Consider the following 126193-nt stretch of genomic DNA (forward strand, 5'->3'; position numbering starts at 1 on the left):
ACCTCCTTCCGGATTTGGGACTCGGAGGCGGGAGTCGGGCCGGGTGGGGACCCGGGAGACGCAGCACCCACCTGAGCCGGCCTCATCAGGGCCGCCTCGGTCACCGGCCGGTGGGAAGAACCGAGCCGGGAGAGGCGGCAAGCGGGTCGGGAACTAGGGCACCGCCGTCAACTGCGGGCGCAGGGGGCCTCACAGCCGCCTCTGGGCAGCGGGGCCAACTTCTCTCCTCCCGCTTTTCGCTCCGTCACCTCGGTGCCCAACAAGCGACGCCGACACCCTGAACCGGTGAACAGCCCGACAACCACCCAAACACTACCAGAGACAGTGCCGGAAGTCCCGCCCCCACGCGATGAGCACGCACGTATGCGTCCCTCCCCTAAGCTTTCATTGGCTCAATCACCGCCGCTTCGCACCGTAGCAACTTCTGGGTAATGTAGTTTCCGCTGCCACCACTTCTGTCTATGATCTGAGCAGAACTCACTCTCTAAGTGGCTGGTAGTGGCTTTGAGACTCCTTCAGGGGCACTTAGAAGCGGAGTTCCCTGGCTCCAACGATGCGCGAGGCGTCCCCTGCTCTTAAAGGGGACGCACCCAGATTTCTGGAGAGCAGTCCAGGAAAACTTACAGAAAGTTTAGTGACCTTTTATTTCAGACTGTGAAACAGAGCAAGTTCCAAAATCTACACATCCAAAGGGACACACCATATTATAATGACACTCTATGTGCACTCATAGCTGTCAGCTATGCTGTCGCTTTTCAACAACTTGAAACCTAACAGGACCCTATGGGACTTTCCTGGAACAGATTCCTCCCCCCATCCCATGTCCTCTGACTGCCTGTTGTCTGTAGAAAAAGTGTAGCTTCCTAGGCCTCCCGGAGGCAGGAAAGACCTGGACAGGCCCAAGGACAGCCTCCTCATGCATAAGGATTAGGCAGAAGCAAAGCCACCTACTTGTTTTGCACTTAATGCGGCCATGGTGCATGGAGGAATGGCTGGGGTTTTTTTTGGCGGTGCTGCGCTCTTGTGGGATCTTAGTTCCCCGACCAGAGGCTGAACCCCAGCGCACGGCAGTGGAAGCGCCGTGTCCTGACCACTGGACCGCCAGGGAATTCCCTGGAATGGCATCTAAAACAGAAACTTTGCAACATCTCAGCAAGAAACTCTTGACGGTGAAAACCATGGAGCGAGCGTGTGCTTTGAGGTAGGAGATAGATAGGCTTCGGGGTAACCTGCTGCAACTGGTTTCATGCTGACCCTTTTGATAAACTACTATTGGGACTAGGAGCCCTAATTGGATGAAAGATGAGAGGGTCCACCCCAGCCTCCACATTCTTGTGGTCAAGGAGATTTCCCAGCCCCACACATGTGCAGAGGGTGTTCTCAAGTCGTCCTCTAGTAACTTTGGCTACATTGTAATATCATTATAATATCATTAGCATTGCAATTTTGACACCCACCCCCCATAGGTTTTGCTTAGGTGTTCTTAGGAAAGATTCAAAATGGAGCCTGGTGGAAGCCCAAATAAGGAATTGCAGATGACACTCTCGTAGGGGAGGGAAAAGGGGAGTCACCCTGGCCCAAACCCTGGAAGATTAACTCCATACTAACAACCTAAGCTGCCCCTATTGCACACAGCTCACTCCGTGAGCTAGCCTTGTGCTGTCCCACATGTACTGTGCTTCTAATGAACTCTGTGCCTGCCTTGCAATCTTAGTCTCTTTGTTGAATTCTTTCTCCAAAGAAAACAAAGACCGAGATCCTCTCGTTAGCTAAAATCATTCCCTGAGTTCCAAAGAGTAAATTTAATCAGAGAAGTGAGAAAATCCAGAAGGAAAGTAAAACAGTCAAGCAAGACAAAATAATAATTGTTTACTTGTTAAACAAAGTCAAGGACTTTTAGTTCCTCTTCAAGGGTCATAGATAATATTCTGAGTCATGACCTCTGAGCTCTTTTACAGATACTGAAACCTGCACCAGGTGGGAGAAATTAACTACATGCTGCCTGCAAGCACATAAACCCCAGAATGGTTGGAACCAGAAGGTTGATGATGTTGACTCCAGATTACCTCACCACCAACCAATCAGAAGAATGTCCACGACCTGATCACACACCCTACAACTCCCCTCCCTCATCCCATCTTTGAAAACCTTTCCCTGGAAGCCTTTGGGGAGTTCCGGTCTTTTAAGCACTAGCTGGCCTGAATTCCTTGCTTGGCACCCTGTAATGAACACTGCACTTTCCTTTACCACAACCCGATGTCAGTAAGATTGACTTTACTGCCTATGGGCAAGCGGACCCAATTTTGCTTCGGTAACAGACTGAAGCTCTGTAATCGGTTTAATGACCTTCAGCATATTTGGTCCAGGACAAGAAAGAAAAGACTTCAGATAGAGCCATGGTAGGGATAATGGAGTAAGAATGACAGGAAATGCAGAATTGCTTGAAAGGGTGAAACTGTGACTCTGGTTCCCAGAAAAACAGCTTTTCTGGCTGTACAGTCAGTGATTCTGTTTGAACCTAGAGAACAACACGTTTCTTCAAACAATATTTATTACTCCATATCTGAGATATTTTCCAATTCTTTAAAGAATCTGAAACCTACCTGAAAAAGAATAGTGATTTATCACATTCCATCTTCTGCTGGGACACTGTGTGATCTTTTAATAGTCAGAGCACGTGTACAAGGGGAGCATCTTGCCCCCAGGACAAATGTGTGGGATTCTAGTCTCTCCTCTTCTTGCTAGGAAGTTATTTATCACTTCACCTCAAATTGCAGCAGCAGTGTCTTCAAAGGGAGTTTAAATTATCTGAGAAAAACACTTGTGAAATGAAAATTACTGAAAGGTATTATTGATTATGTAGTTATTAAAATAAAGCAGCAGAAATAGTTCTAGAAAAGCATTATGTGTGACATGTAAAAAAAAAAAAAAGTTAAGATCTTAGCCAAGTTTAAGTAAGAGATAGTGAAGTGTGAAAAGCCAGAAAATGAAGCTGAGCCTGTGGCTTTTCTCTCCAAAATGTGCTTCTTTTTCATACTTGAAAACATGGCTCATTAACTGCTTGGAGGGATAGATTGAGACAATCTTTGAAAGTCTTTCCAGAAATGTGAGAATGAATACGGAAGCTATGTTGTAGTGTGTATTTACTGTTCTAAGAAATGTTCAGTGAGCACCTACTGGGTTTTAGGCACAATTGTAGGTGAATGTGACACATGTGGAATAGGTTTGCCAGCTGCCCTGTGTATGCAGGAATGTTGCATGTTTCCTAAAATTCTGTATTTGTCTATTTAGCATTCATTTATGGCAAGGCCAAACTAATCATTTCTCTCTCTCGCAATTCAGCTTTCACAGGCTCTCAAACATCTTGTATATTTAATATTAATATTACATATTATAAACACCCCTAGAACAAACCCTAACATGTGTTTTTTCTTCTTGCTAAATAAGGGATGTGTCCACCTAGGTATTCTGTGCTGCTTTAGCCATAAAGTCATTGTAGAAATTAAGTAACCTCCACTAAAGAAAAGTAAAAATAAGATAAATTCCCAAAGAAAAGGACATAGAAAATGGACCCAGTGCGTCTAACAGGGACCCCAAATAAAATGGAGTCGGGAGGGAGGGGCCTTCCTCCCCACCCCCGCTGGGCAGCTCCACTGTCCGCTTCTTGATTATAAAATATTTCAAGCGCAATGATGACCCCCTTCTCTCCTTGGCCTAGGGCAGCCCGCCCCCTCCAGAGCAGGGCTGTTGAGCCAAGCAGACAGGGCCAAGGGGCCAATCTGGAAAGGCCAGCAGGGGCCTCTCCCAATACTCCTGGGGACAAAATATATTTAATGGTTAAGGGACTCGTCCCAAGTCTGACAGCTAGAGCAGTAAAAAGGGCCAGAGGCCCTCCCACACAATCTTGAACCTACTCCAGGACTGGGGCCCGAGGGTAGTTGATCTGCACGGTTGACTCAGTATAGTTCAGAACTCTGCCATCGCATAGATATTTTTATTTATTTATTTATTGGCCGCACCGTGCGGCACTCGAGATCTTAATTCCCCGACCAGGGATCGAACCCGTGACCCCTGCAGTGGAAGCACGGAGTCCTAACCACTGGACTGCCAAGGAATTCCCCGGATATATATATATTTTAAATAAATTTATTTTATTTATTTATTTTTGGCTGCATTAGGTCTTTACTGCTGCGCACAGGCTTTCTCTAGTTGTGGCGAGCGGGGGAGACTGTTGCAGTGCATGGGTAAATAAATTTATTTTATTTATTTATTTTTGGCTGCATTAGGTCTTTACTGCTGCGCACAGGCTTTCTCTAGTTGTGGCGAGCGGGGGAGACTGTTGCAGTGCGTGGGCTTCTCATTGCAGTGGCTTCTCTTCTTGTGGAGCACGGGCTCTAGGCACGTGGGCTTCAGTAGTTGTAGTACACGGGCTCAGTAGTTGTGGCTCGCGGGCTCTAGAGTTCAGGCTCAGCAGTTGTGGTGCATGGGCTTAGCTGCTCCGCGGCATGTGGGATCTTCCCAGACCAGGGCTCGAACCTGTGTCCCCTGCATTGGCAGGCGGATTCTTAACCACTGTGCCACCAGGGAAGCCCTCCCTGGATTTTTTAAAAATAAATTTTATAGATTTCTGTGTTTAAATTTATTTATTTATGTATTTATTTTTGGCTGTGTTGGGTCTTCATTTCTGTGTGAGGGCTTTCTCTAGTTGTGGCAAGCAGGGGCCACTCTTCATCACGGTGCACGGGCCTCTCACTATCGCGGCCTCTTTTGTTGCAGAGCACAGGCTCCAGACGCGCAGGCTCAGTAGTTGTGGCTCACGGCCTAGTTGCTCCGCGGCATGTGGGATCCTCCCAGACCAGGGCTCGAACCCGTGTCCCCTGCATTCGCTGGCAGATTCTCAACCACTGCGCCACCAGGGAAGCCCCCCCTGGATATTTTTAAAAGAAAAAAAAAGTTTTCTTTTCTCCCTCTTCCTGAATATATGGTAAAATTCCAAGTCTTCATCACTGCCTTTCCTTTGGAAACACATCTAAAAGAGAGTAGCTTGTCCTACACTGGTCTACACTTATGGCTAAATTTCCCTGTATTCCTAACTGTTCTGTATATGCTGCATTTAGACTTACTTATGGCAAAGAAGGCATTCTTTTAAATGAAAAATTCTCAAGAAATCATGAAGATATATAAAAGCTACATATGCCTAAAAATCTCTGAATTCAGGTCCCATTTGCTGTTACATAGGAGTGAACAGAACTCCCACACCCACCCTTTTTTAATATAATACAAGGGCCTTAGCATGGTTGCAGCTGTCACCACTACAGTAAGCTGGTTTACAGATGTTTTCCATTGCATATCACAATAAAGAGTACCTTGTGCTATGAAAAAATAAAATAAAATGGAGTCAGGCAGTCATGACAGATCTGGTGTTCAGTCATGTACTCTGTGTTCTTAGAAAAACCATGACCAAAAACTGTAAGGACTTCAGATTCTGCTAAGAGTCCTACCTAGAAAAGTCCCTAAGGAGAGGCTCTGATGACAGCCAATCATCGAAAACTTGAAGTCAAGCTGCACATGTTACTGAACCAAACTTGGGTCCACTTGCCCCATGCACAGTAATGCCAATCTACTGACAATGGGTTTTGGTGAAGGAAAGTACCAGGTTTATTGCAGGGCGCCAAGCAAGGAGAATGGGCACCTTATGCTCAAAAGATCTGAACTCCCTGATGGGCTTTCAGGGAAGGGTTTTTAATGACAGGAGAGGGTCACAGGGTGTGTGATCAGCTCATGAACAGTTCCTGATTGATTGATGGTTAGGTAACAGGGTGGTATTTCAGAAATCTCAATTATCAATTACCTGGCTCCAACCTGTCTGGTGGTAGCATGCAGTGAACTTCCTCCACCCGGTGGGGGTTTTAGTATCTGCAAAACAACTCAAGGATATGGCTCAAGATATTATCTACAGCCTTTGAGAAGGAACTAAAGGTCCTTGACTTTGTTTCATGGCTAAACTATCATTATTTTGTCTCACTTGAATGCTTTCCTTTGTTTCTGCATTTTTTTACTTCTCTGATTAAATTTGTTCTTTGGAACTGAAAGAAGGCCTAAAAGGCTAAAGCTTTCCGACAAGTAAGAGGCAGGGGACACAGGGGCGGGGAGTTCTCTTCATGGGAAGGCCATGCAGGGTCCTGCTCCATTTCACAAGGGCTTGTGGTCAAGCTGCAAGGACCATCCATTCCCTTTACAAGTCTCCCAACTGTGGCTTTTGTAGGTTTTGCTTTTAAAAATTCCTCACCCCCTTCACCACCCCTCCCAAACATAGTTTCATTTACAGCTGAAGGCTGTGCATCTCTGGTTTGCAAACCTTGTGAACGATAAGCTGTCCTTTTGCTTTAAGATAACCCTTGGGGCTTCCCTGGTGGTGCAGTGGTTGAGAATCCTCCTGCCAATGCAGAGGACATGGGTTCAAGCCCTGGTCTAGGAAGATCCCACATGCCGTGGAGCAACTAAGCCCGTGCACCACAGCTGCTGAGCCTGTGCTCTAGAATCCACGAGCTACAACTACTGAGTCCGTGTGCCACAACTACTGAGCTCGTGTGCCACAACTACTGAAGCCAGTGCGCCTAGGGCCCGTGCTCCGCCACAGGAGAAGCCACCACAATGAGAAGCCCGTGCACTGCAACGAAGAGTAGCCCCCACTTGCCGCAACTGGAGAAAGCCCACGTGCAGCAACGAAGACCCAGCGCAGCCATAAATAAACAAACAAATAAATAAAATAATGATCTCTGAGAGCTGAGAGAGCCTGTGTACCCCCAAGAGTTACAGTGTTACAAAAAAAAAAAAAAAGATAACCCTTGATTCTTTTCTGGGATTTTTTCTAATTTAGGAGGGTAGTATGATCCCCACCCTTTACCTCCTGCATGTGACTAGGTTTCATGTGGACATCCGTGGATTGCTGAGACTCTCATTTTTAGGCTGTTGAGAATTTAGCTAAGCTACTCCATCGTGTTGCTACCTCAGCATCCATTTTGTTTGGCCAAGCAGCTTGCAGGGGCCTTAACCTGACACTTCCCCCTCAAGGAATCACATGCCCTGTTAGCTATCCCCCAACAATGCTGAGGAATATGGGACATCTTCTTTGGACAAGGGACCCAACTCAGGCTACTGCCAAATGCCCCTCCTCAAGCTGATTCTGGGAGACAAATAATCTTCATATCCAGGGCAAGGAAATTGGCAAAGTCCTTCAGACTTTCCCAGGAGGCCTTGTGCAGCAATGCAAACTGAACCAAATATGGACTGACAGCTATTCTTTATCCTCTTGCTATTCCATCCTGAATAGCAAATACAAACTAGAGGTCCCCACAAAATCCGTTCAATGTTTCATTCTGACAGAGCAGGAATTATCTGTTGTCAATCCACAGCATACAGTAAATAGAACCCCACGGGTAAATGTCCCTTAATCAATAAGAACTTTACCATCACAAACACCAGCAGTGTGAGCTGGAGAGTCCTGGGTCAGGTGACTTTGAGGGTGGAAAAATCAACCCAACCATTACAAGTCAATCAACTATACTCACTAAGAAGGGAAATCTCCACAAGCTGCCTGCAGAAGCCAGCTGGAGTCCTCTTTTCCAGAACTGGGTAATATCCCACCCAAAACAATCAGTGGGAAGGGAATGAGATACCCCAAAAGTCAAGAGACTGGTGAGTCCTCCAGATGAAGGGAGGAAGCATAGCTTCCTGCCTGCTGAGCACTATAAAGATGATTCATACACACTGCGGCACCCTGCCGTGTGACACAGGAGGGAAGGCTAACGTAACAGATACTGGCAACAACTTATTTCTGGCAAGGACTCCAGGAAGGTCTGGAAGTGCAAGGTGTATCATCAAAGCTTCCAATATACGTGGTACTTAAGAGAATCTCCCTAGGGGACTTCCCTGGTGGTGCATTGCTTAAGAGTCCACCTGCCAATGCAGGGGATGCGGGTTCGAGCACTGGTCCAGGAAGATCCCACATGCCGCAGAGCAACTGGGCCCGTGCACCACAGCTGCTGAGCCCGCGTGCCACAGTTGCTGAGGCCCACGTGCCTAGAGCCCGGGCTCCACAATGAGAGGCCACCACAATGAGAAGCCTGCGAACCACAGTGAGGAGTGGCCCCTGCTTGCCGCAACTAGAGAAAGCCTGTGCACAGCAACGAAGACCCAACGCGGCCAAAAAAAAAAAGAAAAAAAGGTGCTGGACTTCTTAACCTTGAAAAAGAAAATGTTCTTGGTGACACTTAGGTAGATAAAAGGCAGAATTCTGTGTTACCTAGGGCTTAGAATGAGACAAGGGCATCAGGCAGGGCACACAACGAGCTGTACAGGGACACAGTAAGCAATCTGGAGCTGTACGGAGCATCCTATGTATAGCAAGAGGTCTGGGGCTAGCTAGGTTTCTGAGGCTCCCCATGGAGGACCTGGCTGGAATAATTTTATGGTGTCAGGGGCATAGAGGCTGTCTCCAGTTGCCTGGTATCCTGGCTCTAGGACGTAAGGGATGGTGTATAGCAGTCCAGAGTGTGAGTGCCTGATATAGACAGTGATTGGGTGTGGACTTAATCAGCTGCTCCAAAAGGGAAAATGACTAGCATCAAGCCAGGGACTCAAAACTGGACCAAGACAGTATTTCCATAAAACTATACATCAAAACACTGTGGTACTGTCATAAAGACAAACATTTAGACCAATGAAACAACAGAGTGCCCAGAACTGGAAGCCAATATATTTGATCAAATAATCGACAAGTGTGCTAAGATAATTCAATGGGAGGAGGAAAGTCTTTTTTAAATATTTATTATTTATTTATTTATTTGGCTGCTCCAGGTCTCAGTTGCATCACGTGGGATCTTCGTTGAGACATGTGGGATCTTTTAGTAGCGGCGTTTGAACGCTTGGTTGCAGCATGTGGGATCTATTTCCCTGACTAGGGATTGAACCTGGGCCCCCTGCATTGGGAGCGTGGAACCTTAGCCACTGGACCACCAGGGAAGTCCTGGGAGGAGAAAAGTCTTATCAACAAATTGTAGGAAAGTGGATATCTGCATTCAAATGAATGAAATTGGACCCTTACCTTACACCACACCCAAAAATGAGCTCAAAATGGATCAAAAACCTAACAGTAAGATATAAACCCATAAACTCTTAGATGAAGACAAAGGGAAAAAGCTTCGTGATCCTGGATTTGGAAATAACTTCTTGGCATTGACACGAAAAGCATAGGAAAGAAAAGCAAAACTCGATAAAATTACAAACTTCTGTGCAAAGGACACAATCAACAGAGTGAAAAGACATCCTATTGAATGGAAGAAAAACATTTGCAAATCATATATTTGATAAGTATCTAGATATACATAAAGAACTGCTACAACTCAACAATCAGAAAATAATCTGATTTTAAAAGGGGCAAATATAGACATTTTTTAAAAGAATATACAGGACTTCCCTGGTGGCTCAGTGGTTAAGAACACGCCTGCCAATGCAGGGACACGGGTTTGAGCCCCGGTCTGGGCAGATCCCACATGCTGTGGAGCAACTAAGCCCGTGCGCCACAACTACTGAGGCTGCACTCTAGAGCCTGTGAGCCACAACTACTAAGCTTGCGTGCCACAACTACTGAAGCCTGTGCCTACAGCCTGTGCTCTGCAACAAGAGAAGCCACCGCAATAAGAAGCCCACGCACCGCAACGAAGAGTAGCCCCCACTCGCTGCAACTAGAGAAAGCCCACAAAACAACGAAGACCCAACACAGCCAAAAATAAATAAATAAATAAATAAGTAATTTAAACAAAAAAAAGAATATACACAAATGGCCGAGAAGTATGTGATCATTAATCATTAGGGAAATGCTAAATAAAATCACAATGAGACACTACACATTCATTAGGATAGCTACTACTAAACCTGAAATGGAAAATAAAATTATATTGAGGACGATATGGAGATACTGTAACTCTGTGGACCTTTGATGGGAACATAAAATGGTACAGACAATAAAGGAAACAGTTCAAAATATTAAAAATAGAGTGACCGGGACTTCCCTGGTGGCGCAGTGGTTAACAATCTGCCTGCCAATGCGGGGGACATGGGTTCAAGCCCTGGTCCGGGAAGATCCCACATGCCGCGGAGCAACTAAGCCCGTGTGCCACAACTACTGAGCCTGTGCTCTACAGCCCGCGAGCCACAACTACTGAGCCCATGTGCTGCAACTACTGAAGCCCACGCGCCTAGAGCCCGTGCTCTGAAACAAGAGAAGCCACCGCAATGAGAAACCCGCGCACCACAACAAAGAGTAGCCCTGCTTGCCGCAACTAGAAAAAGCCCGTGTGCAGCAACGAAGACCCAATTCAACCAAAAATAAATAAATAAAATAATTAATTAAAAAAAATAGAATGATCATATGATCCAGCAATTCCACTTCTGGCTATACACACAAAAGAATTGAAAGCAGAATCTCAAGGAGATATTTGTGCAGTCATTCTCACAGCTGCACTCTTTACAACAGCTAAAATATGGAAACTAGGGAAGTGTCCATCAATGGATGAATGCATAGGATGTGGTATATGCATACAATGGAGTATTATTCAGCCTTAAAAAGGAAGGGAATTCTGAAACATGACACGATAGATGAATCTTGAGATTATTATAACTGAAGTAAGGTATTGACAAAAAGACACAAACTGGGGACTTCCCTGGTGGCGCAGTGGTTAAGAATCCAGGGGACACGGGTTCGAGCCCCGGTCTGGGAAGATCCCACATGCCACAGAGCAATTAAGCCCGTGTGCCACAACTACTGAAGCCCATGCTCCTAGAGCCCATGCTCCGCAACAGGAGAAGCCACCGCAGTGAGAAGCCCGTGCAGTGCAACGAAGAGTAGCCCCTGCTCACCGTAACTAGAGAAAGCCCACGTGCAGCAATGAAGACCCAGTGCAGCCAAAAATAAATAAATGAATTTTTAAAAATAAATAAAATTAAATAAAATACATAAGATAGCAAGTTTTATGTATGTGTGTTTTAACACAGTAAGAAGGAGAAAAAAATCCCAGAAGTACATAATATGTACTTCACAGTGCCAATCAGAGCAGACTTTTGGCTGAAGTCCTTTCCCCATTTGCTTCCTTCATAAGTTCTCTCTCTGGTGTGAATTTTTTGGAGCCAAATGAATGAGAGTTTTGGCTATAGACTTTCCAACATTCACTGCACTCAGAAGGCATTTCTCCAGTGTAAATTCAACAATGTTTAATGAGGCCAGAATTATATGTAAAGATGTTCCCATATTTGCTGTTCTTTTTTTTTTTCTTTTTTTTGGCTGTGTTCAGTCTTTGTTGCTGTACACAGGCTTTCTCTAGTTGCTTCGAGCAGGGGCTACTCTTCTTTGTAGTGCGAAGGCTTCTCATTGAGGTGGCTTCTCTTGTTGCAGAGCACCAGCTCTAGGAGCATGGGCTTCAGTACTTGTGGCACACGGGCTCAGTTGCTCCGATGCATGTGGGATCTTCCTGGACCAGGGATCGAACCCGTGTCCCCTGCATTGGCAGGCGAATTCTTAACCACTGCACCACCAGGGAAGTCCCTCATATTCGCTGTTCTTATAGGGCCTTGTATCAACATGAACTTGCTGGTGTGTAACAAATCTGGCGTTTTACTACAAAAATTTCTCACATTAGCTGCACTAATAAGGCCTTTCTCTAGTGGGATTTGTCCAATGTCTAATGAGTGTGGAGCTGCAACAAAAGAATTTCCTACATCAAAACACTCATAAGGCCTTTCTCCAGTATGAATTCTCTGATGTCTAATGAGTGACATGGTACATTCACACACACATAACCTGACACATATACTTGAGTTGTTTTGCAGAAACTTAGACCCCCACCCAGGTGGAGGATGCTGACCACAACCATTATATTCCAGAAACATCACCCTCTTACCTCAACACCAACCAATCAGAAGAAAGTCCACGAGCTGCACTCCTCAACCCTCTAAATGCCCGTGCCTAAAATCTATCAGGAAGTTTGGGTCTTTTGAGCTAGAGCTGCTTGTTCTCCTTGCTTGATACCCTGCAATTAACACCGTACTTTCCTTCACCACAACCCAGTGTTAGTAGATTAGCTTTGCTGCACAGCGGGCGAGTAGACCCAAGTTCAGTTTGACAGCAAACATTAGACATTTTAAAAATATCTGCTACCTACAGCCTTGCGGTCTCAAGAGTTCCCCTTGAGGGCTTCCCTGGCGGCGCAGTGGTTGAGAGTCCGCCTGCCGATGCAGGGGACACGGGTTCATGCCCCGGTCCGGGAAGATCCCACATACCGCGGAGCGGCTGGGCCCGTGAGCCATGGCCGCTGAGCCTGTGCGTCCGGAGCCTGTGCTCCGCAATGAGAGAGGCCACAACAGTGAGAGGCCCGCGTACCACAAACAAAACAAAACAAAAGAAAAAAAAAGAGTCCCCCTTGTAACTACACAGACATTTCCAACTCCAATCAATCCTTGCTTTACAAGCACCCTTACTTCATGGCAGCTCCAATTATAATTCTTCACAAACAATTTATGGAACTAACTGTGGCCTTCCGTTTTTTGCCTTTATAACCTTCCTCCATTTTGTAGTCCAGGGGACCACAATTTTAGTGCTTCTCAAAACTGTGTCTCCCAGGCTGCAGTCCTAACAAGCCCCAAATAAATGCGTCTTAACTTCAGTCAGGTATTCGTTTCTGAAATTTTGGTTAACACTCATAACACATAAAAGTATTATGTAATAGATTATGTTGTCATTAATTTTTACTGTCCACCTCCTTTGACCAGAAAGTCAGACTCATGAGGGCAGAGATCTTTGTCTCTTTGGATCTTGATGGGTCCCATGCAGCCAAAATAGTGCTTGGAATGGAGTAGGCACTTAATGAGTGCTTGTTAAGGAGGGTATAAATATGATGGCACAGATGCCCTATTTGTTTTTAGCATTCTGGCAAAGATTTCTGCTCTCTCTATGTCACCCTTCAAGCTGGCATTGTTTGGTATACTAAAAAATGATTTAAATAAATAATAAATCACAACTTGGAGAGCTATATCCACAGATTAGCCAAGTTTCCTGTGTAACTACGCGCTCAGCTTCATTCCCTCATTCTCAGACTTCAGTGTTCCTTCAGTCTTCACTGAGATCCTAACCTCGTTCACATGGCCAAGAGCTATTGTGGCCACCACTTTTGAATAACTAAATATTGATTGATTTCAGCAATTTCAACATTTCACAAATATTTTCCTGAGATAAGCTCAACTCTCCATGCATTTTCACTGCACTTGCAGGTGAAATTATATTGACTCCCCAGCAAGGAAAGGAGATCATGTAATCCAATCCTTTATCTCTGGGTTCAGATGCCCCCTTTCCAAATAAGCTATGAGTCACTCTCCAGACAGAAAGTTGCATATGGTAAGTCCCTCTTCTTTTCAGATAGGTAGATAAGATCTTAGCTTCTAGAGAAGAACTGAATTCATATTAAAATGTGGAGTAAGAAATATGTGTCGGTCCCTGAATGGGACAGTGTCACAGGCTTTACGTTTTTTTGTGAGGGAATCAGAGACACAGCGCCTGGTCTACCTGCTTCTGGCCGCCCCACATCCCTCCTCTGTCTTGCCCAGCATGGCCCTGTCTGAAGTCTTCACTTTCTTGACCCTGGCCTAACACAGTGAGGCTCATAAATTGAGTCTAAAGCTTCAGCCTACATGTACTGGAAGATCAACAAGACAATGTTTATTGGACTCCAGCTCAGCATGGATGCACTTTGTGTCTGAGCGACAACCCGGTATCATGTGCCCATTTGGTTTCGCCGGTTTGGGGAACATCTGAAATATTAATGTCACTGCTCCTCTCTGTGATCAGCACATACTACATTTCAAGGAAATCTGGATGCGTCCCCTTTAAGAAACGTGAAACCCCGCCCCGTGCTCACAGCCTCTGTACTTCCCAGCAACCCTCCGGGTGAGGCGGAACATTTCCCTGGAGGTTGTGGGGGCACCGCCTCTTGCCGGGGACGGGAGCGTTGTGAACTACATTACCCTGAAAGCACTGCGTCTCGCGTCAGGGGCACTGGACCAATGAAGACTCGGGCAGAGGCACTTCCGTTCTGGAGGACGGCGTTTGGGCGGGCCTTCCGGCGTGGATCGCCGGCGACATTTTGTAAACTCGGATCTGTTCACTGGTGGTGAGGTGGAGGACGCTGGTCCAGCCCGAGATCAGGGAACCAGGAAGCTGCTGTGCCCGCTGCTCTGAGGCAGCTCTGAGGCGGGTCTGAGGCTCGGCGTGGGCACCATCCAGCCTGACTCTGTCGCGGGGCCGGGACGGGGGCCGCCGTGCCCAGGCCCCACCTTCGCACACAGACTCCCTTGGCGGCGGCCGCGCTGATGGGTCCGATTCAGGTAAATGCTGCGCCCTTAGGGCCCTCCCCCAACTCTTCTCATTCTGCACTGTTTCTGATCTTACCAATTTTTTCTTACGCGTGTCCTATATTTATATTTATTCGTGGCCCCAAACCTTGGTTTTCCGAATTTTAAAATATGACCTGCGTGGAGAAAAATTGCACAGAACTTACACATGCAGTTGAATAAGCAGCTCTAAAATTAGTATCTGTTAAGCGCTGAGGTCAAAAAATGCGACCCCAGAAGCCGCCAGTGGGGTTCTTCAAAACAATTATACCCATCCCCCAAAAGTTAAGGTATTGTCTGTTGTTTAAAGTAAGCCTTTCCTTGCTTTTTTTTGATAGTTTTGCCAACTATATGGAAATTATTCGACGGCTGTAGTTTAGTTTCGGTCGCTTGTTTTAAAACTTAATGAATGGAATCATATAAGTATTATGATGTTTTTCTTCATTTGCACAATATGGTGTGACTTTACTCATGTTTTTCATGCAGGGTATCCATTTTCCTTTTTGTGCAGTATTCTGTAGATATGAATACATGAGTAAAATGTACGTTTTCCTGTTGAAGGCCTTTTTTTGCCTGTGGTTTTTTGTTTGGGTTTTGTTTGGGTTTTTTTTTTTCGGATTGCTTTCTGTATCTATAAGCACTAGTACTGTAGCCATACTTGCAATGTGTTCTGGAGTATATAAAGTACACATCTGTCTAGTTTATATTTTTAATTTTTTCCTGTATTTAAATTAACGTTTCCACTTACTCATCTTGTTTTGCTCCGTGTTACTAATTTTAATTTAGTTTTTTGAATGAAAATTATACTTAAACTATTTCATAGTTATATTTTGACACACACTTATGCCTTACATAAACTTACTTTTTAAGTCTGCACACACACAGAGGGTTTTCGTGTTTTAAGAGATTGTGCTCTTCCACTAATATTTATTTTACTGTTAAATCATTTTCCTCTGGTGATCTTGTAAGAGAAAATGATTAAAATATTTTGTTAAAATACTTGTTTTAAGGGGGCTGAAAAGAATCATTGTAAGGATAAAAAGTCATAATGCTTCGAAACCCTAGAAGGATATTAAGAGCTCAAGAAGATATTTCCATGTCTCTATAATGAAGATGGAACAGAGGTCAGGTCCTCTAGCTTGTTTCCTTTCTCTTAAGTTTAAAGAGTCCAAAATGAGGTCCAGTTATCCCCAACTGCTGGAGGACAAGCACTTTTACTGATTCTAGGAACAACCCCTTTATCAGAGATTCATTTTGAATGCATAGTCAGAAAATGGTGGTTCTGTTCTCTTCCACAGGAGAGAAAAGCATGTAGGAAATTACAGATAATCTCTCTGAATATTTATGGAAAATTTAACACCAAAGAATATGGATAAGTATTAAAAGTACATATTTTTAAATTATACTACACAATGTTATAGTAATTTCAAATTAGAATTTAATCTATGGATTATGTAAGCTGGAATTTTATATAAAACAATAATTTTTAATATAACCAGAGTAAAATTTGAAAAGGAAGTATAAGAACTCCTGGCCACCTGTTAGGGCCAGCTACAAGCTATGGGAAGAGAAAAATCTGTTATTGGCAAGGGACAAACAGAAAAAGGGAAACAAATGGAAGTATCAGAAACAGACCTGTATATAAAATGAGACTAAAATTTGTGGCTCAGGGCTTTAACAGTACTATATGACCTGCCAACACCACTTCCTCACCAACATGATCCCTTATTCTTCTGGCTCACTGGGCTCCAGTCACACCATCCTCGTGGATGCTGCTCAAACACACCAGGCATGACTCTGATAGAGAGGATTTTCACCTTTTTGTCCCACTTCTGGAAAGCCTTTTCTCAAGTTATCCATGTGACTTTATGGCACACCTCTATAATATTTTCTGCCCTCTTTTACGTGCTTTATTTTTCCCTTGAACATTTATCTTTGACTTCAGTATTAAACGGTTCACTCATTAATCTTCTTTTTCATCTATGTTGCTGATGGGAATTAAAGTTACATGGCCCTGCTCTTCCCACAGGTTCCACACTCAGCAGAACCACTTATGGACACTGCACTGGTGAGTGTCAGGTGTCCTGGAACTCTTTTGTTGCCACCCTTCCTGGCCTTGGTATCTCAAGACCCTAGAGAAACCCTAAGCCCAGGTTTCTAAGTCCAGGCCAGAGGTTATATGGACAGATAACCATTTTTGGCAGCCAGTGGACTGAGATGCGAAAGGTCGTCTTAGGTCCAGGGGTTAGTATGTACAAATGCTTGGGGATGAGAGTGAGAGTGATGATGAGTGTTCTAGGACTTCTAGGTCTCTGTTAATGTCTGGTGAGGATGGAGAGCAAGGGGGCCGGAGTCAGGCCTAGAGGGTACTTTGAGAAGTTGCACTTAGAATGGTACTCTCAGAAGTCTGTTCTGAGAGTGATAGCAGCCATGGTATATTTGAAACAGAGGAGAAAAGTGATCTTACTTAGGATTTAAAAGGCTACCTCTGGGTGCAGAGTGCAGAACAGACTGTGGGAGAGGAAGACAAGGAGATAATCAAGGAGGCCGTTGGAGTCATCCAGATAAGCATTGGTTGTGGCTGGACACAGGGTGGGTGGATGTGGAGGTAGGAGAAACACTTGGCTTCTGGATTTGCTTTTAAAGTAGGGGCTGACCAGATTTTCCAAGGTGGAGGGATCACAGATGACTCCAGAGTTTTTTCCCTTTGCATCTGGAAGTGTGGAAGTACCATCAAACTGAGATGCAGAAGTTCGTGGTAGGGTCCTTTTTAAAAAGTGAGAGTATTAGGATTTGGGTTTTGGCCATGTTGAGTCTCAGCTGTTTCAGTGACTCCCAAGTATAGGAGACAAGTGGACAGCTGAACATGCGGATCTAGAGTGCTGGGGGAGGCTTCAGGATGCATTAGGGGACAAGGGAGGAGAGGTGGGCTGTGGGTGTCACAAAGACATTCAAGGAACAGGACTGATCATCAGTGGCACAGAAGGGGGTGGTGAAAGTCCAGCAGGTGGCCCAGGTTTTCATGGGAGAGTGGCTGTGAAATTGATGAAAAGGGAACGCAGAAATGGAGGTGAAGTGATAGCGAAGTCAGGCTGCTGTTATTTCTCCTCCTATGCACTCACCAGGCTTTTGTGGTAGAACTTGGGGAGTTTCTGTCACAGTGTCAGATGAGTTTACCTTAGGTGTGTCAAGTGGATGTGGCTTTTCAATGGGTGTTATATGGACAAGGTTCTAATTGGTGAAGAGACATAGTGAGAAATATAGAAGTGGAACCAGACCAGGGGTATTTAGATCTGCATGTTTTGACTGAGGTTAAAGTCAGGAACAAGGCCTGGTGGGGAAGCCTTCAGAACAGGGCTTGGGAACTGCCAGTGGAGAGTTGGGGTACTGTGGGATCCTGTTGCATTGGCAGGCACTTTCTGATGCTGTGTGCAGAGGGTATGTGAGGAGGCAGGAGACATGTCAATTTTGTGGGCTGGGTGGTGGTGATGGGGATCAGATGTATGAGGAGTTAGGCAGTGAGTAATACGCATGTGGGGAAGGTGTGTGACCACGTTGCCCCAGGGCCCTCATACCAGGAGTTTGAGAGGACGATGAGCCCAAGTTTGTTTGTGTCTAGGTAATGTGATCCTGGGGACTCTCAGGCTGTTGTCTCGCAGGACAGGGAGGGGGCCCCGCATACCAGGCCCACAGCTTAGATGGCATCTATCTGTCCACCTGCCTGTTGCTGCTGAGAGCTGTACCTAGTGCTCAAGGAAGCATGAAGTTATTCGGTACCAGTGCCCTCTGAGTTAGAGAGCTGGGGAGGATGATGAACCCAGAGTGAGTATGGGTTAGGGGTACTTATGGGGTCCTGGGGAGAGAGGCTGCTTATGGAGACATCTGTCCCTGTCATCACAGGGCTCTGTGACCTTTGAGGACGTGGCTGTGTACTTTTCCCAGGAGGAATGGAGGCTTCTTGATGAGGCCCAGAGATTCCTGTACCGCGATGTCATGCTGGAGACCTTTGCACTTGTTGCATCATTGGGTAAGGCCCTCACACCTATCCCAGCATCCTGGGCAGGTCTCTGCCTTTCCCCTTTTTCCAAAGGCAAGTCTGTTTTTTCACAGCTAGACAGTGGGCACATCTCTATTACTGCTTCCCTGTCATCTGTGCTGTCGGTGCTAAGGCTGAGTGTGTATATGACCTCCTTTCACAAGTAGCCCTAATGCCAAGTGCTCTGAAGTTTTTTCAGTGAAGGTTTTCTGTGTCAAATGACTTGGAATTAGTCCAGCGGGTTTCATTAGTCTCAGCCACTCCCTGCTAAGTTGACCGTAGACCCATGCCACCTCTGTACTCCAGGTTCTGCCCTTTTCTGGCTGTCATTTCCTGGGGCCTGACTGTACCAGGAATTGCTCGGACCCGACATGGTCACTGTTTGTGGGGTCCACCTGGCTGTTGCTATGATATTCTCTAAATATGTGATACTGTTTTTCTTTCCTGAGATTGTTTTGGAATTGACTGCACTGTGGGCCAGTACTGACCGCCTACCTGTCCTGTCTTTCCCTTAGGACTTGCATTTTCTAGGTCCCATGTTGTCCAAGAGGAGCTGGGAGGAGAACCCTGGGTATATGACTCCAGGCACAACATGAGGGGCTCAAAGTGAGCCTGGGTCTGGTGATTGGCATCAGGGGAAGGATGTGATATTATGGTTGGAGTCCAGTCATATCAGGAACATGTCCTGTGCCCAGCACTGTTTTGGTGCCAAGGACAGTGACTGTGTACCTCATTTCTATCTTTCCTACCCATTCTTGACACTTTACTCTTTCTGTCATATCTACTCTGACTTCGAACCCAGGATTATCCCTCGCTTCTCTGTCTTCCACTCCGCATTGGTCCTCTCCATCCTCACTCCTCTGTGCTTTTCAATATTGGCTTACACTTAACGTGTCATGAGTTCTGCACCTATCCTCAAAATAGTCCTTGAACACCAGCTACTCAGTGACAATTGGATTTTCCTGGGCCTGGACACAGCTTTCCATACAGCACACATGTGTCACCAGCAACCAAGGCCCTGGTGAAAACCATTCCTGGAGGAGTGAGTTGTGGACCCCAGCTCCTCCGTGTGCTCCACCCCATCCTTGTGTCTTTTGCCTGGTGAGTCCTCCCTGTTCTGTGACGTGGAGAGGCCCAGTCCTGCACAGCTGCTCTTTCCTTACTTGCCCCCAGCTCCCCTGTCCTGAAAACAGTCCCATGGATTATTTCCTTGGTATGTCAGACACATATTTGATATTTGTGATGGGGCTGCCTCCTTCTACCAAAATCTACATGAAGTTCATCCATATGTCTGGGAGGAGTGAGTTGTGGACCCCTGGCTTCTCCGTGAGCTCCCGCCACCCTTGTGTCTTTTGCCCGGTTAGTCCTCCCTGTTCTGTGACATGGAGAGGCACAGTGCTGCACAGAGGCCCTTTCCTTAACATGCTGCCAGCTCCCTTGTCCAGAAAATAGTCCCATGGATTTATTTCTTGGTACGTCACACACATATTTGTGATGGGGCCGCCTCCTTCTTCCAAAATCTACATGAAGTTCATCCATATGTCTGTGCTTTCAGGTTGTTGGCATGGAGCAGAGGTCAAGGAGACACCTTCTGAGCAGAATGTTTTTGTAGAAGTGCCACGAATAAATACTTCAAAGACAAAACTGTCCACCCAGGAGGCCTATCCCTGGGAGAGGTGTAGCCCGGACTTAGAAGGTGGTTTGCATCTAGCTAAGGACCTCGGAACAAACCCTGGCCAGAAACTGTGTGGGTCAGGTGTGAAATTTCACCAGCACAGTGGAAAGAAACTCTTTAGAAGAGACGTGGGTAAGGCCTTTATGAACAGCCACACAGTCCATGCATCCAAGAAGTCTTCCACATGCCAGGAGGCTGGGAAGAATTTCCCTGGTAGCTCTAGCCTTCTCCAGCACCAGGTCACTCCACAAAAGGACGTCGAATGTGTGGAAGCCTTTCACAATGAACAAAGGCATTATAAGTGCAGTGAATGTGGTAAAGCCTTCTGCCGCAAGTACAGGCTTGCTCAGCACCAGAGAGTCCACACTGGAGAGAGGCCTTATGAATGCAGTGAATGTGGGAAAACCTTCAGCTATAAACACATACTTATTCAGCACCAGAGAGTCCACACTGGAGAAAGGCCTTATGAGTGCAGGGAATGTGGGAAAGCTTTTAGCAACAAACCCACACTTGTTCGGCACCAGCGAATTCACACTGGAGAAAGGCCTTATGAGTGTAGTGAATGTGGAAAGTTCTTTAGCCAAAGCTCCAGCCTCAGTGAACATCAGAGAATTCACACTGGATCACGGCCTTATAAATGCAACGAATGTGGAAAATTCTTTACGTCCAACTCCAACCTAATTAAACACCGGCGAGTTCACACAGGCACAAGGCCTTATGAGTGCAGTGAATGTGGGAAATTCTTTAACCAAAGTCCCAGCCTCATTAAACATCAGAGAATCCACACTGGTGAAAGGCCATATGAATGCAGTGAATGTGGGAAACTTTTTAGCCAAAGCTCTACCCTCATTAAGCACCAGAGAGTTCACACTGGAGCAAGGCCTTATAAATGCATTGAATGTGGGAAACTTTTTAGCCAAAGCTTTGGCCTCACTCAACACCAGAGAATTCACACTGGAGAAAGACCATATGAGTGCAGTGAATGTGGAGAATTCTTTAGCCAAAGCACCCAACTTACTCAACACCGAAAAGTTCACAGTACAGAGAGGCCTCTTGAGTGTAGCAAATGTGGAAAAGTCTTTAGTCAAAGGTCTGCTCTGACTGAGCACCAGAAACTTCACAGCCCAGACAGACACTTTGAGTGCAGCGAATGTAGGAAAGCTTTCAGCCGAAGGTCTAACCTCATTCGTCACCAGAAAGTTCATACTGGAGAAAGGCCTTCAAAGGAGATGAGAGCAGCAAATGAGCTGTCTCCTTAGTTAATACATCATACTGAATAGGCTCTGTGAGGAAGTCATCAACTGGAAGTTAAATGCCATACATCTGAACAGCCCTAGTGTGTAGATTGCCTGTGAGTACCAGGTTCATAGGAAGCTTTTAAGGAGCTACACTCTACTTTCTAACCTGTGCAGGGCCCTTGCCAGATTAACGTCAGTGTGAGTTTCTGTGGTAAAAATCATCTTACCAATACCAAGTGGCGGTCGCCTCAGTGTGATCAGAGTAGGTAGACCTCTGTGCTCTCGCATCCTGTGGAGGGAAGCATGAGTAGCCTGAGCACTTGGGTGTTATCATTCTTTTGTGTCTAACTGACTAGGCCATGGACTTAACCAGCTTTGACCAAGGTGACCCAGTCTGGGTTCTGCTGGTGGCTTACAGAGGGTTACCTTTTTCAGTGGCATTATTTCATGTCATACTCCAGATGGATTTTTCTAGCTCTATGTCCCCTATTTGGGAACTTTGTATACCTCAGTGGGGATAGTATCATGGCAGAGAATAGTTTTCATTGCAGTTTGTGTCTAATTTGCATTGTTGTCCAAGGCTTCCTGCAGGGCTTTGTGGGAATAATGTTGTGACCTGGATATCAGAATTTTTGGTGGGTCCTGACGTCACCCTGAGATGAGGACAGTTGTGAGAACCACCAGTGTTTTTTGGAGCAGCATAAGTTGTTCTCTTTTTCACATAGGATGTCACGTCATACCCCCAGTACTGTTCAAGAGAAGTTGTTCTCTAAGTCCAGCTGGAAAAGAGCCATGAGCCATAATGTCCACAACGTGGTAGGCTGGTGTTGCTGAGCGTTAGATTACAGACATTAGGTGGGAACCATATTTGGTACTGAAACACTCAGGGAATTAATAGGGAGTGAGAGATAAGCAAACAAGTAGGGATGAGCCTTTTCTAAAGCTGCATCCAGTAAAGCAACTGTACTCCGATAAAAAGAAAAATTGCTGTAATTTGGGATCTTTAGGAAAATAAAAAAGTTGCATTCACAAACGTACAGGGATTATGGCCATTTAGGATAAAGTTTTTGCAGAAATCCTTAGGAGGTACAGAGCTGTTTCTCTTCTCCTGAGGTCCAAGTCAGTGTCAGACTGAATACTGTAAAGGTTTTAGGATCCCATAGCATCTCCAAATTGTTTATCTCAAGGCCATTGCTGCACAGTGAAAAAAAAAAAAAAAAATGAGGAAAGGGGGGAAATCGTGTAGTCCTGGCATGTTATTTTTATGACTCAGGAAGAGGTCCTGGATAACTCAAGTAGAAACACCTTCCTTGCTATAAAGACGGGTGTCTTTATTGCTACCGTGACAGAGTCCCTCCCATGAGACAAGAAGAGGTGATGGAGTTAACATGTTGGTTTCCAGAGTTCTACTTTTCCAAAAAGGAGATTCAGATTTTTATGTGAAGCCAATTTTTATTAAAATTTAATCGAGCTATATAGTTGGTATGCACTGAACTGAATATACTTAAAATGTACAGCTTGGTAAGTTTTAGTATGTGTAAAATCACAACCATCACTATAGTAACAAACATCCATCAGTTCCATATCTACCTTCTGACATCTCTCCATGGGCTCCCAGGCAACTACTGTTGACTTTCTTTCACATTCGATCAATGTTTTCTAGAGTTTTAATATCATTGGAATCTTAATGTGTTTACTTTTGTATTTGCCTTTTTCCTTCATGGTGCATAATTATCTTGAGAATCATCCAAGTTGCTGATGTGAATAGTTGTTTTTTTTTTCTTTTTGCCATGCTGCAAGGCTTGTGGGATCTTAGTTCCCCGACTGGGGACTGAACCCAGGCCCTGAGCGATGAAAGCACGGAGTCCTAACCACTGGACCCCTAGGGAATTCCCTAATAGTTTATTGTTTTAATTCCTGAAAAATACACTGTTTGGATATACCACCCTTTGATTGTTTATCCATTCATCTGTTAAAGGATGGGGTTTTGTGGTTTGTTTCTGGTTTGGCTATCACAGATAAGCTTATTATGAACATGTACATAAAATCCTTTATATGAATATATGGTTTCATATTCTAAAGTGAATGACTGTACCCTTTTGCATTCCCATCAATGGTATGGGAGCATTCAAGTTCCCCTATATCCTTCACCTGTACTTGGTTGTTATATTAAATGTATTAAATATTAACCTGTTTTAAAAGTGTGTAGAGTTATTTTACTGTGGTCTGATGGCATTTCCCTAATGGTTCATCATGTTGAACATTTTAAATGTGTTCATTTGTCAGCTGTGTATCTCAAATGTTCACAGTAGTTATTTTCCAACTGGTAGTGAATGTTGGCTGATATTTCCCTTTTTATAATAACTAAGAAGACAAAAAATGTGTTAGAACGTAACTTTTCTGAAGTTACTTTGCTGGGTGGAATGTTTGTGCTATTCCCAACGTACAGTCCTCATTAACTTATTCTCCATTACTTTTTTTTTTTTTTAATTGATTTTTGGCTGGGTTGAGTCTTCTTTGTTGGGCGCGGGCTTTCTCTAGTTGCGGTGAGCGGGGGCTGCTCTTCGTTGCGGTGCGCAGGCTTCTCATTGCGGTGGCTTCTCTCGCTGCGGAGCACAGGTTCTAGGCACGCAGGCTTCAGTAGTTGTGGCTCATGGGCTCTAGAGCACAGGCTCAGTAGTTGTGGCACATGGGCTTAGTTGCTCCGTGGCATGTGGCATCTTCCCGGACCAGAGCTTGAACCCGTGTCCCCTGCATTGGCATGCGGATTCTCAACCACTGCACCACCAGGGAAGCCCCGTTACTTTCTTAAGTCTAGACAAGTAATAAAACAATGAATCGACCCTTGGTTGTAGTGTTTGCCAATTTCCCTGGTACAAATATTCCAACTGGCAATTTCAAGCTGTGAACATGAGGTTGTTACCAAACCAGGTAGCATTTCCAGAGGTGCACAAGCCAAACACTGACACCAAGGTTTGCGGGAGAGAAAAAATTCATTCACAGGGCAGCCAAGGGAGGAGACAGGAGAGCAAGCCTGAGATCCACCTCCCTGGAGTTGGGGTCCTTGAGTTACTTATGGGATAAAGACACAGGGTGGTCTTAGGTGTGGGGAAAGGTGATAGGGTGTGAGAAAAGGTGAGGTGATCGGTGTGTGTGGATGTATCTGCATTACATGCTTCTTCATGGGATGCATGTTCAGAAATAGTCACTTTGCATGATCTGAGGGTGGAGTTTTTGGCCATGTGATGTACAAAGGGCATTCACTGAACACTTGTGCAGGCCAAATTTTACGGGTTGGTAATTACAATCAGTCTTAGCTAGCTCAAAGTGTGTAAGAGCTGACTCTTAAGTTCCTAAAAAACAACTGGGGGGACTTCCCTGGTGGCGCAGTGGTTAAGAATCCGCCTGCCAATGCAGGGAACACGGGTTCAAGCCCTGGTCCGGGAGGATCCCACACGACGTGGAGCAGCTAAGCCCGCGCGCCTAGAGCCCGTGCTCTGCAATGAGAAGCCACTGCAATGAGAAGCTGGCGCACCACAACGATGAGTAGCCCGCGCTCGCCACAAGTAGAGAAAGCCCGCATGCAGCAACAAAGACCCAACGCAGCCAAAAAAAATTAAAAACAACTGGGGCTCCCTTTACTATAGTGACCCATACATCAGAGGTGTTATTTACAGGGGTCGTTAGGGAGTCGTGTGATATTACTTAGGCCATGTGAAGCTTGGAGTGTATGCAACTAAAGAGAAAAAAACTAAAACGAGCTTAATCAGTGAAGGCAGTTTACAAGCAGAGGGGTTTTGACAAGCTGTTTCCCTTATCTATGGTTCTGTAAGACAAACTCAAGGATTTCTGTTACCAGCTTCTGTTAACCCTATGGGGCATAGTTTCAAGGTCACCCAGTGTGGACTTGGGAAGATGTGAAGTAGCACACCATTATAGTCTGTTTCTATTATACAGATACCCATAAATAACATTGACAACATAGATTAGGGTAAAATGTAAAAGAATTCCGAAGGGACAAGTTTTGAGTATTTTCACTTGACCTGTGTAAAGGATGACATCACAGGCCTGAGTTGTCCAGTCTATACATTCCAAAGAAATGTGTGGCACTTACTTGCCCAACTCCTGTGAGACAATCTCCAAGCTCTTGATACATTCACTAATAAAAGTGTCCTTATTTACCTGGTCCTTGGGTTGTGCTAGGCAGTTTATGCTAATACTGTGATTTATGGCGGGGGGGGGGGGCCTTAGGTCTCTGTATCAGTTTGACATTTGGAGAAGCTAGAGAGTAAGGGCAGCCACACAGGTGTCCCTGTGTGTGACAGATACTCCCAAAAAACCTGGATAACACCAAGGCTTGTGTGAGGTTCCCTGGTTAGCAATACTTCATGTGTGCTGTCACACATTGATGCTGTGAGACTTAAGTGAGGGGGCAACTGGAACCTGGCAATGTGGTCCCACTTGGACTCTGTCCTATTGTGCCATTTCATTTGCTGCTTTTCATCTGTATCCTTTCACTGTAATAAACTGTAGCTACTGAGCTTAACTTTCTTTAACTTCCTTTCACCTGTAACATGTTTTAGAACTATTTTTTTTTTTGGCTGCGTTGGGCCTTTGTTGCTACTCGCAGGCTTTCTCTAGTTGCAGCAAGCTACTCTTCGTTGCGGTGCATGGGCTTCTCATTGCGGTGGCTTCTCTTGGAGCACGGGCTGTAGGCGCGGGCTTCAGTCGTAGAGCCAGTGATGGTGTCCCATCCAGTGACCGACACATATTTCTTACTCCACATTTTGATATGTATTCAGTTCTTTTTATTTATTATATAAATTTATTTATTTATGGCTGTGTTGGGTCTTTGTTGCTGTGCGCGGGCTTTCTCTAGTTGCGGTGAGTGGGGGCTACTCTTTGTTGCGGTGCGCGGGCTTCTCATTGTCGTGGCTTCTCTTGTTGCAGAGCACCGGCTCTGGGCGCGCAGGCTTCAGTAGTTGTGGCACGCGGGCTCAGCAGTTGTGGCTTGCAGGCTCTAGAGCACAGGCTCAGTAGTTATGGCGCACGGGCTAAGTTGCTCTGCAGCATGTGGGATCTTCCCGGACCAGGGCTCAAACCCACGTCCCCTGCATTGGCAGGCGGATTCTTAACCACTACGCCACCAGGGAAGCCCTCTAGAACTGTTTTTCCCAATTTCATTGAGTAACTACATAATCACTGTTAATAACTTTTTGTAATATTCATTTCAAGTATTTTTCAGAGATAATTTCAACTCCCTGTGCATTCACTGTTGCTGCAATTTCAGGTGACTTGATAAATCAGTTCCCATCAAGGAGATGGGATCATGGACTCCCAAACCTTTGCCTCCCGAGTAGGATGCCCCCTTTGTACCCAGGCTTCGAAAGTTAGAAAGTCACAAGCTATCTTGGCAGGAAATGACATGTGATAATTTGCTCTCCTTTACGGATAGGTTTCAATACTTAAACGTGCCTGTTTCTGAAAGTCTGCCGATTCCTGAATGCCAGACTTCCCAAAAGCTCATATGAGACCTGCTCTGGCTTTTTTTGAGGTGACTCCCTGACAATCTGAACTCTCCCTGACAGGCAGGCAAACAGGAAGTTCCCTTTTTTTGTTGTTGAATCAGATACCAAGTTCAATTCACTGTTAGTTCACAAGTTTGCAAACCTTTCAACGGTTCAACCTGTTAAAACTTAGTTGAGTTTGGACTTGTGACAAACTGATACACACGTGAGATTGAAAAGGCAATATTTTCTATTCTTGCTGAATTTGCTGTTATCTATGTTTTGTATATACTGAATACAAAAATGAAAAAATGCAAATGTAAATTTTGTGATGAATTTCCTGAAGAGTGGATATTCACTAAATGTGGTAAAAGTCCTCTCCGACGTCTTTGTATGATACGCAGTTGTTCATTCAAAATTGAAAATGATGGACAGATTACTAACAGTTAAGCACGAGAGATGTATGATTTCCTCAACTAGTGTCAAAGCAAGTGAAAAAATAATTTTTAAGACAAATTCAGATTAAGAAGGTAAAATAGTAATAGGAGAAGTTGTAAGGAGCTTCCACACTGAGTATCATCAGTGCTCCAACTCACACTACTGTTGAGCCTGTGTCTCACTAATCAACGTTCAGTGGACAAAAGGAACAAGATAAACTGGATGTATCCACTGTAGAAGCTATGTTACAACCTATTATGTTTATTGTGGAAGTCCCACTGAGATACTGTCTGCACTGCCTGTCACCGCAGACCCCAGCCTTCCACCAGGTGCAGTACCCACAGATGTCCCTTGTGCCTTGCTGCTCAAGGGCAACTTGAGTCCGTGAAGACGTGTTAAGTCAGCAGTAGGTCTAAACTCTGCTCTGTGTTGAGTTTCGTGGCTTTTCATTCTCAGTTTGACACCTGGATTTTGTTGTTAGTTCCCTGTTGTTTGAGGTACTTGGTGGATCACGCCATTCCTTTTCATACCTTTTTTGATGTCCTTTGAGTTATGTTTTTTGGGTGTTTTTTTTTTTTTTTTCCTGGGCTGTCTGGACCACACAGGGAAGTCCCGTGTGCCTGTGTTTCTGAATAGCATAACTATCCTAAGGATGATTTGGGCCTTCAGTGGCCACTCTGGGGGACACTTGATTTGAACAAAAGGGTTAATTTGAAAGACACCTTTGAAAATAAAGGAAATAAGTGTTCTCAGGCCCAATGGATAGTATTTTTTCTTAGTATGCAGAGGACTCCAAATTAAATTCTGAAATAAAAGTTACATCACTAAAAGATTCTTTGGCCAAAACTAATGAGCAAGTCGACAAACTCAGCAGGAACAAAGGAGACTCATTCCCCTGTAAATCCACCCTCTCCTTGTCCTGCAGTAGCCTGCCACATCCAGCACTCCCACCCCCTTATCCTTCTGATCTCTCTCCTTAGCACCTCTTCCCCTACTCTTTCCCTTGCTCAGACCCCCTACTATAACCGAGCAAAAGCCAAACTGACATTGAGTGTTTGCAGCAAAGTAAGAGTTTGTTGCAGGGCACCAATCAAGGGAGTGGGAGACAAGTCTGACACTGCAATTGGGTCTTTGAGTTGTGGGGTTTTAGAGGGGAGGAACAAAGAAGCTGGGGTTAATCGTCTTGTGACGTTTCTTAACCATAGTTTCAGGAATAAGGATGCCTATGGTTTACGAGTCTCTGGTCTGGTGGTCCATGACCAGGAAAAATCGATTGTATAGTAATTTAATCATTAAAACGAAAATATTTTTAAACTATACGAGATTTTCAGACAGACTAGAAAAAATTCCTAATTTCAACAGTTGGGAGTCACAGAGGTGCTGATGTTAAGAGCAGCTGTTTCATGTCATTTTACCAATGGTGTTAAACGTGAAGGTGGAGACCTAATTCAAAAATAGAACTTGGAATAATTAGCCCCGGGACATCCCTGGTAGTCCAGTGGTAAAGAATCCTTCCTTACAATGCAGGGGATGTGGGTTCAATCCCTGGTCAGGGAACTAAGATCCCACATGCCACGGGGCAACTGAGCCCACGCGGCAAAACTACTGAGCCCACGTGCCTCAACGAAGATCCCACGCGTGCCACAACTGAAGACCTGATGCAGCCAAAAATAAATAAAATAAATAAATAATAAAATTTTAAAAAAAAGAATAATTAGCCCCTTCTGAACTACAAAACCTGGCAGCTCATATTTACAAGACAGGATCTGAAGAAAACATGTGTCCCTGCAGATCAGCAGGGGCTACGGGGCCCACATCCCAACCAACCACCTATTGAAAAGGACACTTGTAAATACTGTAAATAGAAGAGAAACTGGAAAAAAGGGTCTCCAATCTTATGAAGAAAAACCAAGTTATTTCAAGTAACTCACAGATTTTCCCCATTTCAACAGTAACACTTGGACCATTGACTGAAAAATGACAAGCATTCCTCCTGCTCTGTGATACCATCCCTGTAAATTTAATAGAAAGAGACTTACTAAACTACACACTGCTAATTATCCTATGGGAAAAGGAGAAATTACAAGGGAAATTTTAAAAACAAATATTTTGAACTAGATGAAGATAAAAATGCTACATATAAAAATTGATGTGGGAACTTCCCTGGTGGTGCAGTGGTTAAGACTCCACGCCCCAAATGCAGGGAGCCCAGGTTCGATCCCTGGTCAGGGAACTAGATCCCACATGCATGCCACAACTAAGAGTTCACATGCCACAACTAAGGAGCCTGCCTATCGCAACTAAGACCCGGTGCAACCAAATAAATAAATAAATATTTTTTTTAAAAAACCAATATCTACAAACCCATTATCATTCATCTATATAGATGTAAAATACATTAACAAAATATCAGAAAACTGTCTTGGCAACATACACAAAAGATTATACAACATGATCTGGGGGATTTGTCCCAGGAAATGCAAGGTTGGCTTAACATCTGAATATCAATTAATGGAATAAACCATATAATAAAATAAAAGACAATAAGACCCACCCCCCCACAGCCACATGATTATTATCTCAATAAATGGAAAAAAACTGGAATGGAGAGTATAGAAATAGATCCACACAAATACATTCAAGTGGTCTTTGAAAAGGGAACAAAGGAAAAGGAATGGAGAAAGAAGTCTTTTCAACAAATGGGCTTTAAAAAGTGATCCAGGGACTTCCCTGGTGGTCCAGTGGTTAAGACTCCACGTTCCCAGGGACTTCCCTGGTGGCGCAGTGGTTAAGAATCCGCCTGCCAATGCAGGGGACACGGGGTCGAGCCCTGGTCCGAGAACCCACATGCCACAGTGCAACTAAGCCCGTGCGCCATAACTACTGAGCCTGCACTCTAGAGCCCGTGAGCCATAACTACTGAGCCCGTGTGCCACAGCTACTGAAGCCGGTGCGCCTAGAGCCTGTGCTCCACAACAAGAGAAACCACCACAATGAGAAGCCCCCGCACCGCAATGAAGAGTAGCCCCCGCTCGCTACAACTAGAGAAAGCCTGCATGCAGCAATGAAGACCCAACAGACAAAAATATAAGTAAATAAATAAATAAATTTATTAAAAAAAAAAAAAAAGACTCCATGCTCCCAATGCAGGGGCCCCGGTAGGGGAACTAAGATCCCACATACCGCAATTGAGCCTGTGCACTGCAACTAGAGAAGCCTGCATGCCACAGTGAAGACCCAGAGAGCCAAAATAAAATTAATTAATTAAAACAAAACATGCTAAGAGATAGTAAAATAGGTAATAAATTATGTATTCTGTTTATAAAATAAATAAAGAATAAAAAGTGATCCAGGGAATTCCCTGGTGGTCCAGTGGCTAGGGCTCCATTTCCACTGCAGGGGGCATGGGTTTGATACCTGGTAGGGGAACTAAGATCCTGCAAACTGTGCAGCACAGCCAAAAAAAAAAGTGATCCAGACACACATCTTATACCTTTTACAAATATTTTCTCAAAACTATAAAACATCTCAAAGATAACACAGGAGACAATGTAAGTTACGTTGGGTTTAGCAATCACTTTTTAGATACAACACCAAAACCACAATCCATGAAAGAAAAACTTAGTAATCTGGACTTAACTAAAATTTAAAATTTCTGCTCTGCAAAAGACACTGTTAAAAGAATATGAGGGGCTTCCCTGGTGGCGCAGTGGTTGAGAGTCCGCCTGCCGATGCAGGGGACACGGGTTCATGCCCCGGTCTGGGAAGATCCCACATGCCGCGGAGCGGCTGGGCCCGTGAGCCATGGCCACTGAGCCGAGAGGCCCGCGTACCGCAAAAAAAAAAAAAAAAAAAAAAAAAGAATATGAAGAGGGACTTCCCTGGTGGTCCAGTGATAAAGAATCTGCCTTCCGATGCAGGGGACATGGGTTCGATCCTGGTCAGGGAACTAAGATCCCACGTGCGCGGGGCAACTAAGCCCGCACGCCACAACTCAGCTCACACACCTCAACGAGAGAGCCCGCGTGCTGCAAACTACAGAGCCCACGCACCCTGGAGCCCGCATGCCACAACTAGACAGAGAAAACCCACACGCCACAACTAGAGAGAAGCCCACGCACCACAATGAAGAACCTGCACACCGCCACAAAAGATCCCACGTGCCACAACTAAGACCTGATGCAGCCAAAAAAAAAAAAAAAAGCTAGCCATCAAAGGCTTATTTAAAAAACAAAAATATGAAGATATTCATCATATATCATTAGAGAACTGCAAATGAAAGCAACAACAATATAGTATTACTACACACCTATGTGAATGGCAAAAATCCAAAACAATGACAACATCAAATGCTGACGAGGATATGGAGCAACAGAACACTCACCCACTGCTGGTGAGAGTGCAGAATGACAGCCACTTTGGAAGAGTTTCTTACAAAACTAAACATACTCTTACAATATGACCCAGTAAATCATGCTTCTTGGCTTGAACCCAAACGAATTGAAAACTTAAACCCACACAAAACCTACACACAATGCATAACGCAGGTTTATTGATAAGTGCCAAAACTTGGAAGCAATCAAGATGTCCCTCAGTCAGTGAATGGATAAACAAACTGTGGTATAGCCATACAACAGAATGTTATTCAGTAATACCTTATACACAAATCTTCATAGGAGCTTTATTTGTAACAGCCAAAAATTGTAAACAACCCAAAATTCCACTAACAGTTGAATAGAGAAAAAACAAATGTGATATATCTATACAATGGAATAATTCGCAACAATACAAACGAACTGATACATGCAACAAGATGAATTAATCTCAAAATAGTTATAGTTAGTGAAAAATGCCAGAGTCACACTCCCCAGAAAGTATATACCATATGATTCTGTTTATATGAAATTCTAGAAAGTGCTTGCTATTAGTTGTGAATTGTGAGAAAGAGGGTTAGAAAGGACTGGAAGGAAAGGATTATAAAGGGACACAAGGAATATTTAGGTTGTGTGGGATATCTCCATTATCTTGATTGTGTGGTCTCATCAGTATATACACACATGATGAAACATAACTCGTTTTACACTTTACATATATTCATTTTATTTCATGTCACAATACGTCAATAAAGATGTTAAGAACTAAATGTTCCCCATAAAAATCCATATTTATCATTCCTCTTGGAAAGTCACATCTGGCAACTGTTCTGGTTCTACCATATCCCTCTCCCCACAATTTAGGGGGATAAGCCCTGCCTCAATATCAGCAAAAACTGGAGAGCAATGAAGTCCACATCCACTACTGTCACTAGGAATGTTGGCTGGGTCAGAGAAGCCCAATCCCTGGATCTCCATTTTGTCAGTGCTGGGGTTCCTACCTGTGCCTGTGATGGACATAACATCAACAGCCAAGGGAGGTACAGAAATCTGCAAACCTTTAGATTATTTACTGTGACAGTGCACTGGCCACAGGAGACTCAGATGTCTGAAGGTCCTTAGAATTTCTGTATTGTTCATGCCATACAGCCAAAATCACATGGACATTTACAGATGCCTCCGTTAGAATAGGCGCACATCCTCTCACTAGCCACATTCATCCCCACTCCATTATCTCAGTGTTTCTATACCAACTATGATTCCCATGTTGCCCTGAAACTCTAAAGCCTTCCAGTCAATGATACTTGCCTATGGGATTCTGGACATCAGGGACTGGCTCCTGTACAGGTCCAGGAGACAGAAATCCCTCAAAAGTGCTGGGGAATATGGGACATTCCCTAGGAACAAAGGACCCAATTCATGTTGCTTCCACAAGCACTGGAGATTTCCACACCAACTGTGCCCTCCTCAGAATGAACTCTGGGCTCACAGGAAATCCTGACTTCTAGGCCACAGGATTAGGTGCACAAAGCTCTTCAGTCTTTTCTAGCAAGCCTTGGGCAACAATGCAAACTAGGCCAAACTAGACTGAGAGCTGTTCTCTGCCATCCTACTGTTCCTTCTGAGGCATATAAAGTTGGTGCCAACAAATGGTGTTCCTCCCTTCAGGCTGGCGAAACCCAATTTATTCTCAATCCATTAGACACAGTGAACTGACCTCCCAAGAGTAAAAACTGCCACAGCAGGCCTTTATCACTGCACAAACCAGAGTAGCATGGGGCAGGGAGTTCCAAAGTTGGGTGACTTGAAAGCAGGATAAATAATTCACAGCTATCATGTTACAGTCAACATTGTCAAGGAAGAAGGGAAATCTTGTCTGGTAATCACCAGCAGATTCCAGTTCAGATCCTTTTGGCCAGAGATAGATCATGGTCACTCAGAACCCCATCATGGGGAGGGAAATGAGGATCGTCAATACACTCAGAACATTCACGATCCCCTCGAGGGATCAGGAGAGACAGCACAGGGATCCACCTTTCCTGAGCATATTGGAGTAAATGACAGACACTGTGGGAACTTAACAGCAATGAGATGGCTTCCACCACAGGCACTGGCAGTGATATAACTGTCAAGAGCCCTGGACTGTTGAGGAAGTACAATGCACCTCATGAGAGCTTCTCACCTATGTGGTACTTGTCGGGAATCTCCCCGGGGTGGATGTACGATTGTACAAGGTTGACCTGCTGGCTCCCGCACAAAGGGCACTCACAGAGCTCTTCTCTGGTGCGAGTCCTAATGCCTTGAAGAAGGATACAGCACATTTTCTGCATTCATAAGGCCTTTCTCTAGTGTGAACTTTCTGGCTGCTAAACAAGTGTAACAGATGCAGCCAAAGGGCCACCAAAGATGTTGCATTCATAAGGCCCTTCACCAGTGTGAACTTTCTGGTGCCGAACAAGATGGGAGCTTCTGCTATAGGCTTTCCCACATTCACTGCACATGTAAGGCTTCTCTCCAGTGTGAACCCTCTGGTGAAGGATGAGGCTAGAGTTGCGGCTAAAGAATTTCCCACATTCACTGCACTCATAAGGCCTCGCTCCAGTGTGGACTTTCTTGTGCTGAACAAGGTGGGAGCTACTAATGTAGGCTTTCCCACATTCACTACACACATAAGGCCTTGCTCCACTGTGAACCCTCTGGTGTAGAATGAGGCTGGAGTTGTGGCTAAAGCATTTCCCACATTCACTGCACTCATAAGGCTTCGCTCCAGTGTGCATTCTCTGATGCACAATGAGGTTGTAGCTATGGCTAAAGAATTTTCCACATTCGCTACACTCATAAGGCCTTTCTCCGGTGTGGATTTTCCGGTGCTGTATAAGCGTGTCTTTACGGCTAAAGGCCTTTCCACACTCGCTGCACTCATAAGGCCTTGCTCCAGTGTGAATTATCTGGTGCTGAACAAGTGTGTCTTTGCAGCCAAAAGCCTTCCCACATTTGCCACACACATAAGACCTTGCTCCTGTGTGGACTCTCCTATGTTTAATGAGGCTGGATTTATGGCTAAAGAATTTTCCACATTCTATGCACTCGTAAGGCCTTGCCCCAGTATGAATTCTCCAGTGCTCAATAAGGTGAGAGCTTTGGCTAAAGAATTTCCCACATTCACTGCACTCATAAGGTCTTTCTCCAGTGTGAATTCTCTGGTGCTGCACAAGGTGGGAGCTTCTGCTGTAGGCTTTTCCACATTCACTGCAGTCATAAGACCTTTCTCCAGTGTGAACTCTCTGGTGCTGAACAAGCGTGTTTTTGCGGCTAAAAGCTTTTCCACATTCGCCGCACTCATAAGGCCTTTCTCCAGTGTGAATTCTCTGGTGCTGAACAAGGTGGGAGCTTCTGCTGTAAGCTTTTCCACATTCACTGCATGTATACTGTCGTTTTCCAGTGTGAAATTTCTGGTGGGTTTTTAGGTGAGACAGGTGAATGAAGGCCTTTCCACACTCCTTACACACGTGTGAAATTTCTCCACTATGAATTTTATTGTGATGAATAAGAGCCAATTTCTCCTTGGACAGATTTCCATATGGTAGGCACCTAAAAGCTCGCACTTCAGCCTGAGTTATCTGGTTGTCAAGGAGAGTGAAGGTGTTCAGGAAGGCTTTCCCATTGTCACTGCAATTGAGAAGCATCAGTTCATCATGGTCTCCCTGGTGTCGCCCGAGTCTGGAGCTTTGTGGAAAAGGCTCCATAAACTCAGCCCTTCTGCATGGACTCATTCCACTGTGAGTACTTTGGTGCTGGAAGAGGCCAGAGCTATCCGGCAAGTCCATCCCTTCCTCCCTGCAAGTAAAAGGTCTCCCTAACATGTGGACAGCACAGCTCTTCACAAGTGAGGCCCCATCATCATCCCTTCTGATAGGATTCTTCCCACTATATTGCTTCTGATGCTGATAAAAGTTTTCACTGAACAGGAATCCTCGCCCACAGGGGTCACATGTGTACAGTTTCTGTGCAGGGCATGATCCCTGGTGTTCAGCCAGGTGCAAAATGTCTTTCAAGAGTGGGTCACATATCTCACACGGGTGGACTTTCTGGATAAATGGACATGACTCAGGAGTCCTGACCTCTGACACTCCTACAAAAACGCTCTGCTCAGAAGGGGCCTCCTCATTGTCTGATTCACACCAACAACCTGAAAGCAAAGAAATGCTAGTGAAGGACATGTTGACTTTGGTGGGAAGCAGCAACTCCATCACATATGTATGTGTGACACACCAATGAATGAGTCCACTGGCTTTTGGCAGGATGAGGGAGCCAGGATTAGGGTGAAGAAGGGCCCATTGTCAGTCCTGGGCCTCTAAACGTCACAGTAGGGAGGAACTCTAATGCCGGGTTAAGACACAATGATGGTGGACAGTACCAGAAATAGAGGTGAGGTCTCCAACTCACTCCTCTACAAAAGGGTTTCAGCAGGGCCTCAGCTGCTGGTGTCAGGTGAGCTCTGTGCAGAAGGCTGTGTCCAAGCCCAGGAAAATCTGATTGCAAGTAAGTAGCTGGTTCTTAAGGACTACATACGGATATGTGCACAACTCATGACACATTACAGTAGCCAATGTTGCAGAGCAATGCGGACGGAGAAGAGGGGAATGAGTGAGAGACACGGAGGCCAGAGAGGTGGGGAAACAGCTAAGGAATGGAAGACAGAAGAGAAACGTCAAGTGCCAAGAATGGGGAAGGAAAGGGAGAAGTGAGGTACTGCTATGTGCCTTGGCAAGAAAACACTGGTGAACACAAAGCAGGCTGACAGTACGATATGAACTCAGCCCTAAGATGGCTCCCTTTCAGCTCCCATGCGACAGGGCCAGGCCCTCTCTGGCCTCTCTCACTGTGGCTGGAGTCAGGGCTCCCTGTCAGGCATCCGGGGCTTCCCGCCCCTCTCCACCTGGGCAACTACATGGGATCCGGAAGATGGAAATTGTAAAAAAAAAAAAAAAAAAAAGATGGAAGTTGTAAAAAAAAAAAAAAAAAAAAAAAAAAAAATAGGGGAAACTAACACAGCATTATGAATCAACTATACTCCAAGAAAAAACAAAACAAAACATAGAGCAGATGAGTGGCCTAGACAGACCCATCCCACACAAAAAAGAAAATGTTAAAAAAAAAAAAAAAAAGACAAAAAAAGCAGAAGGAGGATTTGGTGGAACATCCCTGTGCCTTCCACAAGCAGTGACCATGTCAGTACCTACAATTCCTGGCATAGTCATGCCCCAGGAAATCTCAGCCCGAAGATGGGGGCAGAACATGGACACAGAGGCATTATGGATCTGGAAGTGCCCAAGCCAGGCAGAATCTGTGAAGTAGACTGAAAGAGCCCTGAACTCCTAACCCGATCCCAAAAGGCTTTGGGCATAGATGTCGGGACTGCTCAGCGAGGGAGGGGACACCACACACGGCCCAGCCTTGGCACCCACAGCACCTACTCTGGGAACCAAAGAAGGGAAGGAGAAGAGTCACTGATCTGGCTGGACTGAAAGAGCTGCCCCAAGGGAAGTGGGGAAAAAGCAAACCCCAAGGACACTGGAGCGGGCATGAGGGCCTGTGGAAGGCAGCTTCTCCGATTGCCCCCAAGAATGCCTACCTCCCAGTATTCCCGCCCCTGTGTAAGCCGCTTCCCTTGACCGTAGGCTGGACTGATTGACCCATTTCTAAGGAACAGAATAGGGCAAAAATGATGGGATCATTTTCTCCAGGTCAGGTTAGAAAAAGACCAGCCATCATCCTGGACATTCTCTCTTGCGCACTTGTTCAGAGAAGGCACCTTCCACGTTATGAGGTGCACTACAGAAAGGCCACCGTGACAAGGAACCGAGGGAGGCCTCTGACCAACAGCCAGTGAGGAACTAACGCTCACAGTTCAACAAGCCGCAAGAAACTACATCTTGGAAACACAAAACATGAGTGAGTTTGTAAGTGGATTCTTCCCGAGAATGGCCTTCAGATGAGAACACAGGTTTGGCTGACAGCTTGACTGAAACCTCATGAGAGACCCTGAGCCAAAAGCACCCAGGTAAGCTTTGACGAGCGAGGTTCCTGATACACTGAAAGTTACATAACACATTTTAATTGTCTTAAGTCACTAACTTTTGGAGTAATTTGCCATGTACCAATAGATAACTGAAACAGGGACTTACCCAGCGAGGCCACAAGTGCAAAGTTCTCCAGCATCACATCACGGTACAGGAGTCTCTGAGATTCCTCAAGAAGCTCCCACTCCTCCTGGGAGAAGTACACAAATACATCCTCGAAGGTCACACAGCCCTGCCACGAAGGGGACAGTTGAGCTCACAGACAACAGGACTCCCCAGTCTACCCATTAACCTACCCATCCCCTGGTCCCTATCCTCCCCAGCTGCCCAATTCAGAGGCGATACTAGGCCTTAACACCACTATTGCCTGCTCTCTCCTGTCCCTCTGATCGCTGTGTGCAGCCCAGAACAGAACCAGGCATCTGAGCAGATATATTAACATATCATGTGAGCTATGGGTCTTGCATGAAGGGCACCAAACACTCTCCTACTGGCATCCTCCAGAACATGCCTCCCAGACACAACTTTGAGGCCATCAGTCCACACTCCTCCCAAAATGTACATCCTTGTGAACCAAACCTTCGTCATATTGGAACCACACTCCATTAACACTGACAACCTTCTGATCCACACCATATGCACCTCCAAGGCAACCCCCACTCCTGAAGCCACTCTGCATACAGTATCCAGGAAGTACTCATATGTCTTTATGATAAGCACCACTGCCACCCAGGTGCCTAAGGACTCCCAACTCAACCTTACCTCCAAGCATTTACACATGCTGTTCCTGGGTCTAATACACCCTTCCAGTCCTCATCCTATTGGCTGCCAGAAACAGGAACCTCTTCATATAACTCTCGATCTAGATTTAGGATGCTGGGCTAGAAAGGACCCCTCCTTTAAAGCCCCCAGACTCAAGTGCAGGGGGAGAGACAGGTGAAGAGTCCCAGAATCTCACTATGTCTCATCAGAAAATCTCCACCGACCCTAGTTTAAAAACATATACAAAATCCATACACCTCTCTAACCTCCACTGCCACCACTCTGGTCCACCCACCAACAACACTCACCTGGACTATTGCTGTAGACTCCATCCTGGTCTCCCTGCCCACCCTCAGGCTTCCCCAATCTTTCCACTCTGCTACAAAAGGAAGCCTGTTAACACATATGTCAGATCACCTCTCTACTCTGTTACAAACCTTCTATGGCTCCCGCCACCATCAGAAAAGAGGCCCAGCTCCTCAGCCTGCCATTCCAGGCCTGATCCCTGACTGCCTGCTCTCTTCTCACCAAATGTAACAGAGACCTGCGGTTTCCTGAACACTCCTAATTCATTCTCACCTCCAAGTGTTTGTACCAGTTGGCTCCTGGGCCTTGGAAACCATTTCACGCCTCACCCCATCAACACTGGGAATGGGAACCTCGCCACATATCCACCGTCAAGGACCGCCCTTCACCGCCTTTATATTCAAGAGAAGGGAGCGATGAAGGCGAAGTGCTGAAAGCCCTAGAACACACCATCCCCTACACCTGAGGTGGTGAGGGCTCGAGGGACCCTCCACTTACCTGAGCCCGGTCCATAAGCGCCGCGGCCGCCATGGGATCCTCTGAGCAGAACCGGGTCGAGAAGCTGGCAACTGGAGCGGGCTCTGCGGGAGCAGCCGAACCCCCACCCCACACTATGCGGAGTGGCCTCGGGACGACTGTCGCACTCCGAGCCCCAGGCTCCCCCTTGTAAAAAGGCGCTCAGGCTCAGGGTGCCGCCTCCGGAAGCGGACGAGGACGGAGAGCGGGTGCGAAAGCCTCGGAAAGAGCGCAACCCCGGCCGACACTTCCGCGCAAGGCGGCCCGTAACACGTGGGGACCATGGATCCCAACAACGACGCGGAGGGAGATCCTAGCCTTTCTACTGTCCTTCCCTGTTCGCTTCCGAAGAGCCGCATAGAAGGTTGCCCCCAGCCAGGCCTCCCAGCCAACTTCCACAGCCACTCTAGACAGCCCTGGCGCAAACAGAAGACGTCACGGCGACGCCGGAAGTCCCGCCTCTGCCGGCAAGGGCGGCAAGAAACGCCCATCTTCCGGGCTATCATTGGCGCAGCGCGGATGCGCCGGGCACAGACTTCTGGGTAAAGGAGTTTGTGTCCTCATACCAACCAGGTAAGGGCCCCCTTTCCGGCTCTCTCCGACAGCGGTGCGGAGGCGGGTGGAGGGAGAAAGGTCGGGGAGGAATTTGGTCGCGGAGGGCCAGAGCTCCTCCTCCTCTTAAAGGCGACGCGTCCAGATTTCCGTGGTCACCTGGGACAACGCCGCGTCCTCCGCCGTCTCCAGCAGGTGGAGCATTCTTTCACCGTGGGAAAACTGCATCACCTCTCGAGTTTTGGGGACTGAGATTTATTTATTTATTTATTTATTTATTTATTTTATTTTTATTTTTTTTGTGGTATGCGGGCCCCCTGCTGCGGCCTCTCCCGTTGCGGAGCACAGGCTCCGGACGGGCCCAGCCGCTCCGCGGCACGCGGGATCCTGCCAGACCGGGGCGCGAACCCGGTTCCCCTGCATCGGCAGGCGGACGCGCAACCACTGCGCCACCAGGGAAGCCCGGGACTGAGATTTAAATTGAACAATGAATATCCCTCTCTCGTGCAGTCTTCGTTTAAAAACATGAAATGTTCCTCTAATTCGTTCATACCCAAATTGGGTCAGAATCACTGTGAACTTACTAAAAATGGAAGTTCTCGGATCCAACCTATACCTTCTGACACAGAAACCCCCGCGGGTGGGAGCTCTCATTAAAAGTCATGACCACCTCCCTCCCCCAAAGTTCAACTAAAATGGGAAAATACTACAGCCTACCTCATGGGAAGTGAAATCAAAAGTGCTTACCACAAGGTCTGGTGCTAAATACACACAAGCTATTATTGTTATTCATCATCTCCACAAGGTTCTCACACATACAGCTAGCTATAGGAGGATATCAGAGGCTCCTCTTTGCAGAATCACTGATCATGTTTTTTAAAATATAAAATACAATCACTCCCTGAGTCAGCAAGTAGCATTATAGGCAATGGTTAAAATTTTTGCATAAAGCACACCTGTATACCTTTAGTTTCATTTTTTTTTTTAACTTTAGCTGCAGGAAGTTTTCATAAACTACAGGTAACTCTATTGTCAAAGTGATACATTTTTATAGGACATATTATTCAAAACTTAGAACTATCAAGACTAATTGTCCTTAGGCTTAAGTGGACAGTGGAATTAATATAGTTTCATATCATGGTTTATTTCATAAGATGACGTCATAATTCATGTCTAATTCACAAGAACAAAGACTCAAACTCCTCCTGCCTTTCCGTTGAACTCGGAGAGCAGGGAAATCCAGGTATAAATGCATGATCATGAGATGGCCCAACCTGATATCTAGTGCCTCAGAGTCACCAGGTATGGTCCTCCTCCTCATGAAGACATTATCTTCCCATCACCTGGACCTGCAGCTTCCAGAGGAGCAATCAGTAACTCCTGGGGAGGTGTGAAAACTGGAACCAGTGAGGCCCAAAGAGGCAACCCCAAGAAGGAGCATAAATGAGAAGATAAATCAAAGAAATATTTTACACGATCACTCCTGCCCATTTCAATTGGCCAAAATTCATTTGCATGGTCCCAAATTAAGTAAGGGAAGCTGGATATGCCTGTCCTCTTCGGTGTCCAGAAGGAGAAAACAGTATTGGTGAACACCTAGTGACTTTCTAGCACAATCCATTGATTTGATCACCAGATGCCCACTTTATTATTCATTCTCTACATTCTACACTCTTTATTTTTTTTTAATTTTTTTTGTGTGTGTTTGCTGTTTTTACATTCTACACTTTTATACCCTCACTGAGATGATATCCAAAACTCTATCCATTCACTGACTGCATTGCAAAGTTAGTATCTCTACATGATGTCTTCTGCAACATACATATACCTCCACTCACACTCAATATAAAGTTATGTGTCAGGGACACAGTGGAAGGACATAATGAAACCGTTGGAAGAAATAACCGCCATCAGGTTTCTATATGCAACAAATGCATCTTTGAAGAAAGCAAGTAAAATATGACTATTTGAGACCAAAGGTGAGAAATTTAATGAAAAAAAATAACCAACACGAATACTTTAAAAACTATGTTTAAGGTTGGAAGAAAGTGATCCCAGGTGAGTGGTCTGCGATGATAAAAGGAATGAGAATCTGGGAGAGAGGTGCATTTGTGTATTAATACAACCACTCATTATCTGTATAAAACATTAATATTTCCTTTTTGGAGACAGAATGATGGAATTACCTTGCATATCCTCAATAGCACATAAGCTGAGATGAGCAAATTAATGTTTAAATCTCTTATATTTTCCAGAAAAAGATCAAAGATGTGAATAATGCTACACTCCGTGTTAAATAAGTACATTGTCATTTTTCAGCTTAAACACTAATAAACAGAATCAGAATATATACCCTGCAAATCTGAAGAAGGAAAAATTGAAATGTAAAAAAATATTCAATAGAAACTTTTAAAAAAGAAGTGTATAGATCAACTGAGGCAAGGAAAGCACACCCACAGAAGATGTATTTAAACACAACTATATCAGCTATCACATGAAATGAGTATGAAGTAAATGCTTACATTAGCAGTCAGTAATTTTTGATATTAAAAATATCCAACAATAGAATGGATACAAGAGACTCTATTACGTTACAGAATATATATAAAACATGTTTTGGAAAATATACTTGTTATAATTACTTAAAAATTAACATATGAAAACACGTGAAACGTGTGTTTATATCAGAAAAAAATTAATTTTAAGGGAAAAAGCATTACCAAGGAGATAAGATACTTTAAACTGTATATTTAATTTAAAAGACTGACTCAAAAAAAAAAGACTGACTCGAATTACATGAAGCAACAATTTCAGAATAATAAGGATAAAGATATAAATCCATGAATATATGAGGCATTTTTATAGCAGCCATTCAGTAATTAGTAGAAACAGCCAATATAAAATTGTTAAAGTTCTAGTGGATTCACACACCAAGGTTGATAAATCTGGCCTAACAGAGACATCTGCATACAGATACAGCATGTTTATATTTAGTACAAGCTGAACATTTACAGAACTGTCAATAAACTGACCATAAAAAAGAACTTCACTTTGTATAGAATAAGACAAGAATGTAATCAAGATGTCCACCAACAACAGAGGTACATGGGAAATGCAAAAATGTGTTCGGAAATTAAGTTATAAAATACTGAAAAAAAAATACTGAATAACCCATGAATCACAAATGTGAAGAAATAAAAAATGTAAACTTTTTTTTTGAATAGTGACATCCCCATATATTCTTTAGAGATGTGTTTAATAAAATTCTATAGGGACATTAATAACTTTAAAGATATGTATCACAAATAAATAAAGGATGATAATTAACAAGAGAGAGGGAATTCCCTGGCGTCCAGTGGTTAGGACTCCCCGCTTCCGCTGCAGGGGACACTGGTTCAAGCCATGGTCAGGGAACTAAGATCCCCGCAAGCTGCACGGTGCGGCCAAAAAAACAAAAAACAAACAAAAAAACTGCAGTAGAGAAAACCACAGTAATGGCTCCATTCATATAAATTTCAAAATCAGGCCAAAAAAAAACTATTATTAGCGATACACAAATACATACATAAGGTTTCAAACTTTGAATTAAAAAAGAGAGTGAGTAATCCAAAATTTTAGATAAAGGATTCTTCTGAAGTAGAAGTGATTAGCAATCTGTGAGGTTCATAAAGGAATTCTAATCTTGCTATGTTCTTTTTATCCTGCAGGTGTGCATTGGTATTTATTTATTTTATTTATCTGTATTTTTCCTACATGTGTAATTTCAATAAGATAAAGAGGACAAATCTTAAGTTCAGGGCTTAAATATTTGCATGTCAACACACATAAAAACCCCACCCATACAAAGACACAGAACATTCCAAGAGCCCTGCACAAAGTGACCATTACTCTGCCTTTGTTACCATGTATTAGGTTCACCTGTTTTTTAACTTTTCTACAGAACACTACAGTCTGTGTACTGCTTTGTCTCTGACTTACATCATTGTCACTCTATGCCTTTTTCTGAGATTCACATGCATTTTTGCACGAAGCAGTTTTAATTACTGTGTTTCCTTCCATTTTGTGACCATATCACAGTTTATTTAAGCATGTTCACGTTGGTGGTGGGGCGGATTGTTTCAAGCTCTTGGGTGTTATCAATAAAGTTGTTATAAACCTTCACGTGTATATATTTTGGAGAAAAAAAATGCCCTCATTTCTAATGAATATATGCTTGGAATTGGATTTGCATGGTTCTAATATATACATATGTTGAAATTTAATACAAATCTTGACACGAATGAGTTAAAGCTGAAATTAATGAAAGCACTGTATGAGAATCAATTGGCTGTGTAGAATTTACAGTCGAGCCCATTGGATATATTATTATCATTTGAAAAGTGTGCGCTACACATCCATTATATCAGTAAAATTTGTAATCAACTTACATAATCTACATGCAAATTTTTCTCAAGACCAGATGTTAAACATTTATCATAACATTCCTATGTGTACAGATCTGATTATCTGCATTTAGGAACGCCCGTGTAAATGTGTGTGTATGTGACCGAGTGAGCTCTTGTGTGTCTCTCTCTGGATGGCTACACCTATACGTGTATGAGCATTTGTACATCTGCATCTGTCAAAGTGGCTGTACAAAGGTGTCTACCTTTGCATCTGTACATGTGCCCCTCTCTCCATGTACCCATCTCTACTGTCCTTGTGTTCTCCTGTGTAGCCTCTTTGACACAGGAGTTTCATTGTGTGAAAGTCTCCATACTCTTTCTGCATCTGTGCCCCTGTATCTGCATGTACATGTTTGTGCCAATGCATGCATCTGTCTGTTGCCCATGCATGTCCCTGTGAGCACTGTTCTTGGAATGTGCAGGACTTCTGTGAATATGTGTCTAGGTGTCTTTCTGTGTCTGTGTCTATTTGTTTTCCTAGGTGCAAGTGTGTGTCTTTAGTCAATATAAATATATCCTCTCTATTCTCTCTGTGTCCCGGTGAGTATCTGTGTGTGCATCTGCATAGGATTTTGTGTCCTATGGATGTGTCCGAGTTGCACACTGCCGATTCATTTTTGTGGAGTCCTATGTGTGATAGTGTTGTAGAGTCTATTGCTAGTCTACATATGCCCCGTGGCATGTCTGGGTGTGCCCTGCGTGTACGTGCCTTTGGGTGCCCATGACAAATGTGCCCATGCTGCACCCACATCCCTTGCTCTGCACTAGCCCAGTCACCCTAAGGGAATCTCTGAGTGCCACCCAGGATCCACAAGCAGTTGGGCACTCCTGGAACAGGGTCCCTCCTGGGATATCTGTGCCCTCAGGGTGTCCCAACTCAGAACTTACCTCCTCTGGGAGGCCTCTATGACCAGCCCCTCAGGTGGGCCACAGTCTCCAGGCCCTGGCCTCAGAGGTCCCTACACTGAACTTTCAATTTCTCAAGTGCTCCAGGATAGATAACTAATAAGAACCTGCTGTACAGCACAGGGAACTCTACTCAGTACTCTGCAATAGCCTATATGGGAAAAGAATATAGAAAAGAGTGGATATATGTATATGTATAACTGATTCACTTTGCTGTACACCTGAAACTAACACAACATTGCCAATCAACTATACTCCAATTAAAAAAAAAGGTAGCTCAAGTACCCCAGGATCACTCCCACCACACCCATCTTTGCACAGGATGTTCCCTTTGCCTAGAGGGAGCTATCTGTATTATAGGTTTAAATTGTATACAGTTTTAAATTATGTGGGAGGGGTTGTGATTGGAAGGGGGAAAGCAGAGCTCTGAGGGATCCCGGGGGCCAGGCAGCTGGTCTGGCACTCACCTCTGAACTCCAGGATTATCCTGCTGAATACAGTTGAACTAAAACAAATAGACTGCCAGCTATTTCTCCAGGGCTTTTCATTGGCTGAGTCCTTACCAGGAAAGAAGAGGAATCTTTCTTCTTCCTTTTGGGCTCTGCTGTCAGTTGCAGGCATGAGAGCTCCCTCTGCTAGTCTCCCGACTCTATTTCACGGAGGTTTCTGTGTATTCATTTTTCACAGAACACCATCCTCAGTCAAGGCCATTCAGTGACCATTATGAAATGAGACAATGACAAAACCACCCTATCATCATAGCTGAGCACAGACAACCAGAGTCTGTGCAAACAAGCAGATAGCCCCCTCTCCCGGGTAACATGAGTGGCAGCTCCATCTTCCACTAGCTGCTGCTTTAATGCCGCTGCCTTCCCCTGCCTTGTAAATAACAAATTTCAGGATATCTGATCATAAAACTAACCCCGTTTCCTGACAGCATCCAGTTCAGACCAAAGCTCCATTTCCTTAAACTCTTCTCCAAATCACTGAACACAACCCCAGTGCCTAGAAAAGGTCCTAACATCTTCGTACTGAGGGCCCCACATTTCCCATGGTGTGGTAACCCACACTGCAGCACACCAATAAACCTCACTGCTCCACCACAGGTGTCAGACACGTTCCTGGTGCTGGACTCACTAGCACCACATATCTGCAGACCCGAATGACCCCCGAACTCCAGACTGCACGTCCAACTAGATCAACCTTTCCTCTTAGATGTCTGATACACATCTCAAACTGCACGAGTACAAAACCCAACTCCTCATCTCACCCTGACCTGCTTTCACTGCCCACCCCTCTCCCCTCTACAGCCGCGGTGACTGCCAACTGGTTCCTGCACCAGACAATGCTCTTGTCAGTCTATCTTGACACCTGCTATTACCTTTGCTGGAGAGGTTCTTCTCCGACTCCGACCCTGCCTGGGGGTCCTGCATCATTCAGGGGTCTCCACATCAACCTCTTGCTTCTTTCTAATTTGCTTCCTAAGCTTTAGTTCAATGTCCATCTTCCCATTTTACACACAAGAACACTGAATCCCAAGGATAAGTGTCATGACCAAGGTCATGTGGTTGGGGATAGGCATGGTGGAGACAGGCTGCAACCCCAATCAATCCCAACTCCAAACTCTTAGACCCTGAGTCACTCTGCTGCCCCCACATCTATCCTCACAACCCCCAAATTTTGATTCTTCTTTATCTTGTATTTCTGGGGTCCCCAGGCACATTTCTGTCAAAGCAACAGTTCCTTTATTGCGCCTACTTCAGTTAATGTGTTCTCCATGTGAGAAGAGCTTCCAGGGAAGGGCTCACATCTCAGTCACCTGTATGTCTCAGCTCTTCACGATGTGCCATGTAAATGAAGGACAGGGTCTCATCACTCTTGCCCAAACAGCAGCAAGGTCGTAGCTAACCCTTCTAGTGAACACGGAAGTGAAGACCAGATGGTGAGAAATGGGAGATGAGACCTGACCTCAGAGTCCTTCATCCTCTGGATAGTATGTGTTGTCTTAAAAAATATATCCGCAACCTGAGAGTTGTGAGTTAAGATTTATTGGGGGTAAAAAAGAGGACTGTAGCCCAGGAGACAGCATTTCAGGTAACTCTGAGAAACTGCTCCAAGGAGGCGAGGGGAGAACCAGGACATATAGGAGTTTTGCAACAAAGGACAGGTAGTAGGGAACATCAAAAGATTATTGTTAATTAAAGAAAACCAGATATCTCAAGTTAAGAAATTTAGCGCTTTTCTATGTATGGGAAGATGCAAGAGTCTGGGCTCACTGAAATCATTCCTTTGATATGCACCTCAGCTATCTGGAGCCAGTATCCTGACACATCCTGAGTTTCCTCAGGTCTTAAACAGGGAGTGGCTGCAGTCTGATGCCTGCTAGGTGGCAGGCATTATTTTCAGCCCTGACTTTCTTCAGCTGACCGGCTCATGTTGGAGGGCTGCAATCGTTGATGACTGTGACATCCTTTGTTTATTGATATGGCAGGAATTATTCCATTTCTCATATGTCACAACTCCTTTGGGAGAGATACAGGCCTGGGTCTCTGGATGTGCTGCGTCATACTGAAAAGCTCCCAGGTGTGGAAAGAAACAGCCTCTAGTAGAGGGTTTCTTTGACACTCAAGGACCTGGAAGTTCATCTTCAGGTATACCTGTAGCCAATGCCCAGACAACTAATTCCTCCTAAGAGAGGACAGAGGAGGGAGGAACCCTTTAGAGGCAACTGTCTTTCCCAAATAATAGAACACTCCACATGCTGTCAATAAAAATTGTATCAACTACTGACTCATGAAGAAGTGCCTGCACGATAATGAAATGTGGTCAATACTACAGAATGGCTTCAGCTCACAGTGGTGAGGCAAAACTATCAAAACTATACCTGTGCTATTTTTTTTTTTTTTGGCCACGCCACGTGGCTTGCAGGACCTTAGTTCCCCGACCAAGGATCGAACCCGGGCCCTCGGCAGCGAAAGCGCCAAATCCTAACCACTGGACCACCAGGGAATTCCCGAAAGCAATAGTTTGTTTTTGTTTTGTTTTGTTTTTTGCGGTACGCGGGCCTCTCACTGTTTTTTTTGTTTTTGTTTTTTTGTTGTTGTTGTTTTTGTTTTGCGGTAAGCGGGCCTCTCACTGTTGTGGCCTCTCCACTGCGGAGCACAGGCTCCGGACGCGCAGGCTCAGCGGCCATGGCTCAGGGGCCCAGCCGCTCCGCGGCATGTGGGATCTTCCCGGACCCGGGCACGAACCCGTATCCCCTGCATCAGCAAGAGGATTCTCAACTACTGCGCCACCAGGGAAGCCCTGTAGACTTTTTAATGACGGCCTTTCCGACTGGTGTGAGGTGGTACCTCATTGAGTTTTGATTTGCGTTTCTCTACTAATTAGCGATGTTGAGCATCTTTTAATGTGCCTATTGGCCATCTGTATTTCTTCTTTGGAGAAATGCCTATATAGGTCTTCTGCCCATTTTTGGATTGGGGTTTTTTTTTTTATTGTTGAGTTGTATGGCTGTTTGTGTATTTTGGAAATTAAACCCTTGTCGGTCACATAGTTTGGAAATATTTAGTCCCATTCTGTAGGTTGTCTTTTCGTTTTCTTTATGGTTTTCTTCGCTGTACAAAAGCTTGTAAGTTTGATTAGGTCCCATTTGTTTATTTTTGTTTTTATTTCTGTTGCCTTGGGAGACTGACCTAAGAAAACATTGATATGATTTATCTCAGAGAATGTTTCGCCTATGTTCTCTTCTAGGAGGTTTATGGAGTCATGTCTTATGTTTAAGTCTTTAAGCCAATTGAGTTTATTTTTGTGTATGGTGAGAGGGTGTGTTCTAAATTCTTTATGTGTTTATCAGCATCTCTCTTATTCCAGGTTGTCAGCACAGCACCCAGGATGAGGAGGCCCTTTCAGAGCAAGGTGATGTTGTTAGAGAGTCACAGGTCAAGACTCCAAAGGTAGGTCCATCTATCCAGAAGTCTCATTCTTGTGAGATGTGTAGCCCACTCTTGAAAGACATTTTACGTCTGGCTGAGCACGATGGGAAACACCCCGAACAAGAGGTGTACGCGTGTGTCAAGTCTTTCCCAACACCAAAAGGAGCTGAGTCGAAAGATACTCCCCCGATGGGATGAGGGGAGGACTTCATTTGTGAAGAACTGCAGCATTCACGTGGCAGAGAGGACCTTGACATGCAGGGCGGGAGTGAAGGACTTTCTGGACAGTTCAGGCCTTCTCCAGCACCAAGCCCTTCACACAGGAGTGAAGCCACACAGCGACACGGAGGGCAGGGCGACCTCTGACAGTGGACAGAATGCTTACAAGTGCAGTGAATGTGGGAAAACCTTTAGCCACAAACACATACTTGTTAAGCACCAGAAAAACCATTGCAGTGAAAGTGGAAAGACCTTCATCAGAAGGTTCCACCTGGTTCAGAACCAGACAATACATACTGAAATGAAGCTATATGAGCACCTTGGAAGTGGAAGATTCTTTACACAAAGGTCTGGCCTCATTGAACAGCAGAGAGTTCACACTAGGCCAATACCTTATGAGTGCAGCCAGTGTGGGAAGTTCGTCAAAGACAACTTCACACTCATTGTTCATCAGAGAGTTCACACGGGAGAAAAGCCATATAAATGCAGTGAATGAGGGAAATTCTTTAGGTACAGCTTCACACTCAAAAGACATCAGAGGGTTCACATTGGAGAAAGGCCATATGAGTTCAGTGTGTGTGGGAAATTTTTGGTAGACAGCTCCATGCTCATTATTCATCAGAGAGTTCACACTAGGGGAAGGCGTTTTGAATGCACCAAATATAGAAAATTCTTTAGGTACCACTTCACGCTTGAGAAGCATCAGAAAGCTCACACTGGAGAAAGGCCTTATGAGTGTAGTGTATGTGGGAAACTCTTTAGGCACAACTCAAATCACATTAGGCATTAGAGAAGTCACACAGGAGAAAGGCCTTATGAGTGCAGTGTATGTGGTAGACTCTTCAGCCAAAACTCCCACCTCATTCGGCACCAAGAAGTTCACGCTAAAAAGTGTTGCAAACAGGGAAAGACTTCAAAGAAAAATCTGGTCTGATTTAGCACTGGGAAGTACTGCTATGCAGGTGTTTAAAATTTTTTTATAGTGTGGTAAAATACATGTAACATAGAATTTACAATCTTAACCATATTTAAGTGTAAGTTCGTCAGTAATAATACATTCACCTTTTGTGCAAGCAAATATTCAGAAGTCTTTTCATCTTGTAAAACTGGAACTAAACACATTAGACAGCAACTCCTCATCCCCCTTCTCTTATCCCCTGACAACAATTATTCTAATTTAAGTCTATAAATTTGTCCACTCTGGGTACCTTATATAAGAGTCATAAAGTTGTTATCCTTTTGTGGCTGGCCTACTTCACTGAAGACAATGTCCTCAAGGTTCAACCACTTCCTAGCATGTGTCAGAATTTCCTTCCTTTTTGAGTGAATAATACACCATTTTATGTATATGTTACTTTTTCTGTATCCCATCATCAGTTGGCTCTTGGACTGCTTTCCCTATTTGCCTATTGCACATAATGCTGTTATAAGCATGATTGCACAAGTATTTCTTTGAGGCCCTGCTTTCAGTCCTTTTTACATATATTCCCAGATGAGAATTGTTGCATCATGTGGTAATTCAATATTTAAATTTTTTGAGGAACTGAGGGATTGTTTTACATAGTAGCTGTACCATTTTACACCAGTGCAGCTTGAAGGTTCCAATTTCTCTGCGCCCTCAGCAACACTTTTTATTTTCTTCTCGTTGTTTTATTTTTTGTAACACTATCCTAGGGACACGAGGTGATTATTTCACTGTGGTTTTGAATTACATTTAATGATGCTGAACATTTTTTCATCTGCTTGTTGGCTGTTTGTATTTGGCCTTTGGGAAAATGTCTCTTCCAATCCTTTCCCCATTTTTTAATGGGATTATTATTACTGTTGTTGTTATTTAGATGTTGGAGTTCTTTATATATTCTGTGTAGTAACTCCTTAACAGATAAATAGTTTGCAAATATTTTCTTCCACTCTAAGGGTTGTCTTTTCACTCTCTCCATTTAGTCCTTCTTTGCACAGAAATTTTAAATTTCAGTGTAGTCCAATTTATTTCTGTTATTGTTGCCTGTGTCTTTGGTATCATGTGTAAGAAATTATTGTCAGTGTTGTGAAGCTTTTTTCCTGTTTTCTCCTAAGAGTATTACACTTTTAAGTCCTAATATTTGGGTCTTTCATTCATTTTGAGTTCATTTTTATATATCATGTTAGGTAAAGGTGCAACTTCATTCTTTTGCGTGTGGCTATCTAGTTTTTTCAACACCATCTGCTGAAAAAACTCATTTCTCTTTGAATGGTCTCTGCACCCTTTTAAAACATCTGAGCATGTGTGTGAAGGTTTGTTTCTGTGCTCTTTATTTTATTCCTTTCTCCTCTATGTGTGTCTACGTCAATACCACAGTATTTTGATATGTTTAAAGTTTTTAAATAGTAGTTTGACTCAGTTTTGAAGCCCTAGCAAGTGGACTGTCCGTTCCCCTTCTAGAACAGCTGATGAAACCCACAACCCCAACCACTTTCCTTATCAGGCTCTCATACTCTGGACTACCAGACCCCAAGGTGTGAGACAATTATTCAAAATAGCCAGTCCACAGAGAGCTCATGAAACCTAGCTAATCCCATCACTCTTGCCACACATAAACTGCCCACCACAGCTCCAGCTTGCTGTCATCCTGTCCCTGGACACAGCCCTCTGTGTTGCCCTGTCTAACGTCTTTCTCTCATTCTGAGCTGTAAGTAACAAACAGTTCTGTCTTTCATGTATCCCAGTGTCATTCTGCTGTGTGCTTCACCATCAAGAACCTTTTGATCTTACAGAACAACTCCACGCCCAGCAGGGTATTATGAGTACGGCAGATGTTGGACAGTCTTCAGCCACTAGTCTGTCTCCATTCAGCACCAGGAAGCTCACACTGGAGAAAGATGTTACACGTGCAGCCACTGTGCTCTTGGCTTTTTAACGTAATAACAGATGAAAGCTCTGGAGATTAGCCCCTGTGAGGGAGATATCCCCCAGAAACTGCATCTCGTACATCCAGACGTCCTCACTAGGGAGATTCACAGTAACGGCCAGGTTTGCGGGAAACTTTGGTGAACTCTGTTGCACTTTCAGACCTGCCTGGGGCCGTCACTGGAGTTCTGTCACTGCCCATGTGTATTACAGAAGCTACCCTCCCGCTATTAGCTGGCAGGGAGTATGGTCACTATAGTTAATAATACTGTATTGCCAGTTTGAAACTTGCTAAGAGAGTAAATCATAAAAGTTCTCAACATAAAAAACTTTTGTAACTGTGAGGACAATGTGAAGTAGACTTGTTGTGGTGATCATTTTGCAATATAAACAAATACCGAATCATTATGTTGTACAGCTGAAACTAATAAATATTATATGTTAATTATATCAATTTTGGGAACTCCCTGGATGTCCAATGGCTGTCCAATGGTTAGGGCTCCCCACTTCCACTGCAGGGGGCATGGGTTCGAGGTGGCCAAAAAAAAGAAAAATAATCTCAATTTTGTTAAAAAGCAGGGAGAACAGATTGCTGTGCTCTCTTGCTTCATCTAGAGTATTTGCCAGCCATTTGAGCACTTTGGTGAGAACTCATACCCCACTTGATTTGTTTGGGTGTGGACATCACCCAGCTTGGACAGAGGACTGGATCTGGCTTCGGTTGGCAGTTTTCAGAGGTTTCTCTTGTTCAGGGTCATTATTGATTGTCTCCTGATATTCTTGACAGATTTTTTCCAGCCTCCATCTTACTTACCCTAGGAACTCCGGGCTCACCTTGCTGGGTTTTTTGGTTTTTTGGTTTTTTTGAATTTTATTTTATTTTTTTATACAGCAGGTTCTTTTTTTTTTTTTGCCGTCCGCGGGCCTCTCACTGTTGTGGCCTCTCCCTGGTGTGGCCTCTCCCGTCGCGGAGCGCAGGCTCCGGACGCGCAGGCTCAGCGGCCATGGATCACGGGCCCAACCGCTCCGCGGCATGTGGGATCTTCCCGGACAGGGGCACAAACCGGCGTCCCCTGCATCGGCAGGCGTCCCCTGCATCGGCAGGCGGACTCTCAACCACTGGGCCACCAGGAAAGCCCCAGCAGGTTCTTATTAGTTATCCATTTTATACCTTGCTGGTTTTTGCAACAAAGGTCTTATTGAGTTTTTTTTTTTAATTGAAGTATAGTAGATTTACAATGTTGTGTTAGTTACTGCTGTACAGCAAAGTGATTCAGTTATACGTATATATACATTCTTTTTTTAAATATTCTTTTCCATTATGGTTTATCATAAGATATTGGCTATAGTTCTCTGTGCTATACAGAGGGTCTTGTTGTTTATCCATTCTGTATATAAAAGCTTTTACATCTGCTAATCCCAACCTCCCACTCCATCCCTCCCCTAAGGCTTAGTGTTTAAGCTACTTTTATTCTTGGGATTCTATTTACTGTATGCTGTGAGGGAGAATAGAATTGGGCTCTGCCAGAATAAAAAGTACAGAGTTCTGGGGCTCTCAACTTTGTGTGCTCCAAAGGAAATAGAAGGAGGACAAACAACAGCTCTCAGGGTAGATTTGGCCTAATTGCATTGCTGCCTGAGGCCTCCTAGGAAAGTCTGAAGGACCCCTGCACCACGATCTCATGCCCTGGATGTGAGGATTATTTGTGGTTCCACAGTCACTTGGGGCAGGTGGTTTGGAAACAATAGTACTTGGCAGTACCATGAATTGAGGCCCTTGAATTTAGTGGATGTCCCATGGCATAATTGACAGATATTTGTCTCCTGAAACCCACCTAGGAGCTGTGTGTCCTGAGGAAAAAAATCATGCAGGTATATGCAGGTAAGACTTAACAAGGCCCAGGGTGGGTAAAATATTCTGTACAAAAACAGTGGTTGGATTAACTGGAACTGGGGGGAGACTGCAGCAAAGTAGAGTGGATAAGCCCCTTTCAAAGGGGTATCTGTAAATGTTCCAGTAACTGGCTAAGTGGTAAGAAATTGTACATAACTTGGGACCTACAGTACAGTCCACGGAAATCTGGGTACATCCCCTTTAAGAACCTGAAAACCTGCCCCCGCCTCAGAGCCGCGGGATAATCCGCAACTCTCGCGTTGGGCGGGACCTTTCCAGGAGGGGGGAGCACCGCCCCTTGCCTGGGCCTGGGGCGCTATGAACTACGTTACCCGGAAGGCACTGAGACGCAGGAGACAGGCACTTCCGTTCTAGAAGACGGCGTCTGTGCGGGCCTTCCGGCGTGGACCGCGGGAGACGTTTTGTAAACTAGGGGAGTTGACTTGCAGGGAGCTCCGGAACCCTGGGCCGGCCTGAGGTTAGGGAGCCGGGAAGCTGCTGTGTCCGCTGATCTGAGGAGGGTCTGAGGCTCGGCGTGGGCGCCATCTGGCCTGACTCTGTCTCGGGGCCGGGACAGGGTCCACCGTGCCCGGGACCCTCATTCGCCCACACACTCCGCTGGCGGCGGCGGAGCTGATGTGTCCAATCCAGGTAAATCCTGCGCCCTCCGGGCTCTCCCCCAACTCTTCTTATTCTGCAGTATTCTGGTTCTAAATCGAGGTTCTCTAACGAGTGTCCAATGCTTATTTGTCCCCCCAAACCTTGGTTTTCCCAATTTTGAAATATGAACTGCGTGGGGAAAAAAAATTGCAGAGAACTTACACGTGCAGATGAATAAAATTTAAAATTTAAATTTTAAATTTAAAATTGATTTAAAATTGATATGTGTTCACCGCTCAGGTCAAAAAATATGGTATCAATAGGACCCCATAAGGCTCCTGTGCGGTCCTTCCAAAACAATTATCTCCATTTCTCCAAAGTTAAGGTGTTATCTGATGTTTCAAATAAACATCTTTCTTGATAGTTTTGCCAACTATGTGGAAAATATTCGACGACTGTAGTTTAATTTCTCTCGCTTGCTGTAAGACTTTATGAATGGAATCATATAAATATTATGATGTGTTTTCCTTCATGTGCACAGTATGGTGTGACTTGACCCATGTTTTTCATGACCATTTATTTTCCTTTTTGTGCAGTATTCTATAGATATGAGTATGAGTAAAGTGGTGTATTTATAAATTCTCTATGCGTTCTGGGGTATATAAAGCATGCATTTGTCTAGCGTGTATGTTAAAATTATTATTGTATTTAATTGAACATTTCCACTTTTTTTCTTAATGATTGCTTTTATTATTTATTTTTGGCTGCATTGGGTCTTCGTTGATGAGCGTGGGCTTTCTCTAGTTGCGGAGTGCGGGGGCTACTCTTAGTTGTGGTGTGCGGGCTTCTCATTGCGGTGGCTTCTCTTGTTGCGGAGCACGGGCTCTAGGCGCGCAGGCTTCAGTAGTTGCAGAACGCGGGCTCAGTAGTTGTGGCGCACGGGCTTAGCTGCTCCGCGGCATATGGGATCTTCCCGGACCAGGGTTCAAACCTGTGTCCTCTGCATTGTCAGGCAGGTTCTTAACCACTGCGTTACCAGGGAAGTCCCGAACATTTCCACTTTTTGGTCTTGTTTTACTCCGTCTTACTAATTTTAACGTAGTTCTTTGAGTGAAATTGTTATACTTATTCTTCATCTATACCATCTTTATATTTTGATACACACTTATGCGTTACATAAATGTACAGTTTTACAGTATTCACACACTTAGATGGTTTTTTTAAGTGATTTTATTCTTCGAGTAATATTTATTTTACCGGAAAATCATCTTTCTCTGGTGGTGTTGCAAGAGAAAATGCAACTTATCTTTAACAAGTTAAGATAACTTGTTAAAATTTTTGTTTTAAGGAGGACAAAATGAATCATTGTAAGGATAAAAAGTTACAATGCTTCGAATCCCTAGCAAGATGTTAAGAACTCAAGAAGATATTTCCATTTTTCTATAATGAGGGTGGAACAGAGGTCAAGTCCTAGCTTATCTCCTTTCTCCTAAGTTTGAAGAGTCAGAAGTGAGGTCCAGTTGTCCTGAACTGCTGGAGGCCAAGCACTATTACTCCAACACCCGCTTTGTCAGAGATTCATTTTCAGTGTGAAGCAAGTAAATGGTAGTTCCGTTCTCTATCACAGGAGGAAAAAAAACTAGTAGGAAATTACAGAAATCTCTCTGACCGTTTATGGACAAAAACATGGATATATCAAAGAATATGGATAAACATAAAAAGTACATATCCTGGAATTCCATTGTATAGTGTTATGATAATTTCAAATCAGAATTTAATCTATGGATTATGTAAGCTGGAATTTTGTATAAAACAATAATCTTTAATATAACCAAATTAAAATTTGTAAAGGAAGTATAAGACCTCCTGTTGGCCACTTGTTAGGGCCACCTACAAGCTATGGGAAGAGAAGATTCTATTATTGCCAGGGGAGAAACAGATAGAAGAAGGGAATCAAATGGAAGTTTCAGAAACAGACCTGTACATAAAATGAGACTTAATTTTTGATATTTGTGACTTAGGACTATAACAGTGCTTTATGACCTGCCACAACCATTTCCTCGCCAACACAATCCCTTATTCTTCTGGCTCAGTGGGCTCCAGTCACACTAACCTCGTGGATGCTGCTCAAACACACTAGACATGACTCTCATAGAGAGTCTTTGTACTCGTTTTTCCCATTTCAGGAAAGCTTTTTCTTAAGATGTCCACATGATTTTATGGCACAACTCTATAACATTTTCTGCCCTGTTTTACATGCTTTACTTTTTCCTTGAGCATTTGTCTTGCCTGAAATAGTAAATGGTTCACTCATTAATATTCTTTTTTGTCTGTATCACAGATGGGAATTAATGTTACATGGCCCTGCTCATCCCACAGACTCCACATTCAGCAGAACCACATATGGACACTGCACTGGTGAGTGTCAGGTGTCCTGCAACTCTTTTGCTGCCACTCTTCCTGGCCTTGGTGTCTCAAGACCCTAGAGAACCCTATGCTCAGGTTTCTAAGTCCAGGCCAGAGCTTATATGGAGAGATTCCCATTTTTGGCAGCCAGTAGACTGAGATGTGAAAGTTTGTCTTAGGTACAGGGATTAGTATGTACAAATGCTTGGGGATGAAATTGAGTTGGGAATGCTCTATGACTTGTATGTGTTAGTTAATGTCTGGCGAGAACAGAGAGCAAGGGGGCAAGAGTCAGGCCTAGAATGGTACTCTGAGAAGGTAGGTTTCTGTTCTGAGAGTGATGGCAGACATAGAATTTTTGGAACAGGAGGCGAAGTGATCTTACTTAGGTCTTAAGAGGCTATCCTGGGCTGCAGTGTGCAGAAGTTTCTAAAGTAAGGTCTGACCAGATTTTCTAATGTGGAGCGGTCACAGATGCCTCCAAAGTTTTTTCCCTGTGCATCTGGAAGTGTGGAGGTGCCATCAACTGAGATGGGGAAGTCAGTGGTAGGAGTCCTTTTCAGTGAGACTATTAGGAATTGGATTGCAGCCAAGTTGAGTCCCAGATGTTCCAGAGGCTCCCAAGTATAGAAGACAAGTGGACAGCTGAACATGCAGATCTAGAGTGCTGGGGGAGGCTTCAGGATCCTATTAGGGGACAACGGAGGAGAGGGAGGCTGTCACAAAGACAGACAAGGAAAAGTAGTGGTCATCAGCAGGAAGGTAGGGGGAAGGGAAAGTCCATCATGTGGCCAAGGTTTTCTTGGGAGAGTGGCCGTGAAATTGATGCAGAGGGAAAGCAGAAATGGAGGTAAAGTGATAGCAAAGTCAGGCTGGTGCTTATTTCTCTTCCTTTGCACTCACCAGGCTTTTGTGGTGGAACTTAGGGCTTTTCTATCAAGGGCTGGGGAGCTGCCAGTGGAGAGTTGGGGTATGCTGAGATCCTGTTGCATTGGCAAGCACTTTCTGAGTGCCATGTGAAGAAGGGTATATGAGGAGACAGGAGACATGCCAATTTTATGGACCAGATTGTGGCGATGGGGATCTGATGTATGAGGAGTTATCCACTGAGTTATATGCATGCAGGGAAGGTGTGTGAAGTAATTGCCCGAGGTACTATGAGCTTGAGAGAAGGATAGGTCTAAGTGTGTTTGTGTCTGGGAGACATGATCCTGGGGACTCTCAGGCCGTTATCTTGCAGGAGAGGGAGGGGGCCCTACACACCAGGAGCACAGATTTAGATGGCATCTATCTGTCCACCTGCCTCTTGTTGCTGAGGCTGGATCTAGTGATCAAAGAAGCATGAAGAGTTATTGGGTACCACTGCCCTCTAATTCAGGGAACTGGGGAGGAAGATGAGCCTAGAGTGAATATGAGCTGTGATTAGGTGTACTTATGGGGTCCTGGGGAAAGAGGCTGCTTATGGACACATCTGTCCCCATCATCACAGGGCCCTGTGACCTTTGAGGACGTGGCTGTGTACTTTTCCCATGAGGAATGTAGGCTTCTTGGTGAGGCCCAGAGACTCCTGTACCATGATGTGACACTGGAAACCTCTGCACTTGTTGCATCATTGGGTAAGGCCTTCCCACCTATCCCAGCATCCTGGGCAGGTCTCTGCCTTTCCCTTTTTTTTCCAAAGGCAAGTCTTTTTTCACAGCTAGACAGTGAGCACATCTCTATTACTGCTTCCCTGTCATACATACTGTAGGTGCCAAGGCTGGGTGAGTGTATACTACCTCCTTTCAGAAGTATCCCCAGTACCAGAGGCTCTGAAGTTTTCTGGGTCATAAGACTTGAAAATAGTTCGGTGGGTTCCATTAGCCTCAGCCACTCCCTGCTAAGTTGACTCTGTAGACCCACACACCTCTGTGCTCCAGGTTCTGCCCCCTTCCAGCTGACATTTCCTGGGCCCTGACTGTACCAGGAATTGTTGGGATTCAACGTGGTCACTATTTGTGGGATCCACTTGGCTGTTGCTGTGAGACCCTCCTCAAAGATTCTTTTTGTGATATTATTTTTCTTTCCTGAGGTTGTTTCGGGATTGGTTGTACCCCTGGGCCAGTACTGACGACCCACCTATCCTGTCTTTCCCTTAGGACTTGCATTTTCTAGGTCCCATGTTATGTCCAGCTGGAGCTGGGAGGTGAACCCTGGGTACATGACAGAGTGGACATGACTCCAGCCACAGCATGAGGGGCTCAAAGTGGGCTTGGCTCCAGTGATTGGCATCAGGGGGAGGAAGTGATGATATGGCTGGGTTCAAATTATATCAGGAACATGTCTGGTGCCCCACAATGTTTTGGTGCCAAAGCCATTGACTGTGTACCTCATTTCTGTGTGCACTGCCCCCATCATTGGGTCTTTTGCTTGGTGAGTCTTCCCTGTTCTGTGACGTGGAGAGGCCCAGTCTTGCACAGAGGCCCTTTCGTAATCAGACCCGAGCTCCCTTGTCCTGAAAACCATCCCAAGCATTTTTTCCTTGGCATGTCAGACACATATTTGTGATGGGGCTGCCCCCTTCTACCAAAATCTGTATGAAGTTCACCCGTATTTCTCTGCTTTCAGGTTGTTGGTATGGAGTAGAGGTCAAGGAGACACCTTCTGAGCAAAATGATTCTGTAGAAGTGCCACAAATAAATACTTCAAAGACAAACCTGTCCACCCAGAAGGGCTGTCCCTGGGAGATAGGTAGTCTGGAATTAGAAGATGGTGTGCATTTAGCTGAGGACCTGGGAACAAACCCTAGCCAGACCTTTTGTGGGGCAAGTGTGAAATTTCACCAGCACAGTAGAGAGAAACTCTTTAGAAGAGACACAGATAAGGAGTTTATGAAGAGCTGCACAGTCCATGCAACCAAGAAGTCTTTCTCATTCCAGGAGCCTGGGAAGGATTTCCCTGGTAGCTCGGGCCTTCTCCAGCACCAGGTCACTGCACGAAAGGACACCAAGTGTGTGGAGGCCTTTCACAATGGACAAAGGCACTATAAGTTCAGTGAATGTGGGAAAGCCTTCAGCCACAAACACTGACTTGCTCAGCATTAGAGTTTCCACACTGGAAAGAGGCCTTATGAGTGCAGTGAATGTGAGAAAACCTTCAGCCACAAAAACTCACTTGTTAAGCACCAGAGAGTCCACACTGGAGAGAGGCCTTATGAATGCAGTGAATGTGGGAAAATCTTCAGTTATAAACACAAACTTGTTCAGCACCGGAGACTCCACACTGGAGAAAGGCCATGAGTGCAATGAATGTGGGAAAGCTTTTAGCTACAAACTCACAGTTGTTCAGCACCAGCGAATTCACACTGGAGAAAGGCCTTATGAGTGCAGTGTATGTGGGAAATTCTTTACTCAAAACTCCAGCCTTATTGCGCACCAAAGAATTCACACTGCCTCACAGCCTTATAAATGCAGTATACGTGGAAAATTCTTTACCTCGAACTACAACCTTATTGCACACCGGCGAGTTCACAGGGGCACAAGGCCTTATGAGTGCCATGAATGTGGGAAACCTTTCAGCAACAAACCCACACTTGTTCAGCATCAGCGAATTCACACTGGAGAAAGGCCTTATAAGTGCAGTGAGTGTGGCAAGTTGTTTAGCCAGAGCTCCAACCTTATTGTGCACCAGCAAATTCATACTATAGTGAAGCCTTTTGAGTGCAGTGAATGTGGGAAACGTTTTAGCCAAAGCGCTACTCTCATTAAGCACCAGAGTTCACACTAGAGAAAAACCACATGAGTGCACTAAATGTGGAGAATTCTTTAGCCAAAGCACCCAGCTTACTCAACACCAAAATGTTCACACCACAGAAAGGCCTCACAAGTGCAGCAAATGTGGAAAAGTTTTCTGTCAAAGGTCTGTTCTGACTGAGAACCAGAAACTTCATAGCCAAGATAGGCCATATGAGTACAGCAAATGTAGGAAAGTTTTCAGTCAAAAGTCTAACCTCACTTTTCACCAGAAAGTTCATGCTGGAGAAAAGGCCTTCAAATGAGTTGAGGAGAGTAGCGAATGAGCTGTCTCCTTAGTTATACATCATACTGAATAGGCTCTGTGAGGGAGCCATCAACTGGAAGTTGAATGCCATACATCTGAACAGCCCTTGTGTGCAGATTGCCTATGAGTACCAGGTTCATAGGAAGCTTTTCAGGAGCTATGCTGTACTTCCTAACCTGCCCACGGCCCTTTCCAGACTTAATGTCACTGTGAGTTTCTTCCCTCTTCCAAGTGGCAGATCCCCATACTGGGCATCAGTCACCTTACTGTGGTCAGGGTAGGTAGACTTTTGTGCTGTCCTGTCCCCTGGAGCGAAGCATGAATAGCCTGAGCACTTGGGTTTTGTCATTCTCTTCCATCAGCTGGCTAAGACAGGACCTAACCAGCTTTGACCATGGGGATCCAGGCTGGGTTCTGCTGGTGGCTCACAGAGGTTTACCTTCTTTGGTGGCATTGTCTCATGTCATGCTCACAATGGATTTTTCTAGCTCCAGGTCACCCTTTTTGGGAACTCAGTTTGCTCTGCTCTGTGCCATAATAAAGACTATTATTTAAGCCCCCTTTCATCTTGGGGTTTGTTCACTGTTAGACTGATGTTGAGAACCATATTGGACTGTCAGGATGAAAAGGAACAGGTTTTGTGAGTGTTGCAAACTTTGTATACCTCAGTGGGGATAGTGTCATGGCAGAGAATAGTGTTCACTCCAGTTGTGGTCTAATTTGCATTGTTTTCCAAGGCCTCCTAGGGTAGACTGCAGGGCTCTGTGGGATTAATGTTGAGTCCTGGATGTCAGAATTTTTGGTGGGTTCAGAGGTCACCCTGAGATGAGGACAGTCGTGAGAACCACCAGTGATTTTGGAGCTGCATGAGAGTGGAAGTCGTGTAGTACAGGCATGTGATTTTTAGGACCCAGGCAGAGGTCCTGGGTAACTCAAGTGGAAACACCTTTCATTGCTCACCAGTCTTCATTGCTACTGCAATAGAATCCCTCCCAAGGACAAGGAGGGGGGGTGGAGTTAATGTGTGGTTGGCAGAGTTCCACAGAAAAGAGATTCAGATTTTATGTGAAGCCAATTTCTATTAAAACTTAATTGAGCTATATAGTTGGTATGCATTAAAATGAACATACCTAAAATGTACAGTTTGGTAAGTTTTCATACTTGTAAAGCCATGGATACATCATCATAATAACAAACATCCAACACCAATATCTACCTTCTGATATGTCTCCCAGGACTCCCTGGCAACTACAATTGATTTACTTTTTTCCCCACTCAATTAGTGTTTTCTAGACTGTTAATATCATTGGCATCTTAATGTTTAGTATTTGTTTTTTTCTTTCATGATGCATAATTATTTTGAGAATCATCTAAGTTGCAGGTGTGACTAGTTCATTTTCTTCAAAAGGGGTCTTGTGGTTTGTTTCCAGTTTTGGCCACCACAAATAAGCTTACTATGAACATGTGCATAAAATTCTTCATATGAATGTATGGTTTCATATTCTAAAACGAATGACTGTACCCTTATGCATTCCCATCAACAGTATGGAACCATTCCAGTTGCCCTATAGTCCTCACCAGTACTTGATTGGTATGGTCAGTAGCTAAAATACTGCCTGTTTTAAAGTGTGTAGTATAGTCTGATTGCATTTCCCTAATTCATAATGTTGAACATTTTTATTGTGTTTATTTGCCAGGTGTATGTCTTCTTTGATAAATGCCTGCCTGTTCTTTTATTTATTAACTGAGAAGACAAATGTGTTGTAACTTCACTTTTCTTCAGTGACTGCTGGGTGGAATAAGTGTTTCTGCTATTCACAACATTTAGTCCTCATTATTAACTTTCTCAATTACTTTTAAGTTCTAGACAGTTAATAAAACAACCAATTGAGCCTTATTATGTTTGCCAATTTCCTGGTATAAATACTCCAATTTTGAGCAGAGGCAAGGTGCTTCAGATATTTAGGGAATAAAGAGGCATGGTGGTCTTAGGTGTGGGGACAGGCAATCAGAGGAAGAGAAATGGTGAGTTAATGTGTGCAGGTGTATCTGCATTACAGGCTTCATCATAGGATGCATTTTCAGAAGTGGAGGCACTTTACATGATCTGAGGGTGGAGTTTTTGGCCATCTGGTGTCAAAAGGTCATTCACTGGACACCTGTGCAGGCCAAGTATTAGGTGTTGGTGGTTCCAATCAGTTTTAACCAGCTCAAACTGTACAAGAGCTGACTCCAAGGTTCCTAAGAAACAACTTGTGCCCCCTTTACTACAGTGACCACTAGGTCAGAGGTGTTACCTACACGGGTGATTAAGGAGTCTTGTGATTATTACCTAGGCCATGTGAAGCTTGGAGCATACACAACTAAAGGGTGTGGGGGGAAACCACCAAAGAGAGCTTAATCACTGAAGGCAGTTTACAAGCAGAGTTTTAATAATGATGTTCCCTTATATATGGTTCTGTAAGACGAGCTCAAGAATTTTAGTTATTGGCTTCTGTTAACCCTGTGGGGCACATTTCAAGGTCATCCAGTGTGGACCTGGGAAGACGTGCAGTAAGCACACCTTTCTACTCTATTTCCATTATACAGATGCCCATAAATAACCTTGAGAACACAGAAAAGAGTAAAATGCAATAAAATAGGAAGAATGTAAGTTTTGACTATTTTCACTTGACCAGTGTAAACAACTACATCACAGGCCTGAGTTATCCAATCTCTACTCATTCCGAAGAAATGTTTGGCACTTACTCGCCCAACTCCTGGGTGATAACCTCTAAACCCTTGAAACATTTGGCCTAATAGGAGTGTCTGTTTACCTGGGGCTTTGGGCCATGTCAGGCAGTTTATGCTAATACTGTGATTTATGGCTGGGGGGGCAGGGGGTACTTAGGTCTCTCTGTATCAGTTTGACATCTGGAGAAGCTAGACAGTAACTAAGGTCAGCCACACAGGTGCTCCTTGGTCTATGAGACATACTCAAAAAAACTGGACAATATCAAGGCTTATGTGGGGTTCCTGTTTAGTGTGTTGTCACATATGTATGCTGTGAGACTTTTAAGCGAGGGGGCAACTAACTGGAAATGGCAATGTGGTCTCTCCTGGACTGTCCTATTGCACCATCTTCCTTTGCTGATTTTCACTTGTATCCTTTCACTGTAATAATCTGTAGCCCTTTAATTAATTCAACAGTTTCTGTGAGTTCTTCTATAGAATCTGAGGGTGGTCTTGGGCATGCCAGAACGCTAATTGTGTTTTTAAAAGGCTTTGTTAAGTATAATTGGCTTGGGCTTCCCTGGTGGCACAGTGGTTAAGAATCTGCCTGCCAATGCAGGGGATTTGGGTTCGACCCCTGGCCTGGGAAGATCCCACATGCTGCAGAGCAACTAAGTCCGTGCACCACAACTACTGAGCCTGTGTGCCACAACTACTGAATCCCGTGCGCCTAGAGCCTGTGCTCTGCAACAAGCCACGATAAGAAGCCCACGCATCGTAACGAAGAGTAGCCCCCGCTTGCCACAACTAGAGAACACCCGCACACAGCAACGAAAACCCAACACAGCCAAAATAAATTTATTTTTTAAAAAAGTATAATTGGCTTAAAACATTTTAAAAGCACATGGTTTGATAAAAGTTTTTGCACATACTTACACTTCTGAAGCCAAAAGTTTTCTCCTGCCATTTATAACTCATCCCCCCTTTAACCTATAGAATTGATACTAAAAAACACTTCCTTCTTGCAATAGGTGTTTTAGGATTTGCCCCATTTCTCAATTTCACCTATACTGGATCTCATACTATTTGACATGGTGACCAATGTTGGGGAGATAATAAAATCTGCCCAGCCAGAAAATCTCCACAAAGTAGAGAAAGAATATACTTTTACTGTTCCACGAGCACGAAACTAAACTGTGGTGCATGTCACACACAACCCACTAAAGAGATTGTAAAGACAGAAACCTCACCCATTTTTGATACACCAAGCAGACAGAGCCCATTCCATGCAAGCGCTCAAGATGAACGCTCACTTGCGTTCAAGTGAGAGGACTTGACAGCCCCATTTGTTACTGTTTATCCCAATGTGCCTGGGAATTCGGGTGATGCTCTGCAGGAGCTATTCGTCTGTATCCAAAGGAATCTTAGAACTTCTCATCCATGTCTGTATGACTGGAAAGGTGGGGAGCCCGACGCCTCCGCTGCACGCGCGGAGACTGAGAGACGGAGGCACCATATGCCATGATGTTTTCTTTCCAAAGAGGTGGCGCCAGACATTAAAAGAAACACTCCTTGGTTGTGGTGGAAAAAATGTCCACCTGTTGAGAAGTGGGAAGCCCTAAAGGGCTGGAGGTGGAGGCTGAACCAATAAATCGACCGCGCCTGCGTTGGGGCCGACCCGCGGCTCACTGGGTCCTCCTGCCCCCGCAGCCCCGAGCTCCCCAGGCGTCCTTCTCCCCGACCCCGGGGCCGTGGGGGAAGAGGCGGCCGGACTCTCCCTCCTGGTTCGCTCGCGGGCAGAGCCGGTCCGTCTGGCCTCCGGATCGGAACCCCGCAAAATCCCACGGAGACGCCTCCGCAGACCTGGCCCCGGGCGAGCCCGCGGCTGAACCTCTCGCGCCCTCCTCGGGCCTCCCCACCCAGCCCGGTTCCCACCTCCGGACGCGAAGACCCCCTCCAGCTGCCCTCGGCGGCCGTAGGGGCCCCGGCGGAGGCTGGTCCAACTGACCGAGCGGCCCCACACCCGGGCCAAGAGCGCGGCTCCAGACTCTTCCCCATGGGTCTGCAGCTACAACCTCCGGAGAAAGCACGAGGCGCGCCCGCCCGGCACGACCGGGACGATCCCGCCAGTCCCGCGGGCCCCGCGGACCTCTGCCTTGGGCACCGCGGCCGAATCCCTTCCCCCGCAGAGGTCTCCCGAGCTCGGCAAGGAAGGAACCACACAAGGGAGCGGCTATCTGCAAACCAAGGCCTCCGGGGAACCAGACCTGACAGCATCTTGGTCTTGGACTTCTGGTCTCCAGCACTGTGCGAGGATATGTATCTGCTGTTCAGGCCACCAAGTCTGTGGTATTTTTTTTTTTTTTTTATTCCTTTCTCCACAACTTACTTCTATGGTTGTAATCATAAATGTAAACAGATTTTAAGCTATTTTATGCCATAAATGTTAAAAATAGTATCCCTGGGTAAAGGTTGGTCTACCTTTTTATTTCTAACAACTACTGCCAAATTGATTTCCAAAAAAGTTTGTGCCGGCTTTACAATATCCCGAGCACCTCTCACACCCAAAATTACCAATTAGAAGCCTAAATATTAAGAGTATAGAATTCAAAGCCAAACTGGATTTCAGATCTGAGCTCTCGCCACTTTGACTGTCAGCATATTAAACCTTTTGGAATCATCCACCATAAAATGGGGTGAACACTTCCTCGGGATTTAGGAGACTTGCGCATAGTAGGTGCTTACAAACTCAGCTGCCCAATCATGTCCACACATCCAGAGGTTAAGGGAAGAGCCAACCGCTACTGTAGTAGAAAGGTAAAACATTCCCAAAAGGTGCGTTTCATATACGTTAAGATTTACACATCAGTTTATCACATCACATTTGCGTTTCCACAGTGCCTACACACGTAAGCTCTCAAATACACCGCGTACAGTTGGATGACTGAGTCCCATGTCCCGCGTCTCTCCGTCCACAGCTCTTATCGCCCGGAACATTGGGGAAAGGGCATGACCCCATCAAGTTACCGTTGAAAAAGAGGTGTCGAGAGGATTAATAGATAATGACACCTGCTTATATTGATGGGCTCAAGAGGGAAACAGATAACCCTTACCCTCTTTCCTTCTTTCCCTTTCCCTGAAGGAACTTAGCCTCTCAAGGATTCAGTATTTTCTTACCAGTGTCCATGTCGTGGGTCTCAGCAGATGACATTTGCAAGGACACATAATTTTCTTCAGGCCCATAAATCTCAGGCATTGGTGAAGATTCCCTAGAATTGGATGCTTCGGGGCCACGCGGGCTTTGGGGACAAGCTGGGTCCACGCTCATGTTGTTGAATTGAAGGAGAGGGAGAAAACCAAGGAGCTAGATAGATGGTAGGAAAAGTCCAGGCTTAAGAATCTAGGTAGAAGAGCTTAGAGAAAGGTGAAGATCTCCAGGTGTAAAAGTATTAAAAAGATGGGATGAAGGGAAGTCACCTGTGTGATAACAGAAGCCTACCAGCCCAATGTAGGAAAATGACCTCTGTGGTATTTTATGATGACAATCCTAGCAAACTAATACAATTAACAATTCACTTATGCATGAGCATTTGCAGAATTATTTTTTCCCTAGCTATTGGCTTTTATCAGTAAAGCTGGTGTTGCTGTGAACGTTAGAGTACAAGCATTTCTGTGGACACAATTTTATTCCTCTTGGAGATAAACCTACAAGTTAGATGGCTGTGTCACATGATAAGTGCATCTGTAGTTTTACAGATGTCACCAGTTTTCTAAAGTGGGTTTTAACATTTTGCATTCCAACAGTAATGTATGGGAGTTCTGTTTCACAACTTCATTGACTTGGCATTGTTGGTTTGACCATTCAGGTGAGTATGTACTTGTGTCTCATTGTGGTCTTGATTTGTATTTCCCTAGTGATTATGTTGACCATATTTTCACATGCTTATTATTCAGGTGTCTCCTCTGGTGAAATAGGTATTCAAAACTTTTACTTTTAAAAAAATTTTTTCTTATTGTTGTAAAGGTTATTTTAAAATTCTGGACACCAGTTATTAATCAGATGTACTTTGGCTTGTACTTTTTTAAAAAATTAATTTATTTTTGGCTGCGTTGGGTCTTTGTTGCAGCAAGCGGGGGGGCTACTCTTCGTTGAGGTGCACGGGCTCCTCATTGCGGTGGCTTCTCTTGTTGCAGAGCATGGGCTCCCGGCACGCGGGGTTCAGCAGTTGTGGCTCACGGGCTCTAGAGCGCAGGCTCAGTAGTTGTGGTGCATGGGCTTAGCTGCTCCGTGGCATGTGGGATCTTCCCGGACCAGGGTTCGAACCCGTGTCCCCTGCATTGGCAGGCAGATTCTTAACCACTGCATCACCAGGGAAGTCCCCTACAGTAATTCTTAAAATTACATTAAAACCTTTCAAATGTGTTGTCCTTTGCAAAATTTGTTTTGGGTATTTTAGGACTTTTGAATTTCCATATGAATTTTAGAATCATTTGGTCAATTTCTACCAAAATCACTGGGAATTTGATAATTGTGTGAACCTACAGAATTATGGGAAAATAAATTAAAATATTAAGTCCTTAGATTCAGAAACGTGTGTCTCAATAATGTTTTGTAAATTTGCTTAATAGTTTTTGAATATATTTTGTTAAATATATTCCTAAATATTTCATATTTTGATGCTAGAGTAAGGGGTATAGTTTTCCAATTTCCAAACATTTACTGTATACTGACCTTGTAGCCTGGCACCTTGACTAATCTATTAGATCTCTTAACTTTTTAAATATATAATTAAGGATGTTCTAAATAGATAAGCATATCATCTGTGAATAATGACCATTTTGGTTCTTCCTTTACAATTTGTACATTAATTATTTCCTTTAATTTTCTTATGTCACTGGCACAGACTTTCAGTGCAACATTACATAGAAGTTGTGAGAGTGGACATTCCTGCTTATTCCTAATATTAGGGGGAAAGCATTCAGTCTTTCCCCATTAAGTGTAATGTTAGCTTTAGGTTTCTAATGCTGCCGTATATCAGTTTAAGGAAATTGATTCTGACGCCTGTTCTCTGACACCAACTACCCAGAGTTTGTGTCACTCTAGACATCTGTAAGGGTTCAGTCCTCCACCAGAAAGCCCTCACTTCAGACATGCGCTTCAAGTCGTTGGGTCCAACTGCACTTCTGAACAGCTGGCTATAATTTCAGGGGTTCCCATGATCCCCTCAGGTTCGGTAATTTGCTAGAATGACTCATAGAACTCACTAAAAGTGCTATACCTACGATTCCAGTTTTGTTATAAAGAATACAGCTCAGGAATAGCCAATGGAAAGAATGCAGAGGGCAAAGTATGGGAGGGTCCCAGGTGTGAAGCTTCCATAACCTCTCTCTCTGGGGAGTCAAGGCCTATCACTCTCCTGCCCATCAATGTGTTCACCAACCAGGAAGCCCCACCAAGCCTTGGTGTCCAGTGTTTCGATTGGAATCTCATTACATAGACACAACTGATTAGATCATGGCCACATGCCTGAACATTTAGCCCCTCTGCTCTCCGCACAGGTCTGTCTGGCTCAGTTTCAAACGTCTAATCATATGATTGGTTTTTCTGGTAACCAGTCCCCATCCGGAAACGTTCTAAGGGCTTACCAAGAGTCACTTCATTAGCACAAGAAAGACTCCTATCACTCCAGGAATTTCAAGATATTTCAAGCTCTGTGCCAGGAACCTGGGACACCTTCTAGTTAATATAGATTAAATTAATATATTTTCAACTGTTAAACCTTATATACATGATAAATCTCACTAGATAATTATTATCAGGAATGTAAAGTTGGCTTTAACAATTGAAAATATACTACACACACACACAAATTCCCTAAAATTTTGTGAAGGATTTTTTGCATCTATGCTCACACATTGGTCTATAATTTTAATTTCATTACCTAGTTTTGCTCTTAGGGTTAATATTGGCTTCTAAAAATTAGTTGGGAAGTGCCCCATATGTTATTACTTATTTTTTGGAAGAGTCTGATGGAATCTTAATTATTCATTAAATATTTGGTAGGATTTGTTAGTGAAACCATCTTGGCCTTAAATTTTAAGTGAGAGGGCTTCTTACATTTAAACGTAGATTACCATTACTAGTAATTTGGAAATACTAATTAAATGTCTTTAATGAACAAAGGATTTTTAAGATTATCTATTTCTTCTTGAGGGAACCTGGTCAGTTGGTATCTTTCAATGAATTTTTGTCCTCCACATTTCCATTTATTGGGAAAGAGTCATTTAAAATAATCACACAGGGACTTTCCTGGTGGTCCAGGGGTTAAGACTCCATACTTCCAATGCAGGGGGCAGGGGTTCGATGCCCGGTCAGGGAACTAAGATTCTTTATGCTGCGTGGCGCAGCCAAAAAATAAAATAAAATAAAATAATCACACATTACGCATTATGTTTCAAAGATATTTAGTGCTATACTTTCTTTCCTTGCTCATATTTGTAAATGTGTGATTTCTCTTTTTTTTTCCGATGTGGTTTGGGGGTGTTATCAATTCTACTAATTTATTCAAAGTGTCTGCTTTAGGGGGAATTCATAGATTTTCTTGAAAAAAATTTACAACATATATGAAACTGATTCTTAATACACTGGACATCAAGCAAATAACAATGACCTATGACAGACGGCAAACGATGTGAGCCACGTGGCCATCCGAGCTTACTATGAAAAGAAATTCCCAGGCCCTAATACAAAAATGCTGAGTCCAGTCAGACCCAAAAGTCACCCTGAGTTGAGACAAAACTTAGAATCTGGGCCTGCTAAGGTGTCTGGAGTCCAACAGAGCACAGTACAGGAGAGAGAAAACTTCAGAAACATACAGAGGGTCATCCTCAAGTATGACCTCATGTACATTAGTACATCCTCATGTACTAATCTGTACATGCAGGCAGGAAATAACCAGAGCTGGGTAAAGAAACACCCAAAAGGATTCAATGAAACAATTTCCAAGGCTAATGTAGAGAATGGAATAGCACCTGTTCTAACCAGTTTAAATGGGAATCCTTATGAAGCATGAGGTAGAGAATAGAGAATGATTGTGTCGCAGTAGGGGGAGAGAAATTAGCCTTAAAATGAATGCTGCAGTAATTCAACCTAAAAATGTTTGGAATCAAGATCCCAAAAGATCATATTGCTTCCAAGGAACTTAAACAATACCAAGAATATCTACTGAAATGCAAGTATTTGCAGTACCCAAAAAGGCAAAATTGAGTGTTCAATCAAAACTACACAATGTTAACAGTATCTGACAAGATAGATTTTAGAGCAAAGAATATTACTATAGATAAAGAGCACCCTTTCTTAATGATAAAAGAGGTCTACTCATTAAGTGGACATAACAGTAGGAAATGTTTATTCACCTAATAAAAAGACTTCAAAATACACAAAGCAAAAACCTGATAGAACTAAACCTGATAGAGAAATAGGCAAATCCATTTTTATATTCAGAGATGTCAACAACCTTATTCAAATAATTGACAGAACACTACTCCCCACCCACCACCAGTAAGGATACAGAAAACTAGACACTGTCAACCGTCTTAACCAAGTTGACATTTGTAGAACTCTCCATCAAACAAGAACACAATATACATTCATTTTAAGCTAACATGAAATACAAGATAACCCATATTCTGGGCCATAAAGAAAATATCAATAAATGTAAATAATTCAAGTCATAAAGTATATACTGACTGCAATGAATTAAATTAGAAATCAATTACCAAAAAGATGAGGAAAATCACAAATAACACACTTCTAAAAAGAACCATGTGTCATGGGCTTCCCTGGTGGCGCAGTGGTTGGGAGTCCGCCTGCCGATGCAGGGGACACGGGTTCGTGCCCCGGTCCGGGAAGATCCCACATGCCGCGGAGCGGCTGGATCCGTGAGCCATGGCCGCGGAGCCTGTGCGTCCGGAGCCTGTGCTCCGCAGCGGGAGAGGCCACAACAGTGAGAGGCCCGCGTACCGCAAAAAAAATAAAATAAAATAAAATACCTTTAAAAGAACCATGTGTCAAAGAAGAAATTTAAAAGGAAACCAGAAAAGATTTTAAATGTAATTAAAATGAAAATACAACATATCAAGTTTTGTGGGAGGCAACTAAAGCAGTTGTTACAGAGTGACTTTTAGAATTTAGCACCTATGTTAGGAAAAAAACCCATAAGTTTCAAATGAAGGATCTCAGGTTCTATGTTAAAAAGTAGCAGAAGAACAGAAAGGAAATACAATAAAAGCAAAAGCCAATGGTAAAAGTCAAAATGGGGGAAAAAAAAAAGGAACAGGGAAAAATCAGTGAAATCAAGTGCTTTCAGAAGACCAATAAAGCTGATAAACTACTGATGAAGAAAAAAAGAGAAATATAGACATTACCAGTGTTGGGAATAAGAGAGGTGGCATCACTACAGATTCTACAGGTACTAAAATAATAAAAGGATAGCTTGAAAAATTTGACTACTTAAATTAACAAACTCTTTGAGAAAGATACAAACCACCAAAGCTCACTGTAGGGGGGAAAAAAAGAGATAAATTCTATAAACCTATGTTCACCATGGAAATTAAATTTATAGTTAGAAACCTTCCCACAAAATAGACTCCAGGCCCAAACACTTCACCGGTGAATTCCACCAAACAATTAAGAAAGAAATAATGTCAATTCTTCACAAACTCTTCCAGAAAATTGAAGAGCGGGGGACACTTAACCAACTTATTCTGTAAAGCCAGGACTACAGATAGCAACCAAACCCACGCATTAAAAAAATTAGAGACTAACATCCCTCATGAGCATAGATGCAAAAATCTTAAAAAAAAAAAAAGAAAAAAAGAAAACCAGCACATAAAATTCAACAGTGCATAAAAGGGTAGTACATCATGACCAAATGGGGTTTACCTCAGAAATGCAAGGTTGGTTTAACTTTTGAAATCAGTCAATATGATTCCTCATTAAAAGACTAAAAAGGTAAAAAAAAGAAAAACAACTATGATTGTGGTCACCAGTATTCAAGAAACGCTCCCACAAATCCCTACCGCTTTGTATTCTCACTGTTGTGAAGTAAGTCCCCTTCCACCCTGAACCAGGATTAGTCTGTGTTACCCACAGAGTAAGTCAGAAACAATGGCACATCATTTCCAGGTGAAGGTTATGAGCCACACATACTGTGGCTTCGTTCCTGTGAGTTCTCTTCTGGGTCACTTGCTTTGGAACTGTTTCTCTAAAGTGGAATACTTTAAGCAAAAGTATGGATGAAAAAGAATGAATTACTGATACACAGAACACTGATAAATCACAACATAATTACGCAGAGTTTGAAAAGCCATATACATACTAGTACCTTTTAAATTATTCTATACACACACACACACATTTAAAATTCTAGGAAATCCAAACAGATCTATAATGACAGAAAGCAAGATGAGTGGTTGCCTGGGAATGGGTGAGGGCGAGAGGTATTATAAAAGGAATCAGGAAACTTGGTTTCAAAGGTGCAAACATGTATCGAAACTACCAAATTATACACACTATAAATACGTGCAACTGCAGAAAATGTTTAGATTGCTCAGACTGTAACTGTAGCCATAAGATTATGAGACACAAATATGAGTCCTGAGAATTTCCATAAACTCTCATACCAAAGTCACAGTGATGGAAACATTTGTGGATACGCCTTTAGAAGAGTTATATTCCCTAAAGTTGGCTAGTTTCCCAACTTCCTATTTATCAGATGCCCTTTTAGGGGACAGTGACATCTGCCTACCAAATAATAGATTTCAGGGATGCTGGTAGGTCCCAGGGAGTCAAACTCTACTAAAGAGGGCTGGGGAATATGAAGCATTCCCTGGGAACAAGGGACCCAATTCATGCTGCTCCCAGGCACATCAGAAGTTGTCATGACAAACGCCCAATGCTCAAGAAGACCTTGGTCACACAAATCATCTTGGCATACAGGACACATGATTAGGCCTGCAAAGATTGGTATTCTTTCCTAGGAGGCCTTGAGTAGCAATGCAAATTAGGCTGAAACTAGAATAAGAGCTGTTCTTTCTTCACCATTCTGCAAATACCACTGAGACACAACAGTTGGACCTCTCACACAAGCTGTACATTCTTTCAGGCTGGCAGAGGCCAATTCTGTTCTCAACTCAACCCACAAAGTGAACAGAATCCCCAGGATTAAAGGTAGTTTAAAACTAAGGCATTTGTTGCAAACCCAGAAGAATATGAGGCAGACAATTCCCAAGTTAGGTGACTTGGGGGCTGGACAAATCCATCACGAGTGCCACATCAGACCAATAAAGTCTGAAAAATGGAAATCTTTGCAAGCAGCCAGCAGAACAAAGCTTATGTTCTTCTGGCCAAAATTGGGTCACATCCATGCTTAACCAGTAGGGGGGCAGGAAAGAGTGAGGATCTTCAATGGGCTCAGGCTACCGATGATTCCCACCAGGGAAGGGAGGAAGAGCAGAGATCTTGCCCATCAAAGCACGCTGGGGTGACTTACGCACAACGTGGCACCCTGCTGTTGCACAGACATATAGATTCTTTCAGAGACAATGGCAGTGATATGCTTCTGGCAAGTGTGCAGAGGCCTCTCACAGTGAACAAAGGCATGTTACAAAGTGCAATATTGCTCCAGAAACCTTCCCATATAGCTGGCACACAGAAGAATCTCCTCAGGGTGGGAGTTCAAATGTATGAGACTCATCTTCCAGCTGATGGCTACTCACATAGGCTACTCTTAGAGCTTCTCTCTGGTGTCACCCACTATGGCATATTCCCTGCTATCCTAAGGCCTTTCTCCAGCATGAACTTTCCAGTGTCTGATGAGGGAAGCCCTTTGCCTGAAGGCCTTCCCACACTCACTGCACTTATACGGTCTTTCTCCAGTGTGGATTCTATGGTGCTGAACAAGCACATGTTTGTGGCTAAAGGCTTTGCCACACTCACTGCACACATATGGCTTTTCGCCATTGTGAACTCTCTGGTGTGCAATAAGGTCGGAACTTTGGCTGAAGAACTTCCCACATGCAATGCACTCATAAGGCCTTGCCCCAGTATGAACACTCCAGTGCTTAATGAGTCTGTATTTGTGACCAAAGTATTTCCCACATTCGCTGCACTCATAAGGCCTTTCTCCAGTATGGATACTCTCATGCTGAACAAGTGTGGATTTGTGACTGTAGGCTTTCCCACATTCACTGCATTTGTAAGGCCTTGCTCCAGTATGGACTCTCTGGTGTACAATAAGGTTAGAGCTATGATTAAAAACTTTTCCACATATGCCACACTCGTAAGGCATTTCTCCAGTGTGGATCCTCTGGTGCTGTGCAAGTATGGGTTTGCGGCTGAAAGTTTTCCCACACTCACTGCACTCATAAGGCCTTTCTCCAGTGTGGACTCTCTGGTGCTGAACAAGTGAGTCTTTGCGGCTGAAGGCTTTCCCACATTCATTGCACTTGTAATGCCTTTGTCCACTGTGAAAGGCCTCTGCACACTTGGTATTACTTTGTGGCTTCCACTTACTAAGAAGGGCATGGTGCTGGAACATGCTTGAGCTAGTTGGGAAGTCCTTACAACCCTCCCCTGTGGTAAAGGGCATGTCCAATGATTGGACAGAGCAGCCGTTCACAAGAAAGGCCCTACCCTCATCCCTTCTGCAGAGTTTCTCTCCACTGTGCTGCTTCTGGTGGTGAAGGTTTGCACTGAACCAGAGTTGTTTCCCACATGCCACACACATGTATGGTTTTTGCCCAGGGTGTGTTTCCTGGTGCTCAGCCAAGTACAAAACATCTTTCAAGATCGGGCCACATGTCTCACAGGGGTGGGCCTTCTGGGAAGACGGAATCGTCTTAGGAATCGTGACCTGTGACACTCCTTTTACAGAAACGCTCTGCTCAAAATGTATCTCCTCCTCCTCCATTCCATGCGAACAACCTGAAAGCAGACAAATGCTGGTGAAGGACACATTGACACTGGTGGGAAGGGGCAGGCTCATTACAAATGTGTGTCTATCAGGACTAAGATGAAGGTCTGCTATCAGACAAGAGGCCAGAGCTCAAGTTGAATAAAGGGCTGCTATGCAGTAGTTGGCATCTAAAGGTCACAGGATGGAAGTGGCCTTGATGGGGAGAGGACACAAATGTGGGGAACAGCCTAGGAAGAACAGGGTGTCTAATGTAGTCATCCACAAATGGATTTTAGCAAGGCCTTGGCTGCTAGGCAGATGTGCAGAAGGGTGTGTTCCCTGAATAGCTACAATCAAATAGACTAGGTGGTATTTAAGAATTATTTGAGGTATGTGCACATTTCATGACACATTAAGCATATAAGCCAGTTTTGGAAAGCAGTGGAGAGGAACAGCTGAGATGTGGACAGAAGTGGGGAACAGTCAAAGGCTAAAAGTCAGAACATAAAAGATAAGTGTGTAAATGGGAAAGTAAAGATAGGAATGAAGTGTGGCCATTGGCCTTGGCACTCAAACAACTGTGGGCACAGAGAGGTTGGGGAATGATTAGAACCCAGCCCGACATCACATCTTTCCCCAGCTCCCACTCACCAGGGCCACCCCCACCCTGAGCCTCTCTGGTCATGGCTGGAGTCATGTCGGCCCACTCAGATAGCCAGGGCTCACTGTCCAGCTCCAGTGGAGCAACCCCATGGAACATGGAAGATGCATATCCTAAGGAAAAGACAGGTAAATGGCCAGTACTGGTCTGGGTGACTCACCCCTCAGAGAAGACAACTAAATACTATAAAAATAACTCTGAAGTAGTGTCTTGCAGGAATAGCCTAGCGGTCTCAACAAGCAGTGACCATACTGGTCCTTGCAATTCCTGACACAGGCAGGCTACTAGAAATGTCAGCCAGAGGAAGGGGGTAGAACTTGGGGCACAGGGATGGCATGGATCTGGACAGAGGCACCCAGTCAGGGAGAGAACAAACTGGAGATGATCCACTGGGTGACAGCAGGACGCTTCATGCCTGCATCCATCCATGTAAGCCTTCAGGGCAGCAGGTACTGGGACTGCTCAGAAGTCAGAGGTGCTAGGGCACAAAGCTCACACCTGGCAACCACAGCACCCTAGGGAACAGGGGAGGGAGGTAATGCCTATGGTTCTGATAGAAGAAACAGGGAAGGGGGAGAGCCCAGTCCAGGACACTGCAGGGGATGTGAGGGCCTTACCCAGTGAGGCCATAAGGGCAAAGTTCTCCAGCATCACTTCGCGGTACAGGAGCCTCTGAGCCTCATCAAGGAGCCCCCACTCCTCCTGGGAGAAGTACACGAACACGTCCTCAAAGTTCACTTTCCCCTGCCACAATGGGGAGAGCCGAGTCTGTGAGTAGTCTCTCTCCTAAGGACCCCCATCTTGCCCCCACAGAGCTCCCGTCAGCATTCCTTCCGACCTAGGTCCTCAACTCATTGGAAATACCAGGGCCAGGTGCCATGTATGTCTGCTCTCTCCTTAAGGTCCCTTTGATCACGGTGTCCACCCACACCAACAACAGGCAGGTGGGCAGAAAGGCACCATCTAAGCTCTGGGGCTGGCATGTGGGGCCGCACCGCATCCCCACCCACGTCCTTCCAGCCAGTTCTCCTGGAGTTGCTAAGACCATGCTTACCAGACAAACAAAGTTGGGCTCATCTTTCTCCTGTAAGTCCCCAACACCAGGGACCAAGGGCCATCAGTTCATACTCCTTTTCCACATGCACACCCGTCTTTTGGATCACTCTCAATCTCACAACTCTGGCCCCCCACCCAGTTGTTGGTCTCCACCATCACCTTCCTGGCTCATTAACTGCAATGCCGTTGTGATGTGTAGATTCTCCCTTGTAAACCTATGTACACACCATCTTCTGCTTTTTGGATGTCTCCATCCTGAGCCCCTCCACAGGACTTCAGACCTGTGTCCAGCAGCTCACTTGACACCTCCACTCAGTGTTCTCTGGAACATCTCAGACTCTTCACATGGCCACAAATAAACTCCTGATACCCAGGCAGAGTTACTTCTACCACTAACTTGCCCATCTCAGCCCATGGAGCTTCTACCCTTCTGACTGATAAGGCCTAACACCTTGGGGCTCCTTCACACATGAGAAAATATGACCCAGTCACTTTTCCCATCTACACAGCCAGCCCTCTGGGCCATCCATTACCGCTCACCTGGAATACTGAAGCAGCCTCCTCCCCAGTCTCCTTGTCTCTATCCTAATTCCCTCTTCCGTCATCAAACACAGTCTGTTCTCCACTTGGCATCCAGAGGGAGGCTGTTAAAACCTGGATCAGATTACCTCCCTCCTCTGCTCCACACCCACCATGGCTACACCACCCTCAGAACAGAGGCCTCGCTTGTCAGCTGGCCATTTCAGGCCTGACTCCTGCCCATCTGCTCTTGATTGCTACCAGATGTGGTGGAGACCTGTAGTTTCTTGGAAACTCCCATCTCAATCTCTCCTTCAAGTATCTGCACATGCTGGCTCCTGTTCCTGAAACAAACTTCCACACCTTATTCCAGTGGTCACCAGAAAACGGGAACCCTCGCATGTAACCCCTGGTCTAGACTCAGAACCCTGGGCTTGGGGTTTCTCCAGGGTCCTCAGACTCAAGAGCTGGGAGAGTACAAGTAAAGTGTTCAGGACTTCCCTAGTGGTGCAGTGGTTAAGCATCCGCCTGCCAATGCAGGGGACATGGGTCTGAGCCCTGGTCTGGGAAGATCCCACATGCCGCAGAGCAACTAAGCCCACGCGCCACAACTACTAAGCCTGCACTCTAGAGCCCGCGAGCCACAACTACTGAGCCCGCACGCCACAACTACTGAAGCCCGCATGCCTAGAGCCTGTGTTCTGCAACGAGAAGCCACTGCAATGAGAAGCCTGCGCACCGCAACCAAGAGTAACCTCCGCTCGCCGCAACTAGAGAAAGCCCGCGCACGGTAACGAAGACCCAATGCAGCCAAAAATAAATAAATAAATTCATTTTTTAAAAAAGTAAAGTGTTCTATGACACCACAATCCTGAAGCCCTCATGGGTGGGGGTGGAATCAATGAGAGCCTGGACATCCTCCCCTCACCTGTATAAAGCCCTGAGATCAGGGGAACCTGTGGTAAGAGGGAGACTATGAGAGACAAGCAACCACGAAAGAGGCCCAAGGGCTCAGGCCTATCTTCTACTCCTGCCCTGCCACAGACCTGGGGCTGTCTGTCCTCTGAGCCTCAGTCCTCACGGCCACGTACTAGCTGTGTTGCCTTGGACTATGTCTCAACCTTTCTGGGGCCCACTGTCCGCACCCTCACCTCAAATCTGTACACACCTAGGCAGTCTACGGAATACTTTTTAATCCATCAGATATTGTCTCTCTGTTCAGAACCTTCCGTAGCTCCCATCACCCTGAGAACTGAGGCACAGCTCAGACCCTTGATCTTTTCAGACACCAAAGGCCCCAGATTTCCCAAATGCTCCGGCTGTGTCGCACCTCCAAGCCTCTGCACATGCTGGCCCCTCGCCTGTAACATCTTTCCACATCCCATCATGCTGGCTGTCAGAAATGGGACCCGACCAAGAGAGCCCCCACTGTCTGGACACATGGTCCTGAGCCGCAGGGACCTGAGGCGTCTCTCATTCGAGGCTTCAGGATTCAGAGATGGAGGTCGGGGGAAGGACCCAGGGGTGCAGCACCCACCTGCGCCGGGTCCGTCAGCACGGCGGCCGCCATCGACACCTGCGGACTGGGGAGGGCGAGGGGGAGGGGAGTAGCTGGAGAGCGACAGGTGCGAGGTCCCGGACTCCGGCGGCCGGGTCACCTGAGCTGTGCCACTGCCGATCCTCAGGTCCGTCTCTGTTTAGGGCAGACAACACCTCTCGCGTTTTCCCCGTCCTGTCACATCCGGTGTGACGCCGCGTTCCGGAGGCTGACTCGGGGGACTAATCCGAAAGCAAACAAAATGTCCGCCCAACAAGGGAAAAGGAAGTCCCGCCCCGGCGCCCTCCGTACGAACGGAAACGCCCCTTTACTGGGCCTTCATTGGCCCAGAGCCGCCAAGGCTCCTAGGTAATGTAGTTCCCACAGCACCAACGATGGAGTGGGACTTCCGCGCCACCTCCAGGTCAAAGGCGGAGCCACCTAGCTAGGGGCGCCTAGAAATTGCATCTTTTAGTTTGAGGATTAGGCGGAGCGTTGCTTCCTCTTAAAGGGGACGCACCCATATTTCCGGTGAGTGTAGTCTGTAACACATCACAAAAATGTTCAGAAACATATTATTTGGGGCTTCTTTACATAGACAATGCTCACCAGAAAAATCAAATGCACACACCATATACTAATGTCGCTCAGACCTCCATAGCTGGAAGCTAATAAATAGTATTAGTTATCAAAAATACACAACGTAGTGCGAAGCGCTTGGGTTAGTTGTGTGGGCCTCAGCATTTAGAATCAGGAACAAGAGCAGAGACTCCAGACACGGGCACCACGTTAAGTGCAATAGGGATGTGGGACACTGATGAACAGGTGGACAATGCTGGTGTCTCTGGTCACCTCAGAAAATATTTCTCCTGCCTTTATTATCAGTGATTGTGTCTAACCCAGTGAGTAATACTTTTTACAAGAAATGTCACCGAGCCCACGCTCGTTCTGCTCGCCTCACGACAGGCCAATAAATTGGGAGACGAGCTGTTGGAGCAAGGAATAAGTTTAATCGGAAAGCGAGCAGACCCAGAATAAGGCAGACCGGTGTCTCAAAAAATCCATCTTTCCTCAGTCCGGATTCCGGCTCCTTTTATAAAAGAGGGGGAGGGGCCCACTGCGGTGCTGACCAATGGCTGAGGGGGGCTGCTTTAGCTAGCGCCTGCCCCGCCCCTATTACAGAAATATTTCACTCTGTATACACAGATGTATTCAATTCCTTTTAGGTGTCTTACAAAGATCTGAAAAGAAAAGTGACGGAAGAAATGTTCACTTCATAAGGTATGGGGAAGTCATTCTGGCTTATATATAATTTAACTTGAACTTCAGGCTAACCAAAACAGCCTGTTTGTGGCCAAATATGCACTGTACATCTGCTTTAATTATTAAAGAAAAAGGCACATTGACCAGAAGTAAGGAATGTCCATTTTAAAGATAAAGATTAAAGGCCTCCCTTCCAGGGATGCCAATGCTAGTACTCCTTTGATCATAAGACTTTCTTCCCAGGTGGCAAGGCCATACTGAGTTGTGTATGTGCTGATCTGTTTTTGTTTTTTTGAAACGTTGAAGGAGTGTATCCCTGACTTGTTTGATGTTCCTTGTTATAACAAGATATAAAACTGTGCTCAAAACCATGCTTCTCTAGAGCAGTTCCTCAGAGTAATCTGAGAAGCTGTCTCCTGGGCTATAGTCCTCAGTGTGGATCAAAATAACCTCTTTTCTATTCCCATTGTAGATTGTTTATTGATTATTTTCCATCGACAAAGGTAATTTACCAAATGTCATTTGTCAATTAGAAGGACAATAAGAATTGTTTCTGTGCAGAAGAAATAACTACCATACTAAATTTCTATACACAGTAAAAATGCCTTTTAAGAAAGTGTGATGTAAGACTATTTGAGGATAAAAATGATGACTGTAATGGAAAACAAACCCACAGAAAATAAAATTCTAAACAGAATTTTCTAAACTGAAAATAATATTCAAGTACAAAGAAGGCTGATCCAGACGAAAAGTCTGCAATGAGAGTTGGAATGAGGATTGAGAGAAGTGTGCATCTTTTGATTAAAATAACTGCTCGTTATCTGTGTAAAACATGAATATGTCTCCTTATAGAGTTAAAGTGATGGAATTCCATGTATAACCTCAGAACATATACATTGAGAGGAGGCTAGTTGCTTAATGTTCTGAATCCCTTATATTTCCAATCAGGAATAAATGTATTTCTAACCCTATACTCTAATGTATTAAATAAGCTTTTGCAATTTTTAGCTTAAATATAATAAATGCAACCAGAATATACTTTTCAAACTAGAAGAGGAAAAATTTAGAATATAAATGATCAATAGAATGGTAAAAACAATAGTAAAAGAAATGGAACTAGTCCTGGGAGGTGGATTTGTCACCTAGGTTAATATGAGGAAACTGAGGCAGCAAAGGGTCTATGACTTACTCTCAGTTATGGCTGTTAAGTAGCACATCTGGGAATGGAGTCCACAGAGCCACAGCTTTAACCACTGCCCAACACAGCCTCCAATCCAATGTCATCTATCTGGCCCCTTCTATGTTGGAGAAATGAGGTCATGGAAAATTCAACTGCCCAGGTAACTGACATGAGGACAGGGATAAGTCTTGCCTTTTCTTTGTCCCAGAAATATTAGCCTTCAGCTTTATTTATTCCCTAAACATGTTTTTTCTGGGCACTGACCAAGAAACCAGAACAGGAAAAGCCCTGCTGGCCCACAGATACAGAGTGTTTGAGGGGGGTAACTCTCATTGCCTGAGCCTTGCTCTATCATCACAACCATCCACAGGTCCTGTCACATCTGCTTCCCAACACCTCCAACTCCACCCCCTTGGGCCGGTCTACAAACAGTACATTTCTGGACTACAAAACAGCCTCCACCCCGTATCAGCATTAGTTCTTGCTTTACCTCAGCTCATGCTCCACACATCAGACAGAAGGTGATTTCAAAACAAATCAGGTTATACTTGGCAAATTTGAGTGGACCAAAAGTACACCGGTGTGGGACTTCCCTGGTAGTCTAGTTGTTAAGACTCTGCACTTGCAGTGCAGGGGGCGTGGGTTCCACCCCAGGTTGGGGACCTAAGATCCCACGTGCTGTGCAGTGCGTCCAAAAAAAATTTTTTTTTTTTTTTTTGCGGTACGCGGGCCTCTCACTGTTGTGGCCTCTCCCGTTGCGGAGCACAGGCTCCGGACGCGCAGGCTCAGCGGCCATGGCTCACGGGCCTAGCCACTCCGCGGCATGTGGGATCTTCCCGGACCGGGGCACGAACCCGTGTCGCCTGCATTGGCAGGCGGACTCTCAACCACTGCGCCACCAGGGAAGCCCCCCAAAAATATTTTTAAAAAGCACATCGGTGGCCAAAGGGGCAAAGGTCTCAGTCTTCCCTGTTACCTACCCTCCAAAATTTAGCTTTGGGGTTAGTAACACACTTTCCCATCATCAGTTAGCATTGATCATGCACAACCTTGCCCTGTCTGTGGTCAGCCTCATTGTAAATATATGTGGTGACAAAATCCAGGAGAGGCATAGCAGCTTCCTGAAGTCCCACACAGCCAACCTGAGGTAGACTCAGACACACAGCCCATGATCTCTGCTCTAGTGCTCTCCTGCAGGTGAGTGGAGGCCTCTTTCTTCTTTATGGAGTAAACAAAATATCGACAGCTTTCAGGAATGGAGTTGTGGATTTCATCCAGAAGAAGTAACAGCTGTGGAGTCCTACTGATTACTCCTATAGCCCAGAGTCTGGTGAAAGTATTCAAAGTATCCAATCCTAGCCTTACTCCATGTACCTACTCAGCCTCACTCACTCCTTTCCATGACAACTCCAATAAAGGCTCTGGGACATGCTTTCTCCCTCCCCCTTCTGCCACATGATCCACCTTGGTGCTTCCCCATGTGGCCCTGCATGGCATGCCCTGCCTCCTGTTTCTAGGGATCTGTGTGTAATATTCTTCCTTCATGAAAATTATTTGTGTCTGTCTCTGTTACCATACCTGATTAAAACAAATCCGAGGTACATTTTCAGACAGTAGATAATCATTTTACCTAAACTAAATGATTAAATAGTCTGTTCTTTCTTCATTAATCAAGTTATTTCAAATTCCACACCCATTTGAAGCTGTTTTAGTCTGTTGAGATCATCCATTTATCAATTCCTGTGACAAAATCTAACTGTTGCAGCCTCACACGACACTTTGTGGAGAGAGTCCTCCTCACCTCTGACTAACCATGAGCGCCCAGATCTAGCAGAACTCTTCTGCCGAGGTGGAGGCCGCCGTCAGCCGCCTGATCAACCCGCACCTGCAGGCTTTGTCCACCTACCTCTCCCTGAGCTTCTACTCTGAAGCTGACGAGGTGGCTCTGGAGGGTGTGGGCTGCTTCTTCCGGGAGTTGGCTGAGGAGAAGCGCGAAGGCGCCCAGCCTCTCTTGAAGATGTGGAAGCAGTGGGGCAGCCGCACCCTGGTCCAGGACGGGCAGAAGCTGTCCCGGAACGAGCGGAGCGCCAGCGTGGACCCGTGGAGGCCGCCATAGCCCTGGAGAAGAGGCTGAACCAGGCCCTCTTGGATCTGCATGCCCTGGGTTCTGCAAGCCGCAGACGCCCAGCTCTGTGAGTTCCTGGAGAGCCGCTTACTGGAGGAGGAGACGAAGCTCCTCAAGAAGATGGGCAACCATCTGACCAACCTGCGCAGGCTGGCTGGCCCCCAGGCCGGGCTGGGCGAGTGTCTCTTCCAAAGGCTCTCCTGCGAGCGCGACTAGGAGCCTCCGGAGCCCAGCGGCCTCTGCGGGACCTCTCTGTCTCCGCCCTCCTCGAGATCTCTGCCCGAGCCTCTTCCTTCAGCCAGGAGGCAACTTTTTAACCACGCTGAAACCTTCACCTGAGCCGTGGTGCCAAACAGAAACAAAGAATGTTCTTTTGCAGAGGGGAAAAAAAGCTAGGCTGTGATTTTTAAAAAAGTATCTGAATAGTATGAATGATGTGTAATCTGTTTAATTCTCAAGATTGTCTAAAGAAATGGGTCCTAACTTTTGGGTACCAACTGGGTACATTGAGTATCTGGTAAACTATGTTTTCTGTCAAGAAGAATAAATACACCTATTCTGAAGATGTTGTATAGGGGATTCCCTGGTGGTCCAGTGGTTAGGAGTCTGCGCTTTCACTGCCCTGGGCCCAGGTTCAATCCCTGGTCGGAGAGCTAAGATCCCACAAGCCGCGGTGCAGCCAAAAAGAAAAAAAAAATGTTGCACAGAATTTTAGGGTTTTCATGACTTCTCTGGAGTCATTCTGGGTACTGGATTCAACTCTGGTTTTCTAAAATGTAACTGTGGTTTTGCTGAGCAGAGAGCTGAGTACCTTGACTGGATCATATTGTGTTCGTCCCTCAGCCCTCAAACTCACGATAAAATTGCTTTTCCTGATTTTCAAGTTGGTGTGATGCCATCTGCATATATTGAAGAAAGAGCCCTGAGAAGTTCATCTCTGAGTCTCCCATTAGGTTGCTACTGAGAACACTGATTATTACATCATACACTGACCTCTTTATGAAGCCCCTTGAGAAATTTCTTTCTGGTCTTAATATTAGGAATAACAGTGCATCGCTTGGGTAATTGGGTGTTTTTGTTTTATGGACACTGTAAATGATGTAACTAATTAAAGTTTCCTCTTCTGACTGCCTGCTAAAAAGCTTAGAGCCAAATTTGTGGTCCACCCAGAGTAAAAGAGTAGAATCGTATAAGCATTTTGTACATGTTTTATTCCTGGTTCTTCTGTTACTAATTCCTTGGTGTATTTTGTGGATTCTTTTAAGCCACCTTAAACAATTTATGGAACAAGGTTGTGTATAAACAGATAAAGTAAACTTTTAAAATGCAAAAAAATAGGGACTTTCCTGGTGGTGCAGTGGTTAAGAATACACCTGCCAATGCAGGGGACACAGTTCGAGCCCTGGTCCAGGAAGATCCCACATGCTGCGGAGCAACTAAGACCATGTGCCACAACTACTGAGCCTGCGCTCTGGAGCCTGCGAACCACAACTACTGAGCCCACGCGCCACAACTACTGAAGCCCTCGTGCCTAGAGCCCGTGCTCCACAACAAGAGAAGCCACCGCAATGAGAAGCCCGCGCACCACAAAGAAGAGTAGCCCCCACTCGCCACAACTAGAGAAAGCCCACGCACAGCAACGAAGACCCAAACGCAGCCAAAAATAAATTTTAAAAAATAAATTTTTTAAAATGCAAAAAAAAAAAAACTGTCTACCTAGCTTTTTTTATTTTAAAAACTGTCATACATTCAGTGGGATGTTCATATGAGATGTACAAATTGTTTTTTTCTTTTACAAAGACCACACCTATAAAACTCACCTCGTGTATATAATTTTTTTAGGCATTCCCTGTCCTTTGTTACCTTTACATGTTCCTCTGGGCCCCTAGAGCTCACCTGTCATTTTCTTTTTTTAAATTTTTTGGCCACATCGCATGGCATGTGGGATCTTAGTTCCCCAACCAGGGATCTAACCTGCGACCCCTGCAGTGGAAGCATGGAGTCTTCACCACTGGACCGCCAAGGAAGTCCCCACACCTGACACTTTGATAATCATTCTTTTGATGTCTTTATAGTTTTACTGCTTCTCTACATTTCCCTAAATGATAGACTGTCTTTTATTGCCAAATTCTGAATTTTCCATAGATTGTATCATAGTGTATGCATTTTTCTGACTAGATTCTGTAATATGTTTGTTAGATTTATCCACAGAGGTTCATGGTATGGTGGTCAGCTCATTTCCACAGCTCATCAGTAATTGATAGGGTGAATAATCCAGAATCTACTCTTCCAAGATGTGATTTCAAGAAAATGATACATATCTTCTGTGCTTGGCTTAACAGGGGAGTTTCTCTGCACCTCATCTCACACTTGTCGGTGGGACTATCTCTCCTGACTCTCCTCCCTCCCATTTACATGCCACATTGTGGCCTGATCTAAATAATGAATGTAACTTGGGTTTCTATCATCCTATGTTCTTAACTCCAATATTGACTCCTTTTGTGATGTGTGTGATTTCTGATGTGATGTGTGTATAAAGTATACAATTGGAAGGAGCCTTTTGAGGTATGGGTGTCAGTTCCATCAAGCATGAAATAAAGCCTTGTCTGGAGGCTGACTCCATGTCTTAGGAGCCTTCACTTTTTTTTTTTTTTTTTTTGAGGCTTCACTTTCAGTCATTGCTGTAACTGAGCCACGATTGATCCATGCATGCTGATAAGAAGAGGCAGACATTTTGGGGATCTCCTGCCAAGCTGACCTGAGGTGACACAGTTGGCATTAGAAACTCTCCCCCCGCAAAATGAATATCTGGTCTTGGAGATAATGTGCTATAAATATGAGTGAGCTGGGACTGTCAGTTTGACACACCATCTCTTTGTGAGGATCCACTCGCCAAGGCATTGGCCACAGGAGGCTTTGCCTGAGTGGACAATTTTCACCTCATCATTGGCGACCCAGGGGTAATCTGAATGCCTCCTTGAGGAGACTGGTCTTGAAACTGAACAGACCTATATAGAGCCCTTCCCAGTGACAGAACCCCTGAGTCCCTGCTTACTGGTGATTAAGAAAAAGATGGTGGCCCATGCACTTATGGGCAATTAATCTATGACGAAGGAGGCAAGAATATATACAATGGAATCAGCTAGTACTGAACACCCCCTTCCAGAAAGTTCCAGGAAGGAGTGAAGTCTTCATCATCTTTTGCCCTCATGAGTCATTCCAAAGCTGTGATGAAGTTGGTCACTGCTCAGTCCACAGACGAAACTTACAGGAGAAAAATCAGGGAAATGAAGATTGACACGAAAGAAGGAGTCAGTGGTAAAGTAGGTGGTAGGAGAACACAAAATAAAGTGTTGTCATCTCTTTTATCAACAGCAGCCTGGTGTCAACAATGGTCCAGCATCCTTCCCACCTGCAGGGAGTTAGCTTTGTATCTTGAAATGGAAGGGTAGTGGAACAAAAAGAGTAATAAGGGATGAAGGGGAGAAATCTGGTGGGAGAGGAGTGTTGGCTTATGGGTTTGAGGCTTATTGTCCTGCTTGGACACCAATGCTGAGCCCTTAAGAAGGGAAAGGGCACAGATGAGTTTGGGGTGAAGAAGGAAGGTGAACACTTGGGATCCTCGACTATCTCATTACCTACATCCAAAACTCAGAGTCTTCGCTTTACCGCCATTGTTTTTTATATTGGGTGTCCCATTGTCAAAGGACATTGGTAATGTATAACTGGTTCATTCCAAGAAACTGCTTTATTGTGGCCCTCAAGATCCTCTTTAAATCCTTAAGGGAAGGAAAGACTGGAGCACCAGCTGCGCAGAAACATTAAAATACAGGCCAATCTACAATAAGGATAGTCTCTAGATGAGAGTCTGGCAGAGTTCTTGACCCTGATTTCCCCTCCACCTCCATCTCTGCAGCTCTGTCTGTTACTGAACTCAAGTCCTTGTGCCTGACACAGAGTGAGGCCAAACAATACCAAAACATCGGAGATTGGAGCAGAAAAAGGCTTATTGCAGGGCGATGCAAGGAGATGGGTGGCTCATGCCTTAAAAACCCCGAACTCTCTGAAAGCTGTCGGCAAAGACCTTTCATAGGAAAGGTGAGGGAGGGGCGTGGTTAGTTGTTGCAAACTTCTTGGTATCAGATCCTTTGTTCTTGAGGTCAGATAACGGTGTTCCTGTAAAGGTCCACCAAACAAGACTGGCCTGTATTTCTTATCCTCTGTTCTGACAAGAAAGGGCAAGGTCCCAAGGCACAACTTCACCCTCCGAGGTCCTGGTCCTGGCTAAGAGAAGGGGTTTCCCTGCTCCAGCCAGTTACCCTGTCAGGTGAAGAGGCAGATCTTAGCTGGCGGTGCCCTCAGGGCCAGGTCCACAGACCCTGCCCAGTCGTCATCACTGAGGGAGCAAGGCACCAAGGACCCAACTGGCCCTCGGGCTCCTCTGGCTGCCCAAATGGGGTGGTGGACGTGTGTGTGCATGTTTGCAGGGTTCTGCAAACCGCGATCCATGCAGACTGCCGCCACCACTAGGTCACGGAGGTGGGGATGAGGGGAGACGTTTGCCGTTGCCTCAAGGCCTGGGCCCCGCCAGTGCGCGGCGGTGGCAAGGGCTCTGGAGCTCTGCAGGACAGAGCCCCCAGCCTTCCCCGCCAGGGTCCCCCAGCTCACCCGCCCGCCTAAGGCCAGAGGGCCTGGGGGCGGGGGAGTCCGGGATCCGCCTCTTACCACACTCTCCGCTGGAGGACCACCACCAGTCATACCGTTAGCCCAGCGGGACCTCTAACCGCCTCGCTCAGTTCTGGCGCTAACAGTCACCCCTAGCGTTCTGGCGGTAACGGTTGCCCGGTAACGGTCGCGCTGTAACGGCGCGTGCAAACAGCTGCGTGCCTGCCCCGCCCCTATTACGTGTCCACTTCCTCAAGGTTTGGCGGTGTGTGAACTACATTACCCAGCAGGCGCTGCTCTCCCCGGTGGCTGTGCTCGGCCAAGAAAACAGACATTTCCGCGCGCGTGCGGAACCCGCTGGGCGGGACGTTTGGCGTCCGCTTAGGGGAGGTCGTTTTGGTGTCTGTTGGGTCTCTCAGCCTGGTCTGAGGCTCCGGAAAGCTGGTTTGAACTGGGGTGACGAGAGCGGGAAGGCGCGAGAGGAGGCAGGCGCTGCACTGCACTGAGGCGGGTCTGACGTTCGGGCAGCAGCGCCCGGGGGTGACCCGATTCTGGGTAGGGGACAGGGATGCCTGGGGCCCGACCTGCTCCGCCGCTCCCGGCCCGGCTCCGCCCACAGACTCCGATGGCTGCGGCAGCGCCTAGAGTCCCGGCTCAGGTAAACACTCGTCCTCCGGTCTCTCACCGCCCTCACCCCACCGGACACCAAAGGCCCCACTGATCGTCCCCTGCTCGAGCCCCTGGGTCCAGGTCTGTAGGGAGCTCGTGGGGGGGGGAGTCCCCATTTCTGTCAGCCAGTATGATGGGGTGTGGGAGAGGGTTACAGGCAGAGGGACCGGCACAATCAAAGACTTGGAACAGTAACCGAACTGAGAGTCTTAAACTTGAAGTTTCCCTCGAGTCTGCACGGAACAGCTTAAGGGGATGAGTCCCACGTGAAAAGGCAGCCGGAGCATCTGGGCCTTCATTCTGCGGCCGCTGGTGGCCACGGAGGGTTGTGAAGTGAAGAGACTCAATCTATGTGTCAAAGTTTTCCAAAGACTTCTAGGGAAAAACAGACGGGGTTGGGGGTGATAAGAGTGGAGACTAGGAGACCTATGAGTAAGTAAGTACAATAGACTAATAGAGAGTGCTGGTGCGGACTGGACCATTGCTGGTGGCAACAGCGGGGAGGATTGATCAGATTTCTTATGGGCTTTAAACATTGAACAGACAGGATTTCCTGCTGCACCAGATGTGGCTGTGTAGGGAAGGAAGGACGATCCTGTTTTTTGGTTTGCAGGGAGCAGGCTTCAGGGATAAGATTGGGAGTTGGATTTTGGACATGGTAACCCTGAGATGTCCCAGAGTGGAGGTGTCATGTGGGTAGCTTGCTCACTCACTCATGGGGTTCTGCGGAGAGATCTGGGCTGGAGATATCCAAGGGATGATGGGTGGTGGCCTGGACCACGGCAAACACTGTGGGTCCTATTTAGGAGGGAGAATCAAAGTTTTTATTTCAGATGAGCCTGGAGGGTGGGGCTGCCTCCAGAGGGGTGGAGTCCTGTGCTCCAAAGTGGTTCTGGCTGGTGTGTGCAGGAATGGAGGGTTATAGGGTATAAGGACCCAGGTCGGGGGTGGAGACTGAGATGTTCAGTGGTGTAGATTTGCCACTCCAGCCTCAGCAGGCCCTCATTTCCACTCCTTGTGGAGAAAAAGAATACTCAGCGAGGCTAGTAGAGCATCTCCTTTGTTGCCTAAGTTCCCCCAGCTTTTACGGCCGGAGGGATGAGCAGCTGCTCCAGTGCAAAGGCGCCTAGCAGGATTCCCTTCAGGAGAGTATATAGCAAGCAGTTAGGTTGCCAGTAGGCCTAGTATCTACTCAATTTTCTCAGGCCCAAGTCCCCAGTTTATTAAATCGTGAGTTTATGAAATAAATACTCATTTAACACTAACTGGTAAAAACACATATATACATATATATATACATATATATGTATATGGGGTGTGTATATATATATGTATATACATATATACATAAAAATACATATATACGTATGTACGTATGTATATACATACACACTTACATAGGCAATTAAAATAACATTGCTTTAACAAGTTAATGGATATAAACACTTAATAATTGGTTGAAATTTCAATATACTGCTAAGCATTCAATTAAATTAAACATCTTCAATATTGTATTTTCTTAGTTAAAAGGCATGTTAAAAGACTGCATTTTTAATACCCACCAGGAAATCTTGACAGAAGCATCACTTATGAGGACAGTAAGAGTTGATATTTAGAACTTGTTGCATAGGAATGAGTTTGATGCAGACAACAGCCCCACTGAGTGGACACCATTGTTATCACCATTTGACAGATCACAACACTGAGGCACAGGGAGGTCAAGTATTTGTCCAAGGTCACACAGCTGGTAAGAGGCATCACTGAGGACTGAGACCCAGATGGTGTAAGGCACCTTGATTGAGGCTTTGGGGCCCAACATTATTGCCTGCTTCTCACAGCCTTGCTTTTCCATAGGTTGCTGTGGCTGCAGAATCACTTGCAGACCATGAAGAGGTCAGTGAAAGGTGTCCTCGGTCTTCACCCTTTTCACCTCCCACCTGCATGGGGTCCAGGATTGTAGTGTCTTGGGACTCTACCTGCTACTCTCCCTACCCTGCCATCTTGAGATCCCTGGAAGGTGGTCATCCAAGGTCAGGTCCCTGAGTCCAGACCAGGAATTATACGGTTTGGTTTCCATTTCTGGCAACCAGTGGCATGACGCTTAGAAGAAATTCCATTCACAGTGGTCAACATTAGAAGATGCTAGAGGTGAGGTTGAGCTGGGAATGCCCAGGCAACCTTAGGTCTCCATTATGTCTGGTGGAAACAGCAGGAAGCAGGCGTTAGACTTGGAATGGTGGGCTGAAGAGGTGGGCCTCTATTCGGAGGGTGGTGGGAGCCATAGAAGGTTTGGAGCAGAGGAGGGAACTGACCTGACCCAGGCTTAACAAGCATATTCTGCTGAAGAGTAGAGAGCAGACTGTTGGGTTACAGGGAGACCAGGGAGGAGGCTACTGCAATAGTCCAGGTGAGTGTTGGTAGCTGGACCAGAGTAGTGGCAGTGGAGGTGGGAGACATGTTGGAGTCTGTGTCTGTTTTTTTAAGTAGGTCTGAGCAGACTTTCTGATGTGGAGGGTGGGAGAGAGAAGAGGAAGAGTCGGGTGACTCGGAGATGTTTGGCCTTAGTAGCTAGAAGCAGGGTTAGTACTACCATGTCGAAGTCGGCGGCAAGAGTAATTTTCAGTGAGAATATTAGGAGCTAGGTTCTGATTGTTGAACTGAGATGCTCCAGAAACCCTTGAGTGGATTCATCCAGTGGATACCTGGGCACACACATTTTGAGTTCAGGTGAAGCATTCAGATTGGATTCACCCACAATATGGATGGTGTGTGGACCAGGATGGAACTGCGATCAGATTTGGCAGGGGGCACCTTCAGGTCCTGTGGCAGTGTATTAGGTGACAAGGGAGGAGAGTGTGGGGCCGAGGACTGGGTCTCTTGCTAGATGGGGTGGTGGGCTTCACAGAAACACATGAGGGAATGTAGTGGCCATTGGGAGGCGTTGTAGGAGTGAGGAGGATCTGGCTGGTGGCCAGGGTTTCCATGGGGAGTGGATATGAGACAAGGCAGTGAGATGACAGCAACCCTGGTGCTATTGCTTATTCATCCAGCTATGGGCTCCCCAGGCTCTTGTTCTTATCCCCACTGTGACCTGGAGGTTAGCACAAGATCACACAGGGTCCTCTGGGACAGCTGTTAGGCCTGATGTGAGAGACAGGTGGACCTGGGCTTTTGTTCTTTTTTTTTTTTTTTTAATTTTTTTGCCCACGCTGCATGCATGTGGGATCTTAGTTCCCCGACCAGGGATGGAACCCAAGCCCCCTGCATTGGAAGCACAGAGTCTTAACCACTGGACCACCAGGGAAGTCCCTGGACCTGGGCTTTGAATAAGTGTCAGAGGAAGCTGAGACTGGTGAGGGGACAGCTTTGCAACACAGAAGTGGAAGAGGGCTGAGTGTACCTGAGATCTGCGCGTCGTTTCAGGTGGCTGACGATGAAGCAAGGATAAGGGCCAAGTAAAGAGGCCTTCAAAGCAGGCCTGGGGGTTGCCCCTGGCAGTTAGTGCCTTTGGAACACTGGAACGGTAGGATTCTGATTGCACTTGCCAAGCACCCTCAGGATGCCATGTGCACACTGGCACGTGGTGAGGCCAGGGAGATGCAGGATGTGGTGTAGGGGATGGTGGTGGCAGTGAGGGGTTGGGGCTGTGAAGGGAGGTGTGGTGTAAAGAACAATGTACAGGGCTTCCCGGGTGGCGCAGTGGTTAAGAATCCGCCTGCCAATGCAGGGGACATGGGTTTGAGCCCTGGTCCGGGAAGATCCCACATGCCGTGGAGCAAGTAAGCCCGTGCGCCACAACTACTGAGCCTGCGCTCTAGAGCCCGCGAGCCACAAATACTGAACCTGTGTTCCACAACTACTGAAGCCCTCTTGCCTAGAGCCTGTGCTCCACAACAGGAGAAGCCAGTGCAATAAGAAGCCCGTGCACCGCAACGAAGAGTAGCCCCCACTCACCACAACTAGAGAAAGCCTGCGTGCAGCAACGAAGACCCAACGCAGCCAAAAATAAAATAAATAAATAAATTTATATTAAAAAAAAAAAAAGAACGATGTACATGTTGGGAGGGAGTGTCAACTGATGGCCCCAGGCCCTTGGACTGGGGCCTGAGGCGAGAACGGTGACACAGTTTTGGTTGTGTTTGGGAAGCACATCTAGAGGATCCCAGGTAAGCTGTCTGGCAGAAGGGTGAGGCTCTGCAGGCCAGCACCAGGGCTCAGATGACATGTGCCCCCCTCCCTGTTGTTGATGAAGGCTGAACACACTGATCGATGGGATGGCCAGCAGAGGGTGGGCATCAATGGCACCAGGGCCTGGGATCTTCTCTGAGGTGGGGAGCTTGGGAGGAGGGTGGATATTTGGGGAGATGCTTAGAGTCCTGGGAACGAAGGCTGCACATAAACTGAACCATCCCCATCTTGGCAGGGCCGAGTGACATTTGAGGATGTGGCTGTCTACTTCTCACAGGAGGAGTGGGGGCTCCTTGATGAAGCCCAGAGACTCCTGTACCGCAGTGTGATGCTGGAGAACTTCTCACTGATGGCCTCTCTGGGTAAGTTCCTTTCACCCCACAGCTTAGGCGGGGCTCTGGTCTTCCCCTTCTCCAAGGGCAGGTCTGTCCTTCCCAAAGCTGGTCCATGGGTACTGCATCCTTCCCTGTGTCCTGTAGTAGGTGTTGTGAGTGAAAGCCTGGGCTGGGTACACTACCCCTTCTGTCCCCAAGCTGCTGCTGCCCCAAAGTTGTGCAGGAAAGGATTTTGGGATCAGGACTGTTGTAGTCCGACTGATGGATCACACGCTACTGGCCTCTCCCCGGCCTGGTGATGCTGTGGAGATGCATGGCAGTCCTGTGCCCCCAGTTCTGCCCTCTTCCTTTGGCTGACATGGGATCTGCCTATGCCAGGAATTGAGGTACCAACACGGCCACTGCTTGACTGGGTTGTTCCTGCAAGATCCTTCTCCAAGCCTTTTGTTTGTAATATTCAGTCTTCGTCCCTGTGGGCTGCCGTGGAGCGGGTTGCTTTGACCTGCCTGCTTTGTTCCTCCCTTAGGACTCACATCTTCCAGGACCCATGAAGTTACTCAGTTGGAGCAGTGGGGAGAGCCCTTTGTGCCTGCCTGTGGAGTCGTGATCACAGCCACGCCAAGAGGTGCTTGGAGGGAGGAAGTGGGGAAGAGAGAACTCAGGGATGGGTTCAAATCATACCAGGAGTCTCTCCATGGTGCCCTGATGTTTTGGTGTCAAACAAGGGGCCAAGGCTGATTTTCTTTTCTTCCTCAGCTCTGCCCGCTTCTCAGGGCTGCTGTGGTTTCTGACCCAGGGCTGTCCCCCACCCGTCCTCCACTGCTCCCTCTGCAGTGCTCGCCAACAGTAGACCCGTTTTGTGCTCTTTTATGACATGGCCAGGCAGGTGCAGCCACGAGAGGAAACACAGGAGAGCTTAAGGAAAAAACCAAAGTTTATTAGGCTCACAGGTCCAGAGAGACAGTCACTGCACGCCGAGGGGGGGGGTCACGTGGGAGGAGCGCGAGGGAGCAGGCTCAACGGAGCAGGGGGGAAGCAGAGGATGAGGACCTGTTGGCAAGTGTCTCTGTTGGTGGTTGGGGGGAGAATGCAAGAAAAGGCACGAGGGGATTTATTTATTTATTTAGGGCTGCGTTGGGTCTAAGTTGCTGCACGCGGGCTTTCTCTAGTTGCGGCGAGCGGGGGCTGCTCTTTGTTGTGGTGCATGGGTTTCTCATTGCAGTGACTTCTCTTGTTGCAGAGCGCGGGCTCTAGGCACACGGGCTTCAGTAGGTGTGGCTCGCAGGCTCTAGAGCGCAGGCCCAGTAGCTGTGGCACATGGGCTTAGCTGCTCCGTGGCATGTGGGATCTTCCCAGACCAGGGCTCGAACCTGTGTCCCCTGCATTGGCAGGCAGATTCTTAACCACTACACCACCAGAGAAGTCCCAACATGAGGGGATTTTATTGGTGCATTTAAACGTACTAGGTCACACTCAGGGGAGGACCAGAAAGGCAACTTGTTGCAGGGACCAGCCTCCTCACACTGGTGCCACTGGCGGGGTGCTCGCAGCCTCTTTGTGGGGATGCCGAGGAGCAGGAAAACAGGGAGCTTCAAAGGTTGCAATATAGTTGACCCTGTGGTGTCTCAACATCATTATCAACTCTCATTGGGATGGGTGACGCTTGCCACCTGGGTTGTGGCGATGTTAGAGGTGACAGGAAGAGTTTGTTCTTGCCACCAAAGGCAATCTTTGACAAAGGTGACAACTAAGAAGGGTCCTACCAGGTATATAATGAGGGTTTGAAACCCAGGCCGCAGCCAGCACGGCAGGTAGTAGGGGAAAGGCAAGAGAACAGATCGGACACCTCCGGGTTTAAGGGAGTCTTTTGGAAGCTTTTGGTTATGTTATGAAAGATTTTTACCTCTTGTCCTAATCCTCGTACCTTGGCCTGTAGCTGTCCTGAGCCACCTTTCCTGGCTAGTAAACAATCACGAGCCAGTCTGTTATCCATGACCATTTGGGCTCAGAGACCTGTAGGTTTGTTGAATAAGAGCCAAGGTTTCCTGCAGCCTTTGTACGTGATCTGAGAGGGCCACTGAAAGGCGCTGGTTGGCAGACGTGATCTGATCTTGTTTGACAAAGGCTGCTGTACTGGTGCCAAAGCTGGTGTCTCCTGCGGCTATCACAAGTCTGATTAAGATGGGAATAAACAGGGACTCTCCTGGTGGTCCAGTGGTTAAGACTCCACACTTCTGCTGCTGGGGGCATGGGCCCGATCCCTGGTTGGGGAATTAAGATCCCGCATGCCACACGACATAGCCAAAAAAATAAAAATAAAATAAAAAAATAAGATGGGAATAGATAATTGCCTGTTTTGCCCAGCGTCCTTGGGTTGATGGAAAAAGGGAGGTACCTGGTGGATAAAGAACTGGAGTGGGGAGGGAACCCAGTCCGGATCCTGGCAGTAATTGTGGGCTAGGCTGTTTAAATAACTCACGGACAACTTGGTAAATGTATGTTGGGTTCCTTCAAAGGTAAAGGCGTATTGGGGCTGTGACTAAGGGGTCATAGGCCCAGAATAAAATGTACTGGGCCAGATCCACTGTGGCCAAGTAGTCACTGGTGCCCTCTTGATGTCTTCAGTTAACTGGATTATGTTAGGTGTTGGACCCCTGATGGGGGGAACTTGAGCTTTAAGGTTTTGATAATCAACAGTTAAGTGCCACTCCTGTTAAGGAGAAATAGCAGGAATAATCTCCCCTTCTTTTAGTAGATCTTGAACAACCAGCCAAAGGCCAGTACCTTGTTTCAGGTGATACTATGGCATGTTTACTACCTTCACCAGCAGGGGCAACTCCACAGGTTCTCACTTTGTGAGAGGGACTTGAGCTTGTTCAGGTGTCATACACATCTGTCTCTCATAGGAAAACTCAAGCATCAGGGGTCACCATCATGGGCTGCTGTTTGATAAAGATTGTTGACACCTGGTGCAGTATGTTTGCCATGACTAGTTCTACCAGTATCACCCTGGAGGCAGTAGGGGGCGTCAGCAAGTCGGGAAAGAATGCTAGGCGTTGTGGGTGGTTACCCACACACCAGGCGGCGGATGTGATACGTCAGAATTTGTGAGTCAGGGTGTACGGAGCTCTCATGGCACGTCTGGAGATAGTTCCATCCGTGGCCTCCCATTTGGTGTGAGATATACCAATAAGGTTAAGCAACAAAGCTCTGTATCGGGATGGGCGCCTGCAAGAACAACTCCTGGACTCTGTGACAAAGAGGGCCTCCTGATTTAGAAACGTGCTCAGGGTTCTCCTTGTCTGAATGCCCAAAGAACTGACAGATCCACTGAACCATTCCAGTTTTTGCAGAGGAACACATGGTCTTCCTTGACCGTTTCCCATTGGGCATCTCCAGGCCATGAAAATCCAATTCAGTTAACGGCAGGGCTTCTGAGTCCCAAGTGGTGGTAGAGGCTTCAGATTCCTCATCTGAGGCCTTTATAATCCCATCAAAAGTTTTGGTCTCTGTCACACCTACCCTGGCGTTTGGGATGCCCTCTGTCCTCCCTGGGGTCCTTCAGGCCCAAAATATTAGGTGAGAATTGAACTTGGAGGGCCAAAGTATCTTTAATTATGCATCTTAGCCTCTTTCCAAATGCTGGCAGCTGCCTCATCTCTGGGCTGAATGTGCACCCATGTTAAATGCTCTCAGTAACCAATCAGCTCCCTTTCCCCACCTCTTTGAATGAAATCTTTAAGAATCATTGGTATTTCTAGTCTTGTGAAATTGCAAGTTTCACCTTATAATTCCTTGTGATCTCCTGTGTTCTTGAGCTGCTGGGTCTGAGAAGACCTTGGATGCTTCCTGTGGCCCCAGCAGCTTCCCTTTCTAAGGTGACTTCAGCTGGGTCGGGATCCATTCAGGAAAGCTCTGGTGGCCAGATCTCCTTTTCCGATCATTCCTAGACCTCGGGAGCTGAGCAGTAGTTGGCATGTTGATAGGCAGTGGCACTAAGTAGAGCCCAGCAATGTTGGAAAGATGTTTTTTCTTTTATTATTATTATTTTTTTTGCTGTACACGGGCCTCTCACTGTTGTGGCCTCTCCCGTTGCGGAGCACAGGCTCCGGACGCGCAGGCTCAGCGGCCACGGCTCACGGGCCCAGCCGCTCTGCGGCACGTGGGATCTTCCCGGACCGGGGCACCAACCTGTATCCCCTGCATCGGCAGGCGGATTCTCAACCACTGCACCACCAGGGAAGCCCTACTTTTCTTGAATAATTGGCTTACCTCCTCTGATTATTGGGAGTTCCTGGAATTAAATGTTCCTGCTAAGATCCTGGCCCGTAAGATCTTGAGCCACTGATCTCCAGGAATGGGGCCCCCAGTACCCACGGGATCAGAAGACAAAGAGCGACAGCAGTGAAGAAGCGGTTGCCAGCACCGTCGACCTTCAAAGAGTGCCATGGTGGACTTCTCTGAAGGGGATGCAGCATCACTGGTTAGGACTGGGGAGAGGAACATGAGGAAGGTGTGAGGGGATTTCACTGGTGAGTTTAAATGGCCCTGGGTCTCAGTCAGGAGGGTAGGTAAGAGAACTTGTGGCAGGGGCCCACCTTCTCACACTGGTGCACATGGTGGCATAGTTTACAGCTGGTTTATGGGGCTGTTGAGGCAACAGGAGAATGGGAAGTTTTCCAGGTCACAATACAAGCTTTCACTCCATGTTTCATGAGGTGTACACATATCCTTAATAGTCCTTGAACACCAGCTACTCAATTGCCTTCAATTTTTCTGGGCCTGGACACACCTTTCTGCACTGTGTTCCTGTGTCACCAGCCGCTGAGCCCTGGTGAAAGCCATTTGCAGAGGAGTGTGTTGGAGACCCTGCCTTTCCTCCCTGGGCTGCACCCCATCCTGTATCCTTGCTACTCATGAGCCCCCCTGATCTGTGAGGTTGTCAGGTCCTGCACTGCACAGCGAGCTCTCCCTCACCCTGCCAGTAATACCAGGGACTCCATACTGGCTGTGTCAGACACGTTTGTGAGGGTGCTGCCCCATCCCGCCAAAGTCTACATACTCTTCATCAGCATTTCTCTGCTTTCAGGTTGTTGGTGTGGAGCGGAGGCTGAGGATATGGCACCTGAGCAGGGTGTTTATGTAGAGGGAGTGCTCAGAGCAAACCTTCACCAACACCAGAAGCTGAGCTCTGGAGAGAAACCCTCAAGAAGAGAAGAGGGTGAGGAGGGTGGGAAGGTCTCCCCAACTAGCTCTGGTCTTCCCAAGCATCAGGTGGCTCACAGCAGAGGGGAGCCACATAGGAGCACCGAAAGTGGGGAGGGCTTTCACCCTGGAAAAAGGCATTACAGATGCAGCGAGTGTGGGAAAGCCTTTGGTCAGAAATACTTACTTGTTCAGCACCAGAGACTACACACTGGAGAAAAGCCTTATGAATGCAGCGAATGTGGCAAATTATTTAGCCATAAATCCAACCTTTTTATACACCAAATAGTTCACACTGGTGAAAGGCCTTACGGGTGTAGTGAATGCGGAAAATCTTTTAGTCGCAATGCTGACCTCATTCAACACCGGAGAGTTCACACTGGAGAAAAGCCTTTTAAATGCAGTGAATGTGGAAAAGCCTTCAGGCATAATTCCACACTTGTTCAGCATCACAGAATCCACACTGGAGTGAGGCCTTATGAGTGCAGCGAATGTGGGAAATTCTTTAGCTTTAACTCAAGCCTCATGAAACATCAGAGAGTTCACACTGGAGAAAGGCCTTATAAGTGCAGCGAGTGTGGGAAATTCTATAGCCACAAGTCAAGCCTAATTAATCACTGGCGAGTTCACACTGGAGAAAGGCCTTATGAGTGCAGCGAATGTGGGAAATTCTTTAGCCAAAGCTCTAGCCTCATGCAACACCGAAAAGTTCACACTGGAGAAAAGCCTTTTAAGTGCAATGAATGTGGAAGATTCTTTAGTGAGAATTCTAGCCTCGTTAAACACCAGAGGGTTCACACTGGAGCAAGGCCTTATGAGTGCAGGGAATGTGGGAAATTGTTCCGCCACAGCTCCAGCCTTGTTAAACATCGGAGGATTCACACTGGAGAAATGCCCTATGAGTGCAGCAGTTGTGGGAAATCATTTAGCCAGCGTTTCAACCTCATTCAACACCATAAAGTTCACAGTGGAGAAAAGTCTTGAATGCAGCTAATGTGGAAAAGTCTTTAACGAAAGGTCCACTCTGATTCAGCAACAGAAACTTCACAGCTCAAACAGGCCTTATGAATACGGGGACATGAAGAAAGGTTGCAGCCAAAGTCTTAACCCTGTTTGGCACCAGAAAGTTCAGATCGGAGAAAGGCCTTAAGAGTGCAGGGCATGTGCTGTCTCCTGGTCAACCTAACTTAAACATAGAAGCTCTGAGAGCAGCCTTTATGAGTAAGCCAACAATTGAATATCATTCATCCAAACATGCACACTGGAGCAGGATGAAAATTGCTGACATCCTGCCCCTCTTGAGAGGATAGTCCTCTGCCTGGCAGCTCTAGTGAGAGGGAGCCCTGTGTTCTTGGCTGCCTCAGTCTGGAGTTTTCATCTCTGAGTTTGAAGCAGGGAGAGAGGGTGTGGCCTTGGTTCAGATGTGACTGGCTCTTGCTGTTCGTCCTATTAGATTTCCTTAAATGTTTCTTCATTTGCTGTGTAGCCTTAGGATCATTTCTAGAAGCTTTAGATGGTGTTTTTATAATTTTTCACCAGTTTCATTGGGAAGCAGGGCTTGCAGAGCTCCTCACACTGATGCTGGAAGTTGATCCAAATATTTAACTTTTTAAGAACTTGCCACCTTGTGTTCTAAATGGTTATGCCATCTCACATTTCCTGGAGTGTATTCATTTTTCAGTTTCTTCACATCCTTCCTGACCTTTGTATGTAAGACACTGGCCATTCATTTTAGCCATTCTAGTAGGTATGTAGTAGTATTTCACTGTGGTTTTAATTTGCATTTCCCTAATGACTCCCTGTGTATTTGCCATCCATATATCTTTAGTGAATTATCTGTTCAAAGTTTTTTGCCTACTATTAAGGAATTGTCTTGCAATTTCTTAATATATTCTGGGTGCAAGTTACTCATTTGATATATGCTTTACCAATATTTCCTCACAGTCTGTGGCTTTGGTTTTCATTTCTTAACATTATCTTTCCTAGAGTAGAATTTCTTAATTTTCATGAAATCTAATTTACCCATTTGTTTTTTATTGATTGTACTTTTGGTATTGTACTCTTTCTCTTATCTTTGCCTGTAAAAAAAGCCTTATCTGAGTATGCTATTGGAGTCTTAAGACCCTTTTAAATATCCAGTCTTGGGACTTCCTTGGTGGCACAGTGGTTAAGAATCCACCTGCCGATGCAGGGGACACAGGTTCGAGCCCTGGTCCGGGTAGATCCCACATGCCGCAGAGCAACTAAGCCCGTGCACCACAACTATTGAGCCTGCAATCTAGAGCCCATGCTCTAGAGCCCGCAAGCCACAATTACTGAAGCCTGCATGCCTAGAGCCCGTGCTCTGCAACAAGAGAAGCCACCGCAATACACAATGAAGAGTAGCCCCTGCTTGCCACAACTAGAGAAAGCCCATGAGCAGCAACAAAGACCCAACACAGCCAAAAATAAATAAATAAATTAAAAAATATATATATCCAATCTTGTGAAATCTCTGTAAATTTAAATACACATAAAAAACTCTATGTAGAAATGTTTACATATGAACACATTCCCTATCTCTTCTGAGACAGCCTAGAAAGAAGTGGCATTCCAGCAGCTATGAACATATTTATTGTCCAGTTATTGGCTTATGAATACACTATTTCAATAAAAAGAACCAGAAGGGCTTCCCTGGTGGCGCAGTGGTTGCGCATCCGCCTGCCGATGCAGGGGAACCGGCTTTGCGCCCCGGTCTGGGAGGATCCCACATGCCGCGGAGCGGCTGGGCCCGTGAGTCATGGCCGCTGGGTCTGCGCGTCCGGAGCCTGTGCTCCGCAACGGGAGAGGGTGCAGCGGGGGGAGGCCTGCATACCACAAAAAAAAAAAAAAAAAAAAAAGAACCAGAACTCCTTAAATAAGAGGCTATTTCCAGGTTGCAGCTGGAAAAGTATAACACGAGCATAGGAAATATTGTTGCATTAGAAAGTAAAGAAGTACTTGAAGGCAATTTCCTGGCGATCCAATGGTGAGGACTCAGTGCTCTCACTGCTGTGGCCCGGGTTCAGTCTCTGGTCGGGGAACTAAGATCCCACAAGCTGGGGCTTCCCTGGTGGCGCAGTGGTTAAGAATCCGCCTGCCAATGCAGGGGACACGAGTTCGAGCCCTGGTCCGGGAAGATTAAACTCAAGTTGTTGGCAGGGTTGTGGTTTTTTTCATGGAGTGAAGGAAATTGTTTCCTGTTCATTTGAGTCGATGGGCAATTTCAGTTCCTTGTGGTTGTAGGGCTGATATTCCTGTTTTCTTGGTGGCTGTCAGCTACCAGGTCATCCCTGGAACATGTAAAAACTCTTAAAGAATATTCAAAGGTGAAACAGTACCAATTACACAGAAATTCTTCTAAAACAAGATTCAAACACTTCCCAACTAGTTAAGTGAATGATGCTATTAAAACACTATGGACCAATACCCACATGATCATAGATACAACAAAAACCTTAACAAAATTTTAGCACACTGAATCCAGCCATATACATATGTAAACACATAAATCATAACCTAGTGCTATTTATCAGGAATGCAAAGATGATTTAACTGAATCTATAATGTAATCTATATTAATAGACTAAAATAAAAACAATCATCTCAAAGATGTAGTGGAAGAATTTCACAGAATTCAAAACCAGTGAATGATACAAATTCTCAGCAAATTAGGATTAGATGGGAACTTCCTCAACCTGATATAGGGTACCTATGAAAAAGACAACAGCTAATATATTTGATGGTGAAAGCCTAATGCTTTTGCCCTGATATTGGGAATAATGCAAGTATGTCTATGCTCATCACTTAACATTGTACTAGTGGTCTGTGTTAGTAACATAAAAAAAAATTCTAAAGATTGTAAAGGTAGAACCAAAACTGTCTATTCATGTAAGACATGATTATGTAGAAAATTACAACTCATTCACCAAAAAGCTACTAGGTCTAATGACTGAGAATGATTGAGTTTAGCAAGGTCCCGGGATAAAAAGGCCAATATACAAAAATTACTTGTGTTTCCATATACTAGCAATGAATGTTTGGAAATTGAAAAGAAGAAATCCGTTACAATACCATCAAAATATGAAGTATTTAGAAATAAACTGAATAAAATATGTTCAAAAACAATAAATTATCAAACATTGCTGGCAAATTCTATAAAACATTTACAGGGTAAATAATACTACAATAACATGTCCTTTCAGAAAATAAGAAAAGGATCAAATGCTTTCCAACTCATTTTAAGAGACCAACCTAACTGATATAAAAACGTAATGAATACAAAAAAAATAGTAATTATTACAGAACTATAGTCCTAATTAATACAGGTGAAAAAAAATCCTTAACAAAATATAGAGCAAATTAAATCTAGAAAAAAGTAAAAATAATAAAATATGTATCATTAGATCTTGTCAGAGGAAACTACAGCTGACTGAATACTAGGGAAACAATCACCCCCACAGTGTGTTCTGTAGCCAGAGAGAGCTTGTTACGACCTGAATCAGGGGCACCTCCATCAGCTCTAAACCGTCTATGGCTCCCACCACTCAGAAGGCCCAGCTCCTCATTTGCCATTTCACAGCTGATTCCTGCCCACCTGCTCTCTGGTCCCAAAAGACATAGCGTGTAATTGGTACTGTTTCACCTTTGTGGTTTCTAGTACATTCCAGGTAGTGCCACAACGAAGCATACGCACATGCTAGTTCTTGTGCCTGGCAACACTTACCTCATCCTATTGGGTTCCAGAAATTGGAAGTGCACCACACAATCCCCGTTTTCGATTAAGGACCATAGGCCAAGAATAACTCACGTCTGAGTACCTCAAACTCCAGGGCAGAGAGAGTGGAGGGCGAAAAAGTCCTAGGACAACAGCATCCTCTATATGGGGGCTCTGGGGCTAATAGGACGAGGGTCCCAATGGCTGGCGGCCCGAAGCCCACCCACTCACCTGCGTTCGACCCGGCTACCCGCCGCCAGACCAACCCTGTGAACCGGGCGGGGACCCAGGCGGGTCCTTCAAGCTTACTGGACTCCCCAGTCGTCCGGCCCTGGTCGGGGCGTGACCTTGGCTGACCCCGCACTCCAATCCTCAGTTTCCCACGTGTAAAAGGCACACAAGGCCAAGGACGCCGACTCCAGGGACCTGGAGGAAAGAGGATTGGTGCGGAGCCGGAAAAGCACGCCGCCAGGCGGGGGTCACGGCTCGTACAAAGGCGCAGAGGTAGGTCCTAGTCTCTTCTCCCCTCCTTCCTTACTTGAGCCCTAAGAGCCGCCTGGGAAGCAGGATCGGGTCTCCACCGACGAAGCGCGCTGACCCCACAAGAGCCTCTGTGACATCATCGGAAGTCCCGCCTCCACCTCCCCGGGAGGCACGCTTCTTTCCTGGGTAGCCATTGGATTAGCGCCCTTCGCGCACGCACAAGCACAGCCTTCCGGGTAATGTAGTTTCTGTCCTACCTCCCTCCAGGTAAGGATGGGCCCTTCCCATTCTCCATGGCAAAGGCCAAACAGCCCTGCGAGGGACCCTGAGAAATAATGCTCTGAGGTTCCAAAGACAGGGACCACGCCAGAGTTTTGTGGCCACGTTGGGTGAAGCCCCATCCTGAAAGATATCTAACTGGAGACCTCTGCCTGTGCAGCCTTAGGCAAACCTCCTCAACCTGTCAGAACCTCAGGAAAAATATATTATTAAAAAAAAAACGAGGGACTTCCCTGGTGGCACAGTGGCTAAGAATCCACCTGCCAATGCAGGGGACAGGGATTCAATCCCTGGTCTGGGAAGATCCCACATGCCTCAGAGCAACGAAGCCAGTGTGCCACAACTACTGAGCCTGCGCTCTAGAGCCCGATCTAATTCAGTTGTTCCCAAACCAGTAGTAGCATCAGTATCATCAGGGAATTTGCTAATATTGCCAGTACAAGGGTCCCACCCCACCATCAGTCCATAGGTAGCCTGAAACTGCAGTTCCCAAGAGAGCACTAAATCCTGAGCAAGTGTGAGAACTGAAACCACTAATACCCAAGGGGAATCCCACTGGAGGAGCAAAAATTAGAAGACATAATTTCATGATCACTTCTGCCCATATTCCATTGCCTCAAGCTCATTTACATGGCCCACATAAGGGAAGCAGGGCATCCATAAAGAGAAAATTCGATAGGAGAGCATCTACCCAGTTTCTAGCACAATCCATCAGTTTAGTCACCAGATAATCCATTTTATTACTCCTCCTACACATTCAGCACTATTTATTACTTTGGGGGTGTAACCCCAAACCCCATTCCTCCATGTTAATGTTAGTATTTCTGTTCATAATCTAAACTCAGACCAGAAGGCTATAAACAAAGTAAGTTGCCACTCACTCCCAATATAATTATGGTTCTGGAATACAGCGGAAGGAACTATTCGAGGACCTGCTGAAGAAAAAAACCTGCTAATCTAGATTTCTATACACAGCAAAGCTGTCTTTCAAGAAAGAGTATGACTATTTTGAGCCCCAAATGGGAAATTTAATGGAAGATTAGCACACATAAAATGAAATCCTAAAGTTTATATTTAAGAATTTGGAAACTGATCCCAGATGAAAGATCGCAATAGAGGATCCAAGAGGTGAATGCATATGTGGATGGATACAACTGCTCAGGATTTGTATTAAATAGTAATAACACTTCCTTTTGGAGTTATAATGATAGAATTAACACACAAAGTCTCAACACAGATACTGAGATAGGACGTATTGGTTAATGTTCCAAGTCCCTATACAGCCTGGGAAGAGGAAAAAGTATGTATAACTCTGTACTCTTTAAATAAGTTCTTGTAAATCTCAGCTTAGACAATAACAAACAGAATTAGAGTATATGCTTTCCAAACTAGAATAAAGAAAATCTGTAAGTAATAGAAAGTTTTTTTTGGCGTGGAGGGGGGCAGGCATAGAAAGAACAAGTGACACAAAGAAATCAGAAAAATAAGAGGACATATTTAAACCCAAATTATGTATATCAACTATTACATTAAATAAATATGGAATAAATTAAATTAGCAGTAAGTACTTTTTGATGGCTCAAAATTCCCTTCACAAGGGATTTTCAAGGGGAGGTTTAAATGTCCATTTAAAGCACAACTAATATTCCATGGCATCCTCAACCACCCCATCTCCACCAGTGAAAAAAAAACAAGGGGCAGGGAAAAATGTTGGCTTTGCCTGATGGGGAACCAAGACCTTATGCAGAATTTCACTAGAGCCCATGATCAAGCTTCTTAAGAAATAAAATCTGCTGAGATGCCATCAGGAACTGCAGTATATTTGTACTAGAAATCCCATCAGCACATCTCCTGGTGAGGAAGGAATAGGATAACCCAAAAGAGTAACATATGAGTTACAATAGCTGACTTTTAAGCATATACACATACCCAACTCTGTGACAGGCACTTTACAACACTATCCTTGAACCTGCACAACCTGGTAAAGTGGGATGGTCAACACACTTGTTTCGTAAATAATGAAAATGAGGGTTCAAATGGTTATTCGATCTCCCAGTTTACAGGGGAGGAAACCAAGAACCCAAAAGGTCCCTGAGTTGCCCTGAGTTATGGCCACCGGTAAGTAGCACAGTTGAGAATAGTGCCTGAAATGATTCAAGTCTCATCACTGCTCTACGCACCCTCCTGCCTAAAGTCATCTAATCTGGGCAGGGCCAGGGCCCCTCCTTGGTCAGAGAAATAAGGTCATGGAAAATTCAACTGCTCATACTACCATCATGGGGACAAGAAATCATCCTGCCTTTTCTGTGTCCCAGAAAGGGACCTTCAGCTTCACTCGCTCACTCAACACACTTGCTAGGTGCTGCTCAAGAAAATGGAACACAAGGCCAAGCCATGAGTCACGTTTCCCATGAATACAGAGGGCTCTCTCTTGAGGACTGAGGGGGAAAAGTCATTCCCTGGGGCTCACCCCAACATCCAAACGATGCACATGTCCTGTCAGCTCTACCTCTTAATGTGTCCCAGGCCATCCTCATCCCATAATCTCCAATGCCACCATCCTGGGCCAGTCCACTGTCAACATACTCCTGGACTACAGTGGCCTCTTTCCTCTCTCCCACATCAGTTTCTGATTCTCCTCAGTCCATTCCCCACAGAGCAGCCAAAGGGAGATTTAGAGACAAATAACATCATTCCACTGTCCTGATGAATCCCTTCCTGAGCCTCCCAGAGCAGTTGCAATAAAATCCACATTTCTCATGATGTGCATTGGGCCCTGCACCCTCCATCTCACTGCCCACCACTTGTCTCCCCTGGACACACTGGTCTTCAGCTATTTCCTCCAACAATCTCAGCTCTTGCCTGCCTCAGGATCTTGGCACATGTTGTTCCCTTTGCAAGGAGTGCTCTTCTCCATCTTCAAACATGGCTGAGGCTCTTCCATCCCTCATGGGTCTGCACGATAACATCCTTGTATACCATCTGTTCCTCTTCCCATGCTTTACAGTTTAACATACATCTTTCCACTTTTACAGACACGAAGAGAGGCTTGTGAGGAAGCAACAGGACTAAGGTCATCCAGCTGGTGATGGGCACAGCTCAGGAGCGTTGGAATCCCAATTGTCCCCAGAGTCCAAGCTTGTAGCCAGCCACTAGACCACTCTTCCTGATCACATCTGTCCTCCATGCCTAAGTCTTAAATTTATTTATTTTACTTATTTTTGGCTGTGTTGAGTCTTCGTTGCTGCGCGTGGGCTTTCCCTAGTTGTGGCGAGCGGGGGCTACTCTTCATTGCGGTACACCGGCTTCTCATTGCGGTGGCTTCTCTTGTTGCGGAGCACAGGCTGTAGGTGCGGTCTTCAGTAGTTGTGGCACGTGGGCTCAGTAAGTGTGGCTCATGGGCTCTAGGGCACAAGCTCAGTAGCTGTGGCACATGGGCTTAGTTGCTCCACGGCACGTGGGATCTTCCTGGACCAGGGCTCAAACCCGTGTCCCCTGCATTGGCAGGTGGATTCTTAACCACTGAGCCACCAGGGGAGCCCTTCCATACCTCAGTTTTGACCTTGTTCTTCATTATGCTGGATGGGGATCATAAGCATGTTACTGTCGTGGCAACAGAGTTGATATACCTCACCTGTGTGTTATCATGTGTATTTCCCATTCTAAACAGCAAGACCCATGTCTCAATCACCATGACCCAGGACCCAGGACACCGTGTGAGGTAATGGGGATAAAGGATGGGGTTCTCATGACTCCTGCCCATCATACTAGCAAGAACACAGCAGGCCCCTCTGTACACAGAAAATTAGATGGGGAGACACAGGCCATTAGGGAAGGGGGTCCTTCATCCACTGGAATGGATGACTCTGGGACAAATAGTCCCAGGTCTCTGTGTGGGCCACGTCATAGCAAAGAGCTTTCAGGTGTGGAAAGAAGGTCCCTCTGCTGACAACCAAGTCATGTTTTGGGAGAGACTGTCCTCCATTTCTGCAGTGCAAGGGCTCAGCTCTAGCTAAAGGTAACACCACAGTCAAGCAAGATCTGAGCATGTGAGGGAGGCCAGGGCTTCTCTTGGGTATGAACTCTCATATGCCAAGGAACATTTTTCCTCTGGACAAACTATTTGCCACAATAGTTACTTCAGAAAAGTCTGTCCCCAGTATGAGATCTCTGACGTTGTCTGAGCTCTGCCTTCTGGTAAAAGGCCTTTCCACATCTCTTACACTTGTAGGATTTCACCCCACTATGAATCTTTTGATGGGTGGTGAGGGTTGAGCTGTAGCTGTAGGTCTTTCCACACTCACTGCACTCATAAGGCTTCTCCCTAGAGGGACACCTCATGTGTCGAGTTACAGAAGAGCTGTCACTAAATGCTTTCCCACATTCTTTGCACTCAAAGGGTTTCTCTCCAGTGTGGGTTCTCTTATGCCGAATGAAATCAGAGTGGTGGGCGAAGGCCGTTCCGCATTCACCGCACACATAGGGCTTCTCTCCACTGTGAATCCGCTGGTGCTCCGTGAGGTGTGCCTTGCGGCTGAAGGCTTTCCCACACTCGATGCACACAAAGGGCTTCTCTCCACTGTGAATCCGCTGGTGCTCTGTGAGGTGTGACCTGCGGCTGAAGGCTTTCCCACACTCGACGCACCCATAGCGTTTCTCCCCAATGTGAATGCTGTAATGTCCAGTGAGGTCTGCTTTCTTGAGAAAGGGCTTCCCACATTTTTTGCATTTACAGAGTTGTACTCTAGTGTGAATTCGCTGATGTCGAACAAGGAAGCGATTCTTGACAAACCCTTTCCCACATGCTTTGCATCTGTAGGCATTTTTCCCTCCATGAAGCAACGGGTCTTCCCTGTCACGTATTCCCAAATCACCACAGTCAGGGTTCACCTTTCCAGGGAGGGTTTTCTTGTGAAGGACTGTTCCTGTCCTCACATGCCCTCCCTGCTTTTCTGATACTCCTTCTGGTTTCCTGGCTTGCCCCAAAGTAGAAACACTGAAGCCTTCCTGAGTCAGTGACGTTTGGACTAAGCATCCATCAAACAAGGCTGGCTGAGAAGCAGTAGTCTCTGTGGTCTTGGGTTTTGCTTTGTCACCTGAAGGGAATCCAATACACAAAAGATGCATATTAGCAATACCAACACAGAAGAAATAAAAATCACCAAGCCAACAGGAAAAGGAAGATGGAAATGTGCCCCTGATACCTGACACCAGCTGGGTTTTCACATTTCTGAAACTCAGGGTTTTGTTTTGTTTTGTTTTTTGCTAGTCTTTGGATTCATGACACCTTTAAAGGGACAGCCTCAAGGAGAATTTGGGGCAGGGGCCAGAGAAGGTAGAGTGGAGTCCCCTCCTCACTGTCCAAGGAGAGGGTAATGATGATACTGTGTGTGCTGTATTTGTTCTAAGAAAGGACGTCACGTGGTGCTAAAAGAACACTGGAAAGGGGGCATCTAACCCAGCCCAGATGAGAAAAAGATGTCAGAGGAGGCTTCCCAGAAGAGGTGTCTTGAGGTCTGAGTCCTAAATAACTAGAAGTAGTTACCAGATACAGATACAGATACAGAAAGTGAGAAGGCATCACAGCCAAAGGAGACAGAGTGTGCAAAGGTGCAGTCTACAGAGAATCCTGGATGTCCAGGAAACTGCAGGGCATACGAGGATGGTGGAGATACAGACAGAGATACAGCAGAGGTAGCATAGCAGATTAGTGGGAAAAGAAGCAACTACACAACAAATGCAGCTAAAAAACTGATTTCCCAGATGAGGAAAAAAGTGATTGCATTTCCACCTCACACCACACAGAAAGTTAATTCCAGATTCGTTACAACTTAAATGGCAGAAGCCAAATTTCAAAATATTTTCGTAAGCAATAGAAAAATAGAATATCTTTTTTACTTTGGTGTAGAAAAAGATTTCCTAGCAAGACATGAAAAGCAGAAATCATAAAACAAAAGATAAACTGACATGACTAAACAAAATATGAATTTCTTTTCACCAAAAGATACTTTAGCACAAGCACAGCCTTCCGGGTAATGTAGTTTCTGTCCTACCTCCCTCCAGGTAGGGATGGGCCCTTCCCATTCTCCATGGCAAAGGCCAAACAGCCCTGCGAGGGACAACTAGGGAAAGCCCACGCGCAGCAACGAAGACTCAACACAGCCAAAATAAGTAAAGGACATCCTTACCTGGAGGTGAAAAAAAAACAAGGGGCAGGGAAAATGTTGGCTTTGCCTGATGGGGAACCAAGACCTTATGCAGAATTTCACTAGAGCCCATGATCAAGCTTCTTAAGAAATAAAATGACAGGGGCACAAACCCGTGTCCCCTGCATCGGCAGGCGGACTCTCAACCACTGCGCCAACAGGGAAGCCCCCAAAAGATACTTTAAAGAAAATAAAAATGCAAGCTTAACGCTAGTAGAAAACAACTGCAGCACATATGATGGGTAAAGATTAGTGTCAGGAATATGCAAAAAATCTGATAAATCAAAAAGAGGAGAGCAACCATCTTAATAGAAAGTTGTGGCAAAAAAAAATTCATAAACTGATATTAATAAAAGACGACACACATGTGGCCACTAAACAAATAAAGAGTTGCTCAACTTTCTTAGTAATGAAGGGCTGCAAAACAAACTACGGTGAGATACTCTTACATCCACTTGACTGGCAACAATTAAGAAGCCTGGCAATATCAGATATTGGAGAGGATATGGGCCAATGGAATTGCTCAGACATTGGAAGTGAAAATTATTATATCCACTTTCAGAAAACAACTGGGTAGGACTTCCCTGGTGGTCCAGTGGTTAAGACTCCACACTTCCAATGCAAGGGGCATGGGTTCAATCCCTGGTCTGGGAACTAAGATCCCACATGCTGTGCAGTGTGACCAAAAAACAAAAAAAGAAAAAGAAAACAACTGGGTATCATCTTAATGTTCCAGGCACCAAGTTATCCAAAATTCCACTCCTAGGAACAATATCAAGAGAAACTTCTGGGCTTCTCTGGTGGCGCAGTGGTTAAGAATCCACCTGCCAATGCAGGGGACACGGGTTCGAGCCCTGGTCCGGGAAGATCCCACATGCTGCAGAGCAACTAAGCCTGTGTGCCACAACTACTGAGCCTGCACTCTAGAGCCCGCCAGCCACAACTACTGAGCCCACGTGCCACAACTACTGAAGCCCACGTGCCTAGAGCCTGTGCTCCACAACAAGAGAAGCCACTGCAATGAGAAGCCTGTGCACTACAACAAAGAGAAGCCTCCACTCGCCACAACTAGAGAAAGCCCACATGCAGCAACGAAGACCCAATGCAGCCAAAAATAAAATAAATAAATTTATTTTTTAAAAAGAGAGAAACTCCTGCACATGTGCACAAGGATGCATGTGGAAGAATTTTCACAGCAGCATTGTTTGTAAGAGTGAAAAACTGGGAAAAAGTAAATGTCCAAGAGAATGAATATTCTGTGGTATATACATGCAACAGCATATTTTACAGCTGAAGAACATGAGTGAACTACAGCTATATGTATTATAAATATTAGTAACATAACACTGAATAAAAAAGCCCGCTCAGATGACTACAGGATACTCCTTTTATAAAGTTTGAGAAAAAAAAAACAACTACACAATATATTGTCTAGGTATATGCACATATATACACACAGGTATGATAAAACAATTGTAAAAATTAATGGATTGGTGGGCTTCCCTGGTGGCGCAGTGGTTGAGAGTCCGCCTGCCGATGCGGGGAACACGGGTTCGTGCCCCGGTCCAGGAGGATCCCACATGCTGTGGAGCGGCTGGGCCCATGAGCCATGGCCACTGGGCCTGTGCGTCCGGAGCCTGTGCTCCGCAACGGGAGAGGCCACAACAGTGAGAGGCCCGTGTACCACAAAAAAAGAAAAAAAAAACCAAAACTAATGGATTGGGACTTCCCTGGTAGCACAGTGGTTAAGAATCTGCCTGCCAATGCAGGGTACATGGGTTCGAGTGCTGATCTGGGAAGATCCCACATGCCACGGAGCAACTAAGCCTGTGCACCACAACTACTGAGCCTGCACTCTAGAGGCCATGAGCCACAACTACTGAGCCTACGTGCCACAACTACTGAAGCCCACACACCTAGAGCCCGTGCTCTGCAACAAAAGAAGCCACCGCAATCAGAAGCCCATGCACGGCAACAAAGAGTAGCCCCCACTCACCGCAACTAGAGAAAAGCCCGCGCGCAGCAACAAAGACCCAATGCAGCCAAAAATAAATAAATAAATAACTTTTTTAAAAAAAGTAATGGATTGAACATTTAGATGAAGTGGACTGATTGAAAGACACAACATACCAAAGCTAACATAAGAAGAAACAGTATCTGAATAGCTCTACATCTACATGGAAATAGATTTTGTAATAACATAAGTTACCACAAAACAAGGAATGAATAATAAATCCAAATTATGCAAAATGGTTATCTCTGTGCTGGAGGTATGGGGATAAGAAAGAAACATTTCAGCTTCTGTGTTGTGGTCCTGAGAATCTCCTCTAGAGTGCTACAAAGAGTAAGGAGATGACACCAAGCACTGATGAGAATGTGGAGCAATGGGAACTCTCATACATGGCTGGAGGGAGTGCGGGATGGTCAACCACACTGGAAACTGTCTGGCGGTTTCTCTTAAAGTTGAATATACACCTATCCCATGTCTGAGCCAGTCCAATCCTGGGTATATGCCCAACAGACCTGCTCATAGCAGCTTTGTTCATAACATCCAAAAAAGGTAACAACTCTGATGTCCATCAACAGGAGAATGGATAAACTGCAATATATTACTATAATGAGATATTACACAGTATGAAAATATCACACTCCAACCATTTGCAATCACATGAATCAATCTCATAGACATCCTGATGATCAATAGAAGATGGGCAGAAAACATACTATGAAGTTCTGTTTTATCGACTTGAGAACAGTGAAAACTCATTGATGATGAAAACTGAGTATTGGAGGTTACCTTCGTAGGTGGTAGTATTGACTAGGAGGGCTCACAAGGAGCCTCCTAAGGTCTGTATCTTGACCTGAATGGTGGTTACTTCGATTTATTCATGTGTAAAAATTCATCAGGTTGGGATTTCCCTGGTGGCACAGTGGTTAAGAATCCACCTGCCACTGCAGGGGACATGGGTTCGAGCCCTGGTCCAGGAAGATCCCACATGCCGTGGAGCAACTAAGCCCGTGTGTCACAACTACTGAGCCTGCGTGCCACAACAACTGAAGCCTGTGCACCTAGAGCCTGTGTTCCACAACAAGAGAAGCCACTGCAATGAGAAGCCTGCACACCTCAATGAAGAATAGCCCCTGCTCGCCGCAACTAAAGAAACCCTGTGCACAGCAACGAAGACCCAATGCAGCCAATAATAAAATTAATTAATCTTAAAAATTTTTTTTAAATCATCAGGTTAAGCCCTTTAAGATTCATGAATACTGATATGTGTCAGCTGCACTTCAGTTTTGAAAAAGCAGAAAAAAATAAAGAGTGAAGGGGATGCATGGAAGTCTAGTGTAGACCTTTCTTCTAAGAATGCAACACCTCCTCTAAGAAGCTGGTTGTACAGATAGTCACACCAATTAGAGGCCATTCTAGAGCTCAGGAAGGAACTAGGAGATGAAAAGAGTTCCCAAGAAGGCGGGAGATGTTCCTGGTGCAGGAACTGGTCACAGCTTCAGAAGGAGGTGAGAACAGAAGCTGTAGGCAGCAAACAGATACAGATGAGTCTGAAAGGACTGAGGAAAGAGAAAGAGAAGTATGCAATCTTTACTTCCAACATGAATTTTCTCATAGGATGAGGCCCCAGCAGCTGGGGAGTGGGGAAGATTTGGAATAAGGTGAGTGGCTGGGAGAGCTGGTGCAGGAGACAGAGCTGGGCGGATGCACAGAGCAGATGAACAGAGACAACAGGGTGTGCAGCATTATGCAGACAAGAGACGACGAGAGTTGATAGTGGTGGTAATGGTGACGCTCAGGAAGGGGATGGACTCAGGAAATGGATGTGGGGTATAAAATGGACAGGACTTGGAGATGGCTGGATGAGGGATCTAATGATTGTTCACGGTTGGTTCTGGCCTTCTCAACATCTTGGATGTGACTGGTGTCCCCAGGGAGGTCCCAACAAGAAGCTTCCACGGAATTTCAGAGGCAGCAGTCCCTCCCGGTCTGCATGCTGTAGTGACCCCCACTGCCTGGCTCTTGGCAACCCACCTGAGGAAGAGCTTTGGGAAAAGCCTCTCTTCACCATCCATAGCTTTTGCCCAGGATTCAACAGGTAGGTCAGTTCTGGTTTGGGAACGGGATGCCCTGTTTGTGGAGATACAGGACAAAGGTGTTTTGTAAAGCCCACGAGGATCCTCTCTATAGAGTGTGGTATTCAGGACAGGGAAGATTTCAGAATAATGGTGCTCCCATGCAAGCAAAAAAAAAAAAAAATTGCTGACCTGGATCCTGAAACCAAGGCACAAACACCAGCCTTGGGCAATGTCTACCCAATAGTCTCCATCCTATAGAACCCAACACTGGACAAGTGTACACCCCACTCACATGCAGCCATGGGACACTGGAAAAGTCACCCACTCCTTCCGCAGCTGTTTTCTAATTAATCTAAGTCAGTGTGTCTCACCAGGTGACGCCTGATTCTCACCACAGACCAGTTCAAACTAGATCTCTGGGGTAAGGCCTGGGCATTAGCAGTTTCCAAGGCTCCCTGGGTAATTCTGGCACCTGGGAGTAATGAAAGCCCTGGTCTCCATCAACTTGCAAAAGGTACCCCCAACCATCAGCAGTCTCAAGCAGACCAGTGACTTAAGCCTGTGGCTCAGTCAGAAGGGAGAGCCTTGATTGTGGGAGAAGGAAGGGTTGAACTGGGTGTTCGACTGCTCCAGTCACTGCTGCAGCATCTTGTGGCTGATGAGGGACCCGGATGAGGCCCAAGCAGACCCGTGCACTGGGAGAAGGAGCAGGAAAACAGAGAATAGGGTTGGCCTCAGTACCTGCCACAGTCCAAAGGCAACTGAGCTGGGATTCAACACCAGGCAGTCCGGTTCCGAAGCCCGGCCTGCTGAGCATCACACTGGGGAGAAAACGGCTTAGAAGGCCTGTGTGGGGTCAGCAGCTGGGAAAAAGTGGGCTGCTGATTTGGGGGGAATGTGAGTGTGAGGATTTAACTGTCGGGGACCAGGGGATGGTGTGAGCGGCCTTCTTGGTGATTCCCCAACTTGTGCATTGTAGGAACCACAAAAGAGGCAGACACGGGGAAACCCGCGGACATTCCCACAGAAATCACCTTTCATCTCCTTTCAGCATCATTTCACAAAGGAAAGGGCTTTGACCACCAAGGAAGGCAGAGGATTGCATCTCACCATGAAGGGGCATCTTCTGAGGTTGAGCTCAAATGTTAGCATTTTATCTTCCCGAGAAACTAAACACTGCCGCTGCTGTGTTTTCCTTATACTGTGGGGCAGGGGAGCCTGCTGGGGCCTGGAGATGCTCCAAAGATGGATCCGGTGGAAGCCACAATAGTAGGTACATGAGTAAAACATGCACTGGGCTGGACACATAAGACTGTGCATTTTACTGAAGTAATAACATTAAGAATGTAATAATATCACTGAATAATATATGAGACTTTAAATTCTCACAATAAAATATTTTGCTCCAAAATCTGACTGATTCCTTTGGGCAGGAGGTCCCCAGAGGGGAGAGAACTGGGTTCAGAGTCAGGCAGCTTCAGGAAAACCCTGCACCTCACAGGATTCAGTGAGCAGAGCAGGGCAAGTGCCTGGAACAGGCCTGATGCAGCATCAGTGCTCAGGGGACATGAGCTGTGACTAATTGTTACTAAAGGCTTTTCTTCCAACCAAACCTCTTAAATCAATTTCTTCAAAAAGGGAATCTCTTATCACTCTAGAAAAATGGGAAAACATTTCCCTTGCTACAAATGAAAGGTTACCATCAAAACACAACAATGAAATCAAAATAAGGTGATTAAGTCCCAGAGAGCTCATCAGCCTGCTCAGGGGTGTGAGAGTTGGAGGCCGCTCCCTCTGCTGAAAAGGGAAATCAGCAACGGTCATGCGTGGGAGGCATGAACGATTCAGCATGAGCTGAGACATTTTCCTGCCACGAGTCAGGAGGGAAACAGCGTTCTCAGGGTGTCCATCAAAGCCATCTGGTGATACATCTGTGTGTCCTCTAAAATCATCTGTGGTCCCAGCAGAGAGTGTGGGGAGGCCGGAGGAAGGGGATGGTCATACAGACACCGAGGGCCAAAGAAGACTTCCAAATGATATTGTGTTGTTTACAAAGATGATGAGCAGCATGGATGGCAGACGCCTCCTGGGGACCTGCCTGACTCTCCCCCTTCTTGGAGAATCAGCCCATCATCCATGACCCTGCTAACTGGGCAGTGTGGTCACCTGACCCAACCAGGTTGGGCCAGTCAGATCCCCCTCATGGGAATCTTTCATAAGGGTCCCAGGCTGAGCCTGGGCTGAGTGTTGGGGTGAGAGGTTGAGGAAGTGTAGGCTCAAGTGGTCACTTCCTGTCACAAAAACACCTACATAGGGGAATTTCCTGGTGGTCCAGTGGTTAGGATGCTGCACTTTGAATGCCGAGGGCCTAGGTTCAATCCCTGGTTGGGGAACTAAGATCCTGCAAGCCACACAGTACAAAAACAAACAAACAAACAAACAAAACACCTACACAGAAAATGCATGACAGAAACACGCAGAGAAAAGTAGAGATAAGAAATTTGAGGGTCTCAGAGAGCAAGGACTGAGATGCCCACTTCTACCCAAAGCTGTCGTGAAAAGAGAGTGACACGAGCAGAGCCACAGAGAGAAGCCAGGAGGAAACCCAGAGCCAGGGCACAGGCACGTGTCCTCCCAGTTCCTGAGGACAGCTCCTCAGGACATCCTGTTCCTGGGATCTCTGCTTCCTTCCACGAGGGGGACCATGCTTCTTGCTCAATGATCCATGGTGGAGACAAAGGGAGAGCAGGCAGGAGAAGGCAAGCCCAGAACATGGCAGGGACGATGGGGACGAGGGTGGGTAGCTCCAGAGACCTTCTCCACCATCCGGGCCTTGAGAGAGAGGATGGAACAGAGAAGGAGGCTGCAGGTCTCCTCCCACGACCCCTCATGGAGGTGAGGAGAAGCCTTACCCAGTGAGACCAGGAACCTATAGGTCTCCAGCATCACCTTCCAGTACAGGGTCCTCTGAGCTGGATCCAGTAATTCCCACTCCTCTGGGGTGAAGGTCACAACCACATCCTTGAAGGTCACTGGTGCCTCAAAAGTCAAATAGAGTAGCATCATGCACTTTGGGGCTGTTGGATGGGATCAGAGCCTGTTTAATTTAGGTGTTGTCCTTCCCAGCCTACTATAGTTGGGAACACAGCCTCTGGTGGCCGATGGACAAGGTGTGAGTTTCAACTACTTGAGAGCTGTGTGACCTTGGGCAGGTAACAACGTCTCTGAGCCTCAAGCTCCTCTTCTGTAAAGCATTTTGTATAATAACAGAAACTAACTCTGAGGAGGTGGGGGAATTGAATGAAATGAAACATAACCACAGTCCCTCAGAGCAAATCAAGGGCCCAATGGAAGCCCACTGTTACCATTTTTTTTGTTGTTGCTATATAGCAAGTTCTTATTAGTTATCTATTTTATACATATTAGTGTGTATATGTCAGTCCCAATCTCCCAATTCATCCCACCCCCAACCATTGTTTTGTTATGATTATTTTTCCTCTTTACTCCTCAAACACCCTGGAAAATCTCAACCCAGCACTCAGCTCTGCACAAAAATTCCAGATCCCAAGCATGTGGGTGCAGCGGGTACTTTAGCTAGGATTAAAAAGACCAGGAGGGACTTCCGAAGTGGCGCAGTGGCTAAGAATCCGCCTGCCAATGCAGGGGACACGGGTTCGAGCCCTGGTCCAGGAAGATCCCACATGCCGCAGAGCAACTAAGCCTGTGCTCCACGACTACTGAGCCTGCGAGCCACAAATACTGAGCCCATGTGCCACAACTACTGAAGCCCGCGCACCTAGAGCCTGTGCTCCTCAACAAAGAGAAGCCACATCAATGAGAAGCACACTCACAGCAATGAAGAGTAGCCCCGCTTGCCGCAACTAGAGAAAGCCCGCGCGCAGCAACGAAGACTCAACGCAGCCAAAAATAAATAAATAAAAACTAAATAAATTAATTAAAAAAAAAAAAAGACAAGGACCTACCTCAATGAAGAGGTGGCATTTGAGCAGAGGCCTGAACAATGCACAGGGAGAAAGTGTTCCAGGCGGAGGGGACTACAAGGGCAAAGGCTGGGAAGTGGGTAAGAGCTTGGCAAGTGGAGGATGGTGTAGCTGGGAGGGCAGTGAGACGGGGAAGGATGGGAGGGGAGGAGGACACACAGGCAGCACAAAGATAGTCAGAGGGACAGCTGCAGCGGGACATGGTGGGGGTTTGAACTGATTCTAAGTGTGATGAGCGCCCACCAGCTCTCCAACCAGCTACTGAGCCCCTGTTACATACAGGGCCGGCCCTGTTCTAGGTCTAGATATAGAGCAGCAAACAGCGATGCACAGATCCTCAACAAGTTAACTGAGCAAGACAATGTCAGATGGGCCTAAGGGTTCTGGTGACAAGAAAACAGAGTGGGGAGATTAGAGAGGCTGGGGGCAAATCCGGAAAGGTCTCTCTGAGGAGGGGCCACACGACTGGAATGAAGGAACAAAAAGCAAATACACAAGACAACTCCTGATGGTGACTGGGGTATCACAAGAGTAAACAGGGTCACATGCCGGAGAGAAGCCTGGGGCCTGCTGTGTGTTGACATTCAAACGCACACCACGGGCTAGGCCCGTGAGCCATGGCCGCTGAGCTTGCGCATCCGGAGCCTGTGCTCCGCAACGGAAGAGGCCACAACAGTGAGAGGCCCGCGTACCGCAAAAAAAAAAAAACAAAAAAACAAACGCACACCACGTTCCCACACAGCACCATCACCCAATCTTTAATGGACTCACTTTTCACATAAAAGGAAATGTCTTAACCAGGAAACTGAATTTACTGCTGTAAATGGCAAGCCAGCTTTGCATACTGTAAACAGATGGCAACTGCCAAGATGAATCCAGTGACTTCCCTGGCTCCTAGCCTGCCCAAGGGTACTCCCAGCAGAGGAGCAGTGATTCTAAAACTATTGCATCCACTGTGCCTTGGTCTGCAGCCTCTCCCTCTCCCTCCAGGCCTCAAGTGAATACAGGACCAGATTCCCCTGGGTGAGTCCCTAAGATCATCATAGGACAGGGGCTCTGCTCCCTGAAAAGTGTCTGGAGTTATGCTACCTGGTTGGATACTGGGGAACACATAACACACATATGCCCTCTCTGATCACCTCAAGCCGGGGGAGGAAATGTTAACATTCTCATTAACCTCAAGAGATGGGAGACAAGGGCAGCGATGACACTTGCTCAAGGTCACAGCCCTGGGAAGGGCATGGACAGAATGTACACTGAAGTCTCCATACTGTTGCTTGAGCTCCTTCCTAAGGCTCAGTCCATTCAGATGGTGCAGGTACAGAGGGGATTCTGAGACGTCCCATTTCTCTCTCGCTTGTACTGCCTTCAGGACAAAACCAGGGAAATGGCCTCCTTGGACCCTAGAAATCAGAGTAGCGAATAGCCCAAATAGCATTTCCTGAGCACTCCTGGGTACACTGTGCTGAATTTTCACTCCCTGCTCCACTCATCTCTCACAAGGACCCCAAAGAGAAGACGCTGGGATTAGCCCCATTTCACATGAGCTTGCGCATCCGGAGCCTGTGCTCCGCAACGGGAGAGGCCACAACAGTGAGAGGCCCGCGTACCGCAAAAAAAAAAAACAAAAAAACAAACGCACACCACGTTCCCACACAGCACCATCACCCAATCTTTAATGGACTCACTTTTCACATAAAAGGAAATGTCTTAACCAGGAAACTGAATTTACTGCTGTAAATGGCAAGCCAGCTTTGCATACTGTAAACAGATGGCAACTGCCAAGATGAATCCAGTGACTTCCCTGGCTCCTAGCCTGCCCAAGGGTACTCCCAGCAGAGGAGCAGTGATTCTAAAACTATTGCATCCACTGTGCCTTGGTCTGCAGCCTCTCCCTCTCCCTCCAGGCCTCAAGTGAATACAGGACCAGATTCCCCTGGGTGAGTCCCTAAGATCATCATAGGACAGGGGCTCTGCTCCCTGAAAAGTGTCTGGAGTTATGCTACCTGGTTGGATACTGGGGAACACATAACACACATATGCCCTCTCTGATCACCTCAAGCCGGGGGAGGAAATGTTAACATTCTCATTAACCTCAAGAGATGGGAGACAAGGGCAGCGATGACACTTGCTCAAGGTCACAGCCCTGGGAAGGGCATGGACAGAATGTACACTGAAGTCTCCATACTGTTGCTTGAGCTCCTTCCTAAGGCTCAGTCCATTCAGATGGTGCAGGTACAGAGGGGATTCTGAGACGTCCCATTTCTCTCTCGCTTGCACTGCCTTCAGGACAAAACCAGGGAAATGGCCTCCTTGGACCCTAGAAATCAGAGTAGCGAATAGCCCAAATAGCATTTCCTGAGCACTCCTGGGTACATTGTGCTGAATTTTCACTCCCTGCTCCACTCATCTCTCACAAGGACCCCAAAGAGAAGACGCTGGGATTAGCCCCATTTCACAGCAGAGGAAACTGAAGGGTCAGGATTTAGCAGACTTTCCTGCTACTGTGCAGTGGCAGAGCCTGAAGCTGCACCCAGGCTGTGGGCTCCAAAACCTGCTTTGCACCCCTGCAATACGCACTTGGGCTGGGAGGATGGCTGAAGACACTATATGGAACGGGGAGCTCAATGTATGTGTGGGGGTTGCAGGGAGTTCCCTCGCTGCTGCTGATTCCACTCTCAAGCCTGCTCTCCACTTGACAGCTAGAGGAAACCTATTAAAACCTGGATCAGATCGCTTCCCTCCTTGCCTCCAAATCCTCTATCGTTTCCATCAACCCAAAAAGAGACCCCGGGACTTCCCTGGTGGCGCAGTGGTTAAGAATCTGCCTGCCAATGCAGGGGACATGGGTTTGAGCCCTGGTCCGGGAAGACCCCACATGCCGCGGAGCAACTAAGCCCGTGCGCCACGACTACAGAGCCTGCGCTCTAGAGCCTGAGCGCCACAACTACTGAGCCCACGTGCCACAACTACTGAAGCCCACACACCTAGAGCCCGTGCTCCACAACACGAGAAGCCACCGCAATGAGAAGCCCACGCACCGCAACGAAGAGTATTCCCCGCTCGCCGCAACTAGAGAAAGCCCGCGCGCAGCAACAAATACCCAGCACAGCCAAAAATAAGTAATAAATAGCTAAATAAATAAATAACAACAAAAACAAAAAACCCATTCCTCAGCCTGCCATTCCAGACCTGACTTCCGTCTCGCCACTCTGTACCCAACAGGCAAAATGGAGATTCGCAATTCCACCCAGCTCAGCCTCACCTCCCAGCATTTTCACCTAGCAGTTCAAGTGCCTGGGACACCCCTGCACAGATCATCGATTAACTGAGTTGGGAACTCTTCCATATAAACCCTGGCCTAGACTCAGGGCACTAGGCTGGGACTGACTGACCGGCCTCCACGGCCCCCAGACTCAAAGGCAGAGTAAGGGGAAGTGAAGAGACCCAAGACAATTTCGCTCTATATGGGGGCGCCGGGATGTTGCGGCTGGAGGTCCAAAGGGCCTGAGGGGCCATCCACTCACCAGTGCCGGGTCCATCTGTGCCTCTGCCGCGGCCATGAGACCCTTTCCAGGGACCTGGGCCTTGCAACGCAGGAGACCAGGGAGGGTCCCAACGGTTCACCTGACGCCTCTCACCTGCCCCGCCCACTCTCAGCCCTGCCTCCGTGCAGGGAGGGGAGGAAGCCTTTTCCCGAGACTTTCTGCTCCCGGCTGTCGAGCCCGCTTATGGCTCGGGAGCTGCGTACGATCCCGAGGACAGACGAAGGCGCAGCCAATACGACCGCCATGGGAATGCCGCCGGAAGTCTCGCCCAACGTGGGATCCCAGTCCTGCACAGTCATTGGCCCGGAGCTACCGCCTCTTGCCGCAGAGCCTCCTGGGTAATATTGCTTCCGCAGCACCACCTGGCACCTCGAAGGGCGCCCTTCCGGGAATCTCTACGAAGGATCAGAGGTGCCCGCGTGAGGGCCTCTGGGAAACGAAGTCATCGGGCTCTAGAGGCGGAGCAAGGCCTCTTTGCTTCTTAAATGGCCATCACCCCATTTACGGGTCGTGTCTTCTGCAGCTAAGGAAAATGCTTAGACGTGTTATTTCATACATGCCCAAAGGCTAAAATCCCCAAGGGACACACCAGACCATGATATCATGCAGATAGAAAGTGACTCCATTCAAAGATTCGACCTAATATTATCTTGATGCTGTTCAATTTCAGGGAGACTGAAGCTTGAGAGTCATTCTGTGAGCTCCAATACTGGTGAGGGACAAGAGGGAAAAGACTCCATAGAGGAGAAAAAGGCAGCGATATTAGGCAGCCTTGAATCACGTGGGCAAGGTGCTGTCTGCTTTTCCGTCAGAAAACACCTCTGCCTCTATACTCACTGATTGTATTTGTATCCAACCCAGCTGTTATATCAAGATAGTATTTCTTACACCATTTTCCAAGGCATGTTCATTTCTTTTAGTAGTGTGACACCTGAGATCTATTTGAAAAGGAGAGATATCACCAAATTTCATTTCCTGCTACGACATTTCCTGCAGTGGTGGAATTGTGTAGAAAATGGCCATCTAAACTCTGAGATAAACGTTCTGGTTTTCTTGATTTCGATCTGTTTGCTCTAATGGCAATAACATCTGCCAAAGGAGTTGAAAGTATCTCTGAAAAACATTTGTGAAAGGCAAGTGACTCCCCACCAGTTTCAGTCTACTAGCAAGATTATGCACAATTACTTCATTGTATACATTAACCTTATGTAATAAAAATTCACTAAGAAGATGCCACGTGTTTTCATTATATAGTATCTTTATTACTGAGGATATGCACATGATTGTGGTTACACAGCTCCAAGTCCTCAGATCAGAACATGGCTTCACCTCCTAATCTGCCTCACACTAATCAAGATGATTCAAGGTTTTTGTCCAAGCCGGAAGGATGGATTTGTCAATAACTGAGATAGAAAGGGTAGTGGTGGTGTACATGGAGGAGGTTAGGAGGAAATATTAGAGTCTCACTTTTGAACATATTTTGTTTTAGAGTCAAACAGCCAAGTGAAACAGACTTTAGGCATTTCAATGTAGGACTCTGATTTATTTATTTATTGTAAAACAAGTGAGAAGTTTTATTCTTTGATGGACTTTTATTATTTTATTTTAAAAATAAATTTATTTATTTATTTTTGGCTGAATTGGGTCTTTGCTGCTGCGCACGGGCCTTCTCTAGTTGTGGCGAGCAGGGGCTACTTTTCATTGCAGTGCATGGGCTTTTCATTGTGGTGGCTTCTCTTGTTGTGGAGCATGGGCTCTATGCGCACGGGCTTCAGTAGTTGTGGCACGTGGGCTCAGTAGTTGTGGCTTGCAGGCTCTAGAGCACAGGCTCAGTAGTTGTGGCACATGGGCTTAGTTGCTCCGCAGCATGTGGGATCTTCCCGGACCAGGGATCAAACCCTTGTCCCCTGCATTGGCAGGTGGATTCTTAACCACTGTGCTACCAAGGAAGCCCTTTGATGGACTTTTTAGAATGATTATAGCTATGCAATCTAGACTCTGCAACAGAAGAAGAAATTCATGTTCAGAAATAACGCCAAGTGGAACTTCCCTGGTGGCATAGTGATTAAGCATCTGCCTGCCAATGCAGGGGACACGGGTTCGAGCCCTGGTCTGGGAAGATCCCACATGCCACGGAGCAACTAAGCCCGTGTGCCACAACTACTGAGCGTGTGCCCTACAGCCCGTGAGCCACAACTACTGAAGCCCACGTGCCTAGAGCCTGTGCTCCACAACAAGAGAAGCCACCGCAATGAGAAGCCTGTGCACCGCAATGAAGAGTAGCCCCCGCTCACCGCAACTAGAGAAAGCCCATGAGCAGCAACGAAGACCCAACGCAGCCAAAAAAAATAATAAAGAAAGAAAGGAAGGAAGGAAGGAAGAAAGAAAGAAAGAACACCAAGTAAAATGCCTCATATATGGATTCCTGCAGTTACAGGTAAGTCCAATGTTTTAGAAAAAGTAAACAAAGAAAGCAGTCTACCTGGGAAATATTTAAGGACTGTCTGACCTGAGTTACAAAAAGATACTCCCTTGTCTCAAGGTGGGACAAATGTGTGGTACCATTTACATTCCAGATCTCCAAAAGGGACAGGCTGAGAGAGATTCCAGTTGAGCCCACACCCTTACTTAGCTCTTTTCCTTGCCTTGTACTCTATCATTAAACTTCTCCTGATAATTTCCCCTAAATAAATTATATGTTATTGAACCCTATGTCAGGTTCTGCTTTTGCAAAACCCAACCTTAGGCAGAACACATTTGGTCAAAACCTAAAATATTAATCATGTTAAGTAAGTCAGTGATATTTAGTTTCTTTTCCATGAGAATGAGCAAAGGCCAGGTAACCTGCCTTAAATGTGTAACTGCAGAATCAGACTAAAACTGGCCCTATCCTGTTTGTAACAAGATACTCAGTTGTTTCGCAAAGACAACAGAATAAAACCACAAGTTATGTGGCCAAACCATGCACTAAGATTTCAACCACAAACAACACTCAGAACCATAGTATCTCCCCCTGTCCCTGCATGTAATTCTCTTCTTTTAGAGTGACTTTGTCTGGTTTTGGTATCAGGGCAATGGTGGCCTCGTAGAATAAATTTGGGAGTGTTCCATCCTCTTCAATTTTTTAGAATAGTTTGAAAAGGACTTGTACTAGCTCTTCTTTATATGTTTGGTAGAATTCCCCTGTGAAGCCGTCCAGTCCTGAAGTTTTGTTTCCTGGGATTTTTTTAAATTCCAAAAAACCAGAATATATATACTTTTCAAGTGCACATGGAACATTCTCTAGGATAGACCACATACTAGGACACAAAACAAGCCTCAACAAATTTAAGAAGATAGAAATTATTTAAAGTGTCTTTTTTTTAACCACAATGGTATAAAGTTAGAAATCAACCACACAAAGAAAAATGAGAAAAAAAATGATTACACAGAGACTAAACAACAATGCTACTAAAAAAGCAATGGGTCGGGCTTCCCTGGTGGCGCAGTGGTTGAGAGTCCGCCTGCCGATGCAGGGGACGCGGGTTT

General features: G+C 45.8%; 6 protein-coding genes, 1 non-coding gene and 2 pseudogenes across 9 annotated transcripts in view; 5 read left to right on the plus strand and 4 right to left on the minus strand.

The window, feature by feature from the left end:
* The window catches only part of LOC102985420 (zinc finger protein 548-like), a 12410-nt gene extending 12110 nt beyond the window's left edge, over positions 1-300 (minus strand). For both annotated transcript variants that reach the window (XR_008615484.1, XM_024116992.3), the window contains exon 1: positions 72-300. Coding sequence is in view for 1 of the 2 variants with exons in the window: in XM_024116992.3 (XP_023972760.1) it covers positions 72-86 (15 nt within the window). In the remaining variant the exon portion in view is untranslated. The remainder of the gene's footprint in view (positions 1-71) is intronic.
* Positions 301-14186: 13886 nt separating this feature from the next.
* On the plus strand, positions 14187-23737 carry LOC102980356 (zinc finger protein OZF). Its single transcript, XM_007127430.4, has 4 exons — positions 14187-14433; positions 16469-16507; positions 18340-18466; positions 20031-23737. Exons 1-4 carry the CDS (start codon positions 14419-14421, stop codon positions 21407-21409), a joined length of 1560 nt encoding a protein of 519 aa, XP_007127492.2. The 5' UTR covers positions 14187-14418; the 3' UTR covers positions 21410-23737.
* Positions 23738-33997: 10260 nt separating this feature from the next.
* On the minus strand, positions 33998-39446 carry LOC102980639 (zinc finger protein 304). Its single transcript, XM_007127431.4, has 3 exons — positions 39356-39446; positions 37895-38021; positions 33998-35895 (listed from the first exon to the last, which is right to left on the minus strand). Exons 1-3 carry the CDS (start codon positions 39386-39388, stop codon positions 34073-34075), a joined length of 1983 nt encoding a protein of 660 aa, XP_007127493.2. The 5' UTR covers positions 39389-39446; the 3' UTR covers positions 33998-34072.
* Positions 39447-56614: 17168 nt separating this feature from the next.
* Positions 56615-61078, plus strand: LOC102981104 (zinc finger protein 211-like; annotated as a pseudogene).
* Positions 61079-69938: 8860 nt separating this feature from the next.
* On the minus strand, positions 69939-79955 carry LOC102981382 (zinc finger protein 772). 2 transcript variants are annotated; one of them, XM_028478385.2, is made up of 3 exons: positions 79698-79955; positions 77203-77329; positions 69939-75953 (listed from the first exon to the last, which is right to left on the minus strand). In XM_028478385.2, the coding sequence occupies exons 1-3, from the start codon at positions 79728-79730 to the stop codon at positions 74806-74808; spliced, it is 1308 nt and encodes a 435-aa protein (XP_028334186.1). In that variant the 5' UTR covers positions 79731-79955; the 3' UTR covers positions 69939-74805. The 2 variants fall into 2 exon arrangements, with proteins under 2 accessions (XP_028334186.1, XP_028334187.1); XM_028478386.2 differs by lacking the exon at positions 77203-77329.
* A 3998-nt stretch (positions 79956-83953) lies between these two features.
* Positions 83954-85158, plus strand: LOC102985144 (ferritin light chain-like; annotated as a pseudogene).
* A 4146-nt stretch (positions 85159-89304) lies between these two features.
* LOC102980062 (zinc finger protein 773) lies at positions 89305-101765 on the plus strand. The gene is made up of 5 exons (XM_007127429.4): positions 89305-89588; positions 91454-91492; positions 94023-94149; positions 94649-94747; positions 99212-101765. Exons 1-5 carry the CDS (start codon positions 89499-89501, stop codon positions 100309-100311), a joined length of 1455 nt encoding a protein of 484 aa, XP_007127491.2. The 5' UTR covers positions 89305-89498; the 3' UTR covers positions 100312-101765.
* Positions 101766-108964: 7199 nt separating this feature from the next.
* LOC112062472 (zinc finger protein 599-like) lies at positions 108965-118179 on the minus strand. Its single transcript, XM_028478299.1, has 2 exons — positions 118029-118179; positions 108965-109422 (listed from the first exon to the last, which is right to left on the minus strand). Exons 1-2 carry the CDS (start codon positions 118177-118179, stop codon positions 108965-108967), a joined length of 609 nt encoding a protein of 202 aa, XP_028334100.1.
* TRNAQ-UUG (transfer RNA glutamine (anticodon UUG)) lies at positions 117437-117509 on the plus strand. Its single transcript has one exon. It is a non-coding gene; the product is annotated as a tRNA-Gln (tRNA).
* Positions 118180-126193: the final 8014 nt, after the last annotated feature.

This window comes from Physeter macrocephalus, chromosome 17 (assembly GCF_002837175.3).
Source record: "Physeter macrocephalus isolate SW-GA chromosome 17, ASM283717v5, whole genome shotgun sequence".
NCBI classification, from domain to species: Eukaryota; Metazoa; Chordata; class Mammalia; order Artiodactyla; family Physeteridae; genus Physeter; species Physeter macrocephalus.

Coding starts and splice junctions, on each gene's coding strand:
- LOC102980356 (XM_007127430.4), top strand. Junction 16,508..18,339: donor CACTTATGGACACTGCACTG/GTGAGTGTCAGG, acceptor CTGTCATCACAG/GGCTCTGTGACCTTTGAGGA. Junction 18,467..20,030: donor TGCACTTGTTGCATCATTGG/GTAAGGCCCTCA, acceptor CTGTGCTTTCAG/GTTGTTGGCATGGAGCAGAG.
- LOC112062472 (XM_028478299.1), bottom strand. CDS start 118,179: ATGCTACTCTATTTGACTTTTGAGGCACCAGTGACCTTCAAGGATGTG. Junction 109,423..118,028: donor TAGGTTCCTGGTCTCACTGG/GTAAGGCTTCTC, acceptor CACACCTCACAG/AGCACCAGCGGATTCACAGT.
- LOC102980062 (XM_007127429.4), top strand. CDS start 89,499: ATGCCTGGGGCCCGACCTGCTCCGCCGCTCCCGGCCCGGCTCCGCCCA. Junction 89,589..91,453: donor CGCCTAGAGTCCCGGCTCAG/GTAAACACTCGT, acceptor GCTTTTCCATAG/GTTGCTGTGGCTGCAGAATC. Junction 91,493..94,022: donor CACTTGCAGACCATGAAGAG/GTCAGTGAAAGG, acceptor CCATCTTGGCAG/GGCCGAGTGACATTTGAGGA.
- LOC102981382 (XM_028478385.2), bottom strand. CDS start 79,730: ATGGCGGCCGCCGTGCTGACGGACCCGGCGCAG. Junction 77,330..79,697: donor TGCTGACGGACCCGGCGCAG/GTGGGTGCTGCA, acceptor CCATTGTGGCAG/GGGAAAGTGAACTTTGAGGA. Junction 75,954..77,202: donor TGCCCTTATGGCCTCACTGG/GTAAGGCCCTCA, acceptor GTCTGCTTTCAG/GTTGTTCGCATGGAATGGAG.
- LOC102980639 (XM_007127431.4), bottom strand. CDS start 39,388: ATGGCGGCCGCGGCGCTTATGGACCGGGCTCAG. Junction 38,022..39,355: donor CGCTTATGGACCGGGCTCAG/GTAAGTGGAGGG, acceptor CCTTCGTGGCAG/GGCTGTGTGACCTTCGAGGA. Junction 35,896..37,894: donor TGCACTTGTGGCCTCGCTGG/GTAAGTCCCTGT, acceptor CTTTGCTTTCAG/GTTGTTGGTGTGAATCAGAC.